The 144,179-nt window shown below is 48.5% G+C and overlaps 2 protein-coding genes across 4 annotated transcripts in view; both read right to left on the bottom strand.

Moving 5' to 3' along the window:
- The window catches only part of LOC121283354 (matrix metalloproteinase-21-like), a 197,795-nt gene extending 184,777 nt beyond the window's left edge, over positions 1-13,018 (bottom strand). For all 3 annotated transcript variants that reach the window (XM_041197855.1, XM_041197840.1, XM_041197846.1), the window contains exon 1: positions 12,792-13,018. The gene's annotated coding sequence lies outside the window, so the exon portion shown is untranslated. The remainder of the gene's footprint in view (positions 1-12,791) is intronic.
- A 46,114-nt stretch (positions 13,019-59,132) lies between these two features.
- Positions 59,133-137,985, bottom strand: hspa12b (heat shock protein 12B). The gene is made up of 12 exons (XM_041183942.1): positions 137,892-137,985; positions 134,668-134,768; positions 131,490-131,614; positions 126,941-127,127; positions 125,253-125,357; positions 124,836-124,952; positions 121,728-121,899; positions 109,019-109,105; positions 107,700-107,804; positions 104,056-104,314; positions 99,981-100,084; positions 59,133-59,773 (listed from the first exon to the last, which is right to left on the bottom strand). The coding sequence occupies exons 1-12, from the start codon at positions 137,983-137,985 to the stop codon at positions 59,133-59,135; spliced, it is 2,097 nt and encodes a 698-aa protein (XP_041039876.1).
- Between the last annotated feature and the right edge of the window lie 6,194 nt (positions 137,986-144,179).

Raw genomic sequence — 144,179 nt, 5'->3', positions numbered from 1 at the left:
AGCCAACTCGCACCTCGTACCATGGTAGTTTCCTTTATTAACATTCAGGACCCAAGTGTCAGAGTCAACTACGTCACTCTCCATCTTGATGAAGAATTCTATCATATTATGGTCACTCATCCCCAAGGGGCCTCACACAACTAGATTGCCAATTATTCCTTTCTCATTACACAATATCCAGTCTAGGATGACCTGTTCTTTAGTTGGTTCCTCAATGTATTGGTCCAGAAAACCATCCCGTATACACTCCTGGAATTCCTCCTCTATGGTATTGTTACTAATTTGATTTGCCCGATCTATATGCATATTAAAGTCACCCATAATTACAGATGTTCCTTTATTACATGCGTCTCTAATTTCCTGTTTATACCATTCCCAACATCACCACCACAGTTTGGGGGTCTATATACAACCCCTGCTAACGTTTTTTGACCCTTAGTGTTTCTCAGCTCTACCTATACAGATTCCACATCGCCGGAGCTAATATCCGTTAATTTCCTCTTCCTTTTCAATGCCTTTTCCTTTTTGTCTGTCCTTCCTAAATACTGAATACCCCTGGATGTTCAGTTCCCATCCCTGGTCACCCTGCAGTCATGTCTCTGTAATCCTGACTGTATCATACCTGTTTACATCTATTTGCTTGGTTAATTCATCTACTTTATTGTGAATGCTCCTCGTGTTAAGGCACAAAGCCTTAAGGCTTGTCTTTTTAACATTACTTGTCCTATTCCCACTATTTTTCACTGAGGCCCTGTTTGATTCTTGCCCTTGATTTCTCTATCACTTTTCTTATTCCACTTTCTAACACACTCACATTCACACTCAGAGTCTCACACACGCAAACACTCTCACACACTGTGCATGCACACACACACTCACACACTGTGCATGCACACACTCACAGTGTGCATACACACACACACTCACACACTGTGCATGCAAACACTCACACTGTGCATGCACAAACACAGTCACACTGTGCATGCACACACACACTCACACGCTGTGCATGCACACACTCACACTGTGCATGCACACACACACTCACACACTGTGCATGCACACACACACACTCACACACTGTGCATGCACACACACACTCACACACTGTGCATGCACACACACGCACTGTGCATGCACACGCACACACTCACACACTGTGCATGAACACACACACTCTCAAACACTGTGCATGCACACACACACTCACACACTGTGCATGCACACACACACTCACACACTGTGCATGCACACACACACACACACACACTGCGCATGCACACACACACACTCACACACTGTGCATGCACACACACACACTGTGCATGCACACGCACACACTCACACACACACTGTGCATGCACACACACACACTGTGCATGCACACACACACTCACACACTGTGCATGCACACACACACACACTGTGCATGCACACACACACACTGTGCATGCACACACACACACACTGTGCATGCACACGCACACACACTCACACACTGTGCATGCACACACACACACTCACACACTGTGCATGCACACACACACACACTCACACACTGTGCATGCACACACACACTTTCACACACTGTGCAAGCAAACACACACTTTCACACACTGTGCATGCACACACACTTTCACACACTGTGCATGCACACACACACTTTCACACACTGTGCATGCACACACACTCACACACTGTGCATGCACACACACACTCACACACTGTGCATGCACACACACTCACACACTGTGCATGCACACACACACACACACACTGCGCATGAACACACACACACACACACACACTGTGCATGAACACACACACTCTCAAACACTGTGCATGCACACACATACAGTGCATACACACACACACTCTCAAACACTGTGCATGCACACACACACTCACGCACTGTGCATACACACACACACTCACACACTGTGCATGCACAAACACACTCACACACTGTGCATGCACAAACACACTCACACACTGTGCATGCACACACACACACACTGTGCATGCACATGCACACACACTCACACACTGTGCATGCACACACACACACACTCACACACTGTGCATGCACACACACACACACTCACACACTGTGCATGCACACACACACACTTGCACACACTGTGCATGCACACACACACTTTCACACACTGTGCATGCATACACACTCACACACTGTGCATGCACACACACACACACACTGCGAATGCACACACACACACACACACATACTGTGCATGCACACACACACACTGTGCATGCACACGCACACACTCACACACACACTGTGCATGCACACACACACACTGTGCATGCAAACACACACTCTCAAACACTGTGCATGCACACACATACAGTGCATACACACACACACTCTCAAACAGTGTGCATGCACACACACTCTCAAACACTGTGCATGCACACACACACTCACACACTGTGCATACACACACTCACACACTGTGCATGCACACACACTCACACACTGTGCATGCACACACACACTCACACTGTGCATACACACACACTCACACACTGTGCAAGCACACACACACACTCACACACTGTGCATGCACACACACACACTCACACACTATGCATGCACACACACACTCACACACTGTGCATGCACACACACACACTCACACACTGTGCATGCACACACACACTCTGTGCATGCACACACACACACACTCACACGCTGTGCATGCACACACACACACTGTGCATGCACACACACACACTCACACAATCACACTCAGACACAGACACTTACTGAAATACTGACTGAGTGGGTGTGGGGTGGGGTCAGATCTTCCCTCATTCAGAAACTGTGGTTTTGAAGTTGAAGCAAAATGCTCCTTTGTCAGGGTGCGTGTCTCACACACACGCTTAAACCGTTATGTTGCAGTTTGAAATATGGTTGACTTCATTGTCTCACTCAGCCTCTCCTGCGAGGGAGCCTGATGTTTAGGGGACAGACTGACTCTGACAGTGCCTTACCCAACATGATCCCTGGTGAGTGCACGGAGAAGTCAGTGAAATGGGATGGATGTTATGTTACACAGCCCCGTTTAGACCCCATCTAGATTAGCTGCATTTAGTTTTATGTATCTCACCTCAGGAATGTCAGTATTTATAAGCAGAGGTTTTGGAATATAAAGAGGACAATGGTTTACTAAAGCAATGCAAATCTCTGCATAGACCATATTTGGACAGTTCTGGGCACTGACTCTAGGAACAATGCAGTGGCCTTGGAAAGAGAGCAGATCCACCAAGTTCGTTGACTTTATAGGATGTGGGCGTGCTCCATCCCCAGTTGCCCTTGAGAAGGTGGTGGTGAGCTGCCTTCTTGAACCGCTGCAGTCCATGTGGTGTAGGTACACCCACAGTGCTGTTAGGGAGGGAGTTCCAGGATTTTGACCCAGCGACAGTGAAGGAACGGCGATATATTTCCAAGTCAGGATGGTGAGTGACTTGGAGGGGAACTTCCAGGTGGTGGTGTTCTCATCTATCTGCTGCCCTTGTCCTTCTAGATGGTAGTGGTCGTGGGTTTGGAAGGTGCTGTTGAAGGAGCCTTGGTGAATTCCTGCAGTGCATCTTGTAGATGGTACACACTGCTGTTACTGTGCATCGGTGATGGAGGGAGAGAATATTTGTAGATGTGGTGCCAATAAAGTGGGCTGCTTTGTCCTGGGTGGTGTTGAGCTTCTTGAGTGTTGTGGGAGCTGCACACATCCAGGCAAGTGGGGAGTATTCCATCACACTCCTGACTTGTTCCTTGTAGATGGTGGACAGTTTTTGGGGAGTCAGGAGGTGAGTTACTCACTGCAGGATTCCCAGCCTCTGACCTGCTCTTGTAGCCACAGTATTTATGTGGCTAGTCCATTTCACTTTCTGGTCAATGGTAACCCCCAGGATGTTGATAGTGGGGGATTCAGTGATGGTAATGCCATTGAATATCAAGGGGTGATGGTTAGATTCTCTCATGTTGGAGATGGTCATTGCCTGACACTTGTGTGGCGTGAATGTTACTTGCGACTGGTCAGCCCCAGCCTGGATATTGTCCAGCTCTTGCTGCATTTGGACATGGACTGATTCAGTATCTGAGGAGTCGCAAATGTTGCTGAACATTGTGCAATCATCAGCGAACATCCCCACTTCTGACCTTATGATGGAAGGAAGGTCATTGATGAAGCAGCTGAAGACGGTTGGGCCGAGGACACTGCCCTGAGGAACTCCTGCAGTGATGTCCCGGAGCTGAGATGACTGACCTCCAACAACCACACCCATCTTAGTTATAGAGTCATAGAGGTCTACAGCACAGAAAGAGGCCCTTCGACCCATCGAATCTGTGCCGGTCAAACAAGTACCTGAACTCCCTTTGTGCTAGGCATGACACCAACCAGCGCAGTCTTACTTTCCAGAATATTACCAGGGCTGCAAATGTTAGATAATGGGGAGAGGTTGCATAAACTAGGTTTGTAGCCCCTGAAATATTGATTATTAAGGGGTGATTTAATTGAGGCCTTTGGGATTTTGAAAGGAATTGGGATAGAATGCACAGGAACAGGAGGAGGCCATTCAGCCCCTTGAGCCTGTGTCATCATTCAGCGAGATGGTGGTTGATCTGTGCATGCATCCACGTTTGACACATAACCGTAGCAACTTAAGTAACAAAAATCTCAGCTGCAAAATAAATAATCCATCAAGTATCAATCACCGATTGTGGGAGAGAGTTCCAACTTTTCTCACTCCTTCAGTGTGGAAATGTTTCCTCCTGTCACCTGCCTGATTTTTAATCTTTACACAATGCCCCCTGGTCAGGTACAATGGATATAGTTACTCTCTACCCTATCAGTTTCCCTTAATAGCTTGGATTTCGAACAAATTGCCCCTTAATCTTCTAAATTCCATGGATTAGAAGCCAACCATCTTCCTTTGTATGAGGTATGACTCCAGCAATTGGAAGGATCATAGTTACTCAGCCTGCAGGTCAGAATCCTCTCTTTGTTTAAAAAATAAAAACAAAAAAACTGCGGATGCTGGAAATCCAAAACAAAAACAGAATTACCTGGAAAAACTCAGCAGGTCTGGCAGCATCGGCGGAGAAGAAAAGAGTTGACGTTTCGAGTCCTCATGACCCTTCGACAGAACTTGAGTTCGAGTCCAGGAAAGAGCTGAAATATAAGCTGGTTTAAGGTGTGTGTGTGGGGGGCAGAGAGATAGAGAGACAGAGAGGTGGAGGGGGTTGGTGTGGTTGTAGCGACAAACAAGCAGTGATAGAAGCAGATCATCAAAAGATGTCAACAACAATAGTACAATCGAACACATAGGTGTTAAAGTTAAAGTTGGTGATATTATCTAAACGAATGTGCTAATTAAGAATGGATGGTAGGGCACTCAAGGTATAGCTCTAGTGGGTTTTTTTTTATATAATGGAAATAGGTGGGAAAAGGAAAATCTTTATAATTTATTGGGAAAAAAAAAAGAAGGGGGAAACAGAAAGGGGGTGGGGATGGGGGAGGGGACTCACGACCTAAAGTTGTTGAATTCAATATTCAGTCCGGAAGGCTGTAAAGTCCCTAGTCGGAAGATGAGGTGTTGTTCCTCCAGTTTGCGTTGGGCTTCACTGGAACAATGCAGCAAGCCAAGGACAGACATGTGGGCAAGAGAGCAGGGTGGAGTGTTAAAATGGCAAGCGACAGGGAGGTTTGGGTCATTCTTGCGGACAGACCGCAGGTGTTCTGCAAAGCGGTCGCCCAGTTTACGTTTGGTCTCTCCAATGTAGAGGAGACCACATTGGGAGCAACGAATGCAGTAGACTAAGTTGGGGGAAATGCAAGTGAAATGCTGCTTCACTTGAAAGGAGTGTTTGGGTCCTTGGACGGTGAGGAGAGAGGAAGTGAAGGGGCAGGTGTTGCATCTTTTGCGTGGGCAAGGGGTTGTGCCATAGGAGGGGGTTGAGGAGTAGGGGGTGATGGAGGAGTGGACCAGGGTGTCCCGGAGGGAGCGATCCCTACGGAATGCCGTTAAGGGGGGTGAAGGGAAGATGTGTTTGGTAGTGGCATCATGCTGGAGTTGGCGGAAATGGCGGAGGATGATCCTTTGAATGCGGAGGCTGGTGGGGTGATAAGTGAGGACAAGGGGGACCCAATCATGTTTCTGGGAGGGAGGAGAAGGAGTGAGGGCGGATGCGCGGGAGATGGGCCGGACACGGTTGAGGGCCCTGTCAACGACCGTGGGTGGAAAACCTCGGTTAAGGAAGAAGGAGGACATGTCAGAGGAACTGTTTTTGAATGTAGCATCATCGGAACAGATGCGACGGAGGCGAAGGAACTGAGAGAATGGGATGGAGTCCTTACAGGAAGTGGGGTGTGAGGAGCTGTAGTCGAGATAGCTGTGGGTGTCGGTGGGTTTGTAATGGATATTGGTGGACAGTCTATCACCAGAGATTGAGACAGAGAGGTCAAGGAAGGGAAGGGAAGTGTCAGAGATGGACCACGTGAAAATGATGGAGGGGTGGAGATTGGAAGCAAAATTAATAAATTTTTCCAAGTCCTGACGAGAGCATGAAGCAGCACCGAAATAATCATCGATGTACCGGAGAAAGAGTTGTGGAAGGGGGCCGGAGTAGGACTGCAACAAGGAATGTTCCACATACCCCATAAAGAGACAGGCATAGCTGGGGCCCATGCGGGTACCCATAGCCACACCTTTTATTTGGAGGAAGTGAGAGGAGTTGAAGGAGAAATTGTTCAGCGTGAGAACAAGTTCAGCCAGACGGAGGAGAGTAGTGGTGGATGGGGATTGTTCGGGCCTCTGTTCGAGGAAGAAGCTAAGGGCCCTCAGACCATCCTGGTGGGGGATGGAGGTGTAGAGGGATTGGACGTCCATGGTGAAGAGGAAGCGGTAGGGGCCAGGGAACTGGAAATTGTTGATGTGACGTAAGGTGTCAGAGGAATCACGGATGTAGGTGGGAAGGGACTGGACAAGGGGAGAGAGAAGGGAGTCAAGATAACGAGAAATGAGTTCTGTGGGGCAGGAGCAAGCTGAGACGATCGGTCTACCGGGGCAGTTCTGTTTGTGGATTTTGGGTAGGAGATAGAAGCGGGCCGTCCGAGGTTGGGCAACTATCAGGTTGGAAGCTGTGGGAGGGAGATCCCCAGAGGAGATGAGGTCAGTGACAGTCCTGGAAACAATGGCTTGATGTTCAGTGGTGGGGTCATGGTCCAGGGAGAGGTAGGAGGAAGTGTCTGCGAGTTGACGCTCAGCCTCCGCGTGGTAGAGGTCAGTGCGCCAGACGGTCGTTGACAGGGCCCTCAACCGTGTCCGGCCCATCTCCCGCGCATCCGCCCTCACTCCTTCTCCTCCCTCCCAGAAACATGATAGGGTCCCCCTTGTCCTCACTTATCACCCCACCAGCCTCCGCATTCAAAGGATCATCCTCCGCCATTTCCGCCAACTCCAGCATGATGCCACTACCAAACACATCTTCCCTTCACCCCCCTTATCGGCATTCCGTAGGGATCGCTCCCTCCGGGACACCCTGGTCCACTCCTCCATCACCCCCTACTCCTCAACCCCCTCCTATGGCACAACCCCTTGCCCACGCAAAAGATGCAACACCTGCCCCTTCACTTCCTCTCTCCTCACCGTCCAAGGACCCAAACACTCCTTTCAAGTGAAGCAGCATTTCACTTGCATTTCCCCCAACTTAGTCTACTGCATTCGTTGCTCCCAATGTGGTCTCCTCTACATTGGAGAGACCAAACGTAAACTGGGCGACCGCTTTGCAGAACACCTGCGGTCTGTCCGCAAGAATGACCCAAACCTCCCTGTCGCTTGCCATTTTAACACTCCACCCTGCTCTCTTGCCCACATGTCTGTCCTTGGCTTGCTGCATTGTTCCAGTGAAGCCCAACGCAAACTGGAGGAACAACACCTCATCTTCCGACTAGGGACTTTACAGCCTTCCGGACTGAATATTGAATTCAACAACTTTAGGTCGTGAGTCCCCTCCCCCATCCCCACCCCCTTTCTGTTTCCCCCTTCTTTTTTTTTTCCCAATAAATTATAAAGATTTTCCTTTTCCCACCTATTTCCATTATATAAAAAAAAACCCACTAGAGCTATACCTTGAGTGCCCTACCATCCATTCTTAATTAGCACATTCGTTTAGATAATATCACCAACTTTTAACTTTAACACCTATGTGTTCGATTGTACTATTGTTGTTGACATCTTTTGATGATCTGCTTCTATCACTGCTTGTTTGTCGCTACAACCACACCAACCCCCTCCACCTCTCTGTCTCTCTATCTCTCCGCCCCCCACACACACACCTTAAACCAGCTTATATTTCAGCTCTTTCCTGGACTCGAACTCAAGTTCTGTCGAAGGGTCATGAGGACTCAAAACGTCAACTCTTTTCTTCTCCGCCGATGCTGCCAGACCTGCTGAGTTTTTCCAGGTAATTCTGTCCTCTCTTTGTTTGTTGTTTGTTTAACGTGTGATTATGTAAAATTAAGCTACAGATTTTGTGGCTCTAGAATATTCTGTTCCTGCCAACTTTTTTTTTTGAAGTGTAAGACGAAGTGTTGTTTCCTTTTAAAAAAAATTCACTCATGGGACGTGAGCGTCACTGTCCAGGCCGGCATTTATTCCGACGTGCTCTTGACAACTGAACGACTTGCTTGGCCATCTTGGAGAGCAGTTACGGATCAACCATATCACTGTGGGTCAGGGGTCATGTGGGCCAGACCGGGTAAGGAGGGCCGATTTCCTCCCTTAAAGGGCATTGAATCAGATGTTTGTTTTTTTTTATAAAAAACAGCAATCCAGGAGTGGCATTGGTCACCATTACTGATTACTAACTTTTAAAAAAAAATCCTGCACTGATCTTATTAATTGAATTTAAATTCTCCATCTGTCAAGGTGGGATTTGATCTGGTGTCTCTGGATCATTAAGACTAGGCCTAGTAGATTAACCAGTCCAGCAGCATATCCACGATGCTATCGTACCCATCAATAAGTGAGCATGACACCATTTAGTATTGAGATCTGCATCACTATTGTTACCTTATACCAGAAAATCAAAGTGGGCAGGCTTTGGATATTTCAAGAAGATGAGGAACAGAATTTAGTCTCATGCCCCTTTAATCTATCGTTGTTAAGTAAACACTGTGTGAGTTCACACTTACATCACTTGTGAGACTGAAGATACTCTGGATCCATAGCTTGCTGCCTAGAAGGTGTTTTTACACCATCTTTTGTAAGTTGAGCGTGATCATGAAGGGTGACAGATGAGTATCAAATAGATTGCTTTATGTCAGAGAGAAATACAACAAATACAAGAACGAGAACTGGATCGAATAGTTTTAATAAGGGACTTTCACTGTCACTATGAATACTGGGATGGCCAACCTTTCATAGTTCTTCATAGTTATCTTGCCTTTCACATAGAAGGTGACCCCAGAGTTCGTCAGCAGAGAGTTGAGCGAATGCTCAGCATGGGGTAGGAGGGAAAATCAGCGTGACGGCATTTGAAGGGAATATGGTCACTGGGGAGGGGTTTAAAAATGAGGTGAGAGTGACTGCCCTTGACATCAGGGCCGCCTTTGACCGAGTGTAGCATCAAGGAGCCCTAGCAAAACTGGAGTCAATGGGAATCAAGAGGAAAACTCTTCACTGTTAGAGTCATACCGAGCACAAAGGAAGGTGGTTGTGGTTGTTGGAGGTCAGTCATCTCAGCTCCAGGACATCACTGCAGGAGTTCCTCAGGGCAGTGTCCTCGGCCCAACCATCTTCAGCTGCTTCATCAATGACCTTCCTTCCATCATAAGATCAAAAGTGGGGATGTTTGCTGATGACTGCACAATGTTCAGCACCATTCGCAACTCCTCAGATACTGAAGCAGTCCATGTCCAAATGCAGCAAGACCTGGACAATATCCAGGCCACACAAGTGCCAGACAATGACCATCTCCAACATGAGAGAATCTAATTCCAAAGTTGCACAACCCTCTGAGAGAAAAACTCTCCTCGTCTCTGTCCTAAAAGGGTGACCCCTAATTTTAAACACTGCCCCCTAGTTCTGGACTCACCCACAAGAGGAAACATCCTTTCCACATCCACCTTGTCAAGGCCGTTCAGGATCTTGTATAACTTCAATCAAATCATCCCTCACTCTTCTAAACTCCAGTGGAAACAAGCCCAGTCTGTCCAACCTTTTCTCATAAGACAACCCACTCATTCCAGGTATCAATCTAGTAAACCTCCTCTGAACCGTCTCCAATGCATTTACATTCAATGGCTGAATCATCCACTATCAACATCCTGGGGGTTACTGTTACCCAGAGGGGAGGTGGTGGGGTATTGATGTCGTCATTGGGTTAGTAATCAGGAACCCAGAGTAATGGGCCTGGGTTCACATCCCATCATGGCAGACTGAATTTGAATTCAATTTAAAAAAAATCTGGAATTAAAAGTGTAACGATAACTGTGAAACCATTGTCTTGTTTTGTAAAAATGTTCCTTTAGAGAAGGAAATCTGCTGCTCGTATCTGGTCTGGCCCTACATGTGACTCCAGACCCTGACTCTGGTATGTCTGGAACCTACACCACACGGACTGCAGCAGTTCAAGAAGGCAGCTCACCACCACCTTCTCAAGGGCAACTAGGGATGGGCAATAAATGCTGGGCCCAGCCAGAGAAACCCACATCCCATAAATAATACAAAAACTGAATTGGCCGTAGAAATATTGTGGCTTCAAGAGCAGGTCAGAGGCTCTGTGGAGAGTAACTCACCTCCTGACTCCCCAAAGCCTGTGCACCATCTACAAGGCACAAGTCAGGAGTGTGATGGAATACTCCCCACTTGCCTGGATGAGTGCAGCTCCCACAACACTCAAGAAGCTTAACACCGTCCAGGACAAAGCAGCCCCGCTTGATTGGCACCACATCCACAAACATTCACTCCCTCCACCATTCCCTCCACCACTCCCTCCTCTCCACTTCTTCCCCCTCCCTCACCATCACTCCTACCCACCCCCTCCCCCTCCCTCACCATCCCTCCTACCCACCCCCTCCCCCTCCCTCAGCATCACTCCTACCCACCCCCTCCCCCTCTCCCTCACCATCACTCCTACCCACCCCCTCCCCCTCCCTCACCATCACTCCTACCCACCCCCTCCCCCTCTCCCTCACCATCACTCCTACCCACCCCTCCCCCTCCCTCACCATCACTCCTACCCACCCCCTCCCCCTCTCCCTCACCATCACTCTTACCCACCCCCTCCCCTCTCCCTCACCATCACTCCTACCCACCCCCTCCCCCTCCCTCACCATCCCTCCTACCCACCCCCTCCCCCTCCCTCAGCATCACTCCTACCCACCCCCTCCCCCTCTCCCTCACCATCACTCCTACCCACCCCCTCCCCCTCCCTCACCATCACTCCTACCCACCCCCTCCCCCTCTCCCTCACCATCACTCCTACCCACCCCCTCCCCCTCCCTCACCATCACTCCTACCCACCCCCTCCCCCTCTCCCTCACCATCACTCTTACCCACCCCCTCCCCCTCCCTCACCATCCCTCTTACCCACCCCCTCCCCCTCCCTCACCATCCCTCCTACCCACCCCCTCCCCCTCCCTCACCATCCCTCCTACCCAACCCCTCCCCCTCCCTCACCATCCCTCCTACCCACCCCCTCCCCTCTCCCTCACCATCCCTCTTACCCACCCCCTCCTCTCTCCTTCACCATCCCTCCTACACACCCCCTCCCCCTCCCTCACCATCACTCCTACCCACCCCCTCCCCCTCCCTCACCATCACTCTTACCCACCCCTCCCCCTCCCTCACCATCCCTCCTACCCACCCCCTCCCCCTCCCTCACCATCCCTCCTACCCAGCCCCTCCCCCTCCCTCACCATCACTCTTACCCACCCCTCCCCCTCCCTCACCATCCCTCCTACCCACCCCCTCCCCCTCCCTCACCATCACTCCTACCCACCCCCTCCCCCTCCCTCACCATCCCTCCTACCCACCCCCTCCCCCTCCCTCACCATCACTCCTACCCACCCCCTCCCCCTCCCTCACCATCCCTCTTACCCACCCCCTCCTCTCTCCATCACCATCCCTCCTACCCACCCCCTCCCCCTCCCTCACCATCCCTCCTACCCACCCCCTCCTCTCTCCCTCATTCCCTTCCCTCCTCCCCACCCACCCTCTCTGCCTCAGCCCCTTCCCTCCCCTTCCCTATCCCTTCCCTCTCCCTCCCCAAAGCTTCCTCATTCTCCCCCTCCCTCTTCCTACCCTCCCTCCCCTTTACCCTCTCCTCCTCCTCTCGCTGCCCCCGGCTCTGACTTCCAGAGGTTGCAGTGAATGAGGGAGGGAGGGAGGGAAGCCTGAGACAGGAGGCTGGGAGATGGTGGGTAGGACAAATCCAATTGGCTGTGCCTGTGCACTGCCTGATGGATGTTCCAGGTTGGAGTGTGTCCCGAGTCTCCCAGGTGTGAGAATCCAAGAGATGGAAATCCTCAAGTTGGATTTTGTTACTTGGAATTTTCTTATGATGTTAAATCTTACCTCCTGCCCTGTGATTATCCCATTGGCCTCTCTTGGACAGTTGCCATGACATACTCATGCATATCATCAACTTTATTTCCTGAGTGTTTACTCTTGTGTGTGATTACACAACTTGAATTCCTTTAGTGCTTGGTAAACACATTCTGCGATGCTGTGGGCCTCAGAGTTACAGAGAAAAGACTTACTGACAACAGGTGTCCATCTATAATCGGCTGTGTCGAGCTGGTGGTCTTACAGATGGGTCCACCTCTTTGCAAACTGATGTATCCGCAGGCAGACTGACAGGAGAATTCGTCCGTCTCACTCTACTCCTCTCTCCCACTCCCTGTCTCTCTATCTTCCTTTCTGTCACTCTCTGCCTCTCTCGCTCACTCTCTCTCCCGTTCCCTGTCTCTCTCTCCCTCTCCGTCTATCTATCTCCTGCTCCCTATCTCTCTCCTCCCCCACTCCCTGTCTCTCTATTGCCTGCACCCTGTCTCTCCCCCTCTCTCCTACTCCCTGCCTCTCTATCTCCCACCCCTTGCCGCTCTATCTCCAGTTCCCAGTCTCTCTATCTCCCGTATGCTGTCTCTCTCCCTCTCTCCTGCTCCCTGAATTCTCCCTCTCTCCTGTTCCGTCTCTATCTCACTCCCATTCCCTGCATCTCTTGCAACATCTATTTCTATCTACACACCGGTCTCTCTCTCTCTCTTGCTCCCTATACTTTCTCTCCACCTGTATCTCTCTTTTACTCTCTTATTCGAACTGAATCACACTCGGTGCCGTTCTGATCCGTTGTCTTTCCCTTTTACCGTCTCTTGGTCTTTATCAATCTGAACTTTCTCCTCTCTCTCTCTCATTCTCACTTGCCCTCTCGGTCTCTCTCTCCTGCCTCTGTCTATCTCTGTGCCCTCAGCACTGGCTCTTCACTTGCTGTATCCTCCTCCTGGGTACTTCAGTCGGAAAGCACCTCGCAGTGAAGGGCCTCAAACCCAACACCAGTGAGGAACTGTGACCGAGGGAAATGACATCAGAGGTGGCTGATCAACCTCAGTTGCCTGAGGGTGTAAGAGCTGAGTTACACATTCATAGCAAACACTGCTGGGTGGGGCGTTATAACCTGTTCAAAACACTGCGCAGGAAAAGGGAGAGCAGAGACCACGCAAACATTTCAACGGCATTTACTCCCTAGGTTTCTAGAAGTTTCTTCAGCTTTTTTTTCACAGACTATTTGTCCGGGATGAGGTAAGAGATATCAGTCACAGAGCGCTAGAGAAATTCACCGGCAACAGCATGGGGTTAGATACAGAATAAAGCTCCCTCTACACTGCCCCATCAAACACTCCCAGGACAGGTACAGCACGGGGTTAGATACAGAATAAAGCTCCCTCTACACTGCCCCATCAAACACTCCCAGGACAGGTACAGCACGGGTTTAGATACAGAGTAAAGCTCCCTCTACACTGTCCCCATCAAACACTCCCAGGACAGGTACAGCACGGGGTTAGATACAGAGTAAAGCTTCCTCTACACTGTCCCCATCAAACACTCCCAGGACAGGTACAGCATGGGGTTAGATACAGAGTAAATGTCCCTCTACACCGTCCCCATCAAACACTCCCAGGACAGGTACAGCACGGGGTTAGATACAGAGTAAAGCTCCCTCTACACTGTCCCCATCAAACACTCCCAGGACAGGTACAGCACGGGGTTAGATACAGAGTAAATGTCCCTCTACACCGTCCCCATCAAACACTCCCAGGACAGGTACAGCATGGGGTTAGATACAGAGTAAATGTCCCTCTACACCGTCCCCATCAAACACTCCCAGGACAGGTACAGCACGGGGTTAGATACTGAGTAAATGTCCCTCTACACCGTCCCCATCAAACACTCCCAGGACAGTTACAGCACGGGGTTAGATACTGAGTAAATGTCCCTCTACACTGTCCCCATCAAACACTCCCAGGGCAGGTACAGCACGGGGTTAGATACAGAGTAAAGCTCCCTCTACACCGTCCCCATCAAATGCTCCCATGTGAGGTATAGTGTCATGAAGCTATTAGAGTAGAAGATATTACTCTGATTGGGTTGGAGAAAATAACCAAAAGTAAGTTAACAGTGTAGGTAGATAAATTAAAATTGGGGTTACCTGTTGGTGCTAGGAAATCAGAGATAATTAAGCGTACAGCACAGCCTGTACAGTTGGAAGCGGTACCTGACACTAGTGAGTCACAGCTGGAGGTAGTGAGACTTCAGTTAGAAATGAAGAGGCTTGAATTTGAACAAGCAAAGGAAGTGAAAAAATTTGAAATACTAGCAAAGGACAGAGAAATGGCTTTTAAAAGGGAGTTAGAAATTGTGAAGATAGAGCAGGAGGAAAGAGAAAAAGAGAGGGAGAAAGGATTCCAACTGAAAATGTTGGCAGTTATAAAAAGAGAAGCCGGGGGTGAAGAAGGACTTATCTCCCGAGCCAAACCCAGTGGGGAGATCTTTAAATTTGTATGAGCTCTTCCAAAATCTGAGGAAAAAGATATTCTTTATTTCATTTGAGAAGCTAGCTAAACAGATGAAATGGCCACAGGAAAACTGGATGTTATTATTACAGTCTAATTTGTTAGGTAAGGCGCATGAGGTATATGTTTTGCTACCAGGAGAAATGTCAGTGAATTATGATGTGGTGAAAAAACCTATCTTGAGTGCTTATGAATTGGCTCCTGAAGCACACAGGCAAAAATTTAGGAATATGAGAAAACAGCCGGGGCAAACCTATTCTGAGTTTGGAAGAGTAAAACAAAATAATCTTGACCGGGGGATACGGGCGTTAAAAATAGAAACAACCTATGCAACTCTTAGGGAAGTAATTCTTTTGGAAGAATTTAAAGAGTTAATCTCTTCGGTAGTGAGAAATCATGTGGAGAAACAGAAGGTTAATTCTGTAAGACAAGCAGCAGAGATAGCTGCTGATTATGACTTAGCTCATAGACTAAACCTTTTTTCAGTCACCCTTTCAAATTGGAAAAGGATACGAAGTGGGAAGGTGAAAGGAAGGTGGGTAGTCGGGGAAGAGAAGGAGGAGCTGGAAGTTCCCAGGAAGTTATCTTTTCAGAATAAAAAGGAAGATGCTGAGGGTAAGAGTGACATTCAAAAATTGAGGTGTTTTCATTGTAATAAAGTGGGGCACACAAAGTCAGTGTGTTGAAGGTTGCAAGAAAAATCTGTAGGAATTGTTGGGGTACAGAAATGCTCTGGAAGTAAAAGTACTGTGGGGTCTGAGGTTCAGGCACAGGAGAAATCAGTGGTTTGTGTACAGGTGAAACAGGGAGAATCAGTGAAAGGTGTAGAAGTGGGGATGTGTTCACAATTTACTCAAGAGAATTCTGAGGAGCAGGTTACAGAAATGTTTAAAGACTTTGTGTGTGAAGGGAAAGTCTTTCTATGTGCACAGGGTGGAGTAGGTAAAGATGTTAAGATGTTAAGAGACACAGGGGCTAGTCAATCCTTCATGTTGTGGGACAGTGATATTTGTTGTTCAAAGGGAGTATTACAGAGCAGGTAATAATAAGTGGAATTCATAGAGATGCTAAATCTATTCTGTTGTGGAAGGTAAATTTAAAGAGCTAATGGAAGACCGGTGATGTTATAGTTGGAGTGGTGGAAAAATTGCCCATATCAGGGGTTCAATTTATCCTGGGTAATGATATAGCTGGATCGCAATTGTGGGTGATGCCTGTGGTAGTTGAGCAGCCTGCTGAAGTGTTTTCAACAGAGGTGTTACAGGCGGAACATCCTGGATTGTTTCCTGATTGTGTTGTAATGAGATCAAAGGCTCATCGGGAAGAACAAGATAAACAAGATAAGCAGGCAGTTCAAAGGCAAGAAGATGGTGTCAAAATCTAATTATAGCTGGCACTATGTTTGATAACATTGTTCAAGAGGAAGGAACACAGGACAGTTCAGCTGAAGTGTTTAACTCCAAGAGGTTAGTGGAGTTACAGCAAAATGAGTTGCAATGAAAACAGTTATATCAGAGACCTTATTCAGAAACAGCAGCAAAATGTATTCCAGTATGTTATTATCTTCGAGGAGATATTTTAATGAGAAAATGGCAGTCAGATTATGTCTCAGCAAATGAAAGCGGGAGGGAGGTGTGTCAGGTTGTTATTCCATTCGGGTATAGAAATGAGATTCTGAGGATTGCTCATGAAATTCCAATGTTGGGGGGGGGGGGGGGGGGGGGGGGGGGGGGGGGGCGGGGGGGAGGGACACGACAATCAGGAAAACACAGGGAAAGATACAGAGGTATTTTTTTTGGCCAGGATTGCATTACAGTCAAATTCTGTAGAACCTGTTATATATGTCAAATAACAGGGAAACCACAAGCAGTTTCGAGTCCTCATGACCCTTCGACAGAACTTGAGTTCGAGTCCAGGAAAGAGCTGAAATATAAGCTGGTTTAAAGTGTGTGTGTGGGGGGCGGAGAGATAGAGAGACAGAGAGGTGGGGGGGGGGTGTGGTTGTAGCGACAAACAAGCAGTGATAGAAGCAGATCATCAAAAGATGTCAATGACAGTAGTACAATAGAACACATAGGTGTTAAAGTTAAAGTTGGTGATATTATCTAAACGAATGTGCTAATTAAGAATGGATGGTAGGGCACTCAAGGTATAGCTCTAGTGGGGTTTTTTTTAATAGAAAAATAAATATAAAAACCCCACTAGAGCTATACCTTGAGTGCCCTACCATCCATTCTTAATTAGCACATTCGTTTAGATAATATCACCAACTTTAACTTTAACACCTATGTGTTCTATTGTACTATTGTCGTTGACATCTTTTGATGATCTGCTTCTATCACTGCTTGTTTGTCCCTACAACCACACCCCCCCCCTCCACCTCTCTGTCTCTCTATCTCTCCGCCCCCCACACACACACCTTAAACCAGCTTATATTTCAGCTCTTTCCTGGACTCGAACTCAAGTTCTGTCGAAGGGTCATGAGGACTCGAAACGTCAACTCTTTTCTTCTCCGCCGATGCTGCCAGACCTGCTGAGTTTTTCCAGGTAATTCTGTTTTTGTTTTGGATTTCCAGCATCCGCAGTTTTTTTGTTTTTATTTTTAAACCACAAGCAGTGCTTAAGCTGATGCCTTTAATCCCAATACCAGCATTTGAGGAACCTTTTACCAGGGTCATGATTGATTGTGTAGGACCCCTCCCTAAGACTAAAAGTGGAAATCAGTATTTACTGACAATAATGGATGTGTCTACCAAGTTTCCTAAAGTGATAGCTTTAAGAAATAATATAACTAAGAAGATTGTGGAGGAGTTAGTTAAATTCTTTACAAGGTATGGTTTTCCTAAAGAAATTCAATCAGATCAGGGGTCAAATTTCATGGCACAGCTGTTTAAGGAAGTAATGAACAGTTTGGGGATAAAACAATTTAAGTCAACAGCTTATCATCCGGAGTCACAAGGAGCTTTAGAAAGATGGCATCAAACTTTAAGAACCATGATAAGAATGTGCTGTCAGAATTATGCACAGGATTGGGATACAGGAATTCAGTTTTTTTTATTTACTATTAGAGACGCTCCTCGTGCATTGACTGGTTTTAGCCCTTTTGAACTGGTTGATGGTCATGAGGTAAGGGGACCACTGAAATTGATTCATGAGAAATTGGTGGGTCAACATTCAGGAACTACTCTCCTGGGTTACGTATCAAATTTCAGGGAAAGATTGAACAGAGCATGTGAGTTGTCTAGGGAACATTTAAAGATATCACAGCAAGTGATGAAAGTGAAAGCAGATACGAAAGCTAAAACTTGCAGTTTTGGTTCTAGAGAGAAAGTACTAGTTTTGTTACCAGTTCCAGGGGATTCATTAAATGTAAGATTTAGTGGGCCTTACAGGGTTGAAAAGTACGTGAGTGAGGTAAATTATTTAATAAATACTCCAGATGGAAGAAAGAATCATGTCATGTAAAAATGTTTAAAAAGTACTTTGACAGGGAAGAGGGACAAAAAGAGATGTTAGTGATGGTGGATGGTGAGAAAGAGGTAGACTTGCAGGACCCTGAAATTGGTTTGCCTCTAATCAAATTGGATAATGAGGGGGTGCTTGAATATTTAAATGAAATATTGAGTTACCTTCCAAGCAAGTGTCAAATTGATTCGGAAAAGCTATTACAGTCACACAAACCTATTTGTAGAAATAAGTTGGGAAAGACACATTTAGCTTCACATAATGCATGTATTAAAATATCATTTTCAATAAGCAACAACCTTATGGATTAAGTCCTGCAAAGTTATCACAAGTACAAAAAGAATTGATTTCATGCTTCAAAATGATTTCATTGAGTCTAGTTGCAGCAACTGGTGTTCGCCTGTTGTACTGGTACTGAAACCAGGTGGAACACAAAGACTGGGAGTGGACTATCGAGAGGTGAACACGGTGACAAAAGTGGATTCATATCCATTCCACGGTTGGAAGATTGCATTGAGAAATGGGGACAATCGAAATTTATCACAAAGATTGACTTGCTAAAAGGATATTGGCAGGTTCCATTGTCAGAGAGAGCAAAGGAGATATCAGTTTTTGTGATGCCAAATGGATTGTATAAGGTTAAAGTGATGCCATTTAGTATGAAGAATGCACCTGCGACATTTCAAAGACTGACAAACAAAGTATTTGTGGGTCTAAGCAATTGTGCTGTTTATATTGATGATCTAATAGTTTTCACTCAGATGTAGGAGGAGCATTTACAGCATCTGGAAGAATTATTTACTCAGCTACAAGAAGCTCATTTGGTGATGAACTTGGCTAAAAGTGAGTTTGCAAAAGCACAGATTATGTATCTAGGCCATACCATCTGACATGGTAAGGTAACTCCGAGAGATGTGAAAGTCAAGGCTATCATGGATTTCCCAGTGTCTACAACAAAACGAGAAGCTTTGAGATTTCTGGGCATGAGTGGGTTTCACCGGGAATTTGTACCAAATTTTAGCCAAGTGGTTGCTCCACTCACTGAACTATTAAAAAGAACAAGGAGTTTCAATGGACACTGGAGTGTCAGAATTCATTCAATAGTTTGAAAACTGTATTAACTATGACACCAGTGTTGGCAGTGCCCAATTATGCCAAACAATTCAATTGGCTCTTGATGCAAGCGATATAGGCATTGGGGCTGCACTGTTACAAGAAGATGACACTGGAATTGATAAAACCGATAGGGTATTTTTCACAGAAGCTGAATGTACAACAGAGAAGATATTCAATGAAGGGAAAAAAGACTTTGCATTTGGTGTTAGCATTGCAGCCTTTTGAAATTTATGTTGCAAACAATTCATCAGAAACAATTCTTTATATAGACCACAATCCTTTGAAGCTCTTGGACAAATTTCAAGACAAAAGTGCAAGGCTTTTCAGATGGAGTCTATTATTACAACCATTTAATCCATGGGTTATACATTACACTGGAAGAAGAAATCTGTTCGTAGATACATTGTCAAGAGTTTGAAGCAGAAAGGAAAATTGGAAAGTTTTTTAAAAAATCTAGACACTGAACTGGAGTGATTTTTATTGATACCAAGGACTTGTGTATATATTTATGTTAATATATATGCATTTGGCAATGTAATAGTGTAAAAAGTATAGGAAATAGTGTGAGATGGGTTATTAAAATGAAGCCATCTTTTAGAATTATGACGGTTCATTTCTTGATAAGGAGGGGGATGTCATGAATGTATATAATATTATTGGAATTTTTTTAAATAGAGGGTTAGCCTGTGAGTGTGTCTTAATTGGATTGTTGCCAGCTAGTCTGGGTGCTTTGATGTGTACTAGTTTTGAGACATATGAGAGGTAGAGTGCATTTGCATTTATTGAATAGAGCATTCAAGAAGGGGAGTGAAATTTGGCACCTAGCTAGCAGAGACCTAACAATGTTTATATTACTAATAAAATTGGTACTATGAAAGGGGTTTTATTGTTAGAAGAAGTGGAGTTCAAAGAGGCAGGTTATACAATGAGAATTTACATTCAATGAGATGTGCTGGATATAACCGATCCCAGTTTTGTGCGTGCAGAGCAGAGGCATTGTAAGGTCGAAGCAGGTAACCTACCACTGTGTCTGCAAAGGAATCAAAATGAAAGGGACCTCGTTTTAAATTTGTAAGGTGAAAATGCTTTGCCGGGTGCCTGCTTAAAGTCTATGGGTTGTTATTGCTTTAGTGGAGATTAGTTTAGGAATTTGTTAAAAGTTATGATAGTAGTAATTTGTAACCAGATGTATATATTTAACTTGTGTAAATTAATAAATGTCTCATGTAGTTTGATATAAAACCTCTGAAGAGCTGGTGGCTTAATTCCTGAATTTAGAGCTTCATCTCAAACATTCCACTTAATAATATAGGTTATTACAGTTGTTTTAAAGTTTCCATCTTGGATTTTTAAATAACTCAGCTTTACCAACTGCTGTGTCATGACAACAGCACGGGGTGAGATACAGAGTAAAGCTCCCTCTACACTGTCCCCATCAAACACTCCCAGGACAGGTACAGCACGGGGTTAGATACAGAGTAAAGCTTCCTCTACACTGTCCCCATTAAACACTCCCAGGACAGGTACAGCACGGGGTTAGATACAGAGTAAAGCTCCCTCTACACTGTCCCCATCAAACACTCCCAGGACAGGTACAGCACGGGGTTAGATACAGAGTAAATCTCCCTCTACACTGTCCCCATTAAACACTCCCAGGACAGGTACAGCACGGGGTTAGATACAGAGTAAATCTCCCTCTACACCGTCCCCATCAAACACTCCCAGGACAGGTACAGCACAGGGTTAGATACAGAGTAAAGCTGTCTCTACACTGTCCCCATCAAACACTCCCAGGACAGGTACAGAACAGGGTGAGATACAGAGTAAATCTCCCTCTACACTGTCCCCATCAAACACTCCCAGGACAGGTACAGCACGGGGTTAGATACAGAGTAAATCTCCCTCTACACCGTCCCCATCAAACACTCCCAGGACAGGTACAGCACGGGGTTAGATACAGAGTAAATCTCCCTCTACACTGTCCCCATCAAACACTCCCAGGACAGGTACAGCACGGGGTTAGATACAGAGTAAAGCTCCCTCTACACTGTCCCATCAAACACTCCCAGGACAGGTACAGCACGGGGTTAGATACAGAGTAAATGTCCCTCTACACTGTCCCCATCAAACACTCCCAGGACAGGTACAGCACGGGGTTAGATACAGAGTAAAGCTCACTCTACACTGTACCCATCAAACACTCCCAGGACAGGTACAGCACGGAGTTAGATACAGAGTAAAGCTGTCTCTACACTGTCCCCATCAAACACTCCCAGGACAGGTACAGCACGGGGTGAGATACAGAGTAAAGCTCCCTCTACACTGTCCCCATCAAACACTCCCAGGACAGGTACAGCACAGGGTTAGATACAGAGTAAAGCTCCCTCTACACTGTCCCCATCAAACACTCCCAGGACAGGTACAGCACGGGGTTAGATACAGAGTAAAGCTCCCTCTACACTGTCCCCATCAAACACTCCCAGGACAGGTACAGCACGGGGTTAGATACAGAGTAAAGCTGTCTCTACACTGTCCCCATCAAACACTCCCAGGACAGGTACAGCACAGGGTTAGATACAGAGTAAATCTCCCTCTACACTGTCCCCATCAAACACTCCCAGGACAGGTACAGCACGGGGTTAGATACAGAGTAAAGCTCCCTCTACACTGTCCCCATCAAACACTCCCAGGACAGGTACAGCACGGGGTTAGATACAGAGTAAATCTCCCTCTACACCGTCCCCATCAAACACTCCCAGGGCAGGTACAGCACGGGGTTAGATACAGAGTAAAGCACCCTCTACACTGTCCCCATCAAACACTCCCAGGACAGGTACAGCACGGGGTTAGATACAGAGTAAATGTCCCTCTACACTGTCCCCATCAAACACTCCCAGGACAGGTACAGCACGGGGTTAGATACAGAGTAAAGCTTCCTCTACACTGTCCCCATCAAACACTCCCAGGACAGGTACAGCACGGGGTTAGATACAGAGTAAAGCTTCCTCTACACTGTCCCCATCAAACACTCCCAGGACAGGTACAGCAGGGGGTTAGATACAGAGTAAATCTCCCTCTACACTGTCCCCATCAAACACTCCCAGGACAGGTACAACACGGGGTTAGATACAGAGTAAAGCTCCCTCTACACTGTCCCCATCAAACACTCCCAGGACAGGTACAGCACGGAGTTAGATACAGAGTAAATGTCCCTCTTCACTGTCCTCATCAAACACTCCCAGGACAGGTACAGCACGGGGTTAGATACAGAGTAAATGTCCCTCTACACTGTCCCCATCAAACACTCCCAGGACAGGTACAGCACGGGGTTAGATACAGAGTAAATGTCCCTCTACACTGTCCCCATCAAACACTCCCAGGACAGGTACAGCACAGGGTTAGATACAGAGTAAATCTCCCTCTACACTGTCCCCATCAAACACTCTCAGGACAGGTACAGCACGGGTTTAGATACAGAGTAAAGCTCCCTCTACACTGTCCCTATCAAACACTCCCAGGACAGGTACAGCACGGGGTTAGATACAGAGTAAAGCTCCCTCTACACTGTCCCTATCAAACACTCCCAGGACAGGTACAGCACGGGGTTAGATACAGAGTAAAGCTGTCTCTACACTGTCCCCATCAAACACTCCCAGGGCAGGTACAGCACGGGGTTAGATACAGAGTAAAGCTGCCTCTACACTGTCCCCATCAAACACTCCCAGGACAGGTACAGCACGGAGTTAGATACAGAGTAAAGCTTCCTCTACACTGTCCCCATCAAACACTCCCAGGACAGGTACAGCACGGGGTTAGATACAGAGTAAATCTCCCTCTACACTGTCCCCATCAAACACTCCCAGGACAGGTACAGCACGGGGTTAGATACAGAGTAAAGCTTCCTGTACACTGTCCCCATCAAACACTCCCAGGACAGGTACAGCACGGGGTTAGATACAGAGTAAAGCTCCCTCTACACTGTCCCCATCAAACACTCCCAGGACAGGTACAGCACGGGGTTAGATACAGAGTAAAGCTGTCTCTACACTGTCCCCATCAAACACTCCCAGGACAGGTACAGCACGGGGTTAGATACAGAGTAAAGCTTCCTCTACACTGTCCCCATCAAACACTCCCAGGACAGGTACAGCACGGGGTTAGATACAGAGTAAAGCTTCCTCTACACTGTCTCCATCAAACACTCCCAGGACAGGTACAGCACGGGGTTAGATACAGAGTAAAGCTCCCTCTACACCGTCCCTATCAAACACTCCCAGGACAGGTACAGCACGGGGTTAGATACAGAGTAAAGTTCCCTCTACGCTGTCCCATCAAACACTCCCAGGACAGGTACAGCACGGGGTTAGGTACAGAGTAAATCTCCCTCTACACTGTCCCCATCAAACACTCCCAGGACAGGTACAGCACGGGGTTAGATACAGAGTAAAGCTCACTCTACACTGTCCCCATCAAACACTCCCAGGACAGGTACAGCACGGGGTTAGATACAGAGTAAAGCTTCCTCTACACTGTCCCCATCAAACACTCCCAGGTCAGGTACAGCACAGGGTTAGATACAGAGTAAAGCTCCCTCTACACTGTCCCCATCAAACACTCCCAGGACAGGTACAGCACGGGGTTAGATACAGAGTAAAGCTCCCTCTACACTGTCCCCATCAAACACTCCCAGGACAGGTACAGCACGGGGTTAGATACAGAGTAAAGCTCCCTCTACACTGTCCCCATCAAACACTCCCAGGACAGGTACAGCACGGGGTTAGATACAGAGTAAAGCTCCCTCTACACTGTCCCCATCAAACACTCCCAGGACAGGTACAGCACGGGGTTAGATACAGAGTAAATCTCCCTCTACACTGTCCCATCAAACACTCCCAGGACAGGTACAGCACGGGGTTAGATACAGAGTAAATCTCCCTCTACACTGTCCCATCAAACACTCCCAGGGCAGGTACAGCACGGGGTTAGATACAGAGTAAATCTCCCTCTACACTGTCCCCATCAAACACTCCCAGGACAGGTACAGCACGGGGTTAGATACAGAGTAAAGCTCCCTCTACACTGTCCTCATCAAACACTCCCAGGACAGGTACAGCACAGGGTTAGATACAGAGTAAAGCTCACTCTACACTGTCCCCATCAAACACTCCCAGGACAGGTACAGCACGGGGTTAGATACAGAGTAAAGCTCACTCTACACTGTCCCCATCAAACACTCCCAGGACAGGTACAGCACGGGGTTAGATACAGAGTAAAGCTCCCTCTACGCTGTCCGCATCAAACACTCCCAGGACAGGTACAGCACGGGGTTAGATACAGAGTAAAGCTCCCTCTACGCTGTCCGCATCAAACACTCCCAGGACAGGTACAGCACGGGGTTAGATACAGAGTAAAGCTCCCTCTACACTGTCCCATCAAACACTCCCAGGACAGTATAATTACCCATATGGGACAGGAATACTGTATGCTTTTGAGTTGCATTGAGGCTTTCTGTACTCTCTTTTTCCGGAGTTGATGTGAGTAGTTTAGATTGTTCAGCACATTGGTACAGGAGGGTGTTGGGTCACTGAAATGATTGTCAGCAACTGATGGTGTACTGACAATGGGGCATTCTCCATGGCAACGCCACTCGCCAACCAATCAGCACTCTCTTCACGTACAATATAAATTGTTGCTTCCCCCTTGTGCCGGTATTCTTGTGAGTGTCTTGATGAGTGCAAGACCGAAAACTTCGACATGTCTCTTTTTTCAGCAATACTCAGGAATTAAAGTGATTGGGCGAAGGGTTAGCGGGGAGTTGAGGTGATGTTTTTACACCCAGAGGACGGTGGAGGGTCTGGACCTCACAGCCTGAAAGGGTGGTAGAGGTGGATGTCCTCATTGTGGAAATAGAAACCACTTGGTAATGCACAGCAAGGGCTTTAACCTACAGAGGGCCATGGGCCTGGAGCTGGAATGTGCGGTTCGATTGGGTAGCTACCACAGACACGATGGGCTGAATGGCCTCCTTCAGCGCTGCAGGATTTCCCTGTTTCTGATTTTCTTTAGGGAAGGAAGCCTGCTGGCCTCACCCACCTTTGCCCCACACCCCTCGATCCCATTGAACAAAAGCCGATCCACCTCGGAGTTAACGTGGATAATTCCATGTGTGCGGAAGAGAGTCTCGAACCCCTCCCTCCCATCGTGTGCCGGAATGTTCCCTCGTTTCGTTCCTGGCTGTAATTTCTGGAGGCAGCTGCCAGCTCCTCGATTCCCCTGTGAGGGATGGGGGCAGTAAATGCTGGCCTTGCCCCCACTGACCCTCACCTCCCAACAACGGGCTGAGATTCAAAAGAGACGTCTGGTCACTTCTCATAATGCGGACGATTCCTGGAAGGGAGAGGTCACAGGGCAAGCTGACTTGACAGGCTTTTGGCCGCTTCCCTGTCGCGATCCCCTTGAAATAGTACGAGGGCTTGGTGAGTGGAAGATTCTGGAACACTGAGCTACGCCTCACTAAACTGCAGAAATTCTCAGTGGAGGTAATTAAAGCAATGGCAGGACTTGACCCTATAGGCACACTGGTAAAAGGATTTGATAAGGTTCCGCCTAATAAACTTCTAAGTAGGAATGTGTTAGTGTTGGTTTTTATTTAAATTCATTCATGGGATGTGGGCATCGCTGGCTGGGCCCAGCATTTATTGCCCATCCCTAGTTGCCCTTGAGAAGGTGGTGGTGAGCTGCCTTCTTGAACCGCTGTAGTCCATGTGGTGTAGGTACACCCACAGTGCTGTTAGGGAGGGAGTTCCAGGATTTTGACCCAGCGACAGTGAAGGAACGGCCGATATATTTCCAAGTCAGGATGGTGAGTGACTTGGAGGAGAACTTCTAGGTGGTGGTGTTCCTGTCTATCTGCTGTCCTTATCCTTCTAGATGGTAGTGGTCGTGGGTTTGGAAGGTGCTGTCTCAGGAGCCTTGGTGAATTCCTGCAGCGCATCTTATAGATGGTACACACACTGCTGCTACTGTGCGTCAATGATGGAGGGAGTGAATGTTTGTGGATGTGGTGCCAATCAAGCGGCTGCTTTGTCCTGGACGGTGTTGAGCTTCTTGAGTGTTGTGGGAGCTGCACTCATCCAGGCAAGTGGGGAGTATTCCATCACACTCCTGACTTGTTCCTTGTAGATGGTGGACAGGCTTTGGGGAGTCAGGAGGTGAGTTACTCACTGCACGATTCCTAGCCAGGATGCACTGCAGGAACTCACCAACGCCCCTTAGGCAGCACCTTCCAAACCCACAACCATTGACCTGGGGAGAAAGTGAGAGCTGTGCAGACAACTGTCATCCAGCAGTACGGACCACGAAGCCTCTCAGGGCTGAAGTGCTGTCCCTGGGCCTCCATCTCTGGCTCCTGGCGATGAGCGTGGCTGAGAAGGTCTATCACAGGCATGACCACTCTGATATCCAGGAGGGGGTATGGACACGGGCCCATCCAGTCCTGACCACCAAATCAGCCCAGGTATGTCACAGAACGTCCCGGGATTACACAAAGATTACATCAAACTGGAAACTACTGAGAGCAGAGCAACAGCAATTTCACCCAAATGGTCCTTGTTGGTGTTTATGGCACAACATGAAGACCCTCCCATCCGTCTTCATCTCACCCCATCAATATAACCTGGTATTCCTTTCCCCCCCTGCCGGGAATGTATCAACACGATTTGCCTCAACCACTCCCTGAGGTAGCGAGTCCCACATTCCCCCCCCCTCCCCCCCACTCTCCGGGTAAAGAGGTTTCTCCGGGATTCCCGATTGAATCCGTCAGTAATGATCTCACACTGACGGTCCCCAGTTCCCCTCTCGGCTGCTGGTGAGAATAACCTTCTCCAGTCGGCCTGATCAAAACCTTTCACAATTTTAAGGACGTCTATCCGTCCGGACACCCCCCTGCTTTCACTCTTCTGATTCCTGGAGGAGGGAGCCCCCAGCCTGGTCGATCTCTCCTGACGGGTCTAACCTCTCAGTCCCGGGTTCATTCCGGTAAATCATTGTCCCAGCTTCCCCCCCAGTGCCTCGGTGTCCTTGCTGGGACATGGAGATGGGAATGTTTGCTTGTTGGGAGGGTGTGCGCCCGACGTGTTTGAGTGTGAAACGACACCTGTCGATGCCGGCCGAGTGTGTGGATGTCAAGGGGCAGCTGTGCCCAGCGACAGCCAACGATTAAAGGGCCGGTTGATGCCATTAAATAATCAATTGAGGGAAATCTTTCGCAGCCTGTCCAGCCGAGCCAAAAGGTGGGATGCGGATTCCAAAAGCAAACAGGAATAAAACAAAGGGTTTGGAACTGAATTAATCGCACGTGGGGACACCTTTCATTGCATTGTTATTTTAATTATTGTTTATGTGTGATAACTCTTGCCCTCCCTGCCTCAGGGAGATTGAGCAGCACTCACTTGTGCGCATTGAGTGATGTTGGCGCTCGGCCTGTTCCTCCCCCCACCCCCCCCACCCCACTCCCACCACCGCACAGGCAGCTCTCTCAGCGCTGCCGCCCACCTCTCACGCTGGGAGGGGCCTTACTTGGTGCTTCCTCAACCCAGCCCCACCCAGCCCCACCTGCCCACGGCGAAGCTCTGCCCGTGGAGACCGGAACTGTTCACATTCCGCTCCAGCCCGGCTCCGATTGAAAATAACCTCTCTGATTCTCAGTCCGAACCCTCTGCACTGAGCCCCGCTGCTTTGTTTGGGGTCTTTTGTGCTTTTATTTTTCCAGCCCGCAAGTGACCGGCTCAACAGGTTTAACCCTCAAACTGCCACAACAGATTTAACCCTCAAACCGCCACAACAGATTTAACCCTCAAACTGCCAATGTGTCGCAGCCATTGGTCTCGGGTAACAGAGAGAGCGCCTGAGAATTGGTTGACTATTTGAAATATTTCTGATTTCAGTGGGACCATCACACAGGAAATGAAAGCACAACCCCCGAGACTCAGGATTATTTGTCTATGGCCCATTGGCTCATCACTGAGGATTCTTTCCCACAGCAATCACATACTAATCCCAGTATCCCACTCTCTCCCCACATCCCTGTATCAATCCCAAACTAATCCCACTGCCTCACTCTCTCCCCATAGCCCTGTATCAATCCCAAACTAATCCCAATGCCCCACTCTCTCCCCATAGCCCAGTGTCAATCTCAAACTAATCCCACTGCCCCACTCTCTCCCCATATCCCTGTATCAATCCCAAACTAATCCCACTGCCCCGCTCTCTCCCCATAGCCCAGTGTCAATCCCAAACTAATCCCACGGCCCCACTCTCTCCCCATAGCCCTGTATCAATCCCAAACTAATCCCACTGCCCCACTCTCTCCCCATAGCCCTGTATCAATCTCCAGCTGCTCATCAAGCCTCCTTCGACAGGACCTTCCAAACCCATGACCACTACCATCTAGAAGGACAAGGGCAGCAGATAGATGGGAACACCACCACCTGGAAGTTCCCCTCCAAGTCACTCACTATCCTGACTTGGAAATATATCACCATTCCTTCACTGTCGCTGGGTCAAAATCCTGAAACTCCCTCCCTAACAGCACTGTGGGTGTACCTACACCACATGGACTGCAGCGGTTCAAGAAGGCAGCTCACCCCCACCTTCTCAAGGGCAACTAGGGATGGGCAATAAATACTGGGCCTAGCCAGAGAAGCCCACATCCTGTGAATGAATATAAAAATGTAGCTGAAATTGTTTGGGCCGAGGACACTACCCTGAGGAACTCCTGCAGTGATGTCCTGGAGCTGAGATGACTGACCTCCAACAACCACAACCATCTTCCTTTGTGCTGGGTATGACTCCAACAAGTGGAGAGTGTCCCCCTGATTCCCATTGACTGCAGTTTTGCCGGGGCTCCTTGATGCCACACTCGGTCAAATAGAGTGTGGTTTAAGACTGATGGTGGGGTCAGCGTAGTCGGGGTAAGGTGAGTGAAAGATGAGTCATGGTGGAGTGATGGTGACATGACAGTTGAGTGACGGTGGAGTGACCGAGGAGTGTAAGATGGAGTGAAAGGTGGAGTGACCGTGGAGTGATGGTGGAGTCACTGTGCAGTGAAAGGTGGAGTGAGGGTGGAATCACTGTGGAGTGACAGGTGGAGTGATGGTGGAGTGACTGTGGAGTGAAAGGTGGAGTGATAGTGGAGTGACTGTGGAGTGAAAGGTGGAGTGATGGTGGAATCACTGTGCAGTGAAAGGTGGAATGATGGTGGAGTGACTGTGGAGTGATGGTTCAATCACTGTGGAGTGAAAGGTGGAGTGATAGTGGAGTGACCGTGGAGTGATGGTGGAGCCACTATGCAGTGAAAGGTGGAGTGATGTTGGAGTGATGGTGGAGTGATGGTGGAGTGACTGTGGAGTGATGGTTGAATCACTGTGGAGTGAAAGGTGGAGTGACAGTGGAATGACAGGTGGAGTGATGGTGGAGTCACTGTGGAGTGAAAGGTGGAGTGACAGTGGAGTGACTGTGGAGTGATGGTGGAGTCACTGTGGAGTGAAAGGTGGAGTGATAGTGGAGTGATGATGGAGTGATGGTGGGGTGATGATGGAGTGATAGTGGAGTCACTATGGAGTGACAGTGGAGTGATGTTGGAGTCACTGTGGAGTGATGGTGGAGTGCTGGTGGAGTCACTGCAGTGAAAGGTGGAGTGACAGTGGAGTGAATGTGGAGGGAAAGGTGGAATGATGGTGGAACGATGATGGAGTGAAAGGTGGAGTGATGGTGGAGTCACTGTGCAGTGAAAGGTGGAGTGAAAGGTGGAGTGATGGTGGAGTGACAGGTGGAGTGATGGTGGAGTGACAGGTGGAGTGATGGTGGAGTGACAGTGGAGTGATGGTGGAGTGAAAGTGGTGGAGTTTGGGAACAATTGTGGGGTTAGTTAGGAGGCAGTTGGGAGAAGTGTTGGGGGTATTTGAGGGGGGAGTTGGGGGAATTGGGGGGGAGCTGGAGCTGGAGGTGGGAGTTGGGGAGGGAGTTGAGGGGGGGAGTTGGGAGGAATTGGGGGGGAGCTGTAAAGGGAGGGGAGTTGAGGAGAGGGAGGGGGTGGGGGAGGGGTGAAGGAGGTTGAGGAGGAGGAGGGGTGGAAGTGACGGAGGGCCTGATAAGCTATGAAATATTGTGTAGGTTGTGGGTTGAAGATAGGAAGGGTTCCTCTAGGTGTTGCCCTGCCATGTTTGTCGGCCCAGACTGGTCTTGTCAATGATGAGAATGTTCTCAGTGTCAGACCCCGAACGGCAGCTTTCTCGTTCGTTCACTATTGTCACAGGTGAGCTACTTCTCAGCCTCTGGAACACGAGTTGTCAGATCACTGGGGTAGATTTACCACATGGCATTTTGCCATCTTTACAATCTAATCCACGCCTGTTCACACCTCCATTTTCGGTTCCGATTACATCCTGCGAGGGATCTTTCACACTGCGTGACCTCTGTAAATGTGTCAGCGTGCGGCTTGCAGGAATCTGGGCTCCTCTTGCAGGATATGCGCCCTTGTGCAGAGGGACAGGCACCTTGGCAGCGGCTGGCCCAGATCTCAGGAGTGAAAGCGGAGGCTTTCGACACGGCTGCGTGTCTGGAGCTGCAAGCGCTTTGCTCGGTCTCTACCCGGGGGAGTTTAAACAGCGGCAGCCCCTGACCTGAATGGGAGTGAAGGACAGCGCAGAGATAGCGGACCAGCGTCCCCGTGTCACTGCGCACTCTCGCGATCGACCGGACAGTGGGTGCGTCTGAGAGGTGACAGCGCGCCCGCTAACAATTAACAAGCTTTTATCCTATTGTTAAGGACCTTGAGCAAGTAATTCATTTGTATTTTTCGCTGGCAGCTCAACCGGTCAGTTGGCGGGTGGGTGAATAGAACAGGTGGACTTTGTATTTTTTAAAGGGTCTCATCCTCGGGCGGGTTGAGGTTTCCAACGGTTACTAAAAAAACAATAATTACTTTTTAACATCAGTTTTTACATGTCCCACTTCATGAGACTGACACACGGGTGGGGGAATATTTATCTTATTTGTACAATGTTTATGATTCAGTTTAAAATCTGTGCCCCAAGGGAGCACCCCACCCCACCCACCCCCCCCACGCCAATACTGCCGCCTTCACCCTACCCCCACCCCCACCCCCACCCCGAGGGATCTGTCAGTGCGCACTCCCCACCCCCACCCCCCCACACGCCTATACTGCCCCCTTCACCCCACCCCCACCCCCACCCTGAGGGATCTGTCAGTGCGCACTCCCCACCGCCCCCCCACCACGCCTATACTTCCCCCTTCACCCTACCCCCACCCCCACCCCCACCCCGAGGGATCTGTCAGTGCGCACTCCCCACCCCCACGCCCACATGCCTATACTTCCCCCTTCACCCCACCCCCACCCCCACCCTGAGGGAGCTGTCAGTGCGCAATCCCCAACCCCCACCCTCCACCCCCCACACGCCTATACTTCCCCCTTCACCCTACCCCCACCCCCACCCTGAGGGAGCTGTCAGTGCGCACTCCCCACCCCCACCCCCCCACACGCCTATACTGCCCCCTTCACCCCACCCCCACCCCCACCCTGAGGGATCTGTCAGTGCGCACTCCCCACCGCCCCCCCAACCACGCCTATACTTCCCCCTTCACCCTACCCCCACCCCCACCCCCACCCCGAGGGATCTGTCAGTGCGCACTCCCCACCCCCACGCCCACATGCCTATACTTCCCCCTTCACCCCACCCCCACCCCCACCCTGAGGGAGCTGTCAGTGCGCAATCCCCAACCCCCACCCTCCACCCCCCACACGCCTATACTTCCCCCTTCACCCTACCCCCACCCCCACCCTGAGGGATCTGTCAGTGCGCACTCCCCACCGCCCCCCCACCACGCCTATACTTCCCCCTTCACCCTACCCCCACCCCCACCCTGAGGGATCTGTCAGTGCGCACTCCCCACCGCCCCCCCACCACGCCTATACTTCCCCCTTCACCCTACCCCCACCCCCACCCTGAGGGAGCTGTCAGTGCGCAATCCCCAACCCCCACCCTCCACCCCCCACACGCCTATACTGCCCCCTTCACCCCACCCCCACCCCCACCCTGAGGGATCTGTCAGTGCGCACTCCCCACCCCCACGCCCACACACGCCTATACTGCCCCCTTCACCCCACCCCCACCCCCCACCCCGAGGGATCTGTCAGTGCGCACTCCCCACCCCCACGCCCACATGCCAATACTTCCCCCTTCACCCTACCCCCACCCCCACCCCGAGGGATCTGTCAGTGCGCACTCCCCACCGCCCCCCCACCACGCCTATACTTCCCCCTTCACCTTACCCCCACCCCCACCCCCACCCCGAGGGATCTGTCAGTGCGCACTCCCCACCCCCACCCCCCCACACGCCTATACTTCCCCCTTCACCCTACCCCCACCCCCACCCCGAGGGATCTGTCAGTGCGCACTCCCCACCCCCACGCCCACACACGCCTATACTGCCCCCTTCACCCCACCCCCACCCCCACCCCGAGGGATCTGTCAGTGCGCACTCCCCACCCCCACCCCCCCACACGCCTATACTTCCCCCTTCACCCTACACCCACCCCCACCCCGAGGGATCTGTCAGTGCGCACTCCCCACCCCCACCCCCCCACACGCCTATACTTCCCCCTTCACCCTACACCCACCCCCACCCTGAGGGATCTGTCAGTGCGCACTCCCCACCCCCACCCCCCCACACGCCTATACTGCCCCCTTCACCCTACCCCCACCCCCACCCCCACCCCGAGGGATCTGTCAGTGCGCACTCCCCACCCCCACCCCCCCACACGCCTATACTTCCCCCTTCACCCTACCCCCACCCCCACCCCGAGGGATCTGTCAGTGCGCACTCCCCACCGCCCCCCCACCACGCCTATACTTCCCCCTTCACCCTACCCCCACCCCCACCCCGAGGGATCTGTCAGTGCGCACTCCCCACCCCCACGCCCACACGCCTATACTGCCCCCTTCACCCCACCCCCACCCCCACCCCGAGGGATCTGTCAGTGCGCACTCCCCACCCCCACCCCCCCACACGCCTATACTTCCCCCTTCACCCTACACCCACCCCCACCCTGAGGGAGCTGTCAGTGCGCACTCCCCACCCCCACGCCCACACGCCTATACTGCCCCCTTCACCCCACCCCCACCCCCACCCCGAGGGATCTGTCAGTGCGCACTCCCCACCGCCCCCCCACCACGCCTATACTTCCCCCTTCACCCTACCCCCACCCCCACCCCGAGGGATCTGTCAGTGCACACTCCCCACCCCCACCCCCCCACACGCCTATACTTCCCCCTTCACCCTACACCCACCCCCACCCTGAGGGATCTGTCAGTGCGCACTCCCCACCGCCCCCCCCACCACGCCTATACTTCCCCCTTCACCTTACCCCCACCCCCACCCTGAGGGAGCTGTCAGTGCGCGGACCCCACCCCCCCCACACGCCTATACTTCCCCCTTCACCCTACACCCACCCCCACCCTGAGGGAGCTGTCAGTCCGCGGACCCCACCCCCCACCCCCAACACGCCTATACTTCCCCCTTCACCCTACACCCACCCCCACCCTGAGGGAGCTGTCAGTCCGCGGACCCCACCCCCCACCCCCAACACGCCTATATTTCCCCGTTCACCCTCCCCCCACCCCCACCCTGGCAGCGCCGAGGGTTGGACACTGTGTTCCAGGCTGCAGGACCATAACTGGCCGCCCGGTGTTAAATCGCGGGCGGGAGCCCGATTGAGGGACCAGTTCGCGGCCGTTCCTGGGCTATCCAGTCATGCCCGCCGGGTGAGGGGATAATCCTGCCCCGGGGTGTGCAGTCTCCAGCTTCCTGGGGTCCTCCGGGAATGTGCCTGACACTGTCCATCGTCCTGGTCGTTCATACACTTTAATTACCCTGATATACACCACCCACTGTAATTACCCAGATATACACCACCCCCTGTAATTACCCAGATATACACCACCCCCTGTAATTACCCAGATATACACCACCCCCTGTAATTACCTAGATATACACCACCCACTGTAATTACCCAGATATACAACACCCCCTGTAATTACCCAGATATACACCACCAACTGTAACTACCCAGATATACACCACCCCCTGTAATTACCCAGATATACACCACCCCCTGTAATTACCCAGATATACACCACCCCCTGTAATTAGAGAATTACCTGGAAATAATCAGCAGGTCTGGCAGCATCGGCGGAGAAGAAAAGAGTTGACATTTCGAGTCCTCATGACCCTTCGACAGAACTTGAGTTCGAGTCCAAGAAAGAGTTGAAAGATAAGTGGTTTAAGGTGTGTGTGTGGGGGGCGGAGAGAGAGAGAGAGAGAGAGAGAAGTGGAGTGGGGGTGTGGTTGTAGGGACAAACAAGCAGTGATAGAAGCAGATCATCAAAAGGTGTCAACAACAATAGAACAAAAGAACACATAGGTGTTAAAGTTAAAGTTGGTGATATTATCTAAACGAATGTGCTAATTAAGAATGGATGGTAGGGCACTCAAGGTATAGCTCTACTGGGGGTGGGGAGAGCATAAAAGATTTAAAATTTTTTTTGTTTTTTTAAAAAATAATGGAAATAGGTGGGAAAAGGAAAATCGATATAATTTATTGAAAAAAAAAGGAAGGGGGAAACAGAAAGGGGGTGGGGGTGGGGGAGAGAGCTCAAGACCTAAAGTTGTTGAATTCAATATACAGTCCAGAAGACTGTAAAGTCCCTAGTCGGAAGATGAGGTTCTGTTCCTCCAGTTTGCGTTGGGCTTCACTGGAACAATGCAGCAAGCCAAGGACAGACATGTGGGCAAGAGAGCAGGGTGGAGTGTTAAAATGGCAAGCGACAGGGAGGTTTGGGTCATTCTTGCGGACAGACCGCAGGTGTTCTGCAAAGCGATCGCCCAGTTTACGTTTGGTCTCTCCAATGTAGAGGAGACCGCATTGGGAGCAACGAATGCAGTAGACTAAGTTGGGGGAAATGCAAGTGAAATGCTGCTTCACTTGAAAGGAGTGTTTGGGTCCTTGGACGGTGAGGAGAGAGGAAGTGAAGGGGCAGGTGTTGCATCTTTTGCGTGGGCATGGGGTGGTGCCATAGGAGGGGGTTGAGGAGTAGGGAGTGATGGAGGAGTGGACCAGGGTGTCCCGGAGGGAACGATCCCTACAGAATGCCGATAGGGGGGGCTGAAGGGAAGATGTGTTTGGTGGTGGCATCATGCTGGAGTTGGCGGAAATGGCGGAGGATGATCCTTTGAATGCGGAGGCTGGTGGGGTGATAAGTGAGGACAAGGGGGACCCTATCATGTTTCTGGGAGGGAGGAGAAGGTGTGAGGGCTGATGCGCGGGAGATGGGCCGGACACGGTTGAGGGCCCTGTCAACGACTGTGGGTGGAAAACCTCGGTTAAGGAAGAAGGAGGACATGTCAGAGGAACTGTTTTTGAAGGTAGCATCATCGGAACAGATGCGACGGAGGCGAAGGAACTGAGAGAATGGGATGGAGTCCTTACAGGAAACGGGGTGTGAGGAGCTGTAGTCGAGATAGCTGTGGGAGTCGGTAGGCTTGTAATGGATATTGGTGGACAGTCTATCACCAGAGATTGAGACAGAGAGGTCAAGGAAGGGAAGGGAAGTGTCAGAGATGGACCATGTGAAAATGATGGAGGGGTGGAGATTGGAAGCAAAATTAATACATTTTTCCAAGTCCCAACGAGAGCATGAAGCAGCACCGAAGTAATCATCGATGTACCGGAGAAAGAGTTGTGGAAGGCGGCCGGAGTAGGACTGGAACAAGGAATGTTCCACATACCCCATAAAGAGACAGGCATAGCTGGGGCCCATGCGGGTACCCATAGCCACACCTTTTATTTGGAGGAAGTGAGAGGAGTTGAAGGAGAAATTGTTCAGCGTGAGAACAAGTTCAGCCAGATGGAGGAGAGTAGTGGTGGATGGGGATTGTTCGGGCCTCTGTTCGAGGAAGAAGCTAAGGGCCCTCAGACCATCCTGGTGGGGGATGGAGGTGTAGAGGGATTGGACGTCCATGGTGAAGAGGAAGCGGTTGGGGCCAGGGAACTGGAAATTGTTGATGTGACGTAAGGTGTCAGAGGAATCACGGATGTAGGTGGGAAGGGACTGGACAAGGGGAGAGAGAAGGGAGTCAAGATAACGAGAAATGAGTTCTGTGGGGCAGGAGCAAGCTGAGACGATCGGTCTACCGGGGCAGTTCTGTTTGTGGATTTTGGGTAGGAGATAGAAGCGGGCCGTCCAAGGTTGGGCGACTATCAGGTTGGAAGCTGTGGGAGGGAGATCCCCAGAGGAGATGAGGTCAGTGACAGTCCTGGAAACCATGGCTTGATGTTCAGTGGTGGGGTCATGGTCCAGGGAGAGGTAGGAGGAAGTGTCTGCGAGTTGACGCTCAGCCTCCGCGAGGTAGAGGTCAGTGCGCCAGACAACAACAGCACCACCATTGTCAGCGGGTTTGATGATAATGTCAGGGTTGGACCTGAGAGAACGGAGTGCAGTAAGTTCAGAGAGAGACAGGTTAGAATGGGTGAGAGGAGCAGAGAAATTGAGACGACTAATGTCGTGCCGACAGTTCTCAATGAAAAGATCAAGAGAAGGTAAGAATCCAGAGGGAGGTGTCCAGGTGGAGGGAGGATATTGGAGGTGGGTGAAAGGATCCGTTGAACTGGGAGAGGACTCCTGCCCAAAGAAGTGAGCCCGGAGACGAAGACGGCGGAAGAAGAGTTCAGCATCATGCCGAGCCCGAAATTCATTGAGGTGAGGGCGTAAGGGTATGAAACTAAATCCTTTACTAAGCACTGAACGTTCAGCATCGGAGAGGGGAAGGTCAGGGGGTATAGTGAATACACAGCTGGGGCCGGGGTTGGAAGATGGGGTGGGGACGGAGGGACAGGCAGGGCTGGAGGGTCCTAGATGGGTGTTGGTGTCGATGTATTCACTATACCCCCTGACCTTCCCCTCTCCGATGCTGAACGTTCAGTGCTTAGTAAAGGACTTAGTTTCATACCCTTACGCCCTCACCTCAATGAATTTCGGGCTCGGCATGATGCTGAACTCTTCTTCCGCCGTCTTCGTCTCCGGGCTCACTTCTTTGGGCAGGAGTCCTCTCCCCATTCAACGGATCCTTTCACCCACCTCCAATATTCTCCCTCCACCCGGACCCCTCCCTCTGGATTCTTACCTTCTCTCGATCTTTTCATTGAGAACTGTCGGCGCGGCATTAGTCGTCTCAATTTCTCTGCTCCTCTCACCCATTCTAACCTGTCTCTCTCTGAACTTACTGCACTCCGTTCTCTCAGGTCCAACCCTGGCATTGTCATAAAACCCACTGACAAGGGTGGTGCTGTTGTTGTCTGGCGCACTGACCTCTACCTTGCGGAGGCTGAGCGTCAACTCGCAGACACTTCCTCCTACCTCTCCCTGGACCATGACCCCACCACTGAACATCAAGCCATTGTTTCCAGGACTGTCACTGACCTCATCTCCTCTGGGGATCTCCCTCCCACAGCTTCCAACCTGATAGTCGCCCAACCTTGGACGGCCCGCTTCTATCTCCTACCCAAAATCCACAAACAGAACTGCCCCGGTAGACCGATCGTCTCAGCTTGCTCCTGCCCCACAGAACGCATTTCTCATTATCTTGACTCCCTTCTCTCTCCCCTTGTCCAGTCCCTTCCCACCTACATCCGTGATTCCTCTGACACCTTACGTCACATCAACAATTTCCAGTTCCCTGGCCCCAACCGCTTCCTCTTCACCATGGACGTCCAATCCCTCTACACCTCCATCCCCCACCAGGATGGTCTGAGGGCCCTTAGCTTCTTCCTCGAACAGAGGCCCGAACAATCCCCTCCGTCTGGCTGAACTTGTTCTCACGCTGAACAATTTCTCCTTCAACTCCTCTCACTTCCTCTAAATAAAAGGTGTGGCTATGGGTACCTGTATGGGCCCCAGCTATGCCTGTCTCTTTATGGGGTATGAGGAACATTCCTTGTTGCAGTCCTACTCCGGCCGCCTTCCACAACTCTTTCTCCGGTACATCGATGATTACTTCGGTGCCGCTTCATGCTCTCGTTGGGACTTGGAAAAATGTATTAATTTTGCTTCCAATCTCCACCCCTCCATCATTTTCACATGGTCCATCTCTGACACTTCCCTTCCCTTCCTTGACCTCTCTGTCTCAATCTCTGGTGATAGACTGTCCACCAATATCCATTACAAGCCTACCGACTCCCACAGCTATCTCGACTACAGCTCCTCACACCCCGTTTCCTGTAAGGTCTCCATTCCATTCTCTCAGTTCCTTCGCCTCCGTTGCATCTGTTCCGATGATGCTACCTTCAAAAACAGTTCCTCTGATATGTCCTCCTTCTTCCTTAACCAAGGTTTTCCACCCACGGTCGTTGACAGGGCCCTCAACCGTGTCCGGCCCATCTCCCGTGCATCCGCCCTCACACCTTCTCCTCCCTCCCAGAAACATGATAGGGTCCCCCTTGTCCTCACTTATCACCCCACCAGCCTCCGCATTCAAAGGATCATCCTCCGCCATTTCCGCCAACTCCAGTATGATGCCACCACGAATCACATCTTCCCTTCACCCCCCCTATCGGCATTCCGTAGGGATCGTTCCCTCCGGGACACCCTGGTCCACTCCTCCATCACTCCCTACTCCTCAACCCCCTCCTATGGCACCACCCCATGCCCACGCAAAAGATGCAACACCTGCCCCTTCACTTCCTCTCTCCTCACCGTCCAAGGACCCAAACACTCCTTTCAAGTGAAGCAGCATTTCACTTGCATTTCCCCCAACTTAGTCTACTGCATTCGTTGCTCCCAATGCGGTCTCCTCTACATTGGAGAGACCAAACGTAAACTGGGCGACCGCTTTGCAGAACACCTGCGGTCTGTCCGCAAGAATGACCCAAACCTCCCTGTCGCTTGCCATTTTAACACTCCACCCTGCTCTCTTGCCCACATGTCTGTCCTTGGCTTGCTGCATTGTTCCAGTGAAGCCCAACGCAAACTGAAGGAACAACACCTCATCTTCCGACTAGGCACTTTACAGCCTTCCGGACTGAATATTGAATTCAACAACTTTAGGTCGTGAGCTCCCTCCCCCATCCCCACCCCCTTTCTGTTTCCCCCTTCCTTTTTTTTTCATAAATTATATAGATTTTCCTTTTCCCACCTATTTCCATTATTTAAAAAAAATTTTTAAATCTTTTATGCTCTCCCCACCCCCAGTAGAGCTATACCTTGAGTGCCCTACCATCCATTCTTAATTAGCACATTCGTTTAGATAATATCACCAACTTTAACTTTAACACCTATGTGTTCTTTTGTTCTGTTGTCTGTGACATCTTTTGATGATCTGCTTCTCACTGCTTGTTTGTCCCTACAACCACACCCCCCCTCCACTTCTCTCTCTTTCTCTCTCTCTCTCCGCTCCCCACACACACACCTTAATCCATTTATATTTCAACACTTTCTTGGACTCGAACTCAAGTTCTGTTGAAGGGTCATGAGGACTCGAAACGTCAACTCTTTTCTTCTCCGCCGATGCTGCCAGACCTGCTGAGTTTTTCCAGGTAATTCTGTTTTTGTTTTTGTTTTGGATTTCCAGCATCCGCAGTTTTTTTGTTTTTACCCCCTGTAATTACCCCGATATACACCACCCACTGTAATTACCCAGATATATACCACTCCCTGTAATTACCCAGATATACACCACCCCCTGTAATTACCCAGATATACACCACCCCCTGTAATTACCCAGATATACACCACCCACTGTAATTTCCCAGATATATACCACCCCCTGTAATTACCCAGATTTACACCACCCCCTGTAATTACCCAGATATACACCATCCCCTGTAATTACCCAGATATACACCACCCCCTGTAATTACCCAGATATATACCACCCACTGTAATTACCCAGATATATACCACCCCCTGTAATTACCCAGACATACACCACCCCCTCTAATTACCCAGATATACACCACCCGCTCTAATTACCCCAATATACACCACCCCCTGTAATTACCCAGATATACACCACCCCCTGTAATTACCCAGATATACACCACCCCCTGTAATTAACCAGATATACACCACCCCCTGTAAATACCCAGATATACACCACCCCCTGTAATTAACCAGATATACACCACCCCCTGTAAATACCCAGATATGCACCACACCCTGTAATTACCCCGATATACCCCACCCCCAGTAATTACCCAGATATACACCACCCCCTGTAATTACCTGGATATATACCATCTGCGGTAATTACCCAGATATACCCCACCCCCAGTAATTACCCAGATATACACCACCCCCTGTAATTACCCGGATATATACCATCTGCGGTAATTACCCAGATATACTCCACCCCCTGTAATTACCCAGATTTCTACCGCCCCCTGTAATTAGCCGGTATCGATACAGGCCTTGCTGCTTGACAGAGAGTAGGCCTGACTGTGGACATGAAGAGGTCTGCTTGGATCGGTTTTGACCTTGAGCTGTAGAGCGGCCTGCAGGGTGCGGGCTCCTCCTGCTGTGTGAAGAAGAGTTCCCGCTGTTTGAAGTTTGAGGTCTTTTAGCTAGGGTTCCTTGTCTGACAGGACCGGCGCACTGACTCCTGAATCGAATTGAGAATTCACTCTCTGACCATTTACCAGGGTGTCAGCGTTCCAAAAGGAGGGACCACATTATCTGATCCCACCCAAGAAGCGATCGGGGTCTCCGGTCTCCACCTTGTCGAAGACCTTTGGGCTCCCCGTGCGGAGCTGGGGTTCTGACTCGCACAGTTCACCAAAGTGTTCCCCGCCCGTTGCAGTGGAAACAGTGGGCTGCCCTTGCAGGGAAGGGATCTCTCCCGGCATGGTCCTCCCCACCGCAGTGGGGTGGCACTCCGCTGGACGGTTCAGGAATTGTTTCCCCGGTCTGGGGTGGTCCCTGCATTCCTGAGGCCCGATGCGGTGGACTGGGTCTTGGTTTCTGCCCCCGACTTGTGTTGTCTCCCCTTGGGAGTGGTCCCAGTGTGGTCCATGTAGCTCAGACAGTCTAACTAGCTGGGTTGCCTTGTCGGGGGGGCTTAAGATAGCCTCTCGCTTGCAGGCCTGCGGGGGTTTTTACTGAAGTCTGGAGCAGCGGTGTCCCGAAAAAACTATTTCCCTCTAGGTAGTCCAACCCTGTGAGTGGCCTGGACCGTGGAGTGAATCCCGATGGAGCTGGAGCGGGGGGGAGGGCGGATTCCGATCCATTGTGAAGGTTTTCAGATGTGTGGGTGCAACTTTAAGAGATGATGGGCTCCCAAGATGGTATCGCCGCCGTTCATGGCCAAACAAAGGCTCCTCCTGACTTGCTGACCCTTGGCAGGCTTTCCAAAGTGGTGGCAGTGCCTGCAGGCAAAGGGTCCACCACGCTACGAGAGCTGGTTTGCTGCCGGCTTAATCTACTCAGCGACGCAGCGCCTCAACTCGGGAGGTGTGGGTAAGACACACCTGATTTAGGAGATCAGACAGCCACGAGCTAACCAAAAAATGGACAAAAGGCATTATTAATTTAACTTTCCTTTTTCTTTGCCAAACCCAGGAACCCACTTGTTGAGACTCGGAGCCTGGGGTCAGGATTAGCAAGGGGGGTTATTCAAACCTTTTTACGGAAGACGTGTGTGTTTTTTTAAAGAAATACAAGCAAGGACAACTGAGCCACAGGTGGCTGGAAATGTAAAGTGACCACTTTCTGGAAAAAAAAAGGTCCCAATGTGGATTATTCTGTCCTGAGAGAAGATGGGATGTCACACCTGAAAAGGTGCCACAGCCTTCTTCAGGCAGAGACACTAGACAGGGAGATAGGAACGATGCCAAGGACTGAACTTTAATCTCCCGTGGTTGCGAATGCACAGATTTGATTACCACGGCTCAGCAGATGTCAAAAGTCCACCTCCCTGTTGATTCATATCTCAGAATGTGTAGAATGGTCAGCGATGAAAGACAACAGAATCTGGGCCCAAGGCAAAGGGGTTTTTTTTTACTTTACAGGAATACGCACTGAAAAATGGGTTAAAAAGGTAGCGGCAGTGGAGTGCGAGTATGCCGCTGTGCTCTGTCTCTGACAGCAAGAAGAAGACAAAACCAGTCACCCCCGACACGGGCCAAGTCTCTCTCTCTCTCTCTCTCTGTTGCTGGAGGCAAGGGTCAACAGAAGCCACAATCAGAAAGGAAATAGGACAGCTTCTTCAGCTACCCTACAGAACCAACAACAAAACTGTCAAAGTCAGTTCTACCGGAATCACACCATGTTTTGACATCTATGTCTCACAGATAAGCCAAAGACTGATTTGTATATTGTTAAAAAACATTTATTTGGACTAAAAACTTTTCATTTGCAATCAGTGTTTAAGTGTGTTGTGTTTTTAATATCATCCTCAGGATTTTGGAACTAATAAATTAATTCTTTCTTAGACCCAAGAAAGCTGGGTAAAATTGGCTCAGTTGAAATAAAATGAATCCGTTAAAAATAGGAAAACAATCCACAGGAAAGGGATCCCCTTTAATTTAACCTTATCACAACCAACAAAGGGGTTTAATAAAGAAGGGGAGCCAGTTCATTCCTCATCAACTGGGACCATAACAAATTGGGGTCCATTTGGGTAGTTAACAATTCTGAGGGACCTCACACATGGGACTGGTCGTAACACGCTAGACAGTACCATCAAAAACTCACAACAGGCAAAGCACAGGGTTAGATACAGAGTAAAGCTCGCTAAACACTGTCCCCATCAAAAACTCACAACAGGGAAAGCACAGGGTTAGATAGAGAGTAAAGCTCCCTCTACACAGTTCCCATCAAACACTCCCAGGGCAGGTACAGCACGGGGTTAGATACAGAGTAAATCTCCCTCTACACTGTCCCCATCAAACACTCCCAGGACAGGTACAGCACAGGGTTAGATACAGAGTAAAGCTCCCTCTACACTGTCCCCATCAAATACTCCCAGGACAGGTACAGCACGGAGTTAGATACAGAGTAAATCTCCCTCTACACTGTCCCCATCAAACACTCCCAGGACAGGTACAGCACGGGGTTAGATACAGAGTAAATCTCCCTCTACACCGTCCCCATCAAACACTCCCAGGACAGGTACAGCACGGAGTTAGATACAGAGTAAAACTCCCTCTACACTGTCCCCATCAAACACTCCCAGGACAGGTACAGCACGGAGTTAGATACAGAGTAAATCTCCCTCTACACTGTCCCCATCAAACACTCCCAGGACAGGTACAGCACGGGGTTAGATACAGAGTAAAGCTCCCTCGACACTGTCCCCATCAAACACTCCCAGGACAGGTACAGCACGGAGTTAGATACAGAGTAAATGTCCCTCTACACTGTCCCCATCAAACACTCCCAGGACAGGTACAGCACGGGGTTAGATACAGAGTAAAGCTCCCTCTACACTGTCCCATCAAACACTCCCAGGACAGGTACAGCATGGGGTTAGATACAGAGTAAAGCTCCCTCTACATTGTCCCCATCAAACACTCCCAGGACAGGTACAGCACGGGGTTAGATACAGAGTAAATCTCCCTCTACACTGTCCCCATCAAACACTCCCAGGACAGGTACAGCACGGGGTTAGATACAGAGTAAATCTCCCTCTACACTGTCCCCATCAAACACTCCCAGGACAGGTACAGCACGGAGTTAGATACAGAGTAAAGCTCTCTCTACACTGTCCCATCAAACACTCCCAGGACAGGTACAGCACGGGGTTAGATACAGAGTAAAGCTCCCTCTACACTGTCCCCATCAAACACTCCCAGGACAGGTACAGCACGGAGTTAGATACAGAGTAAAGCTCTCTCTACACTGTCCCATCAAACACTCCCAGGACAGGTACAGCACGGGGTTAGATACAGAGTAAAGCTCCCTCTACACTGTCCCCATCAAACACTCCCAGGACAGGTACAGCACGGGGTTAGATACAGAGTAAAGCTCACTCTACATTATCCCCATCAAACACTCCCAGGACAGGTACAGCACGGGGTTAGATACAGAGTAAATCTCCCTCTACACTGTCCCCATCAAACACTCCCAGGATAGGTACAGCACGGGGTTAGATACAGAGTAAATCTAATGTTCCATTTCATTTGGTAAACTAGTCACTAAACAGTTTGATAATCTCTAATACAAATCGAATGAATTGGAGGCTGTGACTATATGTAATGCTTAATGTTGGTTTTTTCGACCAGTCTGCTTCTGCTTATTATCCAACACTGAATCCCTCCTCCTCTCTCTCCTTCTGGGAAAGTTATCTTTATTGTGAATAGGGTAAATCTCAGCACCACTGAGCAAATAACCTTGAAAGTTAGTTAAGCCTGTGCTAGAAATCTTCTTCCTGCCCCGTGCACCATCCACACCTCAGTTAGGATCTGAACTCAAAAAATACCCGAGTCCCACCTCCACCTGAACTACTCTCCCTCTGTTGAAAGGTAAATGCAAGGCAGCTGGAGATCCAAATTCATCAGCCACCCTGCCCAGAATGGAAAGATAGCTGGGTGTCCTCCTCAGACACAACCTTTCCCAGGTGATGCTGTGTGGCTTGCCAAAGTGTGTCAGTGATGCTACACTCCTGACATTTTGCAGAGATGGGGAGGGGTGATGGGGTCGGTATTTGCGTTCACTCAATGCAAATCCCAACAGGCGAATGCTGAGTAATATTTCATGTTTGCTCACAGGACATGGGCTTCGCTGGCTGGGCCCAGCATTTATTACCCATCCCTAATTGCCCTTGAGAAGGTGGTGCTGAGCTGCCTTCTTGAACTGCTGCAGTCCCTGTGGTGTAGGTACACCCACAGTCCTGTTAGGGAGGGAGTTCCAGGATTTTGACACAGGAACAGTGATATATATTCCAAGTCAGGATTGTGAGTGACTTGGAGGGGAACTTCCAGGTGGTGGTGTTCCCATCTATCTGCTGCCCTTGTCCTTCTAGATGTTAATGGATGTGGGTTTGGAAGGAGCCTTGGTGAATTGCTGCAGTGCATCTCATAGATAGCATTGAGTATCAAGGGGAGATGGCTGGATTCTGGTTTGTTGGAGATGGTCATTGCCTGGCACTTGTATGGTGCGAATATCATTGACGATTATCAGCCCAAGACTGAATGTTGTTCAGGTCTTGCTGCATTTGGATGTGGACTGCTTCAGTATCTGAGTTGTCGCGAATGGTGCTGAACATTGTGCAATCATCAGCGAACATCCCCATTTCTGACCTTATGATGGAAGGAAGGTCATTGATGAAGCAGCTGAAGATGGTTGGGCCTAGGATACTACCCTGAGGAGATCCTGGAGCTGAGATGATTGACCTCCAACAACCACAACCATCTTCCTTTGTGCTAGGTATGACTCCAACCAGCGGAGAGTTTCCCCTGATTCCCATTGACCCCAGTTTTGCCAGGGCTCCTTGATGCCACAGTCGGTCAAATGCTGCCTTGATGTCAAGGGCCGTAACTCTCACCTCACCTCGGGAGTTCGGCCCTTTCATTCATGTCTGAACCAAGGCTGAGATGTGATCTGGAGCTGAGTGTTCCTCCTGGAACCTGAATTGAGCCTTGCTAATGGCTACGAACTGACTCATTTCACTGATGGGTGGAGTGGGGGCTTTGTAGACAGCAACTGCCTCGGTTAGATTTGCCCAATAGATCAGATTAACTGGCAAAACATTTGTTAGTTAGATGCCAGTGTCAGAGCTGCATTGGGACAGTTTGGCTAGTTGACAGGACTTTGGCTAGCCCATGAGGCAGCTGAGATGTTATCTGGGTCTCCGCAGCACCAGGACATCATGCAGAGTGAACTGAATTGGGCGGATGGTGACCTTTTGGAAGGAAGGGGCCTCAAGAGGAAGGCAGCTCAAAGTCAAATTTTACATGTAAATAAATCTTCGTATCAGGGAAATAGCATTTCAATAAAAAAGTTTTATTATTTTTATTGATACAAACTTACATAGAAAATTTAAATAAGGAATATTGATGGGTCAGAGTAAGTATAAAGGGATTGCTGAAAAGGAGCCATTTTTGTCGAAGCTTCTTGTCTTGCACTCATCAGGACAATTGGCAAGAATCGCGAAATTGAAGGGAACAACAATTTATACTGCATGAGAAGACAGTGCTGATTGGCTGGCAGGTGGACTCTGATTGTTAGAGGCATTGACATAAAGAATGCAAATGCACCAGTTGATGGTGACTGACAGCTACCTGCCAAGAATTGTTTGAAATTCAAACCAGGCAGTTTGACTCTTATTGCTCAAGGCATTGCCCTGAGGAATGAACCAATGAATGGCTGTCACTTATTTTGTTTAGCTGAAACAGGTGCACGTGTGTTCTTTCTGTCTGTTAAGAACAGGGCCCCGTGTATTAATATATGTAGCTTCCAGTACACACAAATACACCACCCTGCCAGCCCAACTGACAACCTCAAATTGGCTGTCAGTGTAATTCTTAGCACACTGAGGGTTATGTAGCAAGTGTTGACTAACTGCGGAATCACATCTAATGTTGGATATTCTGTTTTGAGTTTAGCAAGCACGGGTTGTTTGGGTCCGGTCTGTACCTTGCCCGCTGCGAATGAACGATGATCCGCCAGTCTCTGGCCTACACACCTCGCATCACACTGGCACTGAAATTCATACACCACATTGCCCATTGGTGTGACAGGCACAACATCCTGTTAGTGGCGACTACCACTCGGTGTCGCTCCTGCGTATCAAACAGCAAATCCCTTCCCTCCCGCTTTCGCAACCGGTCCCGAGCTCGCAAAACTCAAAACACAATCGGATGTGCTCCTGCGATTGGCCAAGCGTTAAACAATCCTCCATGTGCCAAATTATCGTCTGCTCTACATTTGATATCGCGAATTTGTCCTGACGAACGCAAAACAAAAAAGCGCCAACAAAGCCGGTCTCTCCTTGTCAGCCATACCCTCGTTCTATATTACCAAACAACTAGTTATAACGAGATCACTCCTCCAGCCTCCATCTGCAACGATCTGCTGCATGCTGGGATGGGGCAGGTAGACACCAGGCCCGGTCACTAGGGGGCACCGATGGGCCAGGCCCCGCCCCGGCTGTGCTGATTGGCAGAACGGTGGGTTCAGTTGCACCAATCAGTGTGCCCACGTTGAACACACGCCCATGTAGAGAGCGTCCCTTCAGCGAGGGGGCACGATAAGGAGATGTTTGGGATCCTGAGGGGACTCGACAGGGTGGATGCTGAAAGGATGTTTCCTGTCATGGGGGAGTCTAGAACTGTGGAGGGTGGGGTGGGGTGGGTGGGGGTTAGAGTTTCAAAATAAGGGCTCTCCCATTTAAGACAGGGTGAGGAGGAATTTCTTCCCTCAGAGGGTCATTTGTGGAGTTAGACAGGGAGTCAACAGTTATGGGGGACAGTCAGGAAAATGGAGGTGAGACCACAAACAGATCGGTCATGAACCTATCAAACAGCGGAGCAGGTTCGAGGGGCTGAATAGCCTCCACCTGCTCCCAATTCTTATGATTTTATGTAAAAGGCCATTTCACTGTCTCAATCCCACTCCTTCCATCGCCCACTCCTCACCGCTTGAATCACGGGTTCCCTCTCCGGCTGATATGGCTTCTCTCTTTCATAATTACCAATGAATCCAGCTGCCCCTGAAGTGGAATCTCTTCACCCCAGTCTCTAGGTGGTTGATCAAGCTCCTTAACAAGTTAACAGCTGATCACCAATCAACTTCCTCCTCCAGGCTATGTTACTGCTGCTTCCTGTATTCCGATAGGTCGGAATCCTCACCCATCTGTAACCTTGTCCTGAGGGGTGGACCCTCCATGGTAAACAAGTTCCTCCTTGGATTCCAACTGATAATGGGCTGTGGTCAGCCTCTGGTCCGAGACCTGGTCCGAGCCCTGGTCCGAGCCCTAGTCCGAGCCCTGGTCCGAGCCCTGGTCCGAGCCCTGGTCCGAGACCTGGTCCGAGCCCTGGTACGAGACCTGGTCCGAGCCCTGGTACGAGCCCTGGTCTAACACACAGGGGCTGTCAGCTCAGAGCCTCATTTACTAAACTGAGAAACTGAGCTCAGCAAATCCCACTTATTCCCGACAGACGGGGACCATGGACATTACCCAGAATGTTGCAAACATACAACTGGTTCAATGAAGTCCTTCCAGGGAAGCATCCTTACTCTCCAGATCAGTCTGGCCTCTATGTAACTCCAGTCCCAAGAATCAGTCTGGTCTCTATGTAACTCCAGTCCCAAGAATCAGCCTGGACTCTATGTAACTCCAGTCCCAAGAATCAGTCTGACCTCTATGTAATTCCAGTCCCAAGAATCAGCCTGGACTCTATGTAACTCCATTCCCAAGAATCAATCTGACCTCTATGTAACTCCAGTCCCAAGAATCAGTCTGGCCTCTACGTAACTCCAGTCTCACTACGTGTGGTTGCCAACAAATGCCCTCAAGACAACTTTGGAAGGGCAATAAATGTGGCCTTGACAGGGCAACCCAGAGCCCCAGAAGAAATGCAGAGAAATCCACAGCCTGGAGCTGGAGAGTTGGACATTCCGACAATCCACTGGGAGGAATTCTTGTTTTACTCTTTAGTATCTCCCATTGTTTATTTAAACAGTCAGCAGCCAATGATCGACAGCCAAAAATCCATGGATCAGGAGAGTGTACAGGGGGCAGTAAGAGGGGATTAAATGGGGGGTAGAGTCTGTGATAGGGGAGAGTTTACATGGGGCATTGAGAGGGGATTAAATGGGGGTAGAGTCCGTGATAGTGGAGAGTTTACATGGGGCAGTGAGAGGGGATTAAATGGGGGGTAGAGTCTGTGATAGGGGAGAGTTTATATGGGGCAGTGAGAGGGGATTAAATGGGGGTAGAGTCTGTGATAGGGGAGAGTTTCCATGGGGCAGTGAGAGGGGATTAAATGGGGGTAGAGTCCGTGATAGTGGAGAGTTTACATGGGGCAGTGAGAGGGGATTAAATGGGCAGGTAGAGTCTGTGATATGGGAGAGTTTACATGGGGCAGTGAGAGGGGATTAAATGGGGGGTAGAGTCTGTGATAGGGGAGAGTTTACATGGGGCAGTGAGAGGGGATTAAATGGGGGGTAGAGTCTGTGATAGGGGAGAGTTTACATGGGGCAGTGAGAGGGGATTAAATGGGGGTAGAGTCCGTGATAGTGGAGAGTTTACATGGGGCAGTGAGAGGGGATTAAATGGGGGGTAGAGTCTGTGATAGGGGAGAGTTTACATGGGGCAGTGAGAGGGGATTAAATGGGCAGGTAGAGTCTGTGATAGGGGAGAGTTTACATGGGGCAGTGAGAGGGGATTAAATGGGGGGTAGAGTCAGTGATAGGGGAGAGTTTACATGGGGCAGTGAGAGGGGATTAAATGGGGGTAGAGTCTGTGATAGGGGAGAGTTTACATGGGGCAGTGAGAGGGGATTAAATGGGGGTAGAGTCTGTGATGGGGAGAGTTTACATGGGGCAGTGAGAGGGGATTAAATGGGGGGGTAGAGACTGTGATAGGGGAGAGTTTACATGGGGCAGTGAGGGGATTAAATGGGGGGTAGAGTCAGTGATAGGGGAGAGTTTACATGGGGCAGTGAGAGGGGATTAAATGGGGGGGGTAGAGTCTGTGATAGGGGAGAGTTTATATGGGGCAGTGAGAGGGGATTAAATGGGGGTAGAGTCTGTGATAGGGGAGAGTTTACATGGGGCAGTGAGAGGGGATTAAATGGGGGTAGAGTCCGTGATAGTGGAGAGTTTACATGGGGCAGTGAGAGGGGATTAAATGGGGGGTAGAGTCTGTGATAGGGGAGAGTTTACATGGGGCAGTGAGAGGGGATTAAATGGGCAGGTAGAGTCTGTGATATGGGAGAGTTTACATGGGGCAGTGAGAGGGGATTAAATGGGGGGTAGAGTCTGTGATAGGGGAGAGTTTATATGGGGCAGTGAGAGGGGATTAAATGGGGGTAGAGTCTGTGATAGGGGAGAGTTTCCATGGGGCAGTGAGAGGGGATTAAATGGGGGTAGAGTCCGTGATAGTGGAGAGTTTACATGGGGCAGTGAGAGGGGATTAAATGGGCAGGTAGAGTCTGTGATATGGGAGAGTTTACATGGGGCAGTGAGAGGGGATTAAATGGGGGGTAGAGTCTGTGATAGGGGAGAGTTTACATGGGGCAGTGAGAGGGGATTAAATGGGGGGTAGAGTCTGTGATAGGGGAGAGTTTACATGGGGCAGTGAGAGGGGATTAAATGAGGGGTAGAGTCTGTGATAGGGGAGAGTTTATATGGGGCAGTGAGAGGGGATTAAATGGGGGTAGAGTCTGTGATAGGGGAGAGTTTCCATGGGGCAGTGAGAGGGGATTAAATGGGGGTAGAGTCCGTGATAGTGGAGAGTTTACATGGGGCAGTGAGAGGGGATTAAATGGGGGGTAGAGTCTGTGATAGGGGAGAGTTTACATGGGGCAGTGAGAGGGGATTAAATGGGCAGGTAGAGTCTGTGATAGGGGAGAGTTTACATGGGGCAGTGAGAGGGGATTAAATGGGGGGTAGAGTCAGTGATAGGGGAGAGTTTACATGGGGCAGTGAGAGGGGATTAAATGGGGGTAGAGTCTGTGATAGGGGAGAGTTTACATGGGGCAGTGAGAGGGGATTAAATGGGGGTAGAGTCTGTGATGGGGAGAGTTTACATGGGGCAGTGAGAGGGGATTAAATGGGGGGGTAGAGTCTGTGATAGGGGAGAGTTTACATGGGGCAGTGAGGGGATTAAATGGGGGGTAGAGTCAGTGATAGGGGAGAGTTTACATGGGGCAGTGAGAGGGGATTAAATGGGGGGTAGAGTCTGTGATAGGGGAGAGTTTACATGGGGCATTGAGAGGGGATTAAATGGGGGGTAGAGTCTGTGATAGGGGAGAGTTTACATGGGGCAGTGAGAGGGGATTAAATGGGGGGGGTAGAGTCTGTGATAGGGGAGAGTTTATATGGGGCAGTGAGAGGGGATTAAATGGGGGTAGAGTCTGTGATAGGGGAGAGTTTACATGGGGCAGTGAGAGGGGATTAAATGGGGGTAGAGTCCGTGATAGTGGAGAGTTTACATGGGGCAGTGAGAGGGGATTAAATGGGGGGTAGAGTCTGTGATAGGGGAGAGTTTACATGGGGCAGTGAGAGGGGATTAAATGGGCAGGTAGAGTCTGTGATAGGGGAGAGTTTACATGGGGCAGTGAGAGGGGATTAAATGGGGGGGTAGAGTCTGTGATAGGGGAGAGTTTACATGGGGCAGTGAGAGGGGATTAAATGGGGGGTAGAGTCAGTGATAGGGGAGAGTTTACATGGGGCAGTGAGAGGGGATTAAATGGGGGGGGGTAGAGTCTGTGATAGGGGAGAGTTTCCATGGGGCAGTGAGAGGGGATTAAATGGGGGTAGAGTCTGTGATAGGGGAGAGTTTACATGGGGCAGTGAGAGGGGATTAAATGGGGGTAGAGTCTGTGATAGGGGAGAGTTTACATGGGGCAGTGAGAGGGGATTAAATGGGGGTAGAGTCTGTGATGGGGAGAGTTTACATGTGGCAGTGAGAGGGGATTAAATGGGGGGGTAGAGTCTGTGATAGGGGAGAGTTTACATGGGGCAGTGAGGGGATTAAATGGGGGGTAGAGTCAGTGATAGGGGAGAGTTTACATGGGGCAGTGAGAGGGGATTAAATGGGGGGTAGAGTCAGTGATAGGGGAGAGTTTACATGGGGCAGTGAGAGGGGATTAAATGGGGGGTAGAGTCTGTGATAGGGGAGAGTTTACATGGGGCAGTGAGAGGGGATTAAATGGGGGGTAGAGTCAGTGATAGGGGAGAGTTTACATGGGGCAATGAGAGGGGATTAAATGGGGGGTAGAGTCTGTGATAGGGGGAGAGTTTACATGGGACAGTGAGAGGGGATTAAATGGGGGGGTAGAGTCTGTGATAGGGGAGAGTTTCCATGGGGCAATGAGAGGGGATTAAATGGGGGGTAGAGTCTGTGTTAGGGGAGAGTTTACATGAGGCAGTGAGAGGGGATTAAATGGGGGATGGAGTCTATGATAGGGGAGAGTTTACATGGGGCAGTGAGAGGGGATTAAATGGGAGGTAGAGTCTGTGATAGGGGAGAGTTTACATGGGGCTTTGAGAGGCGATTAAATGGGGGGTAGAGTTTGTGATAGGGGAGTGTTTACATGGGGCAGTGAGAGGGGATTAAATGGGGGGGTAGAGTCTGTGATAGGGGAGAGTTTACATGGGGCAGTGAGGGGATTAAATGGGGGGTAGAGTCAGTGATAAGGGAGAGTTTACATGGGGCAGTGAGAGGGGATTAAATGGGGGGTAGAGTCTGTGATAGGGGAGAGTTTATTTGGGGCTGTACTGACGTTCTCCCATCTGAGACCTATGCTAGGTTTGTAAAGGTGAGAGAGTGTAATGAATATTAGAACATAGAAACAAAGAAATGGGAGCAGTAGCAGGCTATTCAGCCCCTCGAGCCTGCTGTACCATGCAACAAATCATGGCTGATCCTCTACCCAACTCCACCTTTCTGCACTATCCCCATATCCCTTATTCGCCTCAGTGCCGAGAAAATCTGTCAATCCCTGTCTTGAATATTCTGAACGGCTGAACACTCCCAGCTCTCTGTGGTATAGAGAAACCAAGATTCTCAACCCACTGAAAGGAGAAATTTCTCTTCACCTCAGTCCTCAATGGCCAGGACCCTAATCCTGAGATTTGTGGCAGGAGAAACATTTTCCCAGCATCTATCCTTCAAGCCTTTTAAGAATTTTATGTTTTTTACAATGATATCAACTGTCATTCTTCCAAACTCCAGGGAATACATGCCTAGTCTACTCAATCTCTCCCCATTGAACAATTGCCAGTCCCAGTGAGTGCGTGGGGAGAGTGAGTGATCCAGTCTAACTGTGGGACAGGTTCACCTTGACCATCTTCCATCTTCAGTTAGAGGCAGTGCCCAATGAGGCCTGAAGAGCAGGCCTAGAGTTAGGCCCTTTACTGTCACGTGGACGGCAGGCTGGATCTACTAGTCCCCTCAGGCCCCGAGTCAGGTGTGATTTGTATTGTTTGGTGAGCTTGCAGCTTACAACAGATCCACAATGAACATAAAGATTGTTAGGGTAATGTTTCAGATATCGATCCTGATGATGAACTGAAGGACAGAGGGACAACAAGGACAGTGATGGACCCAACACAACCCCCCATACCTGACAGTCAAACCCCACCCAACTACTGCCTAACCCTGGCCACTATCCTCACCACCTCCCTCACTCCCTCCTCATCACCTCCCTCACTCCCTCCTCACCACCTCCCTCACTCCCTCCACATCACACCTCTCACTCCCTCCACATCACACCTCTCACTCCCTCCTCATCACCTCCCTCACTCCCTCCTCACCACCTCCCTCACTCCCTCCACATCACACCTCTCACTCCCTCCTCACCACCTCCCTCACTCCCTCCACATCACACCTCTCACTCCCTCCACATCGCACCTCTCACTCCCTCCTCACCAGCTCCCTCACTCCCTCCTCACCACCTCCCTCACTCCCTCCACATCACAGCTCTCACTCCGTCCTCACCACCTCCCTCACTCTGGACAGTCCCAAGGGTTCCGAGCCTGTTTGGACAGTTCAGGGTCCTGAACCCGTCTGGATGGTGCCCAGGGTTTTGTACCCGTCTGGATGGTGCCCGGGTTCTGAACCCGTCTGAACGGTCCCTGGGATCTGTACCCGTCTGGACGGTGCCCGGGGTTTTGTATCTGTCTGAATGGTACCGGGGTCCTTAATCCATCTGGACGGTGCCCGGGATCCTTAACCCATCTGGACAGTGCCTGGGGTTCTGTACCTGTCTGGACGGTGCCTGGGGTTTGGAATCTGTCTGGACATTGCCTGGGGTTCTGCACCTGTCTGGACGGTGCCTGGGGTTCTGCACCCGTCTGGACGGTGCCTTGGGTTTGGAATCTGTCTGGACGGTGCCTGGGGTTCTGCACCTGTCTGGACAGTGCCTGGGGTTTGGAATCTGTCTGGACATTGCTTGGGGTTCTGCAACTGTCTGGACGGTGCCTGGGGTTCTGCACCTGTCTGGACGGTGCCTGGGGTTTGGAATCTGTCTGGACGGTGCCTGGGGTTCTGCACCTGTCTGGACGGTGCCTGGGGTTCTGCACCTGTCTGGACGGTGCCTGGGGTTCTGCATCTGTCTGGACGGTGCCCGGGGTTCTGCACCTGTCTGGACGGTGCCCGGGGTTTGGAATCTGTCTGGACGGTGCCTGGGGTTCTGCACCTGTCTGGACGGTGCCTGGGGTTTGGAATCTGTCTGGACATTGCCTGGGGTTCTGCACCTGTCTGGACGGTGCCTGGGGTTCTGCACCTGTCTGGACGGTGCCTGGGGTTTGGAATCTGTCTGGACGGTGCCTGGGGTTCTGCACCTGTCTGGACGGTGCCTGGGATTCTGTACCTGTCTGGACTGTGCCTGGGGTTCTGTACCTGTCTGGACATTGCCTGGGGTAGTCTGCAAATTAGCTAAAATATATAAAAATAAACCATTTTAGAAAAATATATCTTTAAACGCAGGGTTTATTCCCCAGGAATGTTTCCTCTTTCAGTTTGAGCAGCCAGTTCCGGGGGAGTGAACAATTTCTCATTCCCAGCATTTACTGGGATGTTCAGAGAGAGTGTCACTGCTCCCATTGAGGCTCACTCAGCTAACCCACCCTCTGAACCTCCCATTGAGGCTCACTCAGCTAACCCACCCTCTGAACCTCCCATTGAGGCTCACTCAGCTAACACTCCCTCTGAACCTCCCATTGAGGCTCACTCAGCTAACCCACCCTCTGAACCTCCCATTGAGCCTCACTCAGCTAACCCACCCTCTGAACCTCCCATTGAGGCTCACTCAGCTAACCCGCCCTCTGAACCTCCCATTGAGGCTCACTCAGCTAACCCACCCTCTGAACCTCCCATTGAGGCTCACTCAGCTAACCCACCCTCTGAACCTCCCATTGAGGCTCACTCAGCTAACCCACCCTCTGAACCTCCCATTGAGGCTCACTCAGCTAACCCACCCTCTGAACCTCCCATTGAGGCTCACTCAGCTAACCCGCCCTCTGAACGCCAACAGCAGAACCTTCAGGCTGGTGTGTGGGTGGTGGAGTCTGGACGCAAGCGCTGAAACTGTCAGGCGAGTGTCCGGATGTCAGGGCGCGGCTTCGCGATATTTCAGTCGGTGAGCGCACTCTGCAGCAGCTTGCTCGCCCGCAAAATCCTTGTTTATGCCCTTAACTCTTCAACGGACCAGGGTTTTGAGGGGCATGTGGGAGCTACAGCTTGGCGCATAGGCCCAATGGGCAGGCGGGTTGGTGGTTTATTCACAAATCTCATCCAGTGGCGGGATGAGGTGGGACAGCGGTTTTAAAGACGTTTAATAAAGTTTTTGTTTATTTCATTAACACGCCCCATCTCGTGTGACACTTTCCCATGGGGGGGCACGTGTTAATGACTTTCCTATTGTTCTATTTTCTATATTTGCCAGCCTTTCAGCGATCTCCCTGAGGCTGCACTTAGCCTCGGGGGGCTGAGCGCTCTCCTGTGCGCATGAGTGAAAGAGTGCTCTCTCGCATTTGTGGAATCCACCCCCCACCCCCAACCCGCACAGGGAGCGCTTGGCATTTCCCGCCGGATAGCCCGCTGGGTGGACCTTAATTGGCCCGCTCACTTAAAATGGCAGCGGGGCCAGTTTCGGCGGCTGCAATCAGCTGCTCACCTGCCTCCGAGCTGGTGGGGCCCACACGCCCACCAAGGGCAAAATTCTGTTTGCTTAAGGAAACCGCCTAAGTCAATTTCCACTCCTTAAAATATTCTCCCTTCTCCAACTCAATGCTGCACAACCAACCACAGCTCCTTCCTGTCCATTAACAACTCACCCTGTCCTGACCGGCAGTGTCCAGTCTCACACTGGACAGTGCATCAGCTGGAAGCACAGAATGAAACATAGAGTGACCGTCCCCTTTCAGGCAATTCCTATCCTCCACTCACTGCCTGACACGAAACCAATTCATTAGGGACAGTGTCGAGGGAGCTTTACTCTGTATCTAACCCCGTGCTGTACCTGTCCTGGGAGAGTTTGATGGGGACAGTGTAGAGGGAGCTTTACTCTGTATCTAACCCCGTGCTGTACCTGTCCTGGGAGTGTTTGATGGGGACAGTGTACAGGAAGCTTTACTCTGTATCTAACCCCGTGCTGTACCTGTCCTGGGAGTGTTTGATGGGGACAGTGTAGAGGGAGATTTACTCTGTATCTAACCCCGTGCTGTACCTGTCCTGGGAGTGTTTGATGGGGACAGTGTAGAGGAAGCTTTACTCTGTATCTAACTCCGTGCTGTACCTGTCCTGGGAGTGTTTGATGGGGACAGTGTAGAGGCAGCTTTACTCTGTATCTAACCCCGTGCTGTACCTGCCCTGGGAGTGTTTGATGGGGACAGTGTAGAGACAGCTTTACTCTGTATCTAACCCCGTGCTGTACCTGTCCTGGGAGTGTTTGATAGGGACAGTGTAGAGGGAGCTTTACTCTGTATCTAAACCCGTGCTGTACCTGTCCTGAGAGTGTTTGATGGGGACAGTGTAGAGGGAGATTTACTCTGTATCTAACCCTGTGCTGTACCTGTCCTGGGAGTGTTTGATGGGGACAGTGTAGAGGGACATTTACTCTGTATCTAACCCCGTGCTGTACCTGTCCTGGGAGTGTTTGATGGGGACAGTGTAGAGGGACATTTACTCTGTATCTAACCCCGTGCTGTACCTGTCCTGGGAGTGTTTGATGAGGACAGTGAAGAGGGACATTTACTCTGTATCTAACTCCGTGCTGTACCTGTCCTGGGAGTGTTTGATGGGGACAGTGTAGAGGGAGCTTTACTCTGTATCTAACCCCGTGCTGTACCTGTCCTGGGAGTGTTTGATGGGGACAGTGTAGAGAGAGCTTTACTCTGTATCTAACCCCGTGCTGTACCTGTCCTGGGAGTGTTTGATGGGGACAGTGTAGAGGGAGCTTTACTCTGTATCTAACCCCGTGCTGTACCTGTCCTGGGAGAGTTTGATGGGGACAGTGTAGAGGGAGCTTTACTCTGTATTGAACCCATGGTGTAGTTGTACTGTGGAGGCTGCCATTCTCTTGCTTCTCTGGATCCTCACTGCCAGCCAAGACACTTGTAGCACAGATTGCCGGCTCATACCCAGCTGGCCAGCTGTATAAAACCCATGTCCACTGTGATTTCTGGAGTCAGTGAAGGACTCTGGTTGGGCTGATGGGGTGTGAATTCGCTGACTATTACACCCCGTCAGTCACAAACCAGTTAGTGTTGGGACCTCAGTCTAGGGATCAACCTGCGATTTGCACAGGCAGAGGGCAATTAAACAGCGGCCAGGCCAAGACACTTGCGGTGTAGTTGTAGCACAGACTGCCGGCTCATACCCAGCTGGCCATTCTCCATTGCCCAATCACTTGAACGTGACCACAAACCTGAAATGGGAAAGGGCCCATTGCCTGGCACTAACTCCCTCTCTAGCCTCGTTTATTCTGGCTCTCTCCAGCCACCCACCCACTGCTCCCCCACTCCCACCATCCATCCCTGTAAACCTCCAATCATCCAAAGCCCTGCTGCCAACCTCCCAATGCCCCGTGCCCACTGACCTACACTGGATCCCGGTTAAGCAAGGCCTCGACTTCTGAATTCTCATCCTTGTTTTCCAGTCCTTCCGTGGCTTCTCCCCTCCTTATCTTTGTCACCTTTACCATGCCCAACAGCCCTGTGAGATCCCTGCGCTCCTCCAGCTCTGACCCAGGGTAATCCCCGATTTCAAACGCTCCACCATTGGCGGCTGTGCCTTCAGCAGCTTGGGCCCCGAGTTCTGGAATTCCCTCCCTAAACCTCTCTATCTCTCTAACTCTCTCTGTTGCTGCAAGATGCTCCTTATGCAGCTCAGTGTTATACTGTGGATGAAATTGCTCCAATTTGGGAGGTTTGACTCCAATGGAGGTGCCATATCAATGCAGGTTGTTGTTGGCGATCAGGGCCTGTTGTCACTCGGTGGCTGGGTGCGTGGAGCACCCAGTGACTGAACCGGACCGGACACAATGGGACACCCCGTGAAATGATCACTGTTCCCTTCACCTCGCCCAATCCCCATGTTCTGCTTCTCATACCCCCCCACCACCTCCCTCACTAAGCACCCCCACTCTCCCCCATCCCCATCCTCCACCCACCACCACCCCCCCACCCCCCACCCCACAAATCCCCTGGGTTAATTGGACAGGAAGTCGATCGATGCTCTCACGGACCGGGAGGTGGCCACGTCCATGGCAGTGACGCGGATCTCGGTGTCTCCGAACTGCATGCTGGTTCGGATCTCACGCCGGGGTCTCCTGGAGGTGAGCTTGTCCGTGTCGGACAATTCCAGACTGACTGTCCCACACTTGCGGACCTCGGGGTCACTGATGTACAGGATGTCCTCTCGCCCGCTGCAGTAGATGTTGATGATGATCTTCTTCTGGTGTTGTCTGGCCGGCATGTAGCTGCGCTGTATCACCTCACCCAAGGCGACCGACTGGTCAACCGACACAAACTTGTCGAATACGTCAGTGCACCACTGGGTGCCCTCCTTGACCAGGAGCTTCTCCCTCGGGTGCTTCCCCTCCACGAACTTGTTGAGGACGCCGACTCCGTAAGTCAAAGGGGAACGCCTGACCCTGACGATCGTAGGGTCAAGGCCGAACAGCACGGCCCCTTTTAGGATGGTGAGCCCCACGTCTTGGGGGATGATAACGCGACACATGTTGCTGAAGGCATGCTGAACGGCCTGCTGGAGAATGGGAGACTCCGCAAAACCACCAACCAAAAAGAGGAACTTCACTCCAGCGACTTCCGGCTTGTTCAACAAGTTCTCTGCCAAAGAGAGGACAATCAGATTTCTCCAAGCGCTTCAGGCTCTCGATCCTCAATAAATTAAACCAGGAATCAATATCAAACCAGGTTCTTACTCGATATAAACACTGAAGTGAGTGGGAGTGAGAGGCGTGACTGTGTGTAAACATTGATGTGAGTGGGAGTGAGAGGTGTGACTGTGTGTAAACATTGATGTGAGTGGGAGTGAGAGGTGTGACTGTGTGAACATTGATGTGAGTGGGAGTGAGAGGTGTGACTGTGTGTAAACACTGATGTGAGTGGGAGTGAGAGGTGTGACTCTGTGTAAACATTGATGTGAGTGGGAGTGAGAGGTGTGACTGTGTAAACATTGATGTGAGTGGGAGTGAGAGGTGTGAGTGTGTAAACATTGATGTGAGTGGGAGTGAGAGGTGTGACTCTGTGTAAACATGAATGTGAGTGGGAGTGAGAGGTGTGACCGTGTAAACATTGATGTGAGTGGGAGTGAGAGGTGTGACTCTGTGTAAACATGAATGTGAGTGGGAGTGAGAGGTGTGACTGTGTAAACATTGATGTGAGTGGGAGTGAGAGGTGTGACTGTGTGTAAACATGGATGTGAGTGGGAGTGAGAGGTGTGACTGTGTAAACATTGATGTGAGTGGGAGTGAGAGGTGTGACTGTGTAAACATTGATGTGAGTGGGAGTGAGAGGTGTGACTGTGTAAACATTGATGTGAGTGGGAGTGAGAGGTGTGACTCTGTGTAAGCATTGATGTGAGTGGGAGTGAGAGGTGTGACTCTGTGTAAACATTGATGTGATTGGGAGTGAGAGGTGTGACTGTGTGTAAACATTGATGTGAGTGGGAGTGAGAGGTGTGACTCTGTGTAAACATTGATGTGAGTGGGAGTGAGAGGTGTGACTGTGTAAACATTGATGTGAGTGGGAGTGAGAGGTGTGACTCTGTGTAAGCATTGATGTGAGTGGGAGTGAGAGGTGTGACTCTGTGTAAACACTGATGTGAGTGGGAGTGAGAGGTGTGACTGTGTAAACATTGATGTGAGTGGGAGTGAGAGGTGTGACTCTGTGTAAACATTGATGTGAGTGGGAGTGAGAGGTGTGACTGTGTAAACATTGATGTCAGTGGGAGTGAGAGGTGTGACTGTGTAAACATTGATGTGAGTGGGAGTGAGAGGTGTGACTCTGTGTAAACATTGATGTGAGTGGGAGTGAGAGGTGTGACTGTGTAAACATTGATGTGAGTGGGAGTGAGAGGTGTGACTGTGTAAACATTGATGTGAGTGGGAGTGAGAGGTGTGACTGTGTAAACATTGATGTGAGTGGGAGTGAGAGGTGTGACTGTGTAAACATTGATGTGAGTGGGAGTGAGAGGTGTGACTGTGTAAACATTGATGTGAGTGGGAGTGAGAGGTGTGACTGTGTAAACATTGATGTGAGTGGGAGTGAGAGGTGTGACTGTGTAAACATTGATGTGAGTGGGAGTGAGAGGTGCGACTGTGTAAACACTGATGTGAGTGGGAGTGAGAGGTGTGACTGTGTAAACATTGATGTGAGTGGGAGTGAGAGGTGTGACTGTGTAAACACTGATGTGAGTGGGAGTGAGAGGTGTGACTGTGTGTAAACATTGATGTGAGTGGGATTGAGAGGTGTGACTGTGTGTAAACATTGATGTGAGTGGGATTGAGAGGTGTGACTGTGTGTAAACATTGATGTGAGTGGGAGTGAGAGGTGTGACTGTGTGTAAACATTGATGTGAGTGGGATTGAGAGGTGTGACTGTGTGTAAACATTGATGTGAGTGGGATTGAGAGGTGTGACTGTGTGTAAACATTGATGTGAGTGGGAGTGAGAGGTGTGACTCTGTGTAAACATTGATGTGAGTGGGAGTGAGAGGTGTGACTCTGTGTAAACATTGATGTGAGTGGGAGTGAGAGGTGTGACTGTGTAAACATTGATGTGAGTGGGAGTGAGAGGTGTGACTCTGTGTAAACATTGATGTGAGTGGGAGTGAGAGGTGTGACTGTGTAAACATTGATGTGAGTGGGAGTGAGAGGTGTGACTGTGTAAACATTGATGTGAGTGGGAGTGAGAGGTGTGACTGTGTAAACATTGATGTGAGTGGGAGTGAGAGGTGTGACTGTGTAAACATTGATGTGAGTGGGAGTGAGAGGTGTGACTGTGTAAACATTGATGTGAGTGGGAGTGAGAGGTGTGACTGTGTAAACATTGATGTGAGTGGGAGTGAGAGGTGTGACTGTGTAAACATTGATGTGAGTGGGAGTGAGAGGTGTGACTCTGTGTAAACATTGATGTGAGTGGGAGTGAGAGGTGTGACTGTGTGTAAACATTGATGTGAGTGGGAGTGAGAGGTGTGACTGTGTAAACATTGATGTGAGTGGGAGTGAGAGGTGTGACTGTGTAAACATTGATGTGAGTGGGAGTGAGAGGTGTGACTGTGTAAACATTGATGTGAGTGGGAGTGAGAGGTGTGACTGTGTAAACATTGATGTGAGTGGGAGTGAGAGGTGTGACTGTGTAAACATTGATGTGAGTGGGAGTGAGAGGTGTGACTGTGTAAACATTGATGTGAGTGGGAGTGAGAGGTGTGACTGTGTAAACATTGATGTGAGTGGGAGTGAGAGGTGTGACTGTGTAAACATTGATGTGAGTGGGAGTGAGAGGTGTGACTGTGTAAACATTGATGTGAGTGGGAGTGAGAGGTGTGACTGTGTGTAAACATTGATGTGAGTGGGAGTGAGAGGTGTGACTGTGTAAACATTGATGTGAGTGGGAGTGAGAGGTGTGACTGTGTAAACATTGATGTGAGTGGGAGTGAGAGGTGTGACTGTGTAAACATTGATGTGAGTGGGAGTGAGAGGTGTGACTGTGTAAACATTGATGTGAGTGGGAGTGAGAGGTGTGACTGTGTAAACATTGATGTGAGTGGGAGTGAGAGGTGTGACTCTGTGTAAACATTGATGTGAGTGGGAGTGAGAGGTGTGACTGTGTAAACATTGATGTGAGTGGGAGTGAGAGGTGTGACTGTGTAAACATTGATGTGAGTGGGAGTGAGAGGTGTGACTGTGTAAACACTGATGTGAGTGGGAGTGAGAGGTGTGACTCTGTGTAAACATTGATGTGAGTGGGAGTGAGAGGTATGACTGTGTAAACATTGATGTGAGTGGGAGTGAGAGGTGTGACTCTGTGTAAACATTGATGTGAGTGGGAGTGAGAGGTGTGACTCTGTGTAAACATTGATGTGAGTGGGTTTGAGAGGTGTGACTCTGTGTAAACATTGATGTGAGTGGGAGTGAGAGGTGTGACTGTGTAAACATTGATGTGAGTGGGAGTGAGAGGTGTGACTGTGTAAACATTGATGTGAGTTGGAGTGAGAGGTGTGACTTTGTAAACACTGATGTGAGTGGGAGTGAGAGGTGTGACTGTGTAAACATTGATGTGAGTGGGAGTGAGAGGTGTGACTGTGTAAACATTGATGTGAGTGGGAGTGAGAGGTGTGACTCTGTGTAAACATTGATGTGAGTGGGAGTGAGAGGTGTGACTCTGTGTAAACATTGATGTGAGTGGGAGTGAGAGGTGTGACTCTGTGTAAACATTTATGTGAGTGGGAGTGAGAGGTGTGACTGTGTAAACACTGATGTGAGTGGGAGTGAGAGGTGTGACTGTATAAACATTGATGTGAGTGGGAGTGAGAGGTGTGACTGTGTAAACATTGATGTGAGTGGGAGTGAGAGGTGTGACTGTGTAAACATTGATGTGAGTGGGAGTGAGAGGTGTGACTCTGTGTAAACAATGATGTGAGTGGGAGTGAGAGGTGTGACTCTGTGTAAAAATTGATGTGAGTGGGAGTGAGAGGTGTGACTGTGTAAACATTGATGTGAGTGGGAGTGAGAGGTGTGACTGTGTAAACATTGATGTGAGTGGGAGTGAGAGGTGTGACTCTGTGTAAACGTTGATGTGAGTGGGAGTGAGAGGTGTGACTCTGTAAACATTGATGTGAGTGGGAGTGAGAGGTGTGACTGTGTAAACATTGATGTGAGTGGGAGTGAGAGGTGTGACTCTGTAAACATTGATGTGAGTGGGAGTGAGAGGTGTGACTCTGTAAACATTGATGTGAGTGGGAGGGAGAGGTATGACTGTGTAAACACTGATGTGAGTGGGAGTGAGAGGTGTGACTCTTTGTCAACACTGATTTGAGTGGGAGTGAGAGGTGTGACTGTGTAAACATTGATGTGAGTGGGAGTGAGAGGTGTGACTCTTTGTCAACACTGATTTGAGTGGGAGTGAGAGGTGTGACTGTGTAAACATTGATGTGAGTGGGAGTGAGAGGTGTGACTGTGTAAACATTGATGTGAGTGGGAGTGAGAGGTGTGACTGTGTAAACATTGATGTGAGTGGGAGTGAGATGTGTGACTGTGTAAACACTGATGTGAGTGGGAGTGAGAGGTGTGACTCTGTGTAAACATTGATGTGAGTGGGAGTGAGAGGTGTGACTGTGTAAACATTGATGTGAGTGGGAGTGAGAGGTGACTGTGCAAACATTGATGTGAGTGGGAGTGAGAGGTGTGAATGTGTGTAAACATTGATGTGAGTGGGAGTGAGAGGTGTGACTCTGTGTAAACATTGATGTGAGTGGGAGTGAGAGGTGTGACTGTGTAAACATTGATGTGAGTGGGAGTGAGAGGTTTGACTGTGTAAGCATTGATGTGAGTGGGAGTGAGAGGTGTGACTCTGTGTAAATATTGATTTGAGTGGGAGTGAGAGGTGTGACTCTGTGTAAACATTGATGTGAGTGGGAGTGAGAGGTGTGACTGTGTAAACACTGATGTGAGTGGGAGTGAGAGGTGTGACTGTGTAAACATTGATGTGAGTGGGAGTGAGAGGTGTGACTGTGTGTAAACATTGATGTGAGTGGGAGTGAGAGGTGTGACTCTGTGTAAACATTGATGTGAGTGGGAGTGAGAGGTGTGACTCTTTGTCAACACTGATGTGAGTGGGAGTGAGAGGTGTGACTGTGTAAACATTGATGTGAGTGGGAGTGAGAGGTGTGACTGTGTAAACATTGATGTGAGTGGGAGTGAGAGGTGTGACTGTGTAAACATTGATGTGAGTGGGAGTGAGAGGTGTGACTGTGTAAACACTGATGTGAGTGGGAGTGAGAGGTGTGACTCTGGGTAAACACTGATGTGAGTGGGAGTGAGAGGTGTGACTGTGTAAACATTGATGTGAGTGGGAGTGAGAGGTGTGACTGTGTAAACATTGATGTGAGTGGGAGTGAGAGGTGTGACTGTGTAAACATTGATGTGAGTGGGAGTGAGATGCGTGACTGTGTAAACATTGATGTGAGTGGGAGTGAGAGGTGTGACTGTGTAAACATTGATGTGAGTGGGAGTGAGAGGTGTGACTGTGTAAACATTGATGTGAGTGGGAGGGAGAGGTGTGACTGTGTAAACATTGATGTGTGTGGGAGTGAGATGCGTGACTGTGTAAACACTGATGTGAGTGGGAGTGAGAGGTGTGACTCTGGGTAAACATTGATGTGAGTGGGAGTGAGATGCGTGACTGTGTAAACACTGATGTGAGTGGGAGTGAGAGGTGTGACTGTGTAAACATTGATGTGAGTGGGAGTGAGAGGTGTGACTGTGTAAACATTGATGTGAGTGGGAGTGAGAGGTGTGACTGTGTGTAAACATTGATGTGAGTGGGAGTGAGAGGTGTGACTGTGTGTAACCATTGATGTGATTGGGAATGAGAGGTGTGACTGTGTGTAAACATTGATGTGAGTGGGAGTGAGAGGTGTGACTGTGTGTAACCATTGATGTGAGTGGGAATGAGAGGTGTGACTCTGTGTAAACATTGATGTGAGTGGGACTGAGAGGTGTGACTGTGTGCAAACATTGATGTGAGTGGGAGTGAGAGGTGTGAATGTGTGTAAACATTGATGTGAGTGGGAGTGAGAGGTGTGACTCTGTGTAAACATTGATGTGAGTGGGAGTGAGAGGTGTGACTGTGTAAACGTTGATGTGAGTGGGAGTGAGAGGTTTGACTGTGAAAACATTGATGTGAGTGGGAGTGAGAGGTATGACTGTGTAAACACTGATGTGAGTGGGAGTGAGTGGTGTGACTCTTTGTCAACACTGATGTGAGTGGGAGTGAGAGGTGTGACTGTGTAAACATTGATGTGAGTGGGAGTGAGAGGTGTGACTGTGTAACCATTGATGTGAGTGGGAGTGAGAGGTGTGACTCTGTGTAAACACTGATGTGAGTGGGAGTGAGAGGTGTGACTGTGTAAACATTGATGTGAGTGTGAGTGAGAGGTGTGACTGTGTAAACATTGATGTGAGTGGGAGTGAGAGGTGTGACTGTGTAAACATTGATGTGAGTGGGAGTGAGAGGTGTGACTGTGTGTAAACATTGATGTGAGTGGGAGTGAGAGGTGCGACTGTGTGTAAACATTGATGTGAGTGGGAGTGAGAGGTGTGACTCTGTAAACACTTTTGTGAGTGGGAGTGAGAGGTGTGACTGTGTAAACATTGATGTCAGTGGGAGTGAGAGGTGTGACTCTGTGTCAACACTGATGTGAGTGGGAGTGAGAGGTGTGACTCTGTGTCAACAATGATGTGAGTGGGAGTGAGAGGTGTGACTGTGTAAACATTGATGTGAGTGGGAGTGAGAGGTGTGACTGTGTAACCATTGATGTGAGTGGGAGTGAGAGGTGTGACTGTGTAAATATTGATGTGAGTGGGAGTGAGTGGTGTGACTGTGTGTAAACATTGATGTGAGTGGGAGTGAGAGTTGTGACTCTTTGTCAACACTGATGTGAGTGGGAGTGAGAGGTGTGACTGTGTAAACATTGATGTGAGTGGGAGTGAGAGGTGTGACTCTTTGTCAACACTGATGTGAGTGGGAGTGAGAGGTGTGACTGTGTAAACATTGATGTGAGTGGGAGTGATAGGTGTGACTGTGTAACCATTTATGTGAGTGGGAGTGAGAGGTGTGACTGTGTAAACATTGATGTGAGTGGGAGTGAGATGTGTGACTGTGTAAAGACAGATGTGAGTGGGAGTGAGAGGTGTGACTGTGTAAACATTGATGTCAGTGGGAGTGAGAGGTGTGACTGTGTAAACATTGATGTGAGTGGGAGTGAGAGGTGTGACTCTGTGTAAACATTGATGTGAGGGGGAGTGAGAGGTGTGACTGTGTAAACATTGATGTGAGTGGGAGTGAGAGGTGTGACTCTGTGTAAACATTGATGTGAGGGGGAGTGAGAGGTGTGACTGTGTAAACATTGATGTGAGTGGGAGTGAGAGGTGTGACTGTGTAAACATTGATGTGAGTGGGAGTGAGAGGTGTGACTCTGTGTAAACATTGATGTGAGTGGGAGTGAGAGGTGTGACTGTGTAAACATTGATGTGAGTGGGAGTGAGAGGTGTGACTCTGTGTAAACATTGATGTGAGTGGGAGTGAGAGGTGTCAATCTGTGTAAACATTGATGTGAGTGGGAGTGAGAGGTGTGACTCTGTGTAAACACTGATGTGAGTGGGAGTGAGAGGTGTGACTGTGTAAACATTGATGTGAGTGTGAGTGAGAGGTGTGACTGTGTAAACATTGATGTGAGTGGGAGTGAGAGGTGTGACTGTGTAAACATTGATGTGAGTGGGAGTGAGAGGTGTGACTGTGTGTAAACATTGATGTGAGAGGGAGTGAGAGGTGCGACTGTGTGTAAACATTGATGTGAGTGGGAGTGAGAGGTGTGACTCTGTAAACACTGTTGTGAGTGGGAGTGAGAGGTGTGACTGTGTAAACATTGATGTTAGTGGGAGTGAGAGGTGTGACTCTGTGTCAACACTGATGTGAGTGTGAGTGAGAGGTGTGACTCTGTGTCAACAATGATGTGAGTGGGAGTGAGAGGTGTGACTGTGTAAACATTGATGTGAGTGGGAGTGAGAGGTGTGACTGTGTAAACATTGATGTGAGTGGGAGTGAGAGGTGTGACTGTGTAAACATTGATGTGAGTGGGAGTGAGAGGTGTGACTCTGTGTAAACATTGATGTGAGTGGGAGTGAGAGGTATGACTGTGTAAACATTGATGTCAGTGGGAGTGAGAGGTGTGACTCTGTGTAAACATTGATGTGAGTGGGAGTGAGAGGTGTGACTGTGTAAACATTGATGTCAGTGGGAGTGAGAGGTGTGACTCTGTGTAAACATTGATGTGAGTGGGAGTGAGAGGTGTGACTCTGTGTAAACATTGATGTGAGTGGGAGTGAGAGGTGTGACTGTGTAAACACTGATGTGAGTGGAAGTGAGAGGTGTGACTGTGTAAACATTGATGTAAGTGGGAGTGAGAGGTGTGACTGTGTAAACATTGATGTGAGTGGGAGTGAGAGGTGTGACTTTGTAAACACTGATATGAGTGGGAGTGAGAGGTGTGACTCTGTAAACATTGATGTGAGTGGGAGTTAGAGGTGTGACTGTGTAAACATTGATGTGAGTGGGAGTGAGAGGTGTGACTGTGTAAACATTGATGTGAGTGGGAGTGAGAGGTGTGACTCTGTGTAAACATTGATGTGAGTGGGAGTGAGAGGTGTGACTCTGTGTAAACATTGATGTGAGTGGGAGTGAGAGGTGTGACTGTGTAAACATTGATGTCAGTGGGAGTGAGAGGTGTGACTGTGTAAACATTGATGTGAGTGGGAGTGAGAGGTGTGAGTGTGTAAACATTGATGTGAGTGGGAGTGAGAGGTCTGACTGTGTAAACATTGATGTGAGTGGGAGTGAGAGGTGTGACTCTGTGTAAACATTGATGTGAGTGGGAGTGAGAGGTGTGACTCTGTGTAAACATTGATGTGAGTGGGAGTGAGAGGTGTACACTGTGTGTAAACATTGATGTGAGTGGGAGTGAGAGGTGTGACTGTGTAAACATTGATGTGAGTGGGATTGAGAGTTGTGACTGTGTAAACATTGATGTGAATGGGAGTGAGAGGTGTGACTGTGTAAACATTGATGTGAGTGGGAGTGAGAGGTGTGACTGTATAAACATTGATGTGAGTGGGAGTGAGAGGTGTGACTGTATAAACATTGATGTGAGTGGGAGTGAGAGGTGTGACTGTGTAAACACTGATGTGAGTGGGAGTGAGAGGTGTGACTGTGTAAACATTGATGTGAGTGGGAGTGAGAGGTGTGACTGTGTAAACTTTGATGTGAGTGGGAGTGAGAGGTGTGACTGTGTAAACATTGATGTGAGTGGGAGTGAGAGGTGTGACTGTGTAAACATTGATGTGAGTGGGAGTGAGAGGTGTGACTGTGTAAACATTGATGTGAGTGGGAGTGAGAGGTGTGACTGTGTAAACATTGATGTGAGTGGGAGTGAGAGGTGTGACTCTGTGTAAACATTGATGTGAGTGGGAGTGAGAGGTGTGACTGTGTGTAAACTTGATGTGAGTGGGAGTGAGAGGTTGACTGTGTAAACACTGATGTGAGTGGGAGTGAGAGGTGTGACTGTGTAAACATTGATGTGAGTGGGAGTGAGAGGTGTGACTGTGTAAACATTGATGTGAGAGGGAGTGGAGAGGTGTGACTGTGTAAACATTGATGTGAGTGGGAGTGAGAGGTGTGACTGTGTGTAAACAATGATGTGAGTGGGAGTGAGAGGAGTGACTGTGGTAAACATTGATGAGAGTGGGAGTGAGAGGTGTGACTGTGTGTAAACATTGATGTGAGTGGGAGTGAGAGGTGTGACTCTGTGTAAACATTGATGTGAGTGGGAGTGAGAGGTGTGACTGTTGTAAACAATGATGTGAGTGGAGTGAGAGGTGTGACGTGTGTAAACATTGATGTGAGTGGGAGTGAGGAGGTGTGACTGTGTGAAACATGATGTGAGTGGGAAGTGAGAGGTGTGACTCTGTAAACATTGATGTGAGTGGGAGTGAGAGGTGTGACTCTGTGTAAACAATGATGTGAGTGGGAGTGAGAGGTGTGACTGTGTAAACATTGATGTGAGGGAGTGAGAGGTGTGACCTGTGTAAACATTGATGTGAGTGGGAGTGAGAGGTGTGACTGTTAAACAATGAGTGTGAGGGGGAGTGCGAGGGTGACTTGTGTAAACATTGATGTGAGTGGGAGTGAGAGGTGTGACTGTGTAAACATTGATGTGAGTGGGAGTGAGAGGTGTGACTGTGTAAACATTGATGTGAGTGGGAGTGAGAGGTTGTGACTCTGTGTAAACATTGATGTGAGTGGGAGTGAGAGGTGTGACTGTGTAAACACTGATGTGAGTGGGAGTGAGAGGTGTGACTGTGTAAACATTGATGTGAGTGGGAGTGAGAGGTGTGACTGTGTAAACATTTATGTGAGTGGGAGTGAGAGGTGTGACTGTGTAAACACTGATGTGAGTGGGAGTGAGAGGTGTGACTGTGTAAACATTGATGTCAGTGGGAGTGAGAGGTGTGACTGTGTAAACATTGATGTGAGTGGGAGTGAGAGGTGTGACTGTGTAAACATTGATGTGAGTGGGAGTGAGAGGTGTGACTGTGTAAACATTGATGTGAGTGGGAGTGAGAGGTGTGACCTGTGTAAACATTGATGTGAGTGGGAGTGAGAGGTGTGACTGTGTAAACATTGATGTGAGTGGGAGTGAGAGGTGTGACTGTGTAAACATTGATGTGAGTGGGAGTGAGAGGTGTGACTGTGTAAACATTGATGTGAGTGGGAGTGAGAGGTGTGACTCTGTGTAAACATTGATGTGAGTGGGAGTGAGAGGTGTGACTCTGTGTAAACATTGATGTGAGTGGGAGTGAGAGGTGTGACTGTGTAAACATTGATGTGAGTGGGAGTGAGAGGTGTGACTGTGTAAACATTGATGTGAGTGGGAGTGAGAGGTGTGACCTGTGTAAACATTGATGTGAGTGGGAGTGAGAGGTGTGACTGTGTAAACATTGATGTGAGTGGGAGTGAGAGGTGTGACTGTGTAAACATTGATGTGAGTGGGAGTGAGAGGTGTGACCTGTGTAAACATTGATGTGAGTGGGAGTGAGAGGTGTGACTGTGTAAACATTGATGTGAGTGGGAGTGAGAGGTGTGACTGTGTAAACATTGATGTGAGTGGGAGTGAGAGGTGTGACTGTGTAAACATTGATGTGAGTGGGAGTGAGAGGTGTGACTGTGTAAACATTGATGTGAGTGGGAGTGAGAGGTGTGACTGTGTAAACATTGATGTGAGTGGGAGTGAGAGGTGTGACTCTGTGTAAACATTGATGTGAGTGGGAGTGAGAGGTGTGACTCTGTGTAAACATTGATGTGAGTGGGAGTGAGAGGTGTGACCTGTGTAAACATTGATGTGAGTGGGAGTGAGAGGTGTGACTGTGTAAACATTGATGTGAGTGGGAGTGAGAGGTGTGACTGTGTAAACATTGATGTGAGTGGGAGTGAGAGGTGTGACTGTGTAAACATTGATGTGAGTGGGAGTGAGAGGTGTGACTGTGTAAACATTGATGTGAGTGGGAGTGAGAGGGTGTGACCTCGTGTAAACATTGATGTGAGTGGGAGTGAGAGGTGTGACTGTGTAAACATTGATGTGAGTGGGAGTGAGAGGTGTGACTGTGTAAACATTGATGTGAGTGGGAGTGAGAGGTGTGACTCTGTGTAAACATTGATGTGAGTGGGAGTGAGAGGTGGGACTGTGTAACATTGATGTGAGTGGGAGTGAGAGGTGTGACTGTGTAAACAATTGATGTGAGTGGGAGTGAGAGGTGTGACTGTGTAAACATTGATGTGAGTGGGAGTGAGAGGTTGTGACTCTGTGTATAACATGATGTGAGTGGGAAGTGAGAGGTGTGACTGTGTAAACATGATGTGAGTGGGAGTGAGAGGTGTGACTCTGTGTAAACATTGATGTGAGTGTGAGTGAGAGGTGTGACTGTGTAAACAATGATGTGAGTGGGAGTGAGAGGTGTGACTGTGTAAACATTGATGTGAGTGGGAGTGAGAGGTGTGACTGTGTAAACATTGATGTGAGTGGGAGTGAGAGGTGTGACTCTGTGTAAACATTGATGTGAGTGGGAGTGAGAGGTGTGACTGTGTAAACATTGATGTGAGTGGGAGTGAGAGGTGTGACTGTGTAAACATTGATGTGAGTGGGAGTGAGAGGTGTGACTCTGTGTAAACATTGATGTGAGTGGGAGTGAGAGGTGTGACTGTGTAAACATTGATGTGAGTGGGAGTGAGAGGTGTGACTGTGTAAACATTGATGTGAGTGGGAGTGAGAGGTTTGACTGTGTAAACATTGATGTGAGTGGGAGTGAGAGGTGTGACTCTGTGTAAACATTGATGTGAGTGGGAGTGAGAGGTGTGACTGTGTAAACATTGATGTGAGTGGGAGTGAGAGGTGTGACTGTGTGTAAACATTGATGTGAGTGGGAGTGAGAGGTGTGACTGTGTAAACACTGATGTGAGTGGGAGTGAGAGGTGTGACTGTGTAAACATTGATGTGAGTGGGAGTGAGAGGTGTGACTGTGTAAACATTGATGTGAGTGGGAGTGAGAGGTGTGACTGTGTAAACATTGATGTGAGTGGGAGTGAGAGGTGTGACTGTGTAAACATTGATGTGAGTGGGAGTGAGAGGTGTGACTGTGTAAACATTGATGTGAGTGGGAGTGAGAGGTGTGGACTGTGTAAACATTGATGTGAGTGGGAGTGAGAGGTGTGACTGTGTAAACATTGATGTGAGTGGGAGTGAGAGGTGTGACTGTGTAAACATTGATGTGAGTGGGAGTGAGAGGTGTGACTCTGTGTAAACATTGATGTGAGTGGGAGTGAGAGGTGTGACTCGTGTAAACATTGATGTGAGTGGGAGTGAGAGGTGTGACTGTGTAAACATTGATGTGAGTGGGAGTGAGAGGTGTGACTGTGTAAACATTGATGTGAGTGGGAGTGAGAGGTGTGACTGTGTAAACATTGATGTGAGTGGGAAGTGAGAGGTGTGACTGTGTAAACATTGATGTGAGTGGGAAGTGAGAGGTGTGACTGTGTAAACATTGATGTGAGTGGGAGTGAGAGGTGTGACTCTGTGTAAACATTGATGTGAGTGGGAGTGAGAGGTGTGACTCTGTGTAAACATTGATGTGAGTGGGAGTGAGAGGTGTGACTCTGTGTAAACATTGATGTGAGTGGGAGTGAGAGGTGTGACTGTGTAAACATTGATGTGAGTGGGAGTGAGAGGTGTGACTGTGTAACACTGATGTGAGTGGGAGTGAGAGGTGTGACTGTGTAAACATTGATGTGAGTGGGAGTGAGAGGTGTGACTGTGTAAACATTGATGTGAGTGGGAGTGAGAGGTGTGACTGTGTAAACATTGATGTGAGTGGGAGTGAGAGGTGTGACCTGTGTAAACATTGATGTGAGTGGGAGTGAGAGGTGTGACTCTGTGTAAACCATTGATGTGAGTGGGAGTGAGAGGTGTGACTGTGTACAACATTGATGTGAGTGGGAGTGAGAGGTGTGACTCTGTGTAAACATTGATGTGAGTGGGAGTGAGAGGTGTGACTCTGTGTAAACATTGATGTGAGTGGGAGTGAGAGGTGTGACTCTGTGTAAACATTGATGTGAGTGTGAGTGAGAGGTGTGACTCTGTGTAATCATTGATGTGAGTGGGAGTGAGAGGTGTGACTCTGTGTAAATATTGATGTGAGTGGAGTGAGAGGGTGTGACTGTTAAACATTGATGTGAGTGTGAGTGAGAGGTGTGACTGTGTCAACAATGATGTGAGTGGGAGTGAGAGGTTGATCTGTGTAAACATGATGTGAGTGGGAGTGAGAGGTGTGACTTTGTAACACTGATGTGAGTGGGAGTGAGAGGTGTGACTGTGTAAACATTGATGTGAGTGGGAGTGAGAGGTGTGACTGTGTAAACATTGATGTGAGTGGGAGTGAGAGGTGTGACCTGTGTAAACATTGATGTGAGTGGGAGTGAGAGGTGTGACTGTGTAAACATTGATGTGAGTGGGAGTGAGAGGTGTGACTGTGTAAACATTGATGTGAGTGGGAGTGAGAGGTGTGACTGTGTAAACACTTGATGTGAGTGGGAGTGAGAGGTGTGACTCTGTGTAAACATTGATGTGAGTGGGAGTGAGAGGTGTGACTGTGTAAACATTGATGTGAGTGGGAGTGAGAGGTGTGACTGTGTAAACATTGATGTGAGTGGGAGTGAGAGTGTGACTGTGTAAACATTGATGTGAGTGGGAGTGAGAGGTGTGACTGTGTAAACATTGATGTGAGTGGGAGTGAGAGGTGTGACTGTGTAAACATTGATGTGAGTGGGAGTGAGAGGTGTGACTGTGTAAACATTGATGTGAGTGGGAGTGAGAGGTGTGACTCTGTGTAAACATTGATGTGAGTGGGAGTGAGAGGTGTGACTGTGTAAACATTGATGTGAGTGGGAGTGAGAGGTGTGACTGTGTAAACATTGATGTGAGGTGGGAGTGAGAGGTGTGAACTGTGTAAACATTGATGTGAGTGGGAGTGAGAGGTGTGACTGTGTAAACATTGATGTGAGTGGGAGTGAGAGGTGTGACTGTGTAAACATTGATGTGAGTGGGAGTGAGAGGTGTGACTGTGTAAACATTGATGTGAGTGGGAGTGAGAGGTGTGACTGTGTAAACATTGATGTGAGTGGGAGTGAGAGGTGTGACTGTGTAAACATTGATGTGAGTGGGAGTGAGAGGTGTGACTGTGTAAACATTGATGTGAGTGGGAGTGAGAGGTGTGACTGTGTAAACATTGATGTGAGTGGGAGTGAGAGGTGTGACTGTGTAAACATTGATGTGAGTGGGAGTGAGAGGTGTGACTGTGTAAACATTGATGTGAGTGGGAGTGAGAGGTGTGACTGTGTAAACATTGATGTGAGTGGGAGTGAGAGGTGTGACTGTGTAAACATTGATGTGAGTGGGAGTGAGAGGTGTGACTGTGTAAACATTGATGTGAGTGGGAGTGAGAGGTGTGACTGTGTAAACATTGATGTGAGTGGGAGTGAGAGGTGTGACTGTGTAAACATTGATGTGAGTGGGAGTGAGAGGTGTGACTGTGTAAACATTGATGTGAGTGGGAGTGAGAGGTGTGACTGTGTAAACATTGATGTGAGTGGGAGTGAGAGGTGTGACTGTGTAAACATTGATGTGAGTGGGAGTGAGAGGTGTGACTGTGTAAACATTGATGTGAGTGGGAGTGAGAGGTGTGACTGTGTAAACATTGATGTGAGTGGAGAGAGGTGTGACTGTGTAAACATTGATGTGAGTGTGAGTGGATGTGTAAACTGTGTGAGTGATGAGAGTGTGAGTGTGAGGTGTGAGTGTTGATGTGAGTGGGAGTGAGAGGTGTGACTGTGTAAACATTGATGTGAGTGGGAGTGAGAGGTGTGACTGTGTAAACATTGATGTGAGTGGGAGTGAGAGGTGTGACTCTGTGTAAACATTGATGTGAGTGGGAGTGAGAGGTGTGACTGTGTAAACATTGATGTGAGTGGGAGTGAGAGGTGTGACTGTGTAAACATTGATGTGAGTGGGAGTGAGAGGTGTGACTCTGTGTAAACATTGATGTGAGTGGGAGTGAGAGGTGTGACTGTGTAAACATTGATGTGAGTGGGAGTGAGAGGTGTGACTGTGTAAACATTGATGTGAGTGGGAGTGAGAGGTGTGACTGTGTAAACATTGATGTGAGTGGGAGTGAGAGGTGTGACTGTGTGTAAACAGTGTTGTGAGTGGGAGTGAGAGGTGTGACTGTGTGTAAACATTGATGTGAGTGGGAGTGAGAGGTGTGACTGTGTAAACATTGATGTGAGTGGGAGTGAGAGGTGTGACTGTGTAAACATTGATGTGAGTGGGAGTGAGAGGTGTGACTCTGTGTAAACACTGATGTGAGTGGGAGTGAGAGGTGTGACTCTGTGTAAACAATGATGTGAGTGGGAGTGAGAGGTGTGACTGTGTAAACATTGATGTGAGTGGGAGTGAGAGGTGTGACTGTGTAAACATTGATGTGAGTGGGAGTGAGAGGTGTGACTGTGTAAACATTGATGTGAGTGGGAGTGAGAGGTGTGACTGTGTGTAAACATTGATGTGAGTGGAGTGAGAGGTGTGACTCTGTGTAAACATTGATGTGAGTGGGAGTGAGAGGTGTGACTGTGTAAACATTGATGTGAGTGGGAGTGAGAGGTGTGACTGTGTAAACATTGATGTGAGTGGGAGTGAGAGGTGTGACTCTGTGTAAACATTGATGTGAGTGGGAGTGAGAGGTGTGACTGTGTAAACATTGATGTGAGTGGGAGTGAGAGGTGTGACTGTGTAAACATTGATGTGAGTGGGAGTGAGAGGTGTGACTGTTGTAAACATTGATGTGAGTGGGAGTGAGAGGTGTGACTGTGTAAACATTGATGTGAGTGGGAGTGAGAGGTGTGACTGTGTAAACATTGATGTGAGTGGGAGTGAGAGGTGGGACTGTGTAACACTTGATGTGAGTGGGAGTGAGAGGTGTGACTGTGTAAACATTGATGTGAGTGGGAGTGAGAGGTGTGACTCTGTGTAACATTGATGTGAGTGGGAGTGAGAGGTGTGACTCGTGTAAACATTGATGTGAGTGGGAGTGAGAGGTGTGACTGTGTGTAAACATTGATGTGAGTGGGAGTGAGAGGTGTGACTGTGTAAACATTGATGTGAGTGGGAGTGAGAGGTGTGACTGTGTAAACATTGATGTGAGTGGGAGTGAGAGGTGTGACTCGTGTAAACATTGATGTGAGTGGGAGTGAGAGGTGTGACTGTGTAAACATTGATGTGAGTGGAGTGAGAGGTGTGACTCTGTGTAAATCATTGATGTGAGTGGAGTGAGAGGTGTGACTTGTGTAAACATTGATGTGAGTGGGAGTGAGAGGTGTGACTGTGTAAACATTGATGTGAGTGGGAGTGAGAGGTGTGACTGTGTAAACATTGATGTGAGTGGGAGTGAGAGGTGTGACTGTGTAAACATTGATGTGAGTGGGAGTGAGAGGTGTGACTGTGTAAACATTGATGTGAGTGGGAGTGAGAGGTGTGACTCTGTGTAAACATTGATGTGAGTGGGAGTGAGAGGTGTGACTGTGTAAACATTGATGTGAGTGGGAGTGAGAGGTGTGACTGTGTAAACATTGATGTGAGTGGGAGTGAGAGGTGTGACTGTGTGTAAACATTGATGTGAGTGGGAGTGAGAGGTGTGACTGTGTGTAAACATTGATGTGAGTGGGAGTGAGAGGTGTGACTGTGTAAACATTGATGTGAGTGGGAGTGAGAGGTGTGACTGTGTAAACATTGATGTGAGTGGGAGTGAGAGGTGTGACTCTGTGTAAACATTGATGTGAGTGGGAGTGAGAGGTGTGACTCTGTGTAAACATTGATGTGAGTGGGAGTGAGAGGTGTGACTCTGTGTAATCATTGATGTGAGTGGGAGTGAGAGGGTGACTGTGTAAACATTGATGTGAGGTGGGAGTGTAGAGGTGGACTGGTGTAAACATTGAATGGTGACGTGGGAGTGCGAGGTAGTGACTCTGTGTAAACATTGATGTGAGGTGGGAGTGAGAGGTGGTGACTGTGTAAACATTGATGTGAGTGGGAGTGAGAGGTGTGATCTCGTGCTAAACATTGATTGTGAGGTGTGTGATGTGAGTAGGTGTGACTCTGTGTAAACATTGATGTGAGGTGGGAGTGAGAGGTGTGACTTTGTAATCACTGATGTGAGGGGAGTGAGAGCGTGCTGACTCTGTAAACATGATGTGAGTGGGAGTTAGCGGTGGTGACTGTGTAAACATTGATTGTGAGTGGGAAGTGAGAGGTGTGACTCTGGTATAAAACATTGATCGTGAGTGGGAGTGAGAGGTGTGACTGTGTAACATTGATGTGAGTGGGAGTGAGAGGTGTGACTCTGTGTAAAAATTGATGTGAGTGGGAGTGAGAGGTGTGACTGTGTAAACAGTGTTGTGAGTGGGAGTGAGAGGTGTGACTGTGTAAACATTGATGTGAGTGGGAGTGAGAGGTGTGACTCTGTGTAAACATTGATGTGAGTGGGAGTGAGAGGTGTGACTGTGTAAACATTGATGTGAGTGGGAGTGAGAGGTGTGACTGTGTAAACATTGATGTGAGTGGGAGTGAGAGGTGTGACTGTGTAAACATTGATGTGAGTGGGAGTGAGAGGTGTGACTGTGTAAACATTGATGTGAGTGGGAGTGAGAGGTGTGACTCTGTGTAAACATTGATGTGAGTGGGTGTGAGAGGTGTGACTCTGTGTAAACATTGATGTGAGTGGGAGTGAGAGGTGTGACTGTGTAAACATTGATGTGAGTGGGAGTGAGAGGTGTGACTGTGTAAACATTGATGTGAGTGGGAGTGAGAGGTGTGACTGTGTAAACAGTGATGTGAGTGGGAGTGAGAGGTGTGACTGTGTAAACAGTGATGTGAGTGGGATTGAGAGTTGTGACTGTGTAAACATTGATGTGAGTGGGAGTGAGAGGTGTGACTGTGTAAACATTGATGTGAGTGGGAGTGAGAGGTGTGACCTGTGTAAACATTGATGTGAGTGGGAGTGAGAGGTGTGACCTGGTGTAAACATTGATGTGAGTGGGAGTGAGAGGTGTGACTGTGTAAACATTGATGTGAGTGGGAGTGAGAGGTGTGACTGTGTAAACATTGATGATGAGTGGGAGTGAGAGGTGTGACCTGTGTAAACATTGATGTGAGTGGGAGTGAGAGGTGTGACTGTGTAAAACATTGATGTGAGTGGTAGTGAGAGGTGTGACTCTGTGTAAACATTGATGTGAGTGGGAAGTGAGAGGTGTGACTGTGTAAACATGATGTGAGTGGGAGTGAGAGGTGTGACTGTGTAAACATTGATGTGAGTGGGAGTGAGAGGTGTGACTCTGTGTAAACATTGATGTGAGTGGGAGTGAGAGGTGTGACTGTATGTAAACATTGATGTGAGTGGGAGTGAGAGGTTGCCTGCTGTGTAAACATTGATGTGAGTGGGAGTGAGAGGTGTGACTGTGTAAACATTGATGTGAGTGGGAGTGAGAGGTGGGACTGTTGTAAACATTGATGTGAGTGGAAGTGAGAGGTGTGACTCTGTGTAAACATTGATGTGAGTGGGAGTGAGAGGTGTGACTGTGTAAACACTGATGTGAGTGGGAGTGAGAGGTTGTGACTGTGTAAACATTGATGTCAGTGGGAGTGAGAGGTGTGACTGTGTAAACATGATGTGAGTGGGAGATGAGAGGTGTGCCTGTGTGTAAACATTGATGTATGTGGGAGTGAGAGGTGTGACTGTGTGTAAACATTGATGTGAGTGGGAGTGAGAGGTGTGACTGTGTAACCATGATGTGAGTGGGAGTGAGAGGTGTGACTCTGTGTAAACATTGATGTGAGTGGAGTTAGAGGTGTGACTGTGTAAACATTGATGTGAGTGGGAATGAGAGGTGTGACTTTGTGTAAACATTGATGTGAGTGGGAGTGAGAGGTGTGGACTGCTGTGTAAACATGATGTGAGTGGGAGTGAGAGGTGTGACTGTGTAAACACTGATGTGGAGTGGGAAGTGAGAGGTGTGACTGTGTAAACATTGATGTGAGTGGGAGTTAGAGGTGTAACTGTGTAAACATTGAAGTGAGTGGGAGTGAGAGGTGTGACTTTGTAAACATTGATGTGGTGGGAGTGAGAGGTGTGAACTGCTGTAAAACCATTGATGTGAGTGGGAGTGAGAGGTGTGACTGTGTAAACATTGATGTGAGTGGGAGTGAGAGGTGTGACTTGTGTAAACATTGATGTGAGTGGGAGTGAGAGGTGTGACTCTGTGTAAACATTGATGTGAGTGGGAGTGAGAGGTGTGACCCTGTGTAAACATTGATGTGAGTGGGAGTGAGAGGTGTGACTGTGTAAACATTGATGTCGAGTGGGAGTGAGAGGTGTGAACTGTGTAACCACATTGATGTGAGTGGGAGTGAGAGGTGTGACTGTGTAAACATTGATTGTGAGTGGGAGTGAGAGGTGTGTGACTCTGTGTAAACATTGATGTGAGTGGGCAGTGAGAGGTGTGACTCTGTGTAAACATTGATGTGAGTGAGTGAGTGAGGAGGTGTGACTGTGTAAACATTGATGTGAGTGGGAGTGAGAGGTGTGACTGTGTAACATTGATGTGTGTGGGAGTGAGAGGTGTGACTGTGTGTAACATTGATGTGAGTGGGAGTGAGAGGTGTGACTGTGTAAACATTGATGTGAGTGGGAGTGAGAGGTGGGACTGTGTAAACATTGATGTGAGTGGGAGTGAGAGGTGTGACCTCTGTATACACATTGATGTGAGTGGGAGTGAGAGGTGTGACTGTGTAAACATTGATGTGAGTGGGAGTGAGAGGTGTGACTGTTGTAAACATTGATGTGAGTGGAGTGAGAGAGGCTGTAGACGTGTGTAAACATTGATGTGAGTGGGAGTGAGAGGTGTGACTGTGTAAACATTGATGTGAGTGGGAGTGAGAGGTGTGACTGTGTAAACATTGATGTGAGTGGGAGTGAGAGGTGTGACTCTGTGTAAACATTGATGTGAGTGGGAGTGAGAGGTGTGACTGTGTAAACATTGATGTGAGTGGGAGTGAGAGGTGTGACTGTGTAAACATTGATGTGAGTGGGAGTGAGAGGTGTGACTCTGTGTAAACATTGATGTGAGTGGGAGTGAGAGGTGTGACTCTGTGTAAACATTGATGTGAGTGGGAGTGAGAGGTGTGACTGTGTAAACATTGATGTGAGTGGGAGTGAGAGGTGTGACTGTGTAAACATTGATGTGAGTGGGAGTGAGAGGTGTGACTGTGTAAACATTGATGTGAGTGGGAGTGAGAGGTGTGACTGTGTAAACATTGATGTGAGTGGGAGTGAGAGGTGTGACTGTGTGTAAACATTGATGTGAGTGGGAGTGAGAGGTGTGACTGTGTAAACATTGATGTGAGTGGGAGTGAGAGGTGTGACTGTGTAAACATTGATGTGAGTGGGAGTGAGAGGTGTGACTGTGTAAACATTGATGTGAGTGGGAGTGAGAGGTGTGACTGTGTAAACATTGATGTGAGTGGGAGTGAGAGGTGTGACTGTGTAAACATTGATGTGAGTGGGAGTGAGAGGTGTGACTCTGTGTAAACATTGATGTGAGTGGGAGTGAGAGGTGTGACTCTGTGTAAACATTGATGTGAGTGGGAGTGAGAGGTGTGACTGTGTAAACATTGATGTGAGTGGGAGTGAGAGGTGTGACTCTGTGTAAACATTGATGTGAGTGGGAGTGAGAGGTGTGACTGTGTGTAAACATTGATGTGAGTGGGAGTGAGAGGTGTGACTGTGTAAACATTGATGTGAGTGGGAGTGAGAGGTGTGACTGTGTGTAAACATTGATGTGAGTGGGAGTGAGAGGTGTGACTGTGTAAACATTGATGTGAGTGGGAGTGAGAGGTGTGACTGTGTAAACATTGATGTGAGTGGGGTGAGAGGTGTGACTGTGTGTACAACATTGCTGTGAGTGGGAGTGAGAGGTGTGACTGTGTTAAACATTGATGTGAGTGGGAGTGAGAGGTTGTGACTGTGTAAACATTGATGTGAGTGGGAGAGAGAGGGTGTGACCTGTGTAAACATTGATGTGAGTGGGAGTGAGAGGTGTGGACTTCTGTGTAAACACTGATGTGAGTGGGAGTGAGAGGTGTGACTCTGGTAACATTGATGTGAGTGGGAGTGAGAGGTGTGACTGTGTAAACATTGTGTGAGTGGGAAGTGAGAGGTGTGACTGTGTAACATTGATGTGAGTGGGAGTGAGAGGTGTGACTGTGTAAACATTGATGTGAGTGGGAGATAGTGAGAGGTGTGACTGTTGTGTAAACATTGATGTGAGTGGGGAGTGAGAGGTGTGACTCTGTGTAAACATTGATGTGAGTGGGAGTGAGACGGTGTGACTCGTGTAAACATTGATGTGAGTGGGGAGTGAGAGGTGTGACTCAGTGTAAACATTGATGTGGTGGGAGTGAGAGGTGTGACTTGTGTAAACATTGATGTGAGTGGGAGTGAGAGGTGTGACTGTGTAAACATTGATTGTGGTGGGAGTGAGAGGTGTGACTCTGTGTAAACTTGATGTGAGTGGGGAAGTGAGAGGTGTGACTGTGTAAACATTGATGTGAGTGGAGTGAGAGGTGTGACTCTGTGTAAACATTGATGTGAGTGGGAGTGAGAGGTGTGACTCGTGAAACATTGATGTGAGTGGGAGTGAGAGGTGTGACTGTGTAAACATTGATGTGAGTGGAGTGAGAGGTGTGACTGTGTAAACATTGATGTGAGTGGGAGTGAGAGGTGTGACTTGTGTAAACATTGATGTGAGTGGGAGTGAGAGTGTGACCTGTGTAAACATTGATGTGAGTGGGAGTGAGAGGTGTGACTGTGTGTAAACATTGATGTGAGTGGGAGTGAGAGGTGTGACTCTGTGTAAACATTGATGTGAGTGGGAGTGAGAGGTGTGACTGTGTAAACATTGATGTGAGTGGGAGTGAGAGGTGTGACTGTGTAAACATTGATGTGAATGGGAGTGAGAGGTGTGACTGTGTAAACATTGATGTGAGTGGAAGTGAGAGGTGTGACTCTGTGTAAACATTGATGTGAGTGGGAGTGAGAGGTGTGACTGTGTTAACATTGATGTGAGTGGGAGTGAGAGGTGTGGACCTGTGTAAACATTGATGTGAGTGGGAGTGAGAGGTGTGACTCTGTGTAAACATTGATGTGAGTGGGAGTGAGAGGTGTGACTGTGTAAACATTGATGTGAGTGGGAGTGAGAGGTGTGACTGTGTAAACATTGATGTGAGTGGGAGTGAGAGGTGTGACTGTGTAAACATTGATGTGAGTGGGAGTGAGAGGTGTGACTCTGTGTAAACATTGATGTGAGTGGGAGTGAGAGGTGTGACTGTGTAAACATTGATGTGAGTGGGGAGTGAGAGGTGTGACTGTGTAAACAATGATGTGAGTGGGAGTGAGAGGTGTGACTGTGTAAACATTGATGTGAGTGGGAGTGAGAGGTGTGACTGTGTAAACATTGATGTGAGTGGGAGTGAGAGGTGTGACTGTGTAAACATTGATGTGAGTGGGGAGTGAGAGGTGTGACTGTGTAAACATTGATGTGAGTGGGAGTGAGAGGTGTGACTGTGTAAACATTGATGTGAGTGGGAGTGAGAGGTGTGACTGTGTAAACATTGATGTGAGTGGGAGTGAGAGGTGTGACTGTGTAAACATTGATGTGAGTGGGAGTGAGAGGTGTGACTGTGTAAACAATGATGTGAGTGGGAGTGAGAGGTGTGACTCTGTGTAAACATTGATGTGAGTGGGAAGTGAGAGGTGTGACTGTGTAAACATTGATGTGAGTGGGAGTGAGAGGTGTGGACTGTGTAAACATTGATGTGAGTGGAGTGAGAGGTGTGACTGTGTAAACATTGATGTGAGTGGGAGTGAGAGGTGTGACTGTGTAAACATTGATGTGAGTGGAGTGAGAGGTGTGACTCTGTGTAAACATTGATGTGAGTGGGAGTGAGGAGGTGTGACTCTGTGTAAACATTGATGTGAGTGGGAGTGAGAGGTGTGACTGTGTAAACATTGATGTGAGTGGGAGTGAGAGGTGTGACTCTGTGTAAACATTGATGTCAGTGGGAGTGAGAGGTGTGACTCTGTGTAAACATTGATGTGAGTGGGAGTGACGAGGTGTGACTGTGTAACATTGATGTGAGTGGGGAGTGAGAGGTGTGACTCTGTGTAAACATGATGTGAGTGGGAGTGAGAGGTGTGACTCTGTGTAAACATTGATGTGAGTGGGAGTGAGAGGTGTGACTGTGGTAAACAATGATGTGAGTGGGAGTGAGAGGTGTGACTGTGTAAACATTGATGTGAGTGGGAGTGAGAGGTGTGACACTGTGTAAACATTGATGTGAGTGGGAGTGAGAGGTGTGACTGTTGTAAACATTGATGAGTGGGACGTGAGAGGTGTCGACTGTGTAAACATTGATAGTGAGTGGGAGTGAGAGGTGTGACCTGTGGTAAACATTGATGTGAGTGGGGAGTGAGAGTGTGACTTTGTAAACATTGATGTGAGTGGGAGTGAGAGGTGTGACTGTGTAAACATTGATGTGAGTGGGAGTGAGAGGTGTGACTGTGTAAACATTGATGTGAGTGGGGAGTGAGAGGTGTGACTGGTGTAAACATTGATGTGAGTGGGAGTGAGAGGTGTGACTGTGTGTAAACATTGATGTGAGTGGGAGTGAGAGGTGTGACTGTGTAAACATTGATGTGAGTGGGAGTGAGAGGTGTGACTGTGTAAACATTGATGTGAGTGGGAGTGAGAGGTGTGACTGTGTAAACATTGATGTGAGTGGGAGTGAGAGGTGTGACTGTGTAAACATTGATGTGAGTGGGAGTGAGAGGTGTGACTGTGTGAACATTGATGTGAGTGGGAGTGAGAGGTGTGACTCTGTGTAAACATTGATGTGAGTGGGAGTGAGAGGTGTGACTGTGTAAACATTGATGTGAGTGGGAGTGAGAGGTGTGACCTGTGTAAACATTGATGTGAGTGGGAGTGAGAGGTGTGACTGTGTAAACATTGATGTGAGTGGGAGTGAGAGGTGTGACTGTGTAAACATTGATGTGAGTGGGAGTGAGAGGTGTGACTCTGTGTAAACATTGATGTGAGTGGGAGTGAGAGGTGTGACTGTGTAAACATTGATGTGAGTGGGAGTGAGAGGTGTGACTGTGTGTAAACATTGATGTGAGTGGGAGTGAGAGGTGTGACTGTGTAAACATTGATGTGAGTGGGAGTGAGAGGTGGGACTGTGTAAACATTGATGTGAGGGGAGTGAAGGTGTGCTAGACTTGTGAGTGATGAGAGGTGTGACTGTGTAAACAATGATGTGAGTGGGAGTGAGAGGTGTGACCTGTGTAAACATTGATGTGAGTGGGAGTGAGATGTGTGACTTGTGTAAACTTGATGTGAGTGGGAGTGGAGAGGTGTGACTGTGTAAACATTGATGTGAGTGGGAGTGAGAGGTGTGACTGTGTAAACATTGATGTGAGTGGGAGTGAGAGGTGTGACTCTGTGTAAACATTGATGTGAGTGGGAGTGAGAGGTGTGACTGTGTAAACATTGATGTGAGTGGGAGTGAGAAGTGTGACTGTGTAAACACTGATGTGAGTGGGAGTGAGAGGTGTGACTGTGTGTAAACATTGATGTGAGTGGGAGTGAGAGGTGTGACTGTGTGTAAACATTGATGTGAGTGGGAGTGAGAGGTGTGACTCTGTGTAAACACTGATGTGAGTGGGAGTGAGAGGTGTGACTGTGTAAACATTGATGTGAGTGGGAGTGAGAGGTGTGACTGTGTAAACATTGATGTGAGTGGGAGTGAGAGGTGTGACTGTGTAAACATTGATGTGAGTGGGAGTGAGAGGTGTGACTGTGTAAACATTGATGTGAGTGGGAGTGAGAGGTGTGACTGTGTAAACATTGATGTGAGTGGGAGTGAGAGGGGTGACTGTGGTAAACATTGATGTGAGTGGGAGTGAGAGGGTGTGAACTGTGTAACATTGATGTGAGTGGGAGTGAGAGGTGTGACCTGTTGTAAAGCATTGATGTGAGTGGGAGTGAGAGGTGTGACTGTGTGGTAAACATTGATGTGAGTGGGAAGTGAGAGTGTGACTCTGTGTAAACATTGATGTGAGTGGGAGGGAGAGGTGTGACTTGTGTACAACCATTGATGTGAGTGGAGTGAGAGGTGTGACTCTGTGTAAACATTGATGTGAGTGGGAGTGAGAGGTGGTGACTCTGTAAACATTGATGTGTAGTGGGAGTGAGGAGGTGTGACTCTGTGTAAACATTGATGTGAGTGGGAGTGAGAGGTGTGACTGTGTAAACACTGATGTGAGTGGGAGTGAGAGGTGTGACTGTGTAAACATGATGTGAGTGGGAGTGAGAGGTTGTGAGCTGCTGTAAACATTGATGTGAGTGGAGTGAGAGGTGTGACCTGTGTAAACATTGATGTGAGTGGGAGTGAGAGGTGTGACTGTGTAAACATTGATGTGAGTGGGAGTGAGAGGTGTGACTCTGTGTAAACATTGATGTGAGTGGGAGTGAGAGGTGTGACTCTGTGTAAACATTGATGTGAGTGGGAGTGAGAGGTGTGACTGAGTAAACATTGATGTGAGTGGGAGTGAGAGGTGTGACTCTGTGTAAACATTGATGTGAGTGGGAGTGAGAGGTGTGACTGTGTAAACATAGATGTGAGTGGGAGTGAGAGGTGTGACTGTGTAAACATTGATGTGAGTGGGAGTGAGAGGTGTGACTGTGTAAACATTGATGTGAGTGGGAGTGAGAGGGTGACTGTGTAAACATTGATGTGAGTGGGGAGTGAGAGGTGTGACTGTGTAAACATTGATGTGAGTGGGAGTGAGAGGTGGTGACTGTGTAAACATTGATGTGAGTGGAGTGAGAGGTGTGACTCTGTGTAAACATTGATGTAGTGGGAGTGAGAGGTGTGACTGTGTAAACATTGATGTGAGGGGAGGTGAGAGGTGTGACTCTGTAAACATTGATGTGAGTGGGAGGGGAGAGGTGTGACTGTGGTAAACATTGATGTGAGTGGGAGTGAGAGGTGTGACTGTGTAAACATTGATGTGAGTGGAGTGAGAGGTGTGACTCTGTGTAAACATTGATGTGAGTGGGAGTGAGAGGTGTGACTCTGTGTAAACATTGATGTGAGGTGGGAGTGAGAGGTGACTGTGTAAACATTGATGTGAGTGGGAGTGAGAGGTGTGACTGTGTGAAACATTGATGTGAGTGGGAGTGAGAGGTGTGACTGTGTGTAAACATTGATGTGAGTGGGAGTGAGAGGTGTGACTGTGTAAACATTGATGTGAGTGGGAGTGAGAGGTGTGACTGTGTGTAAACATTGATGTGAGTGGGAGTGAGAGGTGTGACTGTGTAAACATTGATGTGAGTGGGAGTGAGAGGTGTGACTCTGTGTAAACATTGATGTGAGTGGGAGTGAGAGGTGTGACTCTGTGTAAACATTGATGTGAGTGGGAGTGAGAGGTGTGACTGTGTAAACATTGATGTGAGTGGGAGTGAGAGGTGTGACTGTGTAAACATTGATGTGAGTGGGAGTGAGAGGTGTGACTGTGTAAACATTGATGTGAGTGGGAGTGAGAGGTGTGACTGTGTAAACATTGATGTGAGTGGGAGTGAGAGGTGTGACTGTGTAAACATTGATGTGAGTGGGAGTGAGAGGTGTGACTGTGTAAACATTGATGTGAGTGGGAGTGAGAGGTGTGACTGTGTAAACATTGATGTGAGTGGGAATGAGAGGTGTGACTGTGTAAACATTGATGTAAGTGGGAGTGAGAGGTGTGACTGTGTAAACATTGATGTGAGTGGGAGTGAGAGGTGTGACTTGTGTAAACATTGATGTGAGTGGGAGTGAGAGGTGTGACTCTGTGTAAACATTGATGTGAGTGGGAGTGAGAGGTGTGACTGTGTAAACATTGATGTGAGTGGGAGTGAGAGGTGTGACTCTGTGTAAACATTGATGAGAGTGGGAGTGAGAGTGTGACCTGTGTAAACATTGATGTGAGTGGGAGTGAGAGGTGTGACTCTGTGTAAACATTGATGTGAGTGGGAGTGAGAGGTGTGACTGTGTAAACATTGATGTGAGTGGGAGTGAGAGGTGTGACTGTGTAAACATTGATGTGAGTGGGAGTGAGAGGTGTGACTGTGTAAACATTGATGTGAGTGGAGTGAGAGGTGCGACTCTGTGTAAACATTGATGTGAGTGGGAGTGAGAGGTGTGACTGTGTAAACATTGATGTGAGTGGGAGTGAGAGGTGTGACTCTGTGTAAACATTGATGTGAGTGGGAGTGAGAGGTGTGACCTGTGTAAACATTATGTGAGTGGGAGTGAGAGGTGTGACTGTGTAAACATTGATGTGAGTGGGAGTGAGAGGTGTGACTCTGTTAAACATTGATTGTGAGTGGGAGTGAGAGGTGTGACCTGTGTAAACATTGATGTGAGTGGGAGTGAGAGGTGTGACTCGTGTAAACATCTGATGTGAGTGGGAGTGAGAGGTGTGACTGTGTAAACATTGATGTGAGTGGGAGTGAGAGGGTGTGACTTGTGTAAACATTGATGTGAGTGGGAGTGAGAGGTGTGACTGTGTAAACATTGATGTGAGTGGGAGTGAGAGGGTGTGACTGTGTGTAAACATAGATGTGAGTGGAGTGAGAGGTGTGACTCTGTGTAAACATTGATGTGAGTGGGAGTGAGAGGTGTGACTGTGTAAACATTGGTGTGAGGGGGAGTGAAGAGGTGTGATCTGTGTAAACCAGTGATGTGCTGGTGGGAGTGAGAGGTGTGACCAGTGTAACATTGATGTGAGTGGGAGTGAGAGGTGTGACGTCCATGTAAACTTTATGTGAGTGGAGTGAGAGTGTGACTGTGTAAACAATGATGTGAGTGGGAAGTGAGAGGTGTGACTGTGTAAACATTGATGTGAGTGGAGTGAGAGGTGTGACTCTGTGTAAACATTGATGTGAGTGGGAGTGAGAGGTGTGACTGTTGTAAACATTGATGTGAGTGGGAGTGAGAGGTGTAACTGTGTAAACATTGATGTGAGTGGAAGTGAGAGGTGTGAGTGTGTAAACAGTGATGTGAGTGGAGTGAGAGGTTGACTCTGTGTAAACATTGATGTGAGTGGGAGTGAGAGGGTGTGACTGTGTAAACATTGATGTGAGTGGGAGTGAGAGGGTGTGACTCTGTGTAAACATTGATGTGAGTGGGAGTGAGAGGTGTGACTGTGTAAACATTGATGTGAGTGGAGTGAGAGGTGTGACTGTGTGAAACATTGATGTGAGTGGGGAGTGAGAGGTGTGGACTCTGTGGTAAACATTGATGTGAGTGGGAGTGAGCGGTGTGACTGTGTAAACATTGAGTGAGTGGGAGTGAGAGGTGTGACTCTGTGTAAACATTGATGTGAGTGGGAGTGAGAGGTTGACCTGTGTAAACATTGATGTGAGTGGGAGTGAGAGGTGTGACTGTGGTAAACATTAGATGTGAGTGGGAGTGAGAGGTGTGACTGTGTAAACATTGATGTGAGTGGGAGTGAGATGTGTGACTGTGTAAACATTGATGTGAGTGGGAGTGAGAGGTGTGACTTGTGTAAAACTTTGATGTGAGTGGGAGTGAGAGGTGTGACTGTGTAAACATTGATGTGAGTGGGAGTGAGAGGTGTGACTGTGTAAACATTGATGTGAGTGGGAGTGAGAGGTGTGACTGTGTAAACATTGATGTGAGTGGGAGTGAGAGGTGTGACTCGTGTAAACATTGATGTGAGTGGGAGAGTGAGAGGTGTGACATGTGTAAACATTGAAGTGAGTGGGAGTGAGAGGTGTGACTCTGTGTAAAACAATGATGTGAGAGTGGGAGTGAGAGGTGTGACGCTGTGTAAACATTGATGTGAGTGGGGAGTGAGAGGTGTGACTGTGTAAACATTGATGTGAGTGGGAGTGAGAGGTGTGACTCGTGTAACATTATGTGAGTGGGAGTGAGAGGTGTGACCTGTGTAAACATTGATGTGAGTGGGAAGTGAGAGGTGTGACTTGTGTAAACATTGATGTGAGGTGGGATGTGGAAGGGTGTGACGTGTGTAACCATTGATGTGAGTGGGAGTGAGAGGTGGGACTCTGTGTAAACATTGATGTGAGTGGGAGTGAGAGGTGGACTGTGTAAACATTGATGTGAGTGGGAGTGAGAGGTGTGACTCTGTGTAAACATTGATGTGAGTGGGAGTGAGAGGTGTGACTGTGTAAAACATTGATGTGAGTGGGAGTGAGAGGTGTGACTGTGTAAACATTGATGTGAGTGGGAGTGAGAGGTGTGACTGTTGTAAACATTGATGTGAGTGGGAGTGAGAGGGTGTGACTGTGTAAACATTGATGTGAGTGGGAGTGAGAGGTGTGACTGTGTAAACATTGATGTGAGTGGAGTGAGAGGTGTGACTGTGTAAACATGATGTAGTGGGAGTGAGAGGTGTGACTGTGTGTAAACATTGATGTGAGTGGAGGTGAGAGGGGTGACTTGTGTAAGACTTGATGTGAGTGGGAGTGAGAGGTGTGACTGGTGTAAACATTGATGTGAGTGGGAGTGAGAGGTGTGACTCTGTGTAAACATTGATGTGAGTGGGAGTGAGAGGTGTGACTGTGTAAACATTGATGTGAGTGGGAGTGAGAGGTGTGACTCTGTGTAAACATTGATGTGAGTGGGAGTGAGAGGTGTGACTCTGTAAACATTGATGTGAGTGAGTGAGAGGTGGACTTGTGTAAACATTGATGTGAGAGGAGTAAGGTGTGACTGTGTAAACATTGATGTGAGTGGAGTGAGAGGTTTGGACCTCTGTGTAAACATTGATGTGAGTGGGAGTGAGAGGTGGTGACCTGTGTAAACAATGATGTGAGTGGGAGTGAGAGGTTGACTTCGTGTAAACATTGATGTGATTGGGAGTGAGAGGTGTGACTGTTGTAAACATTGATGTGAGTGGGAGTGAGAGGTGTGACTGTGTAAACATTGATGTAGTGGGAGTGAGAGGTGTGACTGTGTGTAAACTTGATGTGAGTGGGAGTGAGAGGTGTGACTGTTGTAAACATTGATGTGATGGAGTGGAGAGGTGTGACTGTGTAAACATTGATGTGAGTGGTAGTGAGAGGTTGTGACTGTGTAAACATTGATGTAGTGGTGAGTGAGAGGTGTGACCTGTGTAAACATTGATGTGAGTGGGAGTGAAGGTGTGACTTTGTAAAACACTGATGTGAGTGGGAGTGAGAGGTGTGACGTGTGTAAACATTGATGTGAGTGGGAGTGAGAGGTGGACTGTGGTAAACATTGATGTGAGTGGGAGTGAAGAGGTGTGACTGTGTAAACATTGATGTGAGTGGGAGTGAGAGGTGTGACTGTGTAAACATTGATGTGAGTGGGAGTGAGAGGTGTGACTGTGTGTAAACATTGATGTGAGTGGGAGTGAGAGGTGTGACTGTGTGTAAACATTGATGTGAGTGGGAGTGAGAGGTGTGACTGTGTAAACATTGATGTGAGTGGGAGTGAGAGGTGTGACTGTGTAAACATTGATGTGAGTGGGAGTGAGAGGTGTGACTGTGTAAACATTGATGTGAGTGGGAGTGAGAGGTGTGACTGTGTGTAAACATTGATGTGAGTGGGAGTGAGAGGTGTGACTGTGTAAACATTGATGTGAGTGGGAGTGAGAGGTGTGACTGTGTAAACCATGATGTGAGTGGGAGTGAGAGGTGTGACTGTGATAAACATTGATGTGAGTGGGAGTGAGAGGTGTGACTCTGTTTAAACATTGATTGTGAGTGGAGTGAGAGGTGTGACTGTGTAAACATTGATGTGAGTTGGGAGTGAGAGTTGTGACCTGTGTAAACATTGATGTGAGTGGGAGTGAGAGGAGTGACCTGTGTAAACATTGATGTGAGTGGGAGGTGAGATGTGTGACTGTGTAAACAGTGATGTGAGTGGAGTGAGAGGTGTGACTGTGGTAAACATTGATGTGAGTGGGAGTGAGAGGTCGTGACTGTGTAAACAGTTGATGTGAGTGGGAGTGAGAGGTGTGACTGTGTAAACATTGATGTGAGTGGGAGTGAGAGGTGTGACTGTGTAAACATTTGATGTGAGAGGGATGAGAGGTGTGACTGGTGTAAACACTGATGTGAGTGTGAGTGAGAGGTGTGACTGTGTGTAAACATTGATGTGAGTGGGAGTGAGAGGTGTGACTGTGTAAACATTGATGTGAGTGGGAGTGAGAGGTGTGACTTGTGTAAACATTGATGTGAGTGGGAGTGAGAGGTGTGACTGTGTAAACATTGATGTGAGTGGGAGTGAGAGGTGTGACTGTGTCAACCATTGATGTGCAGTAAGGAGTGAGAGGTGTTACTGTCTCAAACATTGATGTGAGAGTGGTAGTGCGAGGTTTACTGTGTAAACATTGATGTGAGTGGGAGATGAGATGTGTGACTGTGTAACCATTGATGTGCGTGAGATGGCGAGGTGTGACTCTGTGTAAAACATTGATGTGCGTGTGAGGAGTTGTAGAGGTGTGCCTGTGTAAACCATTGATGTGAGTGGGAGTGAGATGTGGAGCTGTGTGAATTGTGTATCATATGATGTGAGTGGGAGTGAGAGGTGTGACTGTGTAAACATTGATGTGAGTGGGACTGAGAGGTGTGACTGGTGTTGAAACATTGATGTGAGTGGGAAGTGAGGAGATGTGTGACTGTGTAAACACTTGATGTTGAGTGGAAGTGAGAGGTGTGATCTCTGTTTGTGTACACATTGATGTGAGTGGGAGTGAGAGGTGTGACTCTGTGTAAACATTGATGTGAGTGGGAGTGCAGAGGCTTGTGACTTCTGTAAACAATTGATACTGTGCTTGGGAGTTCAGAGGGTGCACTGTGTAAACATTGATGTGAGTGGGAGTGAGAGGTTGTGACTGTTGTAACACTTGATGTGAGTGGGAGTGAGAGGTGTGACTCTGTGTAAACATTGATGTGAGTGGGAGTGAGAGGTGTGACCTGTGTAAACATTGATGTGAGTGGGAGTGAGAGGTGTGACCTGTGTAAACATTGATGTGAGTGGGAGTGAGAGGTGTGACTCTGTGTAAACATTGATGTGAGTGGGAGTGAGAGGTGTGACTGTGTAAACATTGATGTGAGTGGGAGTGAGAGGTGTGACTGTGTGTAAACATTGATGTGAGTGGGAGTGAGAGGTGTGACTGTGTAAACATTGATGTGAGTGGGAGTGAGAGGTGTGACTCTGTGTAAACATTGATGTGAGTGGGAGTGAGAGGTGTGACTCTGTGTAAACATTGATGTGAGTGGGAGTGAGAGGTGTGACTGTGTAAACATTGATGTGAGTGGGAGTGAGAGGTGTGACTGTGTAAACATTGATGTGAGTGGGAGTGAGAGGTGTGACTTTGTAAACACTGATGTGAGTGGGAGTGAGAGGTGTGACTGTGTAAACATTGATGTGAGTGGGAGTGAGAGGTGTGACTTGTGTAAACATTGATGTGAGTGGGAGTGAGAGGTGTGACTGTGTAAACATTGATGTGAGTGGGAGTGAGAGGTGTGACTGTGTAAACATTGATGTGAGTGGGAGTGAGAGGTGTGACTGTGTAAACATTGATGTGAGTGGGAGTGAGAGGTGTGACTGTGTAAACATTGATGTGAGTGGGAGTGAGAGGTGTGACTGTGTAAACATTGATGTGAGTGGGAGTGAGAGGTGTGACTGTGTAAACATTGATGTGAGTGGGAGTGAGAGGTGTGACTGTGTAAACATTGATGTGAGTGGGAGTGAGAGGTGTGACTGGTGTAAACATTGATGTGAGTGGGAGTGAGAGGTGTGACTGTGTAAACATTGATGTGAGTGGGAGTGAGAGGTGTGACTTGTGTAAACATTGATGTGAGTGGGAGTGAGAGGTGTGACTGTGTAAACATTGATGTGAGTGGGAGTGAGAGGTGTGACTGTGTAAACATTGATGTGAGTGGGAGTGAGAGGTGTGACTCTGTGTAAAACATTGATGTGAGTGGGAGTGAGAGGTGTGACTGTGTAAACATTGATGTGAGTGGGAGTGAGAGGTGTGACTGTGTGTAAACATTGATGTGAGTGGGGAGTGAGAGGTGTGACTCGTGTAAACATTGATGTGAGTGGGAGTGAGAGGTGTGACTGTGTAAACATTGATGTGAGTGGGAGTGAGAGGTGTGACTGTGTAAACATTGATGTGAGTGGGAGTGAGAGGTGTGACTGTGTAAACATTGATGTGAGTGGAAGTGAGAGGTGTGACTCTGTGTAAACATTGATGTGAGTGGGAGTGAGAGGTGTGACTGTGTTAACATTGATGTGAGTGGGAGTGAGAGGTGTGACTGTGTAAACATTGATGTGAGTGGGAGTGAGAGGTGTGACTGTGTAAACATTGATGTGAGTGGGAGTGAGAGGTGTGACTGTGTAAACATTGATGTGAGTGGGAGTGAGAGGTGTGACTGTGTAAACATTGATGTGAGTGGGAGTGAGAGGTGTGACTGTGTGTAAAACATTGATGTGAGTGGGAGTGAGAGGTGTGACTGTGTGTAAACATTGATGTGAGTGGGAGTGAGAGGTGTGACTGTGTAAACATTGATGTGAGTGGGAGTGAGAGGTGTGACTGTGTAAACATTGATGTGAGTGGGAGTGAGAGGTGTGACTGTGTAAACATTGATGTGAGTGGGAGTGAGAGGTGTGACTGTGTAAACATTGATGTGAGTGGGAGTGAGAGGTGTGACTGTGTAAACATTGATGTGAGTGGGAGTGAGAGGTGTGACTGTGTAAACATTGATGTGAGTGGGAGTGAGAGGTGTGACTGTGTAAACATTGATGTGAGTGGGAGTGAGAGGTGTGACTGTGTAAACATTGATGTGAGTGGGAGTGAGAGGTGTGACTGTGTAAACATTGATGTGAGTGGGAGTGAGAGGTGTGACTGTGTAAACATTGATGTGAGTGGGAGTGAGAGGTGTGACTAGTGTAAACATTGATGTGAGTGGGAGTGAGAGGTGTGACTCTGTGTAAACATTGATGTGAGTGGGAGTGAGAGGTGTGACTCTGTGTAAACATTGATGTGAGTGGGAGTGAGAGGTGTGACTGTGTAAACATTGATGTGGAGTGGGAGTGAGAGGTGTGACTGTGTAAACATTGATGTGAGTGGGAGTGAGAGGTGTGACTGTGTAAACATTGATGTGAGTGGGAGTGAGAGGTGTGACTCTGTGTAAACATTGATGTGAGTGGGAGTGAGAGGTGTGACTGTGTAAACATTGATGTGAGTGGGAGTGAGAGGTGTGACTGTGTAAAACATTGATGTGAGTGGGAGTGAGAGGTGTGACTGTGGTAAACATTGATGTGAGTGGGAGTGAGAGGTGTGACTGGTGTAAACATTGATGTGAGTGGGAGTGAGAGGTGTGACTTGTGTAAACATTGATGTGAGTGGGAGTGAGAGGTGTGACTGTGTAAACATTGATGTGAGTGGGAGTGAGAGGTGTGACTGTGTAAACATGATGTGAGTGGGAGTGAGAGGTGTGACTGTGTAAACATTGATGTGAGTGGGAGTGAGAGGTGTGACTCTGTGGTAAACACTGATGTGAGTGGGAGTGAGAGGTGTGACTGTGTAAACATTGATGTGAGTGGGAGTGAGAGGTGTGACTGTGTAAACACTGATGTGAGTGGGAGTGAGAGGTGTGACTGTGTAAACATTGATGTGAGTGGGAGTGAGAGGTGTGACTGTGTAAACATTTATGTGAGTGGGAGTGAGAGGTGTGACTGTGTAAACATTGATGTGAGTGGGAGTGAGAGGTGTGACTGTGTAAACATTGATGTGAGTGGGAGTGAGAGGTGTGACTGTGGTAAACATTGATGTGAGTGGGAGTGAGAGGTGTGACTCTGTGTAAACATTGATGTGAGTGGGAGTGAGAGGTGTGACTGTGTAAACATGATGTGAGTGGGAGTGAGAGGTGTGACTGTGTAAACATTGATGTGAGTGGGAGTGAGAGGTGTGACTGTGTAAACATTGATGTGAGTGGGAGTGAGAGGTGTGACTGTGTAAACACTGATGTGAGTGGGAGTGAGAGGTGTGACTGTGTAAACATTGATGTGAGTGGGAGTGAGAGGTGTGACTCTGTGTAAACATTGATGTGAGTGGGAGTGAGAGGTGTGACTGTGTAAACATGATGTGAGTGGGAGTGAGAGGTGTGACTGTGTAAACATTGATGTGAGTGGGAGTGAGAGGTGTGACTGTGTAAACATTGATGTGAGTGGGAGTGAGAGGTGTGACTGTGTAAACATTGATGTGAGTGGGAGTGAGAGGTGTGACTGTGTAAACATTGATGTGAGTGGGAGTGAGAGGTGTGACTGTGTAAACATTGATGTGAGTGGGAGTGAGAGGTGTGACCTGTGTAAACATTGATGTGAGTGGGAGTGAGAGGTGTGACTGTGTAAACATTGATGTGAGTGGGAGTGAGATGTGTGACTGTGTAAACACTGATGTGAGTGGGAGTGAGAGGTGTGACTGTGTAAACATTGATGTGAGTGGGAGTGAGAGGTGTGACTCTGTAAACATTGATGTGAGTGGGAGTGAGAGGTGTGACTCTGTGTAAACATTGATGTGAGTGGGAGTGAGAGGTGTGACTGTGTAAACATTGATGTGAGTGGGAGTGAGAGGTGTGACTGTGTAAACATTGATGTGAGTGGGAGTGAGAGGTGCGACTCTGTGTAAACATTGATGTGAGTGGGAGTGAGAGGTGTGACTGTGTAAACATTGATGTGAGTGGGAGTGAGAGGTGTGACTCTGTGTAAACATTGATGTGAGTGGGAGTGAGAGGTGTGACTGTGTAAACATTGATGTGAGTGGGAGTGAGAGGTGTGACTGTGTAAACATTGATGTGAGTGGGAGTGAGAGGTGTGACTGTGTAAACATTGATGTGAGTGGGAGTGAGAGGTGTGACTGTGTAAACACTGATGTGAGTGGGAGTGAGAGGTGTGACTGTGTAAACATTGATGTGAGTGGGAGTGAGAGGTGTGACTGTGTAAACACTGATGTGAGTGGGAGTGAGAGGTGTGACTGTGTAAACATTGATGTGAGTGGGAGTGAGAGGTGTGACTGTGTAAACATTGATGTGAGTGGGAGTGAGAGGTGTGACTGTGTAAACATTGATGTGAGTGGGAGTGAGAGGTGTGACTGTGTAAACATTGATGTGAGTGGGAGTGAGAGGTGTGACTGTGTGTAAACATTGATGTGAGTGGGAGTGAGAGGTGTGACTCTGTGTAAACATTGATGTGAGTGGGAGTGAGAGGTGTGACTCTGGGTAAACACTGATGTGAGTGGGAGTGAGAGGTGTGACTGTATGTAAACATTGATGTGAGTGGGAGTGAGAGGTGTGACTGTATGTAAACATTTATGTGAGTGGGAGTGAGAGGTGTGACTGTGTAAACATTGATGTGAGTGGGAGTGAGAGGTGTGACTGTGTAAACATTGATGTGAGTGGGAGTGAGAGGTGTGACTGTGTGTAAACATTTATGTGAGTGGGAGTGAGAGGTGTGACTGTGTAAACATTGATGTGAGTGGGAGTGAGCGGTGTGACTGTGTAAACATTGATGTGAGTGGGAGTGAGAGGTGTGACTCTGTGTAAACATTGATGTGAGTGGGAGTGAGAGGTGTGACTCTGTGTAAACATTGATGTGAGTGGGAGTGAGAGGTGTGACTCTGGGTAAACACTGATGTGAGTGGGAGTGTGACTGTATGTAAACATTGATGTGAGTGGGAGTGAGAGGTGTGACTCTGTGTAAACGTTGATGTGAGTGGGAGTGAGAGGTGTGACTCTGTGTAGACGCTGATGTGAGTGGGAGTGAGAGGTGTGACTGTGTCAACACTGATGTGAGTGGGAGTGAGAGGTGTGACCGTGTGTAAACATTGATGTGAGTGGGAGTGAGAGGTGTGACTGTGTGTAACCATTGATGTGAGTGGGAATGAGAGGTGTGACTGTGTGTAAACATTGATGTGAGTGGGAGTGAGAGGTGTGACTGTGTGTAAACATTGATGTGAGTGGGAGTGAGAGGTGTGACTGTGTGTAACCATTGATGTGAGTGGGAATGAGAGGTGTGACTCTGTATAAACATTGATGTGAGTGGGAGTGAGAGGTGTGACTGTGTAAACATTGATGTGAGTGGGAGTGAGCGGTGTGACTGTGTAAACATTGATGTGAGTGGGAGTGAGAGGCGTGACTGTGTGTAAACATTGATGTGAGTGGGAGTGAGAGGTGTGACTGTGTGTAAACATTGATGTGAGTGGGAGTGAGAGGTGTGAATGTATGTAAACATTGATGTGAGTGGGAGTGAGAGGTGTGACTCTGTGTAAACATTGATGTGAGTGGGAGTGAGAGGTGTGACTGTGTAAACGTTGATGTGAGTGGGAGTGAGAGGTGTGACTGTGTAAACATTGATGTGAGTGGGAGTGAGAGGTGTGACTGTGTAAACATTGATGTGAGTGGGAGTGAGATGTGTGACTGTGTAAACACTGATGTGAGTGGCAGTGAGAGGTGTGACTGTGTAAACATTGATGTGAGTGGGAGTGAGAGGTGTGACTGTGTAAACGTTGATGTGAGTGGGAGTGAGAGGTGTGACTGTGTAAACATTGATGTGAGTGGGAGTGAGAGGTGTGACTGTGTAAACATTGATGTGAGTGGGAGTGAGAGGTGTGACTTTGTAAACACTGATGTGAGTGGGAGTGAGAGGTGTGACTCTGTGTAAACATTGATGTGAGTGGGAGTGAGAGGTGTGACTCTGTGTAAACATTGATGTGAGTGGGAGTGAGAGGTGTGACTGTGTGTAAACATTGATGTGAGTGGGAGTGAGAGGTGTGACTCTGGGTAAACATTGATGTGAGTGGGAGTGAGAGGTGTGACTGTGTAAACATTGATGTGAGTGGGAGTGAGAGGTGTGACTGTGTAAACATTGATGTGAGTGGGAGTGAGAGGTGTGACTGTGTAAACATTGATGTGAGTGGGAGTGAGAGGTGTGACTCTGTGTAAACATTGATGTGAGTGGGAGTGAGAGGTGTGACTCTGTGTAAACATTGATGTGAGTGGGAGTGAGAGGTGTGACTCTGTGTAAACATTGATGTGAGTGGGAGTGAGAGGTGTGACTGTGTAAACATTGATGTGAGTGGGAGTGAGAGGTGTGACTCTGTGTAAACACTGATGTGAGTGGGATTGAGAGGTGTGACTGTGTAAACATTGATGTGAGTGTGAGTGAGAGGTGTGACTGTGTAAACATTGATGTGAGTGGGAGTGAGAGGTGTGACTGTGTAAACATTGATGTGAGTGGGAGTGAGAGGTGTGACTGTGTGTAAACATTGATGTGAGTGGGAGTGAGAGGTGCGACTGTGTGTAAACATTGATGTGAGTGGGAGTGAGAGGTGTGACTCTGTGTAAACATTGATGTGAGTGGGAGTGAGAGGTGTGACTGTGTAAACATTGATGTGAGTGGGAGTGAGAGGTGTGACTGTGTAAACATTGATGTGAGTGGGAGTGAGAGGTGTGACTCTGTGTAAACACTGATGTGATTGGGAGTGAGAGGTGTGACTGTGTAAACATTGATGTGAGTGTGAGTGAGAGGTGTGACTCTGTGTAAACATTGATGTGAGTGGGAGTGAGATGTGTGACTGTGTAAACATTGATGTGAGTGGGAGTGAGAGGTGTGACTGTGTAAACATTGATGTGAGTGGGAGTGAGAGGTGTGACTGTGTGTAAACATTGATGTGAGTGGGAGTGAGAGGTGCGACTGTGTAAACATTGATGTTAGTGGGAGTGAGAGGTGTGACTCTGTGTCAACACTGATGTTAGTGGGAGTGAGAGGTGTGACTCTGTGTCAACACTGATGTGAGTGGGAGTGAGAGGTTTGACTGTGTAAACATTGATGTGAGTGGGAGTGAGAGGTGTGACTCTGTGTAAACATTGATGTGAGTGGGAGTGAGAGGTGTGACTCTGTGTAAACATTGATGTGAGTGGGAGTGAGAGGTGTGACTCTGTGTAAACATTGATGTGAGTGGGAGTGAGAGGTGTGACTGTGTAAACATTGATGTGAGTGGGAGTGAGAGGTGTGACTGTGTGTAAACATTGATGTGAGTGGGAGTGAGAGGTGTGACTGTGTAAACATTGATGTGAGTGGGAGTGAGAGGCGTGACTGTGTAAACACTGATGTGAGTGGGAGTGAGAGGCGTGACTGTGTGTAAACATTGATGTGAGTGGGAGTGAGAGGTGTGACTGTGTGTAAACATTGATGTGAGTGGGAGTGAGAGGTGTGACTGTGTAAACATTGATGTGAGTGGGAGTGAGAGGTGTGACTGTGTAAACATTGATGTGAGTGGGAGTGAGAGGTGTGACTGTGTAAACACTGATGTGAGTGGGAGTGAGAGGTGTGACTCTGTGTGAACATTGATGTGAGTGGGAGTGAGAGGTGTGACTCTGTGTAAACATTGCTGTGAGTGGGACTGAGGGATGTGACTCTCTGTACTCACCAATGTGAACCACAACCTGTTTGACAGTTGGCTGGAAGAGCTCAGCGATGGCCTCTGGACTCATTCGCAACATTCCCTGGGAGGACCACTTCACCAGCTTATTGCTGTGGAAATGAAGAGAGATACAGCCTCTCAGATACGGTGTCAAGGCATTGCACAAACAGTCAGCGCCTAACATGTGGGGAGCTCAGGGTTTCTGAAGAGTGGTGGGTCCTAGAAGCCTGTGGGCCTTAGGCTAATGGACTTTCCAGAACCCCCAGCAGGAAGTGACCAGCTTACAGCTCATTACAATTGGGACTCTGAGCCAAGGTAAAGGTTATTGCTGGAGAAAGAGACATGTTGAGGCTTTTCACCTTGCACTCATCAGGACACTTTGCAAGAATCCCAATGTAAGGGGGAGACAACAATTTATTCTGCATGTGAAGGGAGTGCTGATTGGTTAGCAAGTGGACTCTGTTTGGTAGAGGCATTGCCATGGAGAAAGCACTAGTAATGGTGACTGACAGTTAACTGCCAAGCATTGTTGGAATTTTAAACCGGGCAGCTTGATTCTGATTGGTCAAGGCATTGCCCTGAGGAATGAGTCAGTAAATGGCTGATCCTTAAGGTAAAGGTTCTTTCCTGTACTCTGAGTGGCTGTCTGAGCTGCTACGCTGATTGGCAGTGCCCTCTGTAAACAGGCCACTGATGAAGGGACGGATGTGAAAATGTCCACTAATCTCCAGGGATTCCACCTCCTCCTCATTCTGCATTTAGACTGACATAGTTAATTCCACCAAAGGATCTACCAAGGGAACAAAACTTCTACCTTGTCCATGGAGCCATCAACCAGTCCAGCTGGGAATGAAGAATTTTAGCTCTGAGCAAAGACTGGGTTGGCTGGGATTGGTTTCTCTGGAACACAGGAGGCTGAGGGGAGATTTAATTGAACTGTATAAAAATTATGAGGGGCCTAGATAGGGTGGATAAGAAGGACATATTTCCATTAGCAGAGAGGTCAATAACCAGGTGAATGGATTTAAAGTTATTGGTAGAAGAATTAAAGGGGAGATGTGGAGAATTTGTTTTCACCCAGAGGTGGCAGCTGTCATTGAAAAACACACTTGGAAATGCACCTGAACCTGGATATGTACCTGGATGTGGATATGCACCTGAACCTGGATATGCACCTGAATGTGGATATGCACCTGAATGTGGATATGCACCTGAACCTGGATATGCATCTGAATGTGGATATGCACCTGAGCGCAGATATGCACCTGAATGTGGATATGCACCTGAACCTGGAAATGCACCTGAACCTGGATATGCATCTGAATGTGGATATGCACCTGAACGCGGATATGCACCTGAATGTGGTTATTCACCTGAACCTGGATATGCACCTGGATGTAGATATGCACCTGAACCTGGATATGCACCTGAATGTGAATACGCACCTGAATGTGGATATGCACCTGAATGTGTATATGCACCTGAATCTGGATATGCACCTGGATGTGGATATGCACCTGAACCTGGATATGCACCTGAACCTGGATATGCTCCTGGATGTGGATGTGTACCTGAATGTGGATATGCACCTGAACCCTGGATATGCACTTGGATGTGAATATGCACCTGAACCTGGATATGCACCTGAACCTGGATATGCACCTGGATGTGGATATGCACCTGAATGTGGATATGCACCTGAACCTGGATATGCACCTGAACGTGGATATGCACCTGAACCTGGATATGCACCTGAACCTGGATATGCACCTGAACCTGGATATGCTCCTGGATGTGGATGTGCACCTGAATGTGGATATGCACCTGAACCCTGGATATGCACCTGGATGTGAATATGCACCTGAACATGGATATGCATCTGAACCTGGATATGCACCTGAACGTGGATATGCACCTGAATGTGGATATGCACCTGAACCTGGATATGCACCTGAACGTGGATATGCACCTGAACGTGGATATGCACCTGAACCTGGATATGCACCTGAACCTGGATATGCTCCTGGATGTGGATGTGCACCTGAATGTGGATATGCACCTGAACCCTGGATATGCACCTGGATGTGGATGTGCACCTGAATGTGGATATGCACCTGAACCCTGGATATGCACCTGGATGTGAATATGCACCTGAACATGGATATGCACCTGAACCTGGATATGCACCTGAACGTGGATATGCACCTGAATGTGGATATGCACCTGAACCTGGATATGCACCTTAACGTGGATATGCACCTGAACCTGGATATGCACCTGAACCTGGATATGCACCTGAACCTGGATATACACCTGGACGTGGATATGCACCTGGATGTGGATATGCACCTGAACTTCGATATGAACCTAAAGTTCCACAACCCACAGAGTTATGGGCCAAGAGTTGTAAAGTGGGATTACGATGGATAACTCCTTTCAACTGGGCTGGACATGATGGGCTGAATGGCCTCCTTCTGTGCTATAAGTTATCTATAATTCTATGATCAACATTTCCATGGCTGCTTCAACCCTATGTGGTGTCAGCAATGGCTCAGTGGGTTGCAGTCTCGTCTCTGAGACTGAAGATTATAGGTTCGAGTCCCACTCCAAACATTACAGTGCACTTCAAGGAATATATCATTGGCTGGAAAGCACTTTGGGGCATCCTGAGATCATGAAAGGCACTATCGAAATGCAAGTCTTTCTATTACTGTGCAACCACCCCTGCTCTCCACCAGTGCCCCCCCACCCCACCCCCGATGTTGTCCAATGCCCCATGGGGTTCTAGTGCAGTATGTAGTAACCTCCTGTAGTGTAGCCAGTTTCAAAACAATAGATGGGATAAAAGGGTTAAATTATTAAGTCAGCTTGCTGGCTAGGCACCCCCCACACTGCTGAATTTGAAGGCAGGGGTTGGGGCATATCAAATCCAGCAGGCAGCTTTGCCCACCGCCTATCTGCCCATCTCTTCAACAAAGGGCGTGACTGAGAAAAGGTTCAGGGTCGACCTTGTGAATATAAAATAAATGTTAGAGGGAAAAGAGGTCTCTAAGTTAAAATGGGTAGGCACGAGTCACCAATTGTCCGATTGCTTTACAGAAAGGAATGCTTGCTCCAAGAAATGATTGGGGGCCCTAGAAAAGGGATGTCTTGTGTTATGAGAAATATGGGAAATCATTTTTTTCCCCTGATTTGTTCTGTGATTATTTAAGTGTGTAGTAAAGTTTTTGTTTAAAGAGAGGGGGTGCTGTTAATGGCATGTTAATTATGTTAAGATACACAGATGAAGGGCATTAGTACCTAGAGTACTTATAGAGGGAGAATGCTGGGCCACTGGGTTAGTGGGTAGGAAGCAGACATAGATAATGCTAAAAACAAAAAACAAAAAACTGCGGATGCTGGAAATCCAAAACAAAAACAGAATTACCTGGAAAAACTCAGCAGGTCTGGCAGCATCGGCGGAAAAGAAAAGAGTTGACGTTTCGAGTCCTCATGACCCTTCGACAGAACTAGGTGAGTCCCAGGAAGGGGTGAAATATAAGCTGGTTTAAGGTGGTGGGGGGGTGGGTTTGGGTGGGGGGAGAGAAGTGGAGGGGGGTGGTGTGGTTGTAGGGACAAGCAGCGATAGAAGCAGATCATCAAAAGATGTCACAGACAGCAGAACAAAAGAACACAGAGGTGTCGAAGTTGGTGATATTATCTAAATGAATGTGCTAATTAAGAAAAGATGGTAGGGCACTCAAAGTATAGCTCTAGTGGAGGTGGGGGGAGCATAAAAGATTTTAAAATAATGGAAAGAGGTGGGAAAAAGAAAAAGAAAAATCTATATAATTTATTGGCAAAAAACAAAAGGAAGGGGGAAGAAACAGAAAGGGGGTGGGGATGGGGGAGGGAGCTCAAGACCTAAAGTTGTTGAATTCAATATTCAGTCCGGAAGGCTGTAAAGTGCCTAGTCGGAAGATGAGGTGTTGAGACAATGCTAACTTCGGTGAATAACCCTATTGTCAAGAGAAGTGTTTGCGTCTAGTTTTATACTTCACAAATTGGCTTGGGGGTCAACATAATATCCGATATTTGTTACCTGTTCTTTTTCAGTGCAGTTTCCACGCTCTGCCCTTTATACTTCCTGTAATAGTCGATGAAGGAGAACGGTAAGGAGATATTCAGGGGATTAACTCTCTTGGGGGAAGCTGTCCTTTTTCGTGCTTCAAAGGCTATCATCAAATCCACCCATGCTGCTGGCCGCTTTACCTTAAACCGCTCAATGTAATCAGTACCAAAGATCTGGCATAGCATCTTCTCAAAAGCAAGGTCCACGCCAACCGCTCCGTATGGTCCTCCTGTGGGAGATGGGACAATGCAGTTTGAGGAAGGTAGAGACGGGAGGCAATGGAAGGTAAGATGTCAGTTGTGGGTAGCTCTCTTGCCTCGGAATCTGAATGTTATGGGTTAAATCCCATTCCAGAGACAAGTGCACATTATCTCAGCTGACACATGGTGAAGTTACTGGATTGGTAATCTCAACGCCTGGACTAATTTTCCAGATTATTGTAAAATCCCATCTGGTTCATTAATGGGAAGATGTTGCCAAGGGACAGCATGTAGATGAGAAATAGGAGGATAGGTCCACCAGAGGTGTGGGAGCAGGAAGAGAAGCCATTACAAGTGATTCTCTGGCTATGATTCGATAGGTAAGAATGGGACCAGGTGAGAGCAGTCCTACCCAGCTGGACGACAGAGGAGAGGGTTTGGAAGAGGATGGTGTGGTCAACACGTCAAAGGCTGCAGACAGGTGGGGATGGATGAGGAGGGAAAGTTTACCTTTGTCACAATCACATAGGATGTCATTTGTGACTTTAATAAGAGCTGTTTCAGTCCCTTGGCAGGGACAGGATCCTGATTGGGTTCAACTGCAACTTTAAAAAGGAAATTGGATAAATTATGGAAAAGGAGAAATCTGAAGGGCTTTCATAGAATCATAGAAACTTATGAAACAGAAGGAGGCCATTCAGCCCATCGTGTCTGTGCTGGTTCTTTGAACATCCCTATCTCTTCCTCAAGTCCCTATCCAACTTCCCGTCATATTTCTGAGTCAGCCTCCTCCACTTTTCAGATGAGTGTTCCAAGTTCCTTGTTGCCAATCTTTGTCTCATCTGCCTTTTGCAGCTGAGTCAATGCAGGAACTCACCAAGGCTCCTTCGACAGCACCTTCCAAACCCACGACCGCTACCATCTAGCAGGACAAGGGCAGCAGATAGATGGGAACACCACCACCTGGAAGTTCCCCTCCAAGTCACTCACCATTCTGACTTGGAAATATATCGGCCGTTCCTTCACTGTCGCTGGGTCAAAATCCTGGAACTCCCTTCCTAACAGCACTGTGGGTGTACCTAAACCACATGGACTGCAGCGGTTCAAGAAGGCAGCTCACCCACCACCTTCTCAAGGGCAATTAGGGATGGGCAATAAATGCTGGGCCCAGCCAGCGACACCCACATCCCGTGAATGTATTAAAATAACGATAAGAACAGAAAGGAGTAATGGACCCAAAACTGACCCTTGGGAAACACAGCTGCAAACCCCTCCCAGTCTGAAATGCCCAAGTTGGTGGATAGTAGAGGCAGAAACTCTAAACTCTTGTAAAAAAAAGTACCTGGATCTGCAGCCTAAAGTGCTGTAAGCTGCAGGGCTATGGGCCGGTGGGGGGGCAGGAAGGTGGGGTTAGAAAGGGCACCTGGGTGTCCTCGGGCTGGGCATGGACAAGATGGGCCGAATGGCCTCCTTCTGTGCTGTAACTTTTCTACGGTTCTATGATTTCTGGCTGTGTCGTGATTCGGTGAGCTCAGGATTTTTAGTGCTTCTGTCAGGTTATCAAGCAGCCACTGGATGGTGCCAAAGCTCCTTGCTTTTGACCCGCCCTCCCCACCGACAGGGAGGAAGGCTCGGCCTTGTTCTCTGTCATTGAGCCTGTGCCAGATTCCTGCAGCCTCGCGGCAACATTAAGATTAAAAAAAAAACCACCCTGCAAGGTCTTTTATTTTTTGCCTGTGTTTTTAAAGATAATTCTCTCTCTGATGCAAATGTCTTTCACATCCTATCAGGAAGGGTAGGGTATGTGGTACTGGCCTCTAGCAACATCAAGGTCAGGAGTTCACATCCCACGATGACCATGCATCGCGTCATGTAGCACAGAAGGAGGCCATTCGGCCCATTGCGCCTCTGCTGGCCCCTTTTCAAAGAGGTAAAAGCAAAAATCCTGTCGAAGCTGGAAATCTGAAACAAAGACAGAAAATGCTGGAAAAATCTCAGCAGGTCTGAGGAGAGAAAAAAAAAATAAGAGTTAAAGTTTCGAGTCCATAGTGACTCTTCTTCAATGTTTATTCAATCTTCTTCAGTGTTTGATTCACTGCCAATTCTCTTCCAGGAATGCCCACCTTGAAGTGGTGCTGCTCTTCTCTCCGACAGGAAGGAGAGTCAGACGGACTCGAAACGTTAGCTCTGTTTCTCTCTCTCTCCACAGATGCTGCCAGACCTGCTGCGAGTCTCGGCAGCATTTTCTGTTTCTCTTTCAAAGAGATATCCCTCCTCTGGTTCTCCGGCCAGTCGTGTTTGGATTCACTAAGCCTGGTGATGATTTAACTGTCAGCATTACATTGAGTGAAAACTCAACTGGTTCCCTAATGCCCTTCAGATACATCTCCAAGTGGCCTGGCCTATATGTGTCTCCAGACACTTTTTGATATATGGCTTAACAAGCTACACAGTTGCTGCAATATGTTCAAAAGGGCCCAGTCCATGCTCAGGTTAAGAAGGAATGGGCAGTCAATGTGCTGTTGATTAAAAAAAGGAGTTATAGTCGCTGAGCTTTTCCCGTGAGGTAGGATGTGGAGGAACCTTCAACATCGTACTTCAGAAGGAGGAGGGGTATCCAGCGGTCAGGTTAAATGCCCATCGAACAATCTTCTAAATTGTGTCAGCCATGGTTGCCCAGAGGGTGGCCCTCTCGCCTCTCAGTCAGAAAGTCATGATTTAAGTTCCCCTCCAGAGATTTGAGTCTATAGTCCAGGCTGACAGTCCCGGTGCAGGGGGAGCTGTGCTGTCGGAGGCGCGGTCCTTAAACCAAGGCCCTGTCTGCCCTCACAGGTGGATAGAACCATAGAACACCACAGCACAGAAAACAGGCCATTCGGCCCTTCTAGTCTGTGCCGAAATATTATTCCACTAGATGTAAAAGATCCCATTGGAAGAAAAACGAGGAAATTATTGTCCCTGGTGTCCTGCTCAATATTTATCCCTCAACCTACATCAATGATGATCTGCCTATGACTGCATTGCCGTTTGTGGGATCTTGCTATGTCGAAATTTGCTGCCATGTTATTCCAGCCCTCCCCACCCCGCCCCCACCCCACAGCTCTCTCTGTACCCCGCTCCCCTGGCTCCAACATGTCTCTGTCACCTATATTATTACAGTGACTACACTTTATAAAAGTACTTCATTGACTGTGGGCAGGACATCCTGAGGTTGTGGAAGGCGCTATAGAAATGCAAGTTCTTTCTTTCCAGCTGTTGTTTCATGATCAAAATCAATTATAAATGAAGAGGGATTGGAGGTGAATTGTCCAGGAAGTGGGGAGGAAGGTGCTGGCCCACAGGAGTTGCTCTGTGAAAGGGTCTCTCTCTGCCTCTCACTCAGCCTGGTCAACGCACCAGTTTCAGGGACTTCACCTGAGGCTTTGTAGAGTTCCTTCAGGGTCCCCTGAGGCTGCTCAATCTGGTGAACCGTGAGATCAACAGTGCCCCCACCACAGTCAGCCACGATGTAACAGTCACCTGGAAAGGGAGAGAGAGAGAGAGAGAGAGAGAGAAAGTCAGGACAACAACTCATGTACATCAGCCAATCCATTAAACCGAGAGAGGCTAGTTCAGGCACAGCAAGAGAGAGAAAGGGAATGGGGTGCTGGACAAGAGAGAGAGAGAGACAATGGCGTACAGGATGAGAGAGAGAGACAGAACCGACACAGGACAAGAGAAAGACAGAGAGAATGGGATACAGGATGAGAGGAGATTTGATAGGGATGTTCAAGATCATGAGGGGGCCGGACAGAGTAGATAGGGAGAAGCTGCTCCTGCTCGTAAAAGAATCAAGAACGAGGGGGCACAGGTTTAAAGTGATTTGCAAAAGGGCAAGTGTGATGTGAGAAAAGACTTTTCCACACAGCGCGTGGTTCAGGTCTGGGATGCACTGCCTGGAAATGTGGTGGAGGCAGGTTCAATTGGGGCATTCAAGAGGACATTAAATAATTATCTGAATAGAAACAAGGTGCAGGGGTATGGGTAAAAGGCAGGGCAATGGCCCTAGGTCATAATGCTCATTTGGAGAGCCAGTGCAGACATGGTGGGCCGAATGGCCTCCTTCTGTGCCGTTAAAATTCTGTGATTCTGAGAGAGGGAGAGAGAGAGACAGGGATACAGGACAAGAGAGACGCAAAGGGATACAAGACTAGAGAGAGAGAGAGAGAACATGATACAGGATGTGAGTGAGAAAGAGAGCGAGAGAATGGGATACAAGGCTAGAGAGAGAGAGTGAACAGGATACAGGATGAGAGAGAGAGAGAGAAAACAGGATACAAGACACAGGATACGGGAGAGAGAGTATGGGATACAGGAACAAAGAAAGAGGAAGATTGAGACAGTGTGGTATAGGTTGAGAGAAAGAGAGAGAGAGAGAGAGATGGGGTAAAAGAGAGGGTAAACTGCATTATCATTTGTTACCCCCCCCCAGTGGGTATAAGCCCAGCACTGAGTGTCCCGTTAATGGTATTATATCCCACGCCTACCCCTCTCTCGTACTCTCATTAGGGTGAGTGTCCCCTCAGTCTGCAGTTAGCAAGGGTCCATCACTGGTTCAGTGAATCAGCAAACAGCAAACTCTGTTGGTCAGGATCCTGCAACAACCCTCTGAGTGTTGGACAGTGTCAGAGAGCAGGCCGTTAGTAGTGATCATAGCAGAGCACAGGAGAAAGGTGAGGGAGATTGGTCAGTACCTGTCTCCATTTCAGCCCACAGATCACCAACGCCGCTCTCCATCTGGAACGTTCGACTCTGCCTCAATCGTCGGAGCTGTTCCCGAGCTGGAAAAGTCAGAGAATCAATCAAACATCCGTGAGACACCAAAACACTGTGAATCAGGACAGGGAGTATTACTGAACCAGAAGGAGGAATAACTCCCTCTGCACTGGGGTTAGATACAGAGTAAAGGTCCCTCTATACCGTCCCCATCAAACACTCCCAGGACAGGTACAGCATGGGGTTAGATACAGAGTAAAGCTCCCTCTACACTGTCCCCATCAAACACTCCCAGGACAGGTACAGCACGGGTTTAGATACAGAGTAAAGCTCCCTCTACACTGTCCCCATCAAACACTCCCAGGACAGGTACAGCACGTGGTTAGATACAGAATAAAGCTTCCTCTACACTGTCCCCATCAAACACTCCCAGGACAGGTACAGCACGGGGTTAGATACAGAGTAAAGCTGTCTCTACACTGTCCCCATCAAACACTCCCAGGACAGGTACAGCACGGGGTTAGATACAGAGTAAATGTCCCTCTACACTGTCCCCATCAAACACTCCCAGGACAGGTACAGCACGGGGTTAGATACAGAGTAAAGCTGTCTCTACACTGTCCCCATCAAACACTCCCAGGACAGGTACAGCACGGGGTTAGGTACAGAGTAAATGTCCCTCTACACTGTCCCCATCAAACACTCCCAGGGCAGGTACAGCACAGGGTTAGATACAGAGTAAATCTCCCTCTACACTGTCCCCATCAAACACTCCCAGGACAGGTACAGCACGGGGTTAGATACAGAATAAAGCTCCCTCTACACTGTCCCCATCAAACACTCCCAGGGCAGGTACAGCACGGGTTTAGATACAGAGTAAATCTCCCTCTACACTGTCCCCATCAAACACTCCCAGGACAGGTACAGCACGGGGTTAGATACAGAGTAAAGCTCCCTCTACACTGTCCCCGTCAAACACTCCCAGGACAGGTACAGCACGGGGTTAGATACAGAGTAAAGCTCCCTCTACACCGACCCCATCAAACACTCCCAGGACAGGTACAGCACGGGGTTAGATACAGAGTAAAGCTTCCTCTACACTGTCCCCATCAAACACTCCCAGGACAGGTACAGCACGGGGTTAGATACAGAGTAAAGCTGTCTCTACACCGTCCCCATCAAACACTCCCAGGACAGGTACAGCACGGGGTTAGATACAGAGTAAAGCTCCCTCTACACTGTCCCCATCAAACACTCCCAGGACAGGTACAGCACGGGGTTAGATACAGAGTAAATCTCCCTCTACACTGTCCCCATCAAACACTCCCAGGACAGGTACAGCACGGGGTTAGATACAGAGTAAAGCTCCCTCTACAATTTCCCTATCAAACACTCCCAGGAAAGGTACAGCACGTGGTTAGATACAGAGTAAAACTCTCTCTACACTGTCCCCATCAAACACTCCCAGGACAGGTACAGCACGGGGTTAGATACAGAGTAAAGCTCCCTCTACACTGTCCCATCAAACACTCCCAGGACAGGCACAGCACGGGGTTAGATACAGAGTAAAGCTCCCTCTACACTGTCCCTATCAAACACTCCCAGGACAGGTACAGCACGGGGTTAGATACAGAGTAAAGCTGTCTCTACACTGTCCCCATCAAACACTCCCAGGTCAGGTACAGCACGGGGTTAGATACAGAGTAAAGCTTCCTCTACATTGTCCCCATCAAACACTCCCAGGACAGGTACAGCACGGAGTTAGATACAGAGTAATGCTCCCTCTACACTGTCCCCATCAAACACTCCCAGGACAGGTACAGCACGGGGTTAGATACAGAGTAAAGCTCCCTCTACACTGTCTTAGTTTAGGAGATGGTGCGAATGTGTGTGAGTGGAAGCGAGAGAGGGAGACAGCAGGTTTGGGCTGGTAAGGCTTGGTTGTTATTGGGGGATACGGGGAGATGAATTGAGGGGTGTATTGTGTGGGTAGTGAGAAGGGTTTGAGGATATAGTGAAGGGGGGAGAGAGGGATGTGTTTATGGATGGGAGTGAGGGATATATTCCTGATGGAGTTGTTCAGCCTCTGCTCCAGTTATGGAGTCAGTGTGTTGACATGCTGTGCCAGGGGAATCGGCTGCGTGGGAGAAATATTTCGTGACCCCACCTCCCGACTCAGGAAGTCCGATATTTTCATTTCCCTGACAACGTTTCCTGAGGGAAATACTCAAGCAGTTGACATTTCTTATTGTGGTCCCGGTGTACAGGGAGCCGCCTGTTAACCTCTGCTCGACACTCCGTGGCCATAGTCCAAATTATATTTAATTTCTTCTTCCATGGGATGTGAGTGTCACTGGCTAGCCAGCAATTACTGCCCGGACCTAATTGCCCTCATCTTGTAGAAATTTGTTGGACATTGTCCAGAGTAGGCCGTTCTTTAGCTGGGCAGATCAGTGAATGAACACATTCAGCATCCAAACACAAAAGGGGAGTGCTGAGATAATTATTTCTGCAGAACTGAGGGAGTGCTGCACTGTCGGAGGGTCAGTGCTGAGGGAGTGCTGCACTGTTGGAGGGTCAGTACTGAGGGAGTGCTGCACTGTCAGAGGGTCAGTACTGAGGGAGTGCTGCACTGTCGGAGGGTCAGTACTGAGGGAGTGCTGCACTGTCGGAGGGTCAGTGCTGAGGGAGTGCTGCACTGTCGGAGGGTCAGTGCTGAGGGAGTGCTGCACTGTCGGAGGGTCAGTGCTGAGGGAGTGCTGCACTGTCAGGGGGTCAGTACTGAGGGAGTGCTGCACTGTCGGAGGCTCAGTACTGAGGGATTGCCGCACTGTCAGAGGGTCAGTGCTGAGAGAGTGCTGCACTGTCAGAGGGTCAGTACTGAGGGAGTGCTGCACTGTCAGAAGGTCAATAATGATGGAGCTCTGCACTGTCAGAGGGTCAGTGTTGAGGGAGTGCCACACTGTCAGAGGGTTAGTGTTGAGGGATTGCTGCACTGTCGGAGGGTCAGTACTGAGGGAGTGCCGCACTGTCGGAGGGTCAGCACTGAGGGAGTGCTGCACTGTTGGAGGGTCAGTACTGAGGGAGTGCTGCACTGTTGGAGGGTCAGTACTGAGGGAGTGCTGCACTGTCGGAGGGTCAGTACTGAGGGAGTGCTGCACTGTCGGAGGGTCAGTACTGAGGGAGTGCTGCACTGTCAGAAGGGCAGTACTGAGGGAGTGCCGCACTGTCGGAGGGTCAGCACCAAGGGAGTGCTGCACCATCGGAGGGTCAGCACTGAGGGAGTGCTGCACTGTCGGAGTGTCAGTACTGAGGGAGTGCTGCACTGTGGGAGGGTCAGTACTGAGGGAGTGCTGCACTGTCGGAGGGTCAGTACTGAGGGAGTGCTGCACCATCGGAGGGTCAGTACTGAGGGAGTGCTGCGCTGTTGGAGACTCAGTACTAAAGGAGTGCTGCCATGTTGGAGGGTCAGTACTGAGGGAGTGCTGCACCATCGAAGGGTCAGTAGTGAGGGAGTGCTGCACTGTCGGAGGGTCAGCACCAAGGGAGTGCTGCACCATCGGAGGGTCAGTTTTGAGGGAGTGCTGCACTGTTGGAGTGTCAGTACTGAGGGAGTGCTGCACTGTTGGAGAGTCAGTACTGAGGGAGTGCTGCACTGTTGGAGAGTCAGTACTGAGGGAGTGCTGCACTGTTGGAGGGTCAGCACTGAGGGAGTGCTGCACTGTCAGGTGGTCGGTACTGAGGGAGTGCTGCACTGTTGGAGAGTCAGTACTGAGGGAGTGCTGCACTGTTAGAGAGTCAGTACTAAGGGAGTGCTGCACTGTTGGAGGGTCAGTACTGAGGGAGTGCCGCACTGTTGGAGAGTCAGTACTGAGGGAGTGCTGCACTGTCAGAGGGTCAGTACTGAGGGAGTGCTGCACTGTTGGAGATTCAGTACTGAGGAAGTGCTGCACTGTTGGAGGGTCAGCACTGAGGGAGTGCTGCACCGTTGGTGAGTCAGTACTGAGGGAGTGCTGCACCGTTGTTGAGTCAGTACTGAGGGAGAGCTGCACTGTTGGTGAGTCAGTACTAAGGGAGTGCTGCACTGTTGGTGAGTCAGTACTGAGGGAGTGCTGCACTGTTGGAGGGTCAGTACTGAGGGTGTGCTGCACTGTTGGAGGGTCAGTACTGAGGGAGTGCTGCACTGTTGGTGAGTCAGTACTGAGGGTGTGCTGCACTGTTGGAGTGTCAGTACTGAGGGAGTGCTGCACTGTTGGTGAGTCAGTACTGAGGGTGTGCTGCACTGTTGGAGTGTCAGTACTGAGGGAGTGCTGCACTGTTGGAGTGTCAGTACTGAGGGTGTGCTGCACCGTTGGAGAGTCAGCACTGAGGGAGTGCTGCACTGTTGGTGAGTCAGTACTGAGGGAGTGCTGCACTGTTGGAGGGTCAGTACTGAGGGAGTGCTGCACCGTTGGTGAGTCAGTACTGAGGGAGTGCTGCACCGTTGGAGAGTCAGTACTGAGGGAGTGCTGCACTGTTGGAGAGTCAGTACTGAGGGAGTGCTGCACCGTTGGAGAGTCAGTACTGAGGGAGTGCTGCACTGTTGGTGAGTCAGTACTGAGTGAGTGCTGTACTGTTGGAGGGTCAGTACTGAGGGAGTGCTGCACTGTTGGAGGGTCAGTACTGAGGGAGTGCCGCACTGTTGGTGAGTCAGTACTGAGGGAGTGCTGCACCGTTGGTGAGTCAGTACTGAGGGAGTGCTGCACCGTTGGAGGGTCAGTACTGAGGGAGTGCTGCACTGTTGGTGAGTCAGTACTGAGCGAGTGCTGCACTGTTGGAGGGTCAGTACTGAGGGAGTGCTGCACTGTTGGAGGGTCAGTACTGAGGGAGTGCTGCACTGTTGGTGAGTCAGTACTGAGCGAGTGCTGCACTGTTGGAGGGTCAGTACTGAGGGAGTGCTGCACTGTTGGAGGGTCAGTACTGAGGGAGTGCTGCACTGTTGGTGAGTCAGTACTGAGCGAGTGCTGCACTGTTGGAGGGTCAGTACTGAGGGAGTGCTGCACTGTTGGAGGGTCAGTCGGCAGGAGAGCGGGGAGAGTTCATTTAAATGATGAGCAGCAGGCAGGGAGGCTTCATTGAAAAAATAATGTAGAGCCGGGAGTCTTCATTTTATAAAGAGCGCAGAGAGTGGGGAATCTTCATTTATAAAGAGGGAAGAGAGCGGGGAAACATCATCTAAAAAGTGTGGAGAGCGACGAGGCTTCATTTAAAAAAGAGCTACTACAGGGAAAGGAGCTAGCTGTTTGTGAGTATCTGGTAGGTGGTTAAGATCAATTCCAGTCTCAAGGTTTAAAATACTGTGCAAGCTGATGGTAAAGTTAATAAGACACATAAAAACGAAAATAGATAAGTGTTTAATGTAATAAAGTAACTAACTGAATGTCAGGACAGGCGATGTTTCAGTATGTGGGATCTCCTGAATAACACTGTGATCCAGGGCAAACAACGTCCGGAGTAAGTGTTTGCAGCTTGAGGAGCTTCGGCTCAGGGTCATCGACCTGGAGGCTGAGCTGTAGACACTGGGGGCGCAATCATCCCAGGTTTGCACTAAATGCGGCAGTGGGCACGAAAAGAGACGTTTTACTTGCTGGCCTCAATGGCAGGTTTTTGTGCTGTATCCTCCCCTTCCCATCTCATAAATTATGCAGCCACGGGAAACACGCTGGATCGCTGGCGGTCGGCGTACAGTTTGCCTGCTATGCTGTAACCTCACCGCTCCCTCACACAGGGCGCCATATTTAAACTGCAGCCCTGTGCACACTTCTCGATGCTTGCAGCCCAGGACTGTTCTGGCAAAGATATGGCCCCAAAAGAATGCAGCCCCCTGATTCAGTGATGCATCCCTGAGATGCCTTCTAGACGCTGTGGAGACCCGCTGCAATATCCTCCCCCCCTGCCCCCCCCAACTCTGGCCGCAGGAGGTCCAGCAACCACACCGCTCCGGCTTGGGAGGCGATGGCAGCGGTGGTCAGTGCCAATGCTGCACAGAGGAGGTCGGCCATCCAGTGCAGACAGAGGATGAATGGTCTCATCTGAGGCTGCCAGGGTAAGGCAACCATCTCATTAATCTCAACTCACCCACTCACAAGCCCATCACACATTCACTGGCATCTCACTCACTGCCAGCTCAAGGGACATCACTACTTGCTCTCTCTCACACACACACACCCTCACATCCCCATCTGACCTCATCCCCTCTGGAAACTGCCTCCTCATGGACCGCCGGCCATCACTTGGACGGCCTGTGCGTAATGAGCCCATTGGCTGTCTGAAACCCCACCCACCTCTGCCCCCTTCCGCCCGACCAATTGGCGGTAGCTTCAGCCACCGGACTATATGCCCTGCCCTCAGATCAGGTGCAGACATTCCCCCAACACTCACTGCAAAGCTGCGCTGTTAGCTTGAACCACGATGGACACTGGTCCGCATCTTGATAAAGACATTGCAAGGAGCTGTGAGCACCCCCACCAGTGACTGCTCCATGGCCACCCTTCGTAAGGGCGTTTTTCAACTTTCCCAGTCAGCCAATGGCTTTGCTCCCCTAGAACACACATTCATTTGCAGTCTGTGCCCGAGGGGTGGAAAGTTCTGGAGCATTTGGGTGGCACTGTCCATGCTTTTGTGGTGCAGAGAAGCTTCAGGGGTCTGACTCCGAGCCTGTCGATGGAACTGCAGCTCAACAGTCTCAGCCGGCGGAAGGATGTTCACTTTTGACAAGTGTGTGGCCACTGCCCTCAACACCCCCCACCCCCCTCCTCCCCCCAGCGCCTCCTGGGGATGTGCTTGTGTACTACCTCCAGGCTGTGCCACCTTCCCCACTGCTCCCGGGCCTGCAGACCTTGCCCCAGCGCCCTGCTGAAAGCCAGAGAGGGAAAAGCGGCCCCCCGCCTCCGACCTGCCCCACCACAGAGGTGCAGCACCCCTTCCTGATGCCCTACGGGCGATACTCACGCAGCAGGTTTGTGTTGCACTCACCTCCCTGTTCCCCCCGAGATTCAGGTCACCGGGTGCCCACCTGTTAAGGGCAGTCTGGGAGGGTGGGGGCACGCTGTTCTGAAGTCACACCGACGTGGGTGGTAGATTGGACGTTTTGGGGGGGGGGGGGGGTGATGATTCTGGTGAGCTGGCGCAGTAACAAGATGCCAATGCATTCAAATGATGTTCCTGAAGCCGGGTGGCTGGAATCCCAGCCGGCCGCAGACAGGCGGAACGTACAGTCGCAAACCGGTTTCATGGTGGCGTGGAACCGAACTTTGACCTTCTCGCCCTACTGTCCGCTCCACGCCAGCCGCGATATCCAACACCAACTGGACCGGACGATTCCGTCCACTGTGACACATCAGGGACAGGGGGTGGGGGGGGAGGGGGTTGGAAGTTACCTGGATGCTTTGTACCAGGAGGCAGTCACTCCACTTAGGATGGGGGGGGAGGTCATCTGATTTGGTCAGTGGCCAGGGACAGGAGGGTGTGACAGCGAATGAGGCGGGTAAGGGGACCCAGAGGGCAGGAGTGTCAGCCTCTGCAATTGTCCAACAGGTTTGGGGTTCTCTCGGCTTGTTTAGATGAGAGTGGGGGCTGCAGGCTGGATGGGCAAGCTGACCACATCTCCGTGGTACAGGAAACCATCCCAGTGGGGGGAAGCAAAATGAAATGTAGTGGTCGTAGGAGACAGGAGGGGGGCAGGATTGACACTTTTCTCTGTAGCAAGGAGCAAGAGTCTAGATGACTGTGTTGCCTGCCCAGTGCCAGGGTTTGGGACTGCTGCTCAGAGCTGGAGAGGAACTTGCAGGGGGAGGGGAAGGATCCAGTTGTCGTGATCCATGTAGGTACCAATGACATAGGTAGAACTAGGAAAGAGGCTCTGCATGGTCAGTATGAGGAGCTAGGCACTAAATTGCAAAGCAGAATCTCAAAGGTTATAATCTCTGGGTTATTATCTGAGCCGGGTTACATAGAATTAGAGAGATGAACATGAGGCTGAAAGGCTGGTGTGGGAGAAGTGGGTTCCGGTTAGTGGGGCACTGACACCAGTACTGGGGAAAGTGGGATCTGTACCATTGGGACGGTTACACCTGAACTCTGCTGGGACTGGTGTCCACATGAGCTGCATAACTAGGGAAGCGGGGAGAATTTTAAACTGAATAGTGGGGGCAAGGGATCACATTTAGGAAGTTGTGGTAAAATAAAGAGTAGAGATAGGGCAAGAGAATAAAGTATTAATATGGGAAATGACCTTTTCTTTTAATCATTCACAGGATGTGGGCTTCGCTGGCCGGAATTATTGCCCATCCCTAGTTGCCCTTGAGATAAACAGACCGTGATAGGAAGGGACAGAGAGTACAAGTCTAAGAGTAAATCAGCAGATAAGGCTAGAGATTACAAAAATAATAAAAAGACAAAACTAAAGGGTCTATATCTGAATGCACGTAGCATTTGAAACAAAACGGATGATAGCGCAAATAGAAATAAATAAGTATGATCTGATAGCTTTTACAGAGACATGGTTAAAGGGTGACATAGATTGGGACCTGAATATTGAAGGGTACGTGACATTTAGAAGGACAGGAAGTTAGGAAAAGGTGGAGGGGTGTCTCTGTTAATTAATGATGGCATTAGCACATTAGAGAGGGATGACCTAAGTTCAGGAAACCAGGATGTAGAAGCGGTTTGAGTAGAGACGAGAAATGATAAAAGCAGAAGTCACTTGTGAGAGTAGTCCACAGACTCCTAATTGTAACTTATAACTAATAATAGGACAGATTTTAAAGGAAGAGAGAATGGGAGCTCGTCAGAAAGGAATGGTGATAATCCTGGGGGATTTTAATCTACATATAGACTGGAAAAATCAGATGGGCAGAGGGAGCCCAGATGATGAATTCACAGAATGTCTTTGGGATAGTCTTAGAACAGCATGTTCTAGAGCCAACCAGAGGGCAGACTATACTCAAACTAGTATTGTGCAATGGGAAAGGGTTAATTAATGACCTCATAGTGAAGGCACCCCTGGGTAGCAGTGGTCAAAATATGATTGAATTTTGCATTCAGTTTGTGGGAGAGAAGGGTAGGTCTAAGACTAGTATTTTAAACTTAAACAAGGGCAATTATGAGAGCATGAAAGCTGAGATAGCTAAAGTGAACTGGCAAATGAGGTTAAGGGATGGGTCAATAGAAGTGGCAGAAATTTAAAGGGATATTTCAGAAAACACAGAATAGATACATTCCAACCAGAAAGGAAAATTCCAAGGCAACAACACACCATCCGTGGTTAACTAAAAAAGTTAAAAACTTGCTAAGGAAGAAAAAACTAGAGTACAAGAGAAAGTTAGCTGGGCATGTAAAGACAGGTAGTGAAGAGCTTCTATAGTTATTTAAAAAAGATGAGTTAAAGTGAATATTGGTCCTATAGTAAGTGAGTCTGGGTAATTAATAATGGAAAATAAGGAGATGACGGATGAATTGAACAGGTATTTTGTATCAGTCTTCACTATAGAGGATATAAGTTCCCAGAAATAGCTGTAAATCAGGAAATCGAAGGGAGGAACTCAGGAAAATTACAATCACCAAGTAAGTGTTACTGAGCAAATTGATGGAACTGCGGGCTGACATGTCCCCGGGTCCTAATGGACTTCATCCTAGAGTCTTAAAAGAAGTGGCCAGTGAGATCGTTGATGCATTGGCTTTAATTTTCCAAAATTCACGAGATTCAGGGAAGGTACCATCTGTTTGGAAAATAGTGAACGTAAATCCTTTATTCACAAAGGGAGGCAGACAGAAAGCAGGAAACTACAGGCCAGTTAGCCTAACATCTGTCATAGGGAAAATGTTAGAAGCTATTATGAAAGATGTTTTAGAAGGGCACTTGGAAAAATTCAAAGCAATCAGGCAGAGTCAACATGGTTTTGTGAAAGGGAAATCATGGGGCAGGATCTTCCGGTCAGCGAGCGAGGACAGGGCCCACTTGCCAATGTGTAAAATGACGCAGGGATATGTCGGGTGGAACTCCCGGCGTCACCCCGTGTCATTTCCATTTCCAGGTCGGCGGGGGCGCAGCTGAGTGAGCTGCCCGTCCGCTGACCTGTCAACGGCCTACTAAAGCCATTGAGACACGAATTAAAATCATTCATGGACCCGCCCGTCCAACCTCAAGGTTGGTGGACAGGTCGGGAACCCTGGGGGGGCTTTGGAAAAAGCATCAAACCTCATCCACGGCCGGGATGAGGCTTCATGGAGGGTACTTAAATTTTTACTAAAGGTTTCAGTTAAAGTTATGGACATGTCCGAATTCACGTGACAGTGTGACACGAGGGGGCGTGCCAGGGAAACTTCTTTATAATTTTTATTGCAAACTTTAATTCGGCGCCGATCTCCCCGAGGTAGCACTTAGCCTCAGGGAGATCAGTGCGCTCTTTTGTGCGCATGCGTGAAAGAGCGCACCCCCCGCCCCCCCACCCCCCCCCCCCCCACCCCCCAGCTGAGGGAATTCCCCCTGCCTGCACAGGGGGCGCATAGCACTTACTGTGGCCTTAATTGGCCCACCCACATAAAATGGTGGATAAAGGGGAACTGGTGGATGTGCTGTACTTAGATTTCCAGAAGGCATTTGATAAGGTGCCACATCAAAGTTTGTTATGGAAAATTAAAGCTCATGGTGTAGGGGTTAACGTATTGGCATGGACAGAATATTGACTAGCTAACAGGGAACAGAGGGTAGCCTTAAATGGAATTTTTTTCTGCTTGGCAGGATGTGACGAGTGGTGAGCCACAGGGATCAGTGCTGGGGCCTCAACTGTTTACAATTTATATAAGTGACTTGGAAGAAGGGACCAAAGGAACGGTTTCTGAAGTTACTGATGACACAATGATAGGTGGGATAGTAAGATGTGAGGAGGACACAAGGAGACCACAAAGGGACATAGATAGGTTCAGTGAGTGAGAAAAGGCCTGGCAAATGTGGGCAAATGTGAAATTGTCCATTTTGGCAGGAAGAATAAAAAAGAAGCATATTATCTAAATAGTGAGAGATTGAAGAGCTGTGAGATGCAGAGAGACCTGGGTGTCCTAGTGCATGAATCACAAAAGGTTAGTGTGCAGGTACAGAAGGTAATTAGGAAAGTTAATAGAATGTTATTGTTTATTGAGGGGAATTGAATACAAAAGTAGGGAGGTTATGCTTCAATTGTACAGGGCACTAGTTAGACCACATTTGGAGTACTGTGTACAGTATTGGTCACCTTATTTAAGGAAGGGTGTAAATGCGTTGGAAGCAGTTCAGAGAAGGTTCACTAGACTAATACCTGGAATGGGCGGGTTGTTTCAAGAGTAAAGGTTGGACAGGTTAGGCTCGTATCTGCTGGAGTTTAGAAGGGTAAGAGGTGACTTAATTGAAACATATAAGATCCTGAGGAGACTTGACAGGGTGGATGTGGAGAGGATGTTTCCTCTTGTGGAAGAATCTAGAACCAGAGGTCACAGTTTAAAAATAAGAGGTTGCCCGTTTAAGACAAAGATGAAGAGAAATTCTTTCTCTCAGAGGGTAGTGAGTCTCTGGAACTTTCTTCCTCAAAGGGCAGTGGAAGCAGAGTTTTTGGATATTTTTAAGGCAGAGGTGGATAGATCCTTGTTTAACAAGGGGGTGAAAGGTTATCGGGCGTAGGCAGGAATGTGGAGTTGAGGTTACAATCAGATCAGCCATAATCTTATTGAATGGTGGAGCAGGTTCGAGGGAATGAGTGGCCTACTCCTGTTCCTAATCCATATGTTTGTATGTCTTTGAACGTCTAGGGGTGATGGTTGGATTCTCTCTTGTTGGAGATGGTCATTGCCTGACACTTGTGTGGTGTGAATGTTAGTTGCCACTTGTCAGCCCAAGACCGGATATTGTCCAGGTCTTGCTGCACTTGAACATGGACCGCTTCAGTATGTGAGGAGTTGCGAATGGTGCTGAACATTGTGCAATCATCAGCGAACATCCCCACTTCTGACCTTATGATGGAAGGAAGGTCATTGATGAAGCAGCTGAAGATGGTTGGGCCGAGGACACTGCCCTGAGGAACTCCTGCAGTGATGTCCTGGAGCTGAGATGACTGACCTCCAACAACCACACCCATCTTCCTTTGTGTTGGGTATGACTCCAACCAGTGGAGAGTTTTCCCCGATTCCCATTGAGTCCAGTTTTGCTCGGGCTCCTTGATGAAATGGTCAAATGCTGTCCCACCATCCTGGCTTGGAAATATATCGCCGTTCCTTCACTGTCGCTGGGTCAAAATCCTGGAACTCCCTCCCTAACAGCACTGTGGGTGTACCTACACCACATGGACTGCAGCGGTTCAAGAAGGCAGCTCACCACCACCTTCTCAAGGGCAATTAGGGATGGGCAATAAATGCTGGCTCAGCCAGCGAAGCCCACATCCCGTGAATGAATAAAAGAAACTGATGTCAAAAGCAGTCACTCTCATCTCTGCTCTCTCTCTCTCACTGTCTCTCTCTCTCTCTGTCTTCCTGTGTAACAGGCTCAAAGGGCTGAAATGGTTTCACACCTATTACTAACCGAACCGCCTGTCCTGGTGTGGGGTTTTGAGTGCTGTTCTGAGACGGGTTGTTAAATGATTTTAAAATCGCTGTTTGGAGTTTTGAGAAAGAGGTTCTGACCTTGCCTGAAGCTGGACATGACGGGATTGTCTGGCCCGTGCTCATTGGTCACCTCGGTGCTGCTCAGGTCTATCAGCTGGTGGAGTCGGAGTTTCCTGCAGTATACCGATGCAGCCTCAGGTTCCAGAGCTATCAGCAACTGCTCCGGGTACTCAGGAGAGGCTAACTCAGCCTGGGCATAGAGAGAGCAGAACAGAGAGACAGAGAGAGAGAGGGAGAGAGAGAGAGAGGGAGAGGGAGAGAGGGAGAGAGAGGGGGAGAGGGGGAGAGGGGGAGAGAGAGGGAGAGAGAGAGAGATTGGGATGGAGGGAGAGAGGGGGCGAGGGGGAGAAAGACACAGAGATAGACAGACAGGGTGAGAGAGAGAGAGAGGGAGAAAGGGAGGAGCAGAGGGACAGAGAGAGAGAGAGAGAGAGAGGGAGAGAGGGAGAGATTGGGAGAGGGGGCGAGAGGGGGCGAGTGAGAGAAAGACACAGAGATTTAGACAGACAGGGTGAGAGAGAGAGAGAAAGAGAGGAACAGAGGGACAGAGAGAGAGCGGGAGCGGGAGAGAGTGAGAGACAGAGAGAGAGAGATTGGGAGAAGGGGCGAGAGGCGGCGAGAGAGAGAAAGACACGGAGAGATGGATAGGGTGAGAGAGAGAGAGAGAAACAGAGGAACAGAGGGACAGAGAGAGAGGGAGAGGGAGAGGGAGAGAGAGAAAGAGACAGAGAGATAGAGATTTGGAATGGAAGAGAGGGAGTGAGAGAGATAAGAAGCAGAGAGATAGAGAGACAGGGTGAGAGAGAGAGATTGGGAGAGAGCAAGGGAGAGGGAGGCAGAGAGATGGAGATAGAGAAAGAGAGGAACAGAGGCACAGAGAGGGAACAAGAGAGAGAGAGAGTGGGAGAGGAAGGAAGGGAGAGAAAGAGACACAGAGAGAGACAGAGAGAGAGAGAGAGAGAAACAGACAGAGACAGAAAAAGAGAGAGAGACAGGGACAATGGGAGAGACAGAAGAGAGACAGAGAGGCGGGGAAAGAGACACACACAGGCACAGGGATGGAGAGGGAGAGATGGAAGGGAGAGAGAGAAGGAGAGAGAAAGGCAGTGGAAAAGAGAAGGAGAGAGACACAGACAGACAAAGAGGAAAACAGAGAGCAAGACAGACCGTCAGAGAGGGAGATAGGGCAGAGAGAGACAGAGAGAGTCAGAGTGAGGGAAGGAGAGAGAGAGAGGAAGAGTGAGAGAGGCTCAGAGACAGAGAGAGAGAGAGAGAGAGAGAGAGAGAAAACAGATATTAATCCTGACCACACTGCCATTTCAGTTACTGAGTATGACAGATACATTATTCAGCAAATATTGAGAACATATCCTGTCGACTGGGTTTCCATTATAAACTCCCAGCTCCACATGATCAAATCCAGCCTCCACACAAATGGACATTGCAACACTGCTTCATGATGAAGTGTATCGGTGTAATATAGGGACAGATTCCGGATGGGGAATAAGTGTTGGCCTAGCTAGTCACACCCACATCCCGTGAGAGCATTAAAAATAGCCTGTCTCTCTGATTTCACTCTCTGTGTCACTCTTATTCTCAGATACCCTTTCTCTGATCTTATTTTCGATGATCTCTCTCTCTGATTTCTCTCACTCTCTGATATCAATCTCTGATCAATCTCTCTCTGGTAACACATTTTTTATATCATTCTCCTTCTCATATCGCTCTCTGATAACTCCCTCTCTGATATCACTCTGATAACACACTTTCTCTGATATCGTTCTCTGATAACACTCTCTCTGATATCACTCCCTGATAACTCTCTCTCTGATATCACTCTCTGATAACACTCTCTCTCTGATATCACTCCCTGATAACTCTCTCTCTGATATCACTCTCTGATAACACTCTCTCTCTGATATCACTCCCTGATAACTCTCTCTCTCTGATATCACTCTCTGATAACACTCTCTCTCTGATATCACTCCCTGATAACTCTCTCTGATATCACTCTCTGATAACACTCTGATATCATTCTCTGATAACTCTCTCTCTGGTATCAGTCCCTGATAACTCTCTCTCTGATATCACTCTCTGATAACACTCTCTCTCTGATGTGATTCTCTGATAACACTCACTCTCTGATATCGTTCCCTGATAATACTCTCTCCCTCTTGCTCTCTCTGATATCTCCCTGATAACTGTCCCTCTGATATCACTCTCTGATAACACTCTCTTTCTGATATCACTCTCTGATAACACTCTGATATTCTCTGATAACTCTCTCTCTGGTATCACTCCCTGATAACTCTCTCTGATATCACTCCCTGATAACTCTATCTCTCCAATATCACTCTCTGATAACATTCTCTCTCTGATATCACTCTCTGATAATACTCTGATATCATTCTCTGTTAACTCTCTCTCTGGTATCAGTGCCTTATAACTCTCTCTCTGTGATATCACTTTCTGATAACTCTCTCTCTGATATCATTCTCTGATAACACTCTCTCTCTCTGATATCATTCTCTGATAATGCTCTCTCCCTCTCTCTCTCTTTCTCTGATATCACTCTCTCTCTGATATTACTCTCTGATAACACTCTCTTTCTGAAATCACTCTCTGATAACACTCTGATATCATTCTCTGATAGCTCTCTCTCTGGTATCAGTCCCTGATAACTCTCTCTCTGATATCACTCTCTGATAACTCTCTCTCTGATATCATTCTCTGATGACACTCTGATATCACCCTCTGATGACACTCTCTCTGATATCATTCTCTGATGACTCTCTCTGATATCACTCTCTGATATCACTCTCTCTCTGATATTATTCTCTGATGACACTCTGATATCACTCTCAGATGACACTCTCTCTGATATTATTCTCTGATGACACTCTCTCTCTGATATCACTCTCTGATGACACTCTCTCTCTGATATCACTCTCTGATGATACTCTCTCTCTAATATCACTCTCTGATGATACTCTCTCTCTGATATCACTCTCTGATGACACTGTCTCTCTGATATCACTCTCTGATAACCCTCTCTCTGTATTTGCCCTCTTTGCTCTCTATCTCTATGATATAAACACTGATTATTAAAGTGCCATCACTTCTCACCAGATACGCAGCCTCCCTCATGAACTGCTTGGCTGGCTGTTTCCAGATTGCTGGTACAGTGATCACCCAACGCACATCATCAGTGTCCAGTGCGATCGAGAACTGGTCATTCAACTCCTGCCAACACGCAAACATAAAATTGTCCACAAATCGGAAGAGAAAATTAGCTCAACAAAGCAGAAAGAACAAACTTGTTTGGTATAGATCAAACCCACAGTTGCACACTTCCATATATGTCAATCTCCCATAGCCCTAACCATTTCACTCACTCCCTTCCTCAGGACTCGGAGCTGGATTGATGTCCTGACCAACCCTAACATCCAACTGTTTCAGGATATTCCCACCCCGAGCTGGGATTGATGACGAGACCCCGGTGTGAGAGGGCAGAGTTCAGCCCATTGTGACCTCCTAACTGACCTTTAAGGCATGCTTCCGGAAGTACCTCAGTGCGTGGGCGAACACTTCGAGAGCTCTCACACTCTTCCCGTTTACAGCCTCCAACTCCGTTTCCATGGTGAGGTCCTGGAGAAACAAGACAGTGGATTTAAAATTCCAGCGTTATAGAAAGTTCCGGAACCAGAGGGGGAGGTACTGGAACGATTAGATATGGACCGGCACCCTGAGTAGACCCAGGACTGGGTTAAACTCCAGCACACTCTGGTCTCAGGAACGTTTCTGCTCATCAGAAGGTGTTGTCCATAGAGGGAAATAGAGTATAGGATTAAATAGGATACAGAGAAACAGGCCATTTAACCCGACCAGCCCAGGCTGGCGTTTATGCTCCACTCAGGCTCCTTCCCATCTTCTCGCATCTAAATCTATCATCGTAAACCTCTATTCTCTTCTCCCTCATATATTACTCTACTTCCCCCTCTGCTTTACAGTTCACTTCAACCACTCCCTGTGGTACTGAGTTCCACATTCTCACCCATCTCTGGGTAAAGAAGTTTCTTCTGAATTCCCGATTGGGTTTCTTGGTGACTATCTTATACTGACGGCCTCTAGTTATGCTCTTCCCCACAAAGGGAAACATTCTCCCTGTATCCACTCTATCGAACACTGAACGCTATCAGGTCACTATTTTCATTAGAAAGAACAGCAGCCTGTTTATCTTTCCCTGATAGGTATAATCTTGTAATTCTGATATTGTCCTTGTAAATCTTTTCTCCAATAACTCTGCATCCTTTTTATCAAATGTCAGGCCGAACTGCACACTGAACTTCAGGCTTGACACAAGTGCAGCATAATTTCTCTACTTTTCGATTCTGTCCCTCTACAAATCATCCCGGAATGTTTACTTAGTTTGTTCAGTGCCTTTTTGACCCACTTCTGTACTGTGGATGATTTGTGTGTTTGCATTCCCAGATTCCTATCATCCCAGTTAGATTCTTCATTTTCTAGAAATACATGGTTTACTCATCTTCCTTACCAGAACATACTGCCTCACACCGATCAACGTTCAAATCCCTTTACCAATTACACACCACCTCTGAAATTCCACTTCATACAGTCAGTGCTCACATCAAACACTCCCAGGACAGGTACAGCACGGGGTTAGATACAGAGTAAAGCTGCCTCTACACTGTCCCCATCAAACACTCCCAGGGCAGGTACAGCACGGGGTTAGATACAGAGTAAAGCTCCCTCTACATTGGTGTGTTGTGTTTTGACCTGTGTAGCAGCCGCCTGGTTATTGTTAATATTTTCCCCACCACATCCTGAGTGATTTGATTGTTTTTTTTATTCGTTTGTTAGGTGCTGGGCATCGCTGCCTAGGCCAGCAGGCCCATCCCTCATTGCCTTGGCTCAGAAGGACCTTTTTTTTAAAGTGTCAACCCTGTCGCTGTGGGTCTGGAGTCACGTATAGGCCAGACCAGGTAAGGACAGCAGTGTTCCTTCTGTAAAGGGCATGAGTGAACCAGATAGGGTTTTACAACAGTCGACATCATCAGACTTTTAATTCCAGATTGTTATTGAATTCAAAATGCACCATCTGCTGTGGTCCCCAGAGCATTACCCTGGGTCTCTGGAATAACCAGTCCAGCGGCAGTGCCACAATCCCACCCACCCCACCCCCCACCCCCCCAAGTGCGGTCTATACTCACACATGTACTGTGAATCTTCATCTTAAACTTCTCAAAGTAGAGCCAGTGCCTGGCTTCTTCGGGGTCCAGGTCATGGTAGTGATCTCTGGCAGTGAACCCCAGGCTGTGGAAACTGCCATCAGGAGTCAGGAGCAGGCTGGTCGGTGTTTTCTGATTGGCCACTCCTGGGTCACCGCCCTCCCATCGCCTAGGAACAAACAGACGCGAAGCAATAAGCTTTCCCAAGACTGGCAACCCTCAATAGCAGCATGATTCCTACCTTCCTAAAAAAATCGTACAGGATGAATGACTCGAATCCACTTTCAGGCGTCAGTGTTATGAACTGCCAGAGTTAGTTTTCAGTTCAGTTCATTTCCATTAACTCAGAGGCCAAGGGTGATAAGATTATAGAAGAGATTACTGACAAAGGGTGCAAGATTAGTGAGCCCCAAGAAGCGGCTATATGGGTGAAAGGGGACTTTGGGGATAGGTTGGACAAGGTGGGCTGAAAGGAGTACAGGGGATAGGTGACGCTTGATAGGGCAAAGGCCTCTTCCTGCCTCAAATAGTATTTAACTATAAAATTGGGTAGAACATGGCGGTAATGTTAGTCAGAAGCCGAGACTAATGATCCAAAGACAGGAGGTCAAATCCCACCATGGCAACTGGAGAACTGAAATCGAGTTTAGTGACAAACCGAGGAATGGCAAAGTTCAAACAATCACAACAGTGTTTATCGAAGAAGGAACGGATGTCGAAGGGTTGGTAAGATGTGGCTTTGATTGGCTACAGCGTTGTCATGGAGAAAGCCACGAGGAACCACGGGCTCCCGGTCCCCCAGGTAATTCAGAAAAAGGCTCGGGGATTGAACAGGTTCCTTTTGTTTGCAGACCCAGGAGGTTAAAAAAAACCCAGTAAAAAGTGTGAAATAAGAATACTGGTCCAAACTGTTTTCACCTTCCGGGGAGAATGGATCCCTGAATCGGGTGTAAACGAGGCTGTGCTGCTCAGTCGTGGAATCACATGGAAAAGCGGAGGTTTGGTTTTGGGTTTTGTAAGCGGGGACTGGGTGAGTATGACCTGCACTCTGCCTGTTACCAACCGAAGGAACGTGCTGTTAGATTTGATCAGTCACTCACTGGGGCACATGGCTTACTTACCTGGAATCACACCGCTGTTGAAATTCATACACGACGACGCTCAATTATATAATAGGCTGAATGTCTTCTTGGACTGATGGCAGCATCCTGTTAGTGGAAAATACCACTCGCGTGGCCACTGTACAGCAGCAAGGATCTGTTCAATCGTTTCACCTTGTTCATTAATGTCCTTTAGGGCCTACATGTGTCTCCAGACCCACAGAAACGTGATGGATTCTTAAATGCCCTCTGAAATGGCCTAGCAAGATACTCAGTTGTATCAAACTGCGGAAAACAAGCCAATAAGAATGAAACCGGACGGACGACCCGGCATCAACCAAGGCAAATGACAACAGCAAACTCAGCCCTGTCGACTCTGCAAAGTCCTCCTTACTAACACCTGGAGGCTTGTGCCAAAATTGGGAGAGCTGTCTCACAGAGTAGTCAAGAAACAGCCTGACAAAGTCACACTCACGGATCTTATTTATAATCATACCTTACAGATAATGTCCCAGACACCACCATCACCATCCCTGGGTATGTCCTGTCCCACCGGCAGGACAGACCCAGCAGAGGTGGGGGCACCGTGGTAAACAGTTGGGAGGAAGTTTCCCTGGGAGTCCTCAACATCGACTCCAGACCCCATGAAGTCTCATAGCATCAGGTCAAACATGGGCAAGGAAACCTCCTGCTGATTACCACGTACCGCCCTCCCTCAGCTGCTGAATCTTTGCTCCTCCATGTTGAATATCACTTGGAGGAAGCACTGAGGGTGGCAAGGGTGCAGAATGGACTGTATGTTGGGGACTTCAATGTCCATCACCAAGGGTGGTTCAGTAGCCAAACTAGAGGCCGAGATACCCTAGTCCTAAATGATATAGCTGCTGGACTGGGTCTGCTGCAGGTGGTGAGGGAACCAACAAGAGGGAAAAACATACTTGACCTCATCCTCACCAACCTGCCTGCTGCAGATGCATCTGTCCATGACAGTATCGATAGGAGTGACCACCACACAGTCATTGTGGAGATGAAGTCCCACCTTCACATTGAGGATACCCTCCATCGTGTTGTTTGGCACTACCACCGTGCTAAATGGGATAGATTTCAAACAGATCTAGCAACTCAAGACTGGGCATCCATGAGGTGCTGTGGGCCATCAGCAGCAGCAGAATTGTACTCGAACACAATCTGTAACCTCATGGCCCAGCATATCCCCCACTCTACCATTACCATCAAGTCAGGGGATCAACCCTGGTTCAATGAAGAGTGCAGGAGGGCATGTCAGGAGCAGCACCAGGCATACCTAAAAATGAGGTGTCAACCTGGTGAAGCTACAACACAGGACTACTTGTGTGCCAAACAGCATAAGCAGCAAGTGATAGACAGAGCTAAGCGCCCCCACAACCAATAGATCAAATCTAAGCTCTGCTGTCCTGCCACATCCAGTTGTGAATGGTGGTGGACAATTAAACAACTCACTGGAGGAGGAGGCTTCACAAATATCCTCATCCTCAATGATGGAGGAGCCCAGCACATCAGTGCAAAAGATAAGGCTGAAGCATTTGCTACAATCTTCAGCCAGAGGTGCCGAGTGGATGATCCATCTCAGCCTCCTCCGGAGGTCCCCAGCATCACAGATGCCAGATTCAGCCAATTCGATTCACTCTACATGATATCAAGAAACAGCTGAAGGCACTGAATACTGCAGAGGCTCTGGGCCCTGACAATATTCCGGCAATAGTACTGAAGACTTGTGCTCCCGAACTTGCCGTGCCCCTAGCCAAACATCAGTAAAGTAATGGAAGGGGTCATCAACAGTGCTATCAAGCAGCACTTGCTTAGCAATAACCTGCTCACTGACATCCAGTTTGAGTTCCGCCAGTGTCACTCAGCTCCTGACCTCATTACAGCCTTGGTTCAAACATGGACAAAAGAGCTGAACTCCCAAGGTGAGGTGAGAGTGACTGCCCTTGACATCAAGGCAGCATTTGACCGAGTGTGGCATCAAGGAGCCCTAGCAACTGGAGACACTGGTTGGAGTCATACCTAGCACAAAGGATGATGGGTGTGGTTGTTGGAGGTCAGTTATCTCAGCTCCAGGACATCACTGCAGGAGTTCCTCAGGGTAGTGTCCTCGGCCCAACCATCTTCAGCTGCTTCATCAGTGACCTTCCTTCCATCATAAGGTCAGAAGTGGGGATGTTCGCTGATGACTGCACAATGTTCAGCACCATTCACGACTCCTCAGATACTGAAGCAGTCCATGTCCAAATGTAGCGAGACCTGGACAATATCCACTCTTAAGTTGACAAGTTGCAAGTAACATTTGTGCCACACAAGTGCCAGGAAATGACCATCTCCAACAAGGGAGAATCTAACCATCACCCCTTGACATTCAATGACATTACCATTACTGAATTCCCCATTATCAACATTCTGAGGGTTACCATTGACCAGAAACTGAACTGGACCAGCCATATAAACACTGTGGTGACAAGAGCAGGTCAGAGGCTGGGAATCCTGCAATGAGTAACTCACCTCCTGACTCCCCAAAGTCTTTCCACCATCTACAAGGCACAAGTCAGGAGTGTGATGGATACTCCCCACTTGACTGGATGAGTGCAGCTCCCACAACACTCAGGAAGCTCGACACCATCCAGGACAAAGCAGCCCACTTGACAGGCACCACATCCACAAACATTCACTCCCTCCACCACCGACACACAGTAGCAGCAGTGTGTGTACCATCTACAAGATGCACTGCAGGAATTCATCAAGACTCACCAGACAGCACCTTCCAAACCCACGACCACTACCATCTAGAAGAACAAGGGTAGCAGATACATGGAAACACCACCTCCTTCAAGTTCCCCTCTCATCACCCTGACTTGGAAATATATCACCGTTCCTTCACTGTCGCTGGGTCAAAATCCTGGAACTCCCTCCCTAACAGCACTGTGGGTGTACCTACACCACATGGACTGCAGCGGTTCAAGAAGGCAGCTCACCACCACCTTCTCAAGGGCAACTAGGGATGGGCAATAAATACTGACCCAGCCAATGAAACTCACATCCCTTGAATGAAGAAAACAAAAGCAAGGTTTACACTTTTTTGAGTTACCTGGTGCCTGAGGGGCCTATGGTTCCCTGTGCTTTCTACATGTCGACACCTTGGCCAATCAGAGGCATCTTGCCAACCAATCAGTAACTTTTCTCCTCCAGTATAAATTGTGATTGTTTGAAATTTGGCTTTCTTGCATTTGTCCCGATGAGTGCAGGATGAAAAGCTTCAGTGAGATGTCTGCCTTTTCAGTAACACTAGCTATATTTCAGACGGTAGCTCACTCTCACATTCCTGAGGGCAACTAGAGAGATTGGCAAAAAGTGCTGGCCACATCTAACAGACGAGAAAACAAATCTTGGCCAGGTACCTCATCATGTGGATTGTCTCAGGATCCTGCACCAGACTGAAGGCGTAGCCACTCGCTGTTGTCCCGAAGTCAATGGCCACCACAACGCTGAAGGGACGATAACGTGGTGTGTCCCCAAGAGATCTCTGCAAAATCAATCAGCAACATGTCAGGAAACAGGCATGGTACCCGAAGGCCAGCCCTTTACACAGCGGCTATGAACAAACCACAATGTTTCACAGCCACTGAAGTCTTTATTGGAAGCGTAGTCACTGCTGTAATGTACGAAATGCAGCAGCCAATATGTGCACAGCAAGATCCCACAAAAAAATGTGATAAGACCATAAGGCCATAAGCCCATAAGACATAGGAGCAGAAATTAGGCCATTCGGCCCATCGAGTCTGCTCCGCCATTCAGTCATGACTGATAAGTTTCTCAACCCCATTCTCCCGCCTTCTCCCCGTAACCTTTGATCTCCTTACCAATCAAGAACCTATCTGTCTCGGACTTAAATACACTCAATGGCCTGGCCTCCACAGCCTTCTGTGGCAATGAATTCCATAGATTCACCACTCTCTGGCTAAAGAAGTTTCTCCTCATCTCTGTCCTAAAAGGTCTTCCCTTTACTCTGAGGCTGTGCCCTCGGATCCTAGTCTCTCCTACTAATGGAAACATCTTCCCTACGTCTACTCTATCCAGGCCTTTCAGTATTCTGTAAGTTTCAATCAGATCCCCCCCTCATCCTTCTAAACTCCATCAAGTATAAAGCCAGAGTCCTCAAACGTTCCTCATATGTTAAGCCTTTCATTCCTGGGATCATTCTCGTGAACCTCCTCTGGACCCACTCCAGGGCCAGCACATCCTTCCTGAGATACGGGGCCCAAAATTGCTCACAATATTCTAAATGTGGTCTGACCAGAGCCTTATAAAGCCTCAGCAGCACATCCCTGCTTTTATATTCTAGTCCTCTCGAAATAAATGCCAACATTGCATTTGACTTCCTAACTACTGACTCAACCTGCAAGTTAACCTTAAGAGAATCTTGGACTAGGTCTCCCAAGTCCCTTTACACTCCAGATTTCTGAATTCTCTCCCCATTTAGAAAATAGTCAATGCCTCTATTCTTTCTACGAAAGTGCATGACCTCACACTTGCCCACCTTGTATTCCATCTGCCACTTCTTTGCCCATTCTCCTAACCTGTCCAAATCCTTCTGCAGCCTCCCCGCCTCCTCAATACTACCTGTCCCTCCACCTATCTTTGTATCATCTGCAAACTTAGCCAGGATGCCCTCAGTTCCTTCATCCAGATCATTAATGTATAAAGATAAAAGTTGTGGTCCCAACACTGACCCCTGCGGAACTCCACTAGTCACCAGCCACCATCCTGAGAAGGACCCCCTTATCCCCACTCTCTGCCTCCTGCCAGACAGCCAATCTTCTATCCATGCTAGTACCTTGTCTATAACACCATGGGCTCTTATCTTACTGAGCAGCCTCCTCTGCGGCACCTTGTCAAAGGCCTTCTGGAAGTCCAAGTAGATAACATCCATTGGCTCTCCTTTGTCTAACCTACTCATTACTTCCTCAAAGAATTCTAATAGATTTGTCAGGCATGACCTCCCCGTGATGAAACCATGCTGACTTTGCCCGATTTTACCATGCACTTCCAAGTATTCTGAAATCTCATCCTTAATAACGGACTCTAAAATCTTACCAACGACCGAGGTCAGGCTAATCGGCCTGTAATTTCCCATCTTTTGCCTCACTCCCTTCTTAAACAGGGGGGTTACATTAGGGATTTTCCAGTCCTTTGGGACCCTCCCTGACTCCAGTGATTCCTGAAAGATCACCACTAACGCCTCCACTATCGCTTCAGCTATCTCCTTCAGAACTCTGGAGTGTAATCCATCTGGTCCAGGGGATTTATCCACCTTCAGACCTTTCAGTTTTCCTAGCACCTTCTCCTTGGTAATGGCCACCATACTCACCTGTGCCCCCCGACTCTCTTGAACTTTGGGGATGTCACTCGTGTCTTCCACTGTGAAGACTGATGCAAAGTACCTATTCAGTTCCTCCGCCTTTTCTTTGTTCCCCACTACTACTTCTCCAGCGTCATTTTCCAGCGGCCCAATGTCCACTTTTGCCTCTCTCTTACCCTTTATAACGATCGGACAATCTGTTCTTTTTTAGTGATGCTGTTTGAGGGATAGATATTAGGCCAGACACCTGGGATAACTCCCCTGCTCCTCTTCCAAATAATGTCAAGGGATCTTGAACACTCACCTGTGAGGGTAGGGCTGTAATGCTGGATCCAAGACAGCACCTCTGACAGTGCAGCACCGCCTCAGAAGTGTTTGCCTAGAATTGTTCTACAGGCTGAGGAATGGGACTTGGACACAGACCTTCAGATCTGGAGGTGAGAGTGGTCCCAAATGGACCACAGCATCGTCAAAAGGTAAGTCTGCATCACAGGCAGCAATACTGAATTCACAGTTAGTTCCTGCGTTTGGTACACAGCAGGAGAAAGGGAAGGACTCAGCCCCTGTCTAGTACGGTAGTCTGTGTGCACTATTTAACGTGGAAATTATATGTAGGTGTTGGAACCAGTGGCCTTGCTTTGTTGTGGCCAAAGGTTCCGGGTTGCACACGTTGTTGCACACATGCTGTTTATTTACAAACTAAACTCAGCAGCTACACTTGTGCGCTCACAACTCAAAACTCTGTCTTCACACTTCGGTGTCTAACTCAAGGCTCTCTCACAGAGGTAGCCTGCGCTACTCTGCTAATGGGGATTAAGATCATGTGATCTTACATTGCAACATTTGTCTTAAAGGTATATTACACATCAGATTAGTCCAGTAGGGCGTATCGGTGAATCCGCATGAGAAATCTGCTCCAAGTCCTGTGTAGGATTAAATCGATTGAACAGGAGGACAGTTCTTCAGAGTCACACTCGATCAGGCTAAAGCTCCGTCTGCAATATTTTCATATTGTTATGTTCTTCCTCTGGTTAACAGGGTGCAGTGATAGAAGCGTTCGCAGGCTGATTAAAAACCAGACAGATTGCAATGTGAATACTCATGGTGTGTTACTCCTATGTGTCTGATATAGTCTGGTATAGTCAGAGGTGGGGAATATGTCCACGAGGTCACAGCCCGGCTTTGCTGGCACTGCCATATAGTTGTAAGTTACATACCGGGGACTGTGATGGGGTGAGGGGAGCGATGCTGTAACTCTCGGGTTTCTGTGGCGAGCATGGTGTAGGAGGATATCTCGATGGTCTTTCACCTCCAGCATCTAAGGATCAAAACAAAGCAAAATGAGAGACATAGAATTCGGGATTACCCTGTCCCAGGACAGGCACAGGTATAAGAGGAGGCCATTCAGCCCCTCGATCCTGTTACACAGGAACAGGAGGAGGCCATTCAGCCCCTTGACCCTGTTACACAGGAACAGGAGGAGGCCATTCAGCCCCTTGACCCTGTTACACAGGAACAGGAGGAGGCCATTCAGCCCCTTGACCCTGTTACACAGGAACAGGAGGAGGCCATTCAGCCCCTCGAGCCTGTTATACAAGAACAGCAGGAGGCCATTCAGCCCCTCGATCCTGTTACACAGGAACAGGAGGAGGCCATTCAGCCCCTCGAGCCTGTTATACAAGAATAGTGGGAGGCCATTCAGCCCTCCAGCTTGTTCAATCAGATCCTGGCTCTTTATCCCAGAACCTGTCTTGGTTAGACCATAAGACCCATACATAAGACATAGGAGCAGAAATTAGGCCATTCGGCCCATCGAGTCTGCTCCGCCATTCAATCATGGCTGATAAGTTTCTCAACCCCATTCTCCCGCCTTCTCCCCGTAACCTTTGATCTCCTTACCAATCAAGAACCTATCTATCTCGGTCTTAAATACACTCAATGACCTGGCCTCCACAGCCTTCTATGGCAATGAATTCCATAGATTCACCACTCTCTGGCTAAAGAAGTTTCTCCTCATCTCTGTTCTAAAAGGTCTTCCCTTTACTCTGAGGCTGTGCCCTCAGGTCCTAGTCTCTCCTACTAATGGAAACATCTTCCCCACGTCCACGCTATCCAGGCCTTTCAGTATTCTGTAAGTTTCAATCAGATCCCCCCCTCATCCTTCTAAACTCCATCGAGTATAGACCCAGAGTCCTCAAACGTTCCTCATAAGTTAAGCCTTTCATTTCTGGGATCATTCTCACGAACCTTCTCTGGACCCTCTCCAGGGTCAGCACATCCTTCCTGAGATACGGGGCCCAAAATTGCTCACAATATTCTAAATGTGGTCTGACCAGAGCCTTATAAAGCCTCAGCAGCACATCCCTGCTTTTATATTCTAGTCCTCTCGAAATAAATGCCAACATTGCATTTGCCTTCCTAACTACTGACTCAACCTGCAAGTTAACCTTAAGAGAATAAAAACAAAAAAACTGGGGATGCTGGAAATCCAAAACAAAAACAGAATTACCTGGAAAAACTCAGCAGGTCTGGCAGCATCGGCGGAGAAGAAAAGAGTTGACGTTTCGAGTCCTCATGACCCTTCGACAGAACTTGAGTTCGAGTCCAAGAAAGAGTTGAAATATAAGCTGGTTTAAGGTGTATGTGTGGGGGGCGGAGAGATAGAGAGGTGGAGGGGGGGGGTGTGGTTGTAGGGACAAACAAGCAGTGATAGAAGCAGATCATCAAAAGATGTCAACGACAATAGTACAATAGAACACATAGGTGTTAAAGTTAAAGTTGGTGATATTATCTAAACGAATGTGCTAGTTAAGAATGGATGATAGGGCACTCAAGGTATAGCTCTAGTGGGGTTTTTTTTTATTTTTTTATAATGGAAATAGGTGGGAAAAGGAAAATCTTTATAATTTATTGGAAAAAAAAAGGAAGGGGGAAACAGAAAGGGGGTGGGGATGGGGGAGGGAGCTTTAACTTTAACTTTAACACCTGTGTTCTATTGTACTATTGTCGTTGACATCTTTTGATGATCTGCTTCTATCACTGCTTGTTTGTCCCTACAACCACACCCCCCACCCCCCACCTCTCTGTCTCTCTATCTCTCCGCCCCCCACACACATACTTTAAACCAGCTGATATTTCAACTCTTTCTTGGACTCGCACTCAAGTTCTGTCGAAGGGTCATGAGGACTCGAAACATCAACTCTTTTCTTCTCCGCCGATGCTGCCAGACCTGCTGAGTTTTTCCAGGTAATTCTGTTTTTGTTTTTAACCTTAAGAGAATCCTGGACTAGGACTCCCAAGTCCCTTTGCACTCCAGATTTCTGAATTCTCTCCCCATTTAGAAAATAGTCAATGCCTCTATTCTTCCTACCAAAGTGCATGACCTCACACTTCCCCACCTTGTATTCCATCTGCCACTTCTTTGCCCATTCTCCTAACCTATCCAAATCCTTCTGCAGCCTCCCCACCTCCTCAATACTACCTGTCCCTCCACCTATCTTTGTATCATCTCCAAACTTAGCCAGGATGCCCTCAGTTCCTTCATCTAGATCATTAATGTATAAAGTGAAAAGTTGTGGTTCTGTAACCTTTAATAATATTGTGCTTGGAGATCCATTAATTTCAGATTTGAAATTTTCATTTGACCTCCAGCATCAACAATTTTTCTCAGTTGATGGTTCGAGATTTCCACTCCCCCTTTGTGTGAAGAAGTGTTTCCTGACATCACCCCCAAGGGCCTGGCTCGAGATTTAAGATGCTGGCCCCTTAGTTCTGAACTTGCCCCCCAGAGGAAATAGTTCTCAGATCCATAACAAATCCTTTAAACATCTTAAGCATCTTAATTAGATCACCCCTTAATCTTCTACACTTGGGAGAGTATAAGACTAGACTGTGAAACCCCGTTATCTCTCAGTTTCTCCTTCACTCCACAATCTGTAGCTGACGTCACTGTTTTCCTGATTAACTCCCTGCTCTGTGACCTGGAATTCTGTGCTGCTTTACTGACGAGAGAGTGTTTGACCAATCAGGCATCACACAGACCTGAGGAGGCCATTCAGCCCATTGTGTCTGTGCTGGCTTTTTGAAAGTGCTCTCCAATTATTCCCAATCCACCCCCCCACCCCCCCAACTTTCTCCCCTGCAGCTACTCCCCTTGTTAGCTTAACGCTCAGTCTAATGATGGTGGCCAGGCCTTGCTTATTTGTCCAGCTAGGCCCAGTGTTTACAGTGTAGGGCCACCAGCCCTCCCCCTCACAGTCCACGCCAAACCCAGCACATTTCAATGAATCTTAGAATCACAGGTGGCTACAGCTCAGGAGGAGGCCATTTGGCCCATCATGCCTGTACTGGCCCTCTGAAGGAGCAGTTCACCTAGAGCCGCTCCCCTGTCTTTTCCCTGTAGCCCTGCAAACCTTTCCTTTTCAAGTAATGATCCAATTGCCTTTGAAAGCCTCGAGTGACTCTGCCTCCACCAGGTACTCGGCCAGTGCTTTCCAAATGCTAACCACTCGCTCTGGGGAAAGGCATTTCTTCATGTCACCATTTTCTTCTTTGCCGATTATCTTAAATCTGTGCCCTCTCTTTCTCGATCCTTCCACCAGTGGGAACAGCTTCTCCCGATCTATTCTGTCCTGAACCCTCATAATTTTTAATACCTTGATCAAATCCCCACCAGCCTTCTCTTCGCCAAGGAAAACAGTCACAACTTCTCCAACATATCTACGTAACTGAGGTTCCTCATCCCTGGAACCATTCTCGTGAAACTCTTCTGTAACCTTCTCCAATGCCTTCACATCTTTCCTAAAGTGTGGCTCCCAGAACTGAACACAAAACTCTAGCTGAGGCTGAACGAGTGTTTTATCCAGGCTCAACATAACTCCCTGGCTTTTATACTCTATGCCCCTATTAATAAAGCCTAAGATACTGTTTGTTTTATCAACCACCCTTTCAACCTGCCCTGCCACCTTCAATGATTTATGCACATGTACACCCAGATCTCTTTGCTCCTGCAGCCCCTTTAGAATTGTGCCCTTTATTTTATGTTGTCTCTCCACATTCTTGCTACCAAAATGAATCACTTCACAAGTCTCTGCATTGAATTTCATCTGCCACTTGTCCGCTAATTACACCAACCTGTCTATGTCCCTTTGAAGATCTACACTGTCCTCCTCACAGTTCACAATGCTTCCAAGTTTGGTATCATCCACAAATTTTGAAATTGTGCCCCGTTCACTGAGCTCTAGGCCATTAACATATATCAGGAAGAGTGAGGGTCCCAATACTGACCCCCAGAGAACTCCAGTCCAAACCTTGCTTCAGCCTTAAAAAGCATTGATTAACCACCACACTTTATTTCCCATCTCTTAGCCAATTTCATATCCCTTTAGCTCACAGGTCCGTTGTGTGGCACTGTATCAAATGCCTTTTGAAGGTCGATATGCACCACATCAACAGAATTGCCCTCATCAGCCGTCTCTGTTACGAGCATACGAACATATGAACAAGGAGCAGGAGCAGGCCATTCAGCCCCTTGAGCCTGCTCCGCCATTTAATAAGATCATGGCTGATCTGACAGTAACCTAAAATCTGCATCCCACCTATCCCCAACAACATATCACCCCCTTGCTTACCAAGAATCTATCCACCTCTGCCTTAAAAATATTCAAAGACACTGCTTCCACGGCCTTTTCAGGATGAGAGTTACAAAGACTCATGAGTGAAAAAAAATTGCCTCATCTCCATTTTAAATGGACAGCCCCTTACTGTTAAACAGTGACCCCTTGTTCTAGATTCCCCCAGAAGAAAAATCACCCTCTCCACATCCACCCTGTCAAGACCCCTTAGGATCTGACATGATTCAAGCAAGTTGCCTCTTACTCTTCTAAACTCCAGCGGATACAAGCCCAGCCTGTCCGACCTTTCCTCATGAGACAACCCACCCATTCCAGGTATTAGTCTGGTAAATCTTCAACAAACTGCTTTCATAAATAAAGTGACCAATACTGTACACAGTACTCCAGATGTGGTCTCACCAATGCCCTGTATAACTGAAGCATAACCTCCCTACTTTCGTAATCAATTCCCCTCACAATAAACGATAACATTCTATTAGATTTTCTAATTACATGTTGTACTTGCATACTAACCTTTTATGATTCATGCACTAGAACACCCAGATCCCTCTGCACCTCAGAGCTCTGCAATCTCTCACCATTTGGATAATAGGCTTCTCTTTTATTCTTCCTGCCAAAATGCACAATTTCACATTTTCCCACATTAAACGCCATCTGCCAGATCTTTGCCCACTCACTTAACCTATCTATATCTGTTCGTAGCCTCCTTAAGTCCTCTTCACAACTTACTTTCCTACCTATCTTTGTGTCATCAGTGAATTTAGCAACCATCCCTTCAATCCCTTCATCCAAGTCATTTATATAAATTGTAAACAGTTGAGGCCCTTGCGCTGATCCCTGTGGCTCACCATTCGTTACATCTGCCAACCTGAAAAAGGCCCATTTATGCCTACTCTCTGCTTCCTGTTCACCAGCCAATCTTCTATCCATGTCAAGATGTTACCCCCTATACCATAAGCTTTCATTTTCTGTAATAACCTTTGATGTAGCACTTTATCAAGTGCCTTCTGGAAACCTAAGTGTGGTGCATCTACTGGTTCCCTTCCTTCCTCAAAGAACTCCAATAAGTTGGTTAAACATGATTTCCCTTTCACAAAACCATGTTGACTCTGCCTGATTGTCTTAAACTTTTCTAAGTAATAATAGCTTCTAACATTTTCCCCATGACAGATGTTAGACTCACTGGCCTGTAGTTTCCTGCTTTCTGTCTTCCTCCCACTTTGAATGAAGGAGTTACATTTGCTATCTTCCAATCTAATGGGAACTTCCCCGAATCTAGGGAGTTTTGGAAAATTAAAACCAATGCATCATCTATCTCACTAGACACTTCTTTTAAGACCCTAGGATGAAGTCTATCAGGATCTGGTCTCTTGTCAGCCGCATCTCCAACAGTTTATTCAGTACCATTTCTCTGGTGACTGTAATTTTCCTGAATTCCTTCCCCACTTCCACTTCCTGGTTTACAGGCACTTCTGGGATGTTACCTGTTTCCTCTATAGTGAAAACTGATGCAAAAGTTCAATTCATCTCCCATCTCCTTCTTTTCCATTATCAATTCTCCAGATTCATTCTTCAAAAAACTCCAGAAAGTTAGTCAAACACAATCTTCCCTTAAGATATCCATGCTAGCTTTCCTTAATTAACCTACATTTGTCCAGTGACTATTAATTTTGAACCAAATGATCATTTCAAGAGGTTTCCCCACCATAGAGGCTAAACTAACTGGCCTGTTGTTGCTGCACTTATCTTTAGACCCTTTTTTGAACAAGGGGGTAACATTTCAAATCTCCAGTCCTCCAGGACTAATCCTGGGCCTAAGGAAGACTAAAAAATTATGGCCAGTGTCTATGCAATTGCCCCTATCATGTCCTGGTGTTTTATCAACTTTAAGTCTCTCCAATACCACCTCCTTATTAATTTAATCCCTTCTAGTGTCTGAATTTCATCTACTTTCACCATGGCCTGGGTAGAATTTTCCTTAGTAAAGACAGATGGAAAGTATTCATTTAATACCTCAGTTCTGCCCCCTACCTCCATGTGTAAAACTCCTTTTTGGTCCCTAATTGGCATTACTCATCCTCCTACAACCCTTTTACTATGTTTATGCCAATAGAAGACTTTGGGATTCCCTTCTTATGTCAGCTGCCAATTTCTTCTCTTACACTCTCTTTGCTTCTCTTATTGCTATTCACTTCCCCTCTGACCCTTCTACTTTTAGGCTGGTTCTTGGTTGTATTAGCTACCTGACATCTGGTAAAAGTACACTTTTCATTTTAATCTCTATCCCTTTTGTCTTCAAGGGAGCTCTGGATTTGTTTACCCTTCCTTTCCCCCTTGTGTGAATATGGGGGAGCCCAGCACAGCAGTGCAAGAGATAAGGCTGAAGCATTTGCTACAATCTTCAGCCAGGAGTGCTGAGTGGATGATCAATCTCAGCCTCCTCTGGAGGTCCCCAGCATCACAGATGCCACTCTTCAGCCAATTCGATTCACTCCACGTGATATCAAGAAATAGCTGAAGGCACTGGAAACTGCAAAGGCTGTGGGCCCTGACAATATTCCAGCAATAGTACTGAAGACTTGTGCTCCAGAACTTGCCATGCCCCTAGCCAAGCTGTTCCAGTACAGCTACAACACTGGCATCTACCCGGCTATGTGGAAAATTGCCCAGGTATGTCCTGTACACAAAAAACAGGACAAATACAACCCGGCCACTTACCGCCCCATCAGTCTACTCTCCATCATCAGTAAAGTAATGGAAGGGGTCATCAACAATGCTATCAAGCGGCACTTGCTTAGCAATAACCTGCTCACTGATGCCCAGTTTGGGTTCCGCCAGGGCCACTCAGCTCCTGACCCCATTACAGCCTTGGTTCAAACATGGACAAAAGACCCGAAATCCCGAGGTGAGGTGAGAGTGACTGCCCTTAACATCAAGGCAGCATTTGACTGAGTGTGGTATCAAGGAGCCCTAGCTAAACTGGAGTCAATGGGAATCAGGGGGAAAACTCTTCACTGGTTGGAGTCATACCCAGCACAAAGGAAGATGTTGTGGTTGTTGGAGGTCAGTCATCTCAGCTCCAGGACATCACTGCAGGAGTTCCTCAGGGTAGTGTCCTCGGCCCAACCATCTTCAGCTGATTCATCAATGACCTTTCTTCCATCATAAGGTCAGAAGTGGGGATGCTCGCTGATGATTGCACAATGTTCAGCACCATTTGTGATTCCTCAGATACTGAAGCAGTCCATGTCCAAATGCAGCAAGACCTGGACAATATCCAGGCTTGGGCTGACAAGTGGCAAGTAACATTCACACCACACAAGTGTCAGGCAATGACCATCTCCAACAAGAGAGAATCCAACCATCGCCCCTTGGTGTTCAATGACATTACCATCACTGAATCCCCCACCAGCAACATCCTGGGAGTTACCATTGACCAGAAACTGAACTGGGCTAGCCATATAAATACTGTGGCTACAAGAGCAGGTCAGAGGCTAGGAATCCTGCGATGAGTTATCCACCTCCTGACTCCCCAAGGCCTGTCCACCAAGGCACAAGTCAGGATTGTGATGGAATATTCCCCACTTGCCTGGATGAGTGCAGCTCCCACAACACTCAAGAAGCTTGACACCATCCAGGACAAAGCAGATCACTTGATTGGCACCACATCCACAAACATTCACTCCCTCCACCACCATCGCACAGTAGCAGCAGTGTGTGTACCATCTACAAGATGCACTGCAGGAATTCACCAAGATTCCTTCAGCAGCACCTTCCAAACCAATGACCACTACCATCTAGAAGGACAAGGGCAGCAGATAAATGGGAACACCACCACCTGGAATTTCCCCTCCAAGTCACTCACCATCCTGACTTGGAAATATATCGCCGTTCCTTCACTGTTGCTGGGTCAAAATCCTGGAACTCCCTCCCTAACAGCACTGTGGGTGTACCTACACCACATGGACTGCAGCGGTTCAAGAAGACAGCTCACCACCATCTTCTCAAGGGCAACTAGGGATGGGCAATAAATGCTGGGCCCAGCCAGCAAAGCCCACATCCCGTGAATGAATAAAAAATTACCCTGACTCTACCCAAACTATCCCTTCTTTAAAGACAGCCCATTCTTCCATTACAGCTTTTCCTGCTAACCATTGCTTCCAATTTATCTGGGTCAGATTGGTTGCCACCCCAGTGAAGTTGGCTTTCCCCCAGTCAATTACTCTTACCCTAGATTGTTCCTTGTCCTTTTCCATATTCAGCCTAAACCTTATGATACAATGATCATTGTGGTCAGGGACCTGAGCACAGATGGGAATAAGGCCATTCTCGGATTCAAATGACCTTGTCCCTGGCATCAGGAGTCTCTTCCACACTGGATGAGGGCGAATGTGGTCACCTCTCCCAAAGAGAGAGGGGGAGAAAGGAGAGGGGACATGAAGGAGGAGGTAGAGGGGAATGGTGAAAGAGGAAGGGCAGGGGGAGGGGCAGATGGAGAAGGAAGGAAAGAGGAAGGAGGAGTAAGGGAGAAGGGGATGGAGGAGGAGAGAAAGAGGGAAGGGGAGAAAGAGGTGGGGAGTAGAGGGGGGAGAGAAGGAAATGGGATATGGAGTATGGGGGAGAGGGGTGGGAGGAAAAGGGAGATTGGGGGCAAGAGAGGGGGCGGAGGGAGAGGGAGAGAAGAGGGTGAGATGGAGGAGGGGGAGAGGGTGAAGGAAGAGTGGAAGAAGGGCATGAAGGAGGGAGGGGAAGAGGAATAGAGAGGAGGAGAGTGGCAGAAAGGGGAAAGAGAGAGGAGAAGGAGATGGGGAGATGGGAGGAAGGGGTTGGGGGGAGGAAAGGAAGATGGTGAGGGGGAAGTGAGTGTAGAGAGAGAGAGAGCGGAGAAGAATGATAGAGGGAGAGAGGGATGGAGAAGGAGGGAGGGAGAGAGGGAGAGAGGGATGGAGAAGGAGGGAGGGAGAGAGGAAGAGAGGGATGGAGAAGGAGGGAGGGAGAGAGGGAGAGAGGGATGGAGAAGGAGGGAGGGAGAGAGGGAGAGAGGGATGGAGAAGGAGGGAGGGAGAGAGGGAGAGAGGGATGGAGAAGGAGGGAGG

The sequence above is a fragment of the Carcharodon carcharias genome, chromosome 1, assembly GCF_017639515.1.
Source record: "Carcharodon carcharias isolate sCarCar2 chromosome 1, sCarCar2.pri, whole genome shotgun sequence".
NCBI classification, from domain to species: domain Eukaryota; kingdom Metazoa; phylum Chordata; class Chondrichthyes; order Lamniformes; family Lamnidae; genus Carcharodon; species Carcharodon carcharias.
Note: the sequence above shows the minus strand (reverse complement) of the source record. Positions and strands in the feature narration are given on the sequence as shown.

What these genes read in the sequence shown, in the direction of transcription:
- hspa12b (XM_041183942.1), bottom strand. Translation starts at nt 137,985, where the DNA reads ATGAAGAAATGCCTTTCCCCAGAGCGAGTGGTTAGCATTTGGAAAGCA. An exon ending in GTCACTCGAGGCTTTCAAAG is followed by an intron (nt 134,769 to 137,891) that starts GCAATTGGATCA and finishes TTTGATCCTTAG; the next exon opens with ATGCTGGAGGTGAAAGACCA. An exon ending in TCACCCCATCACAGTCCCCG is followed by an intron (nt 131,615 to 134,667) that starts GTATGTAACTTA and finishes TTGATTTTGCAG; the next exon opens with AGATCTCTTGGGGACACACC.